At 38.5% G+C, this 144179-nt stretch overlaps 2 protein-coding genes across 2 annotated transcripts; both read left to right on the top strand.

Moving 5' to 3' along the window:
* Positions 1-43405: 43405 nt before the first annotated feature.
* ITGA1 (integrin subunit alpha 1) lies at positions 43406-135018 on the top strand. Its single transcript, XM_088152886.1, has 30 exons — positions 43406-43643; positions 68623-68743; positions 69094-69206; positions 69998-70086; positions 71652-71763; positions 74400-74527; positions 81737-81885; positions 85852-86002; positions 87084-87249; positions 92742-92815; positions 93516-93660; positions 95233-95375; positions 97869-98012; positions 98153-98410; positions 99338-99468; positions 101036-101193; positions 102438-102574; positions 104507-104617; positions 105314-105399; positions 107390-107525; positions 108779-108859; positions 114973-115049; positions 119149-119238; positions 120274-120376; positions 121725-121838; positions 123217-123321; positions 124757-124861; positions 127760-127852; positions 129333-129449; positions 131403-135018. Exons 1-30 carry the CDS (start codon positions 43574-43576, stop codon positions 131445-131447), a joined length of 3552 nt encoding a protein of 1183 aa, XP_088009012.1. The 5' UTR covers positions 43406-43573; the 3' UTR covers positions 131448-135018.
* PELO (pelota mRNA surveillance and ribosome rescue factor) lies at positions 55569-60801 on the top strand. The gene is made up of 2 exons (XM_007433573.3): positions 55569-56981; positions 60050-60801. The coding sequence occupies exons 1-2, from the start codon at positions 56256-56258 to the stop codon at positions 60479-60481; spliced, it is 1158 nt and encodes a 385-aa protein (XP_007433635.1). The 5' UTR covers positions 55569-56255; the 3' UTR covers positions 60482-60801.
* Positions 135019-144179: the final 9161 nt, after the last annotated feature.

The raw sequence follows: 144179 nt of genomic DNA, 5'->3' as shown, positions 1-144179 counted from the left end.
CAGAGGAGTGGAAATGACATCATGAGCATTGTTATGTCATCCCACGTAGGATGCCATTTTTTATAATAGGAGCAAGTTGTATCTTGTAGTTGATGGGAATTACATAATGCATGTCATTTGTGTAACGATGGCATGATGCATGTGACCTTGTGGCTTCTACTGGACACCTAAGTTTGTACTGTGGGCAGGTAGCACTGGCAGAATATTTGGCCCTGCCTGGCACACTCTAGCCATCTCTTTTGCTATCTGCCACCCTTACCTGTTGTGCTCTGCATGTTAGGGTTCCAATTTCTTTTATCATGAGAAAAACCCAATTGCTTGTAATGGAGCTGGACTGTGTATAGAGGGGCTTAATGTAGGTCTCAAACTGGCAGCTGTACATAAGCGGAAATGGCAGCCTTTCAGCCTCACTAGAGCAGTGGGAAGAATAGCTTTGATAGCTGCACATATGATGCCAATGAATCAGCTGCCAGCAGGGGAAACACAACAAATCAAGGTTCTTGGCAGTCTCCCCAGGCCTCCCCTTCAAAATATAAAAAGGTGCACAAAAATACAGATCTCAGCAGTACTCAATTATAGCAAAATTAACAACCTACAGCAAGGTACCTGAAATGTTCTATGAGATGAGCAACAGCAAATATGTATACATGTATGTGTATTGCAACTATATCTGACACCTCCTGACCCCTAGAAAAACCCATCAATTGGCATTATTTTACTTTCAGCAGCATGAGCTGATGAAAGCAGCTGCCTGCGCCAGATCAACCAGGTGACAATGTGGATGCTGCTCTCCCAAATGATCTTGGAGGTCATTTTCAAGATTATGCATCAGTTTTTGGCATGGTTTGGGCTTTTAGGAAAGTCACAACACTAAATATAGTGAACAAGAAAGATCATACGAGACACTAAAATCAGCAGAGGTTTTGCCACAAAACATATAATAGCAATGGAAAACTATTGCTTCTTTGGGAAGTTATATTAACCCCTGATGACAGTCTCGGGCAAGGAAAGAATCAGTCGATTTTAAGCAGGAAGAACAGGAGATCTTAGCACCAAAAAAGTGTTTGTGGGCAAAGTTATGTCCAGAAGAACCCCTTGGCAGTTGATAAATAACACTGATTGTGTTAGCACAAAACATTGAACTTGGTTACTGAATGAATCCATTTTCTGAATTGCACAATACAATACTACCTACAAGGGCCATGTATGCACAACACGTTAAATCACAAAAAAACCATCACCTGTATTTAAAAAATTAACCAGGTTTAATACATTGTGCAAAACAGCTGCTTGGTTTTCAACTGGCAGAATTAAAACTATGAATATATCCACAGTACAGTTTAGGACCATAGAAAAGAAAACATATAAAGTACATTAATAAATAAAGCAAGGTTGGGTAAGATGATTCCTCCATGGCTCAGAGAATGAGAGGGAGGGAGGGCACAAGCAGGATGGATGGATGGATGGATGGATGATTCCAAGAGCTGCAGACGGTGCAGCTGATAGGACATTGAACTAGTGCAGTGTTTCTCAGCCTTGGCCATTTTAAGCTGTGTGGACTTCAACTCCCAGAATTCCCCAGCCAGCATGCTGGCTGGGGAATTCTGGGAATTGAAGTCCACACAGCTTAAAATGGCCAAGGCTGAGAAACCCTAAATTAGTGGGATGCCCATTTTTTTCCAAACATTTCAGAAGGGGGAATTTAAGTTATTTTAATGCAAATAACTGAAGTCTTGATGAAGCTATGGGTCTGGGAAAGCATGAATTGGCCACCCTGGCAAAAAAAGAAAAAGGTTGGAAAAAAACTCCCAAATGAACTTTGCTAGATCCTTACCTGTTTACTTCCTCAGACAAAAAGGAACTTTTGGGGGGCAAAATGGGCATACAAAACGAAGCAGTCATAGGCATCAGTTCCTATCCACTATGATATAAAAATGATAAAATGTGCATGGTGACATCACAACACAACCCTTTCCTACTTGCATTGCAACCTTGCAGGTAAGTATGAGCCCTTTGCCCTTCTCCCAGGGACACCTAAGGAAGTCATGCTTTCCAGCAATTGGTGAAGATCAGGAAACAGAATATATCTATTTCCAGCTAGTATAGAAAGGGAAAATTCCTAGATATGCAAAGCAACAGTACCAGTCATAGTGCTTTTATAATGTTCAAGTTGTTTATTTTTCCCTGAGTGGATAACAGGCTTTACTGTTAAATGATTATGGCAGTTTTATCTTCATAGTCATTTTAGAGCAGAATTCGAAACAGCTGGAGGATTCCGGATTGCTTACTCTTAAATTAATATAGACTTTTAGAATGCATATTCTATACTCTATATTCCTTCAATATATGCCCAATTATCAGTGTTCAGACAGGCAGAGCTTTGATCACACCACCACTGCCACCATGTTGACTACTTGACCATGCCCTGCAGACATGCCTGAATGGTACAAAAGTGGTTTGCCACAGCCTTCTTCCAGAATGTTTTTTGACTTCTCAGTGTGGTGACAATGTGGATGCTGCTCTCCCAAATGATCTTGGAGGTCATTTTCAAGATTATGCATCGGGTTTTGGCATGGTTTGGGCTTTTAGGAAAGTTTAGCCAATAACCCTGCTATTCTCAGTTGGTCTTCCATTCAGGTGCTAACCAAACCCAATCCTGTTTGGTGTCCAAGTCCACAGAAGGTCAGCCAGCTGCTGGCTTCTAGTTTCCTTTAATTTTGTCCCTAACGAAAAAGCACAACAGACACTTAAAATCAAATATGCGACTGGTGTGCATGAGGATTTTTACAACCAAATATAACCAAATTTCTGAAATGTATGTATGTATGTATGTATGGGAAGCAAAAGTGGTGCACAATGTGAAAATAAGAGAAAAGGGAAAGTGAAACAAAGTTTAGGTAGTGGGTGAAGTATCTACGCTTTTTGGATTAACATTGTCCTTCATTAACAGGCATTCATCTTTGATTCTCTTTACAAGATGAACAACAGAATGGTTTCATTGGCACAGTTCTTTCACTCGCTTTATATTTTAGTGCCACCTAGTGGCTCTTATCTCATTTTTAACTTTCAGCACACATTTATTTATAGGTATTTAATTAAACCTTTATCCACATAAAAGCCTTGGGACCTCTGAATTCAAATGCACAGTTTGATTAAAGGCTTTCAGGAGAGCCAATTTTATTTTATTTGTTACATTTCTCATTTTCCTTGATCTCTAGCTGTGATAGCTGTGAAAGACTGATTAATTAGATACTCCCCAACCCCATTCTTTCTCTTTATATGCCACTTTAAATGGCATGATCATTCATGTGACCATACTATCTCTGTTAATTTTTGTTATTGATGGTTGCACAGTCAGCCAGATGTTTAGACTGGATTTGACATTTTTATCTACCCATCAAGTCCTTCCCAAGGACCTGGGATAGGCAGATGTTGTTGGTGTTAAAGTATCAGTGCAGGATGTAAGCTGTTCCAAGTAAAGCTGCCTTTTGCAATTGACTGATGGTGATTTTGTCATTGCCGAGGGTCTTCAAGTGGTGCTCCAGATGTTTTGGGATTGCACCCAAGGTGCCTATAACTATTGGTACTATCTTTGCTTTTTTTTTTTTTTTTTGCCACAGTTGTTCTATTAGCAGGTCTTTATATTTTGTGATTTTCTCCAGTTCTTTCTCTTCTATTCTGCTGTCTCCAGGTATTACAAAGTCCACTATCCAGACTTTTTTGTCTTTCTTATCAACAGTTGTTAAGTCTGGGGTGTTGTGTGGCAGGTGCTTGTCTGTCTGAATTCTAAAGTCCCAGAGCGCTTTAGCTTCTTCATATTCTATTACTTACTCTGTTTTGTGGTCCCACCAGTTCTTGCTCGCAGGCAAACGGTATTTCTTGCAGATATTCCAATGCACCATTGTTGCTACTTTGTCATGCTATTATTTGTAGTCAGTCTGTGCGATCTTCTTGCAGCAGCTAACTAGGTGGTCCACTGTTTCTTCAGATTCTTTTCAGAGGCGGCATTTGCTGTCTATTGCGGTCTTCTCAATCCTGGCTTTATATGCATTTGTTCTTAAGGGTTGGTCTTGTACAGTCAGAATTATCCCCTCTGTCTCTTTCTTCAACTTTCCTGCTCTTAGCCATTGCCAGGTCTTGTTATCTGCTTTGCCTGCTAGTTTTTTATGTACTGGCCATATAATACTTTGCCTTGCCATGTCTTTTTTCTATTCTTCATGTGGTCTTTCTTATAAGCCAGTTTGGTTTTTTTAGCATTCAGTAAGCCTTCATAGTGTACTATTATTATCTATTATTATTATTATCATTATTAGGTTGTTTATTTGAAATAATGTTTTTTAAGAAATAAGAAACAAAATAAATGTGTTACATATCTAATAGGCTTAATCCACCTGTAATATAAATGATATGAATTTTTAAAAGATTTTCAAAAATTAAGCAGATAGCAAAAATTCCAGTTCTCTTGTTATGGAGACACCAATGATTTTTTTCCATCTCTTAAAATGAAAAATACCTCAGAATTAAAATGTTCGAAACCACGCCAATTAAATCTTCAAGATTTGTTCTGAACAGGCCTTCTGCTAAGCTTAATAGTTTACAGTAGTTGTATCTTTTCTCATTTGGTCTTTACCACTGTAACCCCTCATTGTACCAATTGTCCCCTAGAAATTCTGCTCAGGAAGGAACATACAGTATCTAATACATGTGGCACCCAGTGCAATACACTTGGTAGTCTCACACACATGTTGACTATCTGTCTAATGTTTGGTTGAAGTTTATTTAGCTGGACAGCTCTATTGCTTAAGGCAGTGTTGTTCAAACTTGGCCACTTTAGGATGTGTGGACTTCAACTCCCAGAATTCCCCAGCCAGCAAGGCTGGCTGGGGAATTCTGGGAGTTGAAGTCCACACATCTTAAAGTAGCCAAGTTTGAACAACGCTGGCTTAAGGTGTCAGGAGGGAGAGTCAATGGTCTCTATCTTCTTGTCCTACAGTGAAAGACACGTGGATGCTCAGTTCATATTTAACTTCACACTCTATCACCAGTATTGTGATATTTTGTCAGATAGGACTCCACTGTGCTCAATGTACACGTGGAGGAAGGGGGTGTGGCAGAGAGGAAGGCATCAAGATGGAAGTTGCAATGTGTGTGGGGATGGGATGGGGTGGGAAGCAGTGGAAGTGCTAAGAAGTCGTTCCCGTAGAACTGTAGCTTGATTCAGTGGGACCTTCTTTATTTTACCTTTACTTTACTTCATTTTACTTAGTATATTCAGAGGATTTCACAATGCGGTACAATCCATAAAATAATCAAATTGGGCTGTGGACACCAGGTGTCCACCAACATTTCACAGTTCAAGATACAGATTGCACCCTTGAACACCTTAATACCTACACAAATGCCCAAGGACTTTCCTTACTGTAGTTTCACTTGGAGTAAGGCTGCACATCTGACTGGCAACAGCTTAACCACATGTTGTGTGTGCTGCTGAATGGTTTCCAGGTGCATTTAAGAGCAGGGACACTAGAGAAATGCTGCTCCCACAAATAATTCATAGACAATGAAAAATTCCAGCAAGTCATGCTGTTAATAAGACACTACTTTAACACAAAATTATATGTAAAATACAAGCAATCATTTGTCAGATCCTGGAAGACAGAAAGAGGAACATGGCTTGTAAACAGAGAATTGAGGCAAGGGAGATCATAGCAACATCTAGCGTAAAATCAGTTCTTCCTAAAAGATCAGAGAGACTGGGGCAGCTATGCATAGCTGGGGGAATTCTGGGAGTTCAAGTCCACACATCTTCAAGTTGCCAAGGTTGAGACACACTGTGTTGGATAACAGTTCATCATCTCTTGTCATACTGGCTGAGGATGATAGGAGCTATAGGCTATCACACTTGGACGAGGCCAGGCTGATAGAGATAAGTGTAAAAGTTAACAGACTCACACGTCCACTTCAGAGTGCACGTTCAGTGGAGTTTTTAGCATCCGTGTCCCAAGAGATAGCTCTTCTTCTACTAGCAAAAAGAAGGCCAACTTGACTCATTTCAGTACCAGTTCAGTGAATTCACAGGAGTGTCTTGTATCTTCAGGAAACTGTCCAGGCTACCTGACCAGGTGTGCAACTATGTAATATAATGTTATTTCTTTTAACTGTTTAAAACCACCCAGAGTCACTGTGGAGTTGGGTGCCCTAGAAATAAATAAAATAGATTAGTAAATAATAACTGGGGAACATGTGCCATTTCCACCCCATATACCAGATTGTCCAACTGCAATAGCTACAGCTTGGTGCCTTATTAACTCAGAAGTTTGGATTTTGCTTCAATTGCTGAATTTTTCCTCCATTTCATAGACAGCAAACTCTGGGAAAAACAGAGTGATTTTTTTTTAAAGAATAACCACTGGTTTCCTACTTAAGGAACAAAACTATGTGTGTGTATATACACACACACACACACACACACACACACCAGCTCTTCAAAACAGTAGTGATATCCCGGAGAAGGAAGTGATAAATAATGGGGATTTTCCTGGTGTCATTTAAACAAGAGCTTCTCTGACTGTCCTCTTAATAAGTTTCAGGTGCAGTTGATCCTGGGCATCTGCCAGAGGAAGTAAAAGCTTTTAAGAAGCTTGACGATGAAACATGTCAGGGCAGGGAAGCAGATGTGTTCCTTTCTTGTGGCTGCACTAGAAGAGTCTATGCATATAAAGCACAAAGATGAAGCAACATTCACTGAATCAGAGGGACCTCCTAGAATCTTGCCCTTTCAAAAATTCTGCTGCCCCATTTGGAAATATGATGAAACCAGAAGTTGTGCTACTGAAAAAGTGTGCAGGCTTGATCTTCACCTCCACTGTTCTCCCAAGATATTCTTGGATTCCCAGGTTGGCTTTCCAGTGTCACAACCATATACAGAAAGGGAAGCGTGAGAATTGGGAAATATACACCAGCCCTGATGATGGAGAGTGCAGGAAAACCCCATATCAGCACTGCTTCTGCCAGTGTTGAAGAGCATCTGTTGTGCTGCAGGCATTCATTCGGTAGAACCCTGACGTTGCATCAATCACAGGAGCCATGTACCTCTGAACGCCAAGAGCTAAGAAAGACGGAAATCTCGCATTTGTTCAATTACCTCTGACCTTGCAAAAAATCAAGAGGAGTGTGGTAGCCCCTTTTCTAACACATTTTATTAAAAGATGTAAGCTCATGAAAGCAGAGGCCTTTTAATAAAACGTGTTAGTCAGAAAAGGGGCTACCAGACTCCTCTTGATTTTTTGCTACCCTAGACTAACATGACTTTCCTCCTACAATCTCTGAAATTGCAATACCTTCAACCATAAAATAAGAAAAAAAGTAACATTAGGTTAAACGAGGTCAAGAAAAACAAGAACCTGCTACTGTTCCAAAATAAGCTCTGCAGTTTCGTAAAAGATTTCCTCCCCTTTGAAAGAAACTTTTTTCCCCTGCCTTATTTGATGGGTCCTTGGGATTATTTTTCCCCCAGTTTCTCTTGGTGGCCCTTTGCAGCTTAGTTTCTTGTTGGAAATGGTAGACAATGCGACTGTTCTTGGTCAGACGTCTTTCCATTACTCTGTAGCCTTGATACTTCCAAGTCTGAAATATCGCCACAGGAGAAGCCTGGGATATTGTGGACTGCTGGAGAATTACTGTACAATGACAGACAGTGCATCCAGCTACATCCTTTGTTCCACCCTCCCAAATAACTAAAGAAATACATGAGTACCACATTCTATTCAAGAGAATCTCACCGACATTTTCTATCAACATATTGAATGAGTTTTGAAGTTTCAAAATACTGAATGATGGGAAAATAATGCAGGATAACTTTTTTCCTGCACAGCGCTTCAAGATATACAACTGTAATGGGCTGTAAGAATACCCAGAAGGAACAGAAGGAACAGCTGGAGCCAAGACAATGGTCAGATAAGAGAAATCTGAGTCCAAAGCAGGAATGTAATTTGAGAAAACATCTTAGACTTGACCCTCCCTAGGGGGGAAGCACATTCATCGTTGCAAGATTCTGTTGCTATAATAAAAGTAGTTTTAATACTTATAATAAAAGTAGTTTTAGTATTCATAACTTTTATGTCTGGTCTACAACAACATATATGGAAAGCATCTTGATCTGCCGTGATACCTTACTGTACCACACAGTACAAATCCTTGTAGATCCTTCTGGCATCAGCAAACGTTTTGGCACCAGATTCCATAATTACATTATGTGCTCCCTACATTTATTCACTGACAATAATTTAAATTGTGATGGTATATGGATGGATGGATGGATGGATGGATGGATGGATGGATGGATGGATGGATGGATGGATGATACTCCATGGTGCCTGCCAGCTCGCCGTTCATTTATTATTTGCAGACAAGACATTTTCTTTTCCAATTGTCAGTCAACATCCCATGGTGATCTGATATGACCCACCTCTATGGATTATTTGGGATGAGGACTTGATCCCTTAAATGTTTATTTTTATATATCTTCAGATCTGAGTCCGTCTATCCATCCATCCACACATTCTCTCTCACATACTGTAGGCATAAATGTACACACACCTACAAAACATGGGATTCATTCCAAACATTCTATCTACCTACCAAATTAATGCCCCATTTTGATTCCAGGCCTTCAGACCATATCAACTGAATTCACTATTACAAAGACTTACTTTACGGATTATGGCTGAGGCTGAAAGAAAGCATTAATTTATTTTATTTCTATCCTATCTCTATGCCCAGAAGTCCAATAGTAAAAGATGAAATATGACCAAATAAAATAGGATACAAATAGGTAAAATATTAGTTAATAGTTCAACTAACTGAAACTGTTGCAGAAAAACTGGTTAAAGAGAAAGGCCTTGACTCTTTTTCTATAATGAGAAAAATAGGAACTGAGTTTACCTGAAATTGCCTAATGGCTTCAATCATATAACATGCTAAACTCTAAATTCAGTTAATGCAACACAAATCCTGTGTTCACTGAGCATGCTATATCTTAATGTAATGGTCTAATTCACACAGCACCCTAACAGAAAGGTTGTGTTCCCACCCAACTCTAATGTAACCTTGCCTAGTTCATTGTGTGAATTCAGTCATTGAGATTGTACCTAGGCAACATTTTAAATGGGGCATCCTAACTCTTATGCAGTTCTTGATACTTTTAAGTCACTGTTTGTTCATGCTATTTTTAAGGAATAGTGGAATGCACAAGCCTTCACTACAGAGTGTTCCATAAGTTTACGTAAACAAGAAATGCTGATGTTCACAGATTTGCAAGGAGTCAAACACAAATGTAAATACAGTAAAGAAAAAATTATTTCAAGCAATTGGTCTGCATTTGCCAGTTCAAGATACAGCCACTAGATAGCAGAAGATCTTCAACTTCATCTACATCTGAAATAGGACGTTAAAAGTTTGAAAATAACTCAAAGCAAATGAAAACAAATTTCAGACATTCCTTTGTGACGCACATGCCAATGTTCATTTTGTGTTTGGAAATGAAATGGTGGGAAAGTTCTTGCTTTAATCTTGGAAACCCTTGAATTTTCTACTTAGTAATTTTAACACTAGAGTAATTTTTCTCTATAAGGTAACATTTATATACTATAGACTGAATTCTGTTCTCTTATAATGTAACTCAAAATTCAAGATCAGAATGGCCTATTAACAATTCTTGCACATTCCTCCCAAAATGAGCTTCTTTTTTAATGAAATATTAAAGCTATCTTCACACAACATGCTTAGCCGTATCAGGTAAAGACATAGTTTGCATTTGCCAACATGCTAAGCTTGGTTAGTATTACCTTGGCTGACTTTCCTATGGTTTCATATCTTGACAAACCCAGATCATTTGGGTAGCTGATGGATCCAAGTACTGTGCAATCCAAGAAAATGGGCTAATTCAATTAAATATGTGGTGTGAAGACAACCACACATAGTATGCCATACTATCATTGACATTCCCTTGATGTATAGCTATTGGTTTCTGGACATAAGAATATAGATATCGTCTCATTGCATCTTTCACATGTACAATATGTTCCTGTAAAAGTCCTCTCCTGTGGAGAGTTGGAGTAAGAACTGAGACTGAATCAATTATGTAATCATATGTTTGCTTGTATAAGTATCCAAGAAGCAAATTTATTTCAGCTTTCAAGGTGGCTTCTCCTACTCAGAAATGGTCACTCCATGAAGGATATAGCTCAGACAAGCTCAGGCAGGTGGGAAAAAAAAAAAAGGAAGGTTCATGAACCAAAATTTTACTTTTTGTAAATGTTTTAGAAATGAATGAATGAACAAGAAAACTGAAGAATGTTTTAATTTACCTTTATGTTATTTAGAATATTAGTAAAATGCCCACTTTCTTAGAGGCACTTAGACACATGAATTAACTTTTTGGAATATGCTCTTCCTCAATGATCGGTCCAACTGTTGTTTGATTGGAGTCCTGTACATGCCTATTTATGCAATATAATGATAAAGGGAAAGACACACAAATAAACCAGGATAGAAAGTAGGAAAATAAATTAAATCAAGAACATAGTAAATTATAGTGCAATTGTTGCTGCTCAATTTAAGAAGTGGGAGCAGACAATTACCTGAATAACTAAACTCCATTCCTTTGCCAAAATGAAAAAGGCATTCTGGATAAGATAAACATGCCCAAATCTTTCTCTTCAATCTGTGTGCACTAAAAATTTATGCACTGCCTATAACAGCTCATTATATCATAGGCCATATAGGAATGAAATTGGACAAGACTAGACATTACAGAAAGTTTGCCTCAGCAGCTTTAAGAAAGATACCTCCATCATCCTACAAAGATGATGAGTCCCCAGTCAACACAGATGGAGGGCACCAGGTCGTAGATGGGGCCACAGGCTAAAGATGCTGTATTGCCGTCCTTTGATTGCTGAATTTTTACAGATTTCACTGTTCCCATATCACTGATTTCCTGTATCTTCCATATATTTCTCCAATGTTTTATAAAACATGATTAAAAATACAATGCAGTCACCTAGTCACTTTGTCCTTTACGGACAAAAAGTCATGTTTTTAAAAAGCTTCCTTCTTGTAGTTTCGGCATATTCATCCTGACTGGGGAAATTAATGCATAATTTCTCTTTGCATAAGCTCTCTGTAAATTACACACATCATTTCTGTTCCTCGTTAATTACGGGGGTCTCTTCATCATTTCTTCTTTCATAATATTGAAATGCTACTGTTAAAGTTTTGGACTGTAATTTATAGCTATTGATCCTTTCACAGCCTCCAGAACTGGCAGCATGATTTCATGCCACTGAAGTGGGAAATGCACAAAAACTGAAGTCTAAACCTTAAAGCAGGCTTAATAAAGATCCCTCCAAACCCCAAGAAAATAAACAAGGATTACTGCTTGTGTGTGCAATAGAGTCCCACACCTCACCATCATAATCCTACCTAGACTGGTTCTTAAGTAAATTGTTTAATTTAATAACCTAATTAAATAAGGTTACATGTATTTTGTTTCTGTATACATTCCACTGTATTGTTGTTACTAAATATAAATTTTAAAAAGCCACAACCATCAAAAATTGATGATCCCTATCCATGCATTTTCATATTTAATTGGGTTCTGTTAAATATAAAATTGAATTCTGTTAAACTCATGGAGGGTTAATTTAAAGAAAACTATGCTTGAATTGCATTGTCAGTCAGGCTATTCAAGAAATAATATTCATAACTTCCCACCTTAATGGATACCCTTTGGGGGTCAAAACAGCAAGATGGTGGTCATAGCATTGCAAACAAAGCCCTTCCCCTGTACATGTGTCAGCCTTACCAGGTAGACCAGACAGGACACACAACCAGATAAGCTAATTCTACTTTATTATAAAGCTACAATAACAGAATCTTGCAAGCCTGAAAGTACAAATCTCCCTCCATCTCCTTTACAGCCCAAGAAACTAGGGAGGGTCTTGCCCCACCCACTATCCAGCTGCAGGCTACACCCTCTCTTATCTGACCACTCCCTAGGCAGCATCTCTTTGTCTAGGCAGTTTCTCAATGTCTTTCCCACATATCATTACAATATGAGTGCACCACACATACAAAAGGGGTACACTTTTGATTGCAATACTGCAGCCATGATCTTGATGTTTTGAGACCCCACCCCAGAAATCGCTGGCTGAATGCATCTTGGTTACCTGTGACTGTTGGAGAAGGATTTTGAACATGGAAAGAATACTTTACTAATATAAACTATTTAGATACACATGGAACTTCCATTTTAACTCCACTTCCCATGCCTCAGCAGCCTCTAATTTCACTGGCTGGCTGAATTTAAATACTCTTGTCCATAGGTTTAGCTTTACAAGCCAAGAACAAAGGGACTATTTATGGGGGGGGGGATTTTTTTTAAGGTAAGACTGAACTATTCAAGCTCAACAGTAGAATAATGTAAACTATAATTCAGGGATTTTAGCATCAGTTGCCAAGTATGACCCACAAACAGAGCAGAGTTTTTCCACTTTGGAAAATTCATAAATCAAACCAAACCTTTTTTTTTTTTTTCTTTTAAAGAGGTACCACTTAGATTAATGAAGAAAAATCCCAAGTCAGATCTGGTTAGTTCTAGATATCCATCATAACATTTTGTCATCATTGTTATAATGATTATGATGAATTTTATGAATATGAATACAGTGTTTTATTTTTATTGAGTCTATTTTATACTGCTTCCTTTGTCCGAGGCATATCAAAACTAATCTTCAAATATATAAATAATTACATTATAAATATTAAAAAGTTACAATAATTAAAAAAAACAAATTTTAAAATGGATAATAAAAAATAATGCAAAGTACAGGTAGTCCTCAACTTACAACTATTCATTTAACAACCGTTCAAAGTTATGACAGCACTGAAAAAAGTGACTTGTGACCAGTCCTTGCACTTATGACCATTGCAGTGTCTCCACGGTCATGTGATCAAAATTTGGGCGCTTGGTAACCGGCATGTATTTACAATGGTTGCAGCATTCCAGGGTCACAAGATCACCATTTGCAACCTTCCCAGCCAGCTTCTGACAAGCAAAGTCAATGCGGGAAGCTGACTGCAGTGATTTGCTTAATGACCATGGCAAAAAAGGTTGTAAAATCAGGAGTGACTCACTTAATGATCGCATCACTTAGTGACAGAAGTTCCACTCCCAATTGTGGTTGTAAGTCCAGGACTACCTGTAGTATCTTACTTTTAAATAAATATAATGTTTCTTCCAAAAGCCAGAAATTTTTCACTACAGCAGCAATGCCCATAGAACAAATCTGTTTTGTTTTGGTTTTTTAAGTGCACACTAAATAATCAGGAACATTTAAGGAATCCCTTGTTAAAAGTGAAAGAAGATAGTACAAAAGCTCAATATTAAAAGCATATTGTTACTCAATATTAAAAGAAAGCTCAATATTAAAAAAAAGAAGTTGCTCAATATTAAAAGAAAAATGAAACACACCTAAGATTATGTCAACATTATCCTCCTACACTCAAAAATTCACAGGGCTGGTGACTGTATCCATGAAATAAGGAGAAGCCTGCTATTGGTGATCTAGATGAAATATTAAATTACAGAGCCATCATATGGCATATACATTGTCAATCCCATGATTTTCCCAGTTGCAACCTTCAGCTATGAAACCTAAGCCATCAGAAAGGCTGAAGGAAGAAAAACAGATGCCTTTGTACTATGATGCTGGAGAAACTGTTGAGAATTCCTTGGATCACAAGAAGTACAAAGCATTCAATATTAGATACTCACTGGAAGCATTAATAATGAAACTAAAAATTATATATACTGGGCACATAATGCAAAGTCAAGAGTCACTGGAGAAGACCTGATGCTTGAAAAAATTGGAAGCAATCAAAAAAGAGTTTGACAAAAAACAAGTGGCTATATGTCATTATGACACAAGTATCAATTTATAAGAACAAGACCAATAAATTTATATTTTATTACATGTGGAACACTCTTCCTTCTTATTCATAAATGCAGTCTAATATGTGTCATTAGGATGTATAGACAGATATTATCTCACATTGGATACTCTGTATATTCCATTCAAATGCTCAAAGGAAATTGAGTCCAGGGAAATACTGAATACTGGTCCAGAAAAATAATATACAAAAGATTACCTTTAAAAAATTATCAGATGCTCCTGCAGAGAAGATGACACACAGACTCTGGTCTTCTCACATTTTGGAAGCCTTGATGAAGACTGAACCAAAGAGAAGTGGTGGTGAAGTTAGAAGCAAACACTTTAGAAGTGGCTTTTATGAAAATATCCTAGCATGCAGTCCTTCATTGATCTTTATCAACAAATGCCTACCAAAACTCAAGAAAAGAACTATTCTCTCTCCTTATCATTTCCTAGTATGTGTAACAATTTTGGGGGAAAAATGAGGAAGAAATAAAGAAAACAACTTCTCATGTGGAAAATGTTTATTAAGATGAAAGGTCAATGGCATGGGGACGCAAGTCAACTTTCATCCCCGTGCCATTGATGAAAAAGGTAAATGCAGACTACCTGGAAGAGACAAGTTCAGAAGGGAAACATATTACTCTATTAGGAAAACAGAAGAATTGTCTTCTAACACAAAAATTGTAGATTGATTTGGTTTTCTGATGAGACTGAATGACTGAGGCTTCCCACAATCAAGATTCCCTAGAGAGGGATATTGAAGTTTATGTAAAAGCTTACACCAAAGATCTCTAAATTTGTCTTTTCTCAGAAACAGACAGTTCATTCTCTTCTTGGATAATGTAGATAGGCTGAACAGTTCTATCTGGCAGATCTTTTACAATAATGGAATTAGTTGAAGCTTTCCAAATATTACTATAACTGCCCACCTTTATCTGCCCATTCAAATTCTGAAAGGGAACTTTCTTCAGTATTCTCCTAATTAAAAAATTAATTATGGTCTATTATGCTGCAGTCAAGACTATCATCGTTAACTCTATAGCATGGTGTTTTTTGTTTTGTTTTTTGTGGGTTTGTTTGTTTTTTTTTGGAAGAGTTGTCATTGAATGATCTTGTATCTGAATTTCCCGCCAAGAAAAGCAAGGAAAAGGAAGGTATAACTTTTATAATAACTTGAAAAAAATAAAATTGGTGTAATACATTTACTGGAACTTACTAAAAAGTCAAAGGACAATATCCAATAAAACTTTTCAGTTTTATTGTTCTGCAGAATAACTCTGGAGGCCATACATTAAAGAGAGAAATAGGAAAAGATGACAGACTTTAGTGTCAGCATAAAACAATTACCATCTATAGCTGGCCTATTGGTTCAGTAAATAATGCATTGCTGTTATATCTAAATTTTGCTTATTTCAGTTTATGAAACATAAAAAAGATTATCTTTTGCTTTCGTTCTATACTTTGCCAGTAAAATCAATAGTATAGCATATGTTTACCTTCCATTGTTAAGATATACAACCTTAATATATTGCTCTGTTAATTCTGAATTCAGTAGAGGTAGATTTTGAGAAGTGTATATACGTCTTTAGCACTTTTGTCCAAGATAAGAAAAAAATATGAACACAGAATTCATTGAGAAGAAAAGGAGAAGGAGAAGCCTCAAATGAGCATTCTGCCTCTGGATATCTCAACAGGCCCTCTCTCTGAAAAGACCATAGACTCCATTGTCATAGCCAGAGTTGCCAAAAAAGAAGGAACGTATTCCAAGGATTTTCAAAATGTGGTTCGGAATGATCTTGAAAATATTACCAAGTGCACCAAATTGTACGGAAATCAGTGGTTTTTGCTTCTAAGTAACACTTCAGTATGTATACTGGGCCTTCTGCATAGTATCCTTCAGGAATACTTGTGTGTTCAGTGCATGCAAGAGGTCAATGAAGGACTGACCCCCCAGGCCACTGTGAAGCCTACCTCTGCCTATCTTTTCTTATTATACATCGAAACTAGTATTTTCTGACTTGTGCTGTTTGGTTCATTGGTTGGGCTTCATTACATTGCATGCAGATGCCTCCACTCCAGTTGGTTCCTGTGCACTGTGTCAGAAATGCCCCTTCCTCTCCCCTCCAGTGTCTGGTCAGTGCCCTCCATAGTGAAAGGCTGTTTGTTTTTTTTCTGTCCACAAGTTCACTAATAAAACAGTGGCATAATTATGTGGGATATTTGTCTGTCTGTCTGTCTATATATCTAAAGCAGGGTTTCTCAACCTCATGCTGGCTGGAGCAATTCTGGGAGTTGAAGTCCACACATCTTAAAGTCAGTGAGGTTGAGGAACACTGTTCTAGAAAGAGGGAGGGAGAGACCCACCATAGACCAACATGGTTCTCCTCCACAACAGTCCTGCCATTTTCCCCTTCAAGTTGAAGTGGCAGAACTTTACAACTTTGGTGTAATTTTTTTTCCCACCAGTCCCCAAAAGACATGCTTAAGGAAAAGACAGTGATTAATGTTTGTTTCCATCCAATGGGAGGATAAAAAAGCAAAGGAATCCAACAATTCAGGACCTTCATGAACGTGAACTGAGCAGAACACTAGAGCATTGCCCTGACCAAAGTGAAGGAAGAAGCTGAAATCCAGAACAAGATCTTTTAAGCCAGCTTCATTTCCAGCTGGTTGATGCACAAAAGAGGAACATTTGAAGTCTACCATGTGGAAGAGCCCAGAGAGGGACAAGTGAGTTAACACAAATAATTCATCATGTGATTTGATGGGCAAACTTAACTTTCTCAGACAGACTCAATATACCAAGAAAAAGGAAGCAAAGGAAACTGATGAAATCAAATGCACAACAGCTTTGTTATCTCATTTAGAAACAGAACTGGCTCAGTTTCATGGGAAGGATCAAAATGATTCCATGTTTCCTGCTTCGCTGAACTCATTGACAACAGACAATGACTATCTATTCCCAAGAAGCAGGGGGTGGAGCCGAGAGCTGCGCACTCATTATCAAGCTGCAGAATAAACAGTAGAGAACTAGAGTTAGTAAATTCAGTGAATTCAACAGATTGTGCCAAATTCTAAAGGCAAGCAGCTGCTTTTCATTTAATGAATTTTTAATTGCAGATGGTTATTTGCCCCTTAGCAAGTGAGAAGTTAAAATACTGTCTGTGTTCGCATAACATGTTAAGCTACCTTAAAATAAATCTAGTGGATCATCTTGACCCAGACCATGGGCCAAACTACAATTAAAGCAGCATGACCATTGTTTTGCCCAATGTACTTACTCTAAACTGGACAAGTAACCTGTGTCATCTAGACCCAAAAGGAAGGGTTGACCTGAAGTTAATCCACACTATGGCCATCTAGCCAGGATGGCCACAAAAAAGAGCTGTTCTGGTTGCATTGTCTCTTTTATTAAATGTCAATGGAGGGGGGGGGGGAAGCATTGTGGAATCAGTGACTGGTCTTCTGCCAAGGACCAGTGAGAAGAAAACCATCAGGAAAAAAGTTATGGAAGAAACAGTACCATTGTGAGGGGGGGAAAGCATTTTCATGAACCTACAAAACTGAAAGCAAATTTGTTGTTTATACTGAAAAACAGCTTGAGATTTGCAGCTGAACAGCAATAACTTAAGTTTATTTACAACTAAATATATAACCTGCACTCAGCCTACAGTCTCTTTCTTACTAGAAACCTCATATCTCCTAACCTAACTTCTGTTCTTTCTGGGTTTTTCTTTCCCATTATAAGGAATTGGCTCTTCTCTTCTCTTTCCTATTCGCTAATTGGGATCCCATTGCACTACATCTTCCCCCTCCTTTGAATTATAAACCATGTATAAATCACAAATATAGAAATAGTAGCATTAAGGGTTTCACATTTCTAACTCTGAGGTGATGAGTAGAGCGTCGGTCACCTTGAATAGCATCTGGGGATTATTAGAGGTGACCGACATTAGCCCAATTTTTTTTTTAATCCATACAAACTAATTTCTATAACATAAAGGCTTTTAAAACACTGTGCCTGTAAAAGTCACAGATTACATCCCTGAAGATGAAGAAGATAAATCTGATAGTGGTGTCAACCTTTAGTAGTACTAACTTAGAGGTTTGGTTGCTTCGTAAGCTTATCTTGCCTGAAACAGTTGCTGAAAGTTCTCATGAATCTGAGGACCACTGTTGCTCTCTCTTTTATTCCTGTGTCAGTCCTGACAATTTATGGTAGTCCTTCGGGTTTGAAGAAGACACGCTGTTGTGCAGTTCATCTGTGGACATGGAGGTGGCTCTGCAGTCCCAGTCCAGAAGCACAGAGTCTAGCACAATGGGGGCACTGGAGGTCCATTATTGTAGTAACTGTGGATGTTATTCTGTGATGCCATTCACGGTTTTCTATCAGTTTTTGGTGGCACCTGTCTTCAAAGAGTTCTGTCAGCAGCTGCAGCTTCTAGTTCCCTTGGTTGGATGTCACAGTGGCACAGGGCTTCTTTCACAGCGTCTTTGTAGCACTTGTGTGGTCAACCTCAAGTTCTCTTCTCAGACTCCAGTACACTACAGAACAATTGGCGAGGCATACAATGGTCATGCACTCTGATGATGTGTCCTACCCACTGCATTTGATAATCAGGGACTCAATGCTGGTGGACTCCACACAATCCAGGACCTTCAGGTTGGAGACACGGTCTTGCCAACAATGCCAAGGATGGAGCAGAGAGCATGCATGTGCAATTTCTCTAGTTGTTTGATGTGCCTTCAGCACAGAGTCCAGGACTCACATGCATATAGGAAAGAAGAGATAAACACAGCTCTGTAGACTTTCAGCTTTGTGGATGTTGTGTTGATTGAGCACTCTAGTATCTAGCCTCCCCATTGCCGGCTGGCCTTGCTGATCCTGGAGTCAATTTCTTTGTCCAAAGACCCATACTTGAAGCTGTTTACATTTGTCAGCTGGGTATCATCAACAGTGATTTTTGGTTCTACAGAGTTTGTATCTGGCATGGGCTGGTAAAGTACTTCAGTTTTGTTCAGGCTGATAGGCCAAAGAGCATAGCAGCATCTGAGAATTTGTTCAGCATCAACTGTAGATCACTGTCTTTGTGTGTCAGGAGCGCAGAGTCATCAGCAAAGAGGGTATCTTGGATGACTGTACAGAGGTACTTCATCCGTGTGTTCAAGCGGTGAAGGTCAAAGAGAGAGTTGTCCAATTGGTACCTGATGTACACTCTCTCCTTCAGACCCTAGACAGCACATGACAACATGCAAGCAAAGAACAGATTGAACAGGATTGGGGCTAGCACACACCTCTGTTTTACCCCATTTGAAATGGCAAATGCAGATGATGTATCACTATTGTAAAGAACCTGTCCTGTCATTTCATTTCATTGTGGAGTTGCTGAATCAACTTCATGAATTTCCTCAGGCATCCACAATGTCTCACGATGATCCTCCCTGTTTACAGTGTCAAATATCTTTGTCAGGTCAATGAAGACAGGGTAAAGAGGCTTGTTCTGCTCTATGCACTTCTCCTGGACTTGCCTCACAGCAAATATCATCTCCGTTGTACTCTGTTTTAGCTGAAAGCCGCACTGCCCCTCTGGGAGCTTCCTTTCCAAGACAGTGACAAGTCTGTTCAGGAGAATGAGGGCAAAGATCTTGTCTACAATGGATGGCAATAAGATATCCCTGTAGTTTCCTCAATCTGATTCGCTTCCCTTATTTTTGTACAGAGCCACAGTGAGGGCATCATGGAAGTCGTCATACAGCTCCTCTGTGGACCAAATGTCTTCTAAGATGTCTTGGAACACCTGTAAGGCATCTGGGTCTAGTGCTTTGTAGATCTCAACAGGAATGCCATCCTGTCCTGTTGCTTTATTTAAGTTCATCTGTGAGATCATTTTCTTGATCTCATCAGTAGAGGGAGGCAGGTCTAGGGCATCCAAGACTGGCAGCTGAGGAATTTACTGTAAGACATGATCAGCTATGGATAGCCTATTGAATACGTTGGGAAAGTGTTCAGCCCAGTGGTTTTTCAGTCCTTCCTGATCTTTGATCAGGGTTTGACCCATCAGATGAAAGCTGGGGGGAGCATCCTGATTTAGAAGGACCATAAACTGACTTTATGGCACTAAAGAACTCTCTGGCGGCATACATGTCTGCATAGCATTCCACCTCTTCAGCCTTTCTCTGCCACCACTCATCCTGCATTTCTCACAGTTCTGTCTGTACTTTGGATTGCAGGTGCTTAAACTTGTCTTTCTTTGACACAGATGATGGATTGTTCTGCCAGTCTGCATAAGCCTTGTTTTTGACCTGGAGAGCTGCTGAAATGATCTCATGGTTTTCATCAAACCAGTCTTGATGCACCTGGGTTTTCAGTTTGAGTACAGTTATTGCAGTTTGCATGATGACATCTTTAAACTGTGTCCACTTTTCAGAAGAGGTTCCTACAAGCAGTAAATTGCTGGAGAATTTTTCATTAAGTACATCTTGGACTTAGCCTGGGTCTTGCAGTCTGCCAACATTGAATGACTTTCTGACAGTCTTTGGTTGCTTATGATGTAAAGGGGCTACGTGCAGTTTGAGGACCAACCGGACCAGCCTGTGATCTGTCCAGCACTCAGCACTTCACATGGCTCGGGTGACGGTGACATCTTTAAGGTCATGCTGACATACTATGATATAGTCAAGTAGGTGCCAGTGTTTGGACCTGGGATGCATCCAGGTAGTTTTCTATTTGTTTGCAAGTCTGAAGTGATGCTCTTGTTTGCAAGTATTAGTGATGCACAGGTTATGATTGGCACATTTGCTTAGAAGTAGCAAGCCACTGCTATTTAGTTTTCCCACCCCATTGTTCCCAAGGACTCTGTCCCAGTTGTTGCTGTCTGTCCCCACCCTAGCATTGAAGTCACCCAGAATGATGAGTTTGTCACTGGTGAGGGTTGTTCAAATAATCTGGTCCAGGTTCTCATAGAAAAATTCCTTGCCTTCGTCTGGACTCATGAGAGTTGGTGCATAGGTGCTGACAATGGTGATATACTGGGATTTGCTGAGAGGAAAGTGGAACTCATAATGCATTCATTTATTCCACTGGGTGGAGTAGAAACATAGGATCAATATAATATAATTTGGATAATATAATTTAATAATAATAAATATAAAAATAAAAATATAGAATCAAGAAGTATGTTACTGCTCCTGAACAAATGGCTATGACCATCCCTTCTGATAATCTAATTTAATGCTCACTTGGAATCCAGGTTATAATCCGTGGAAAGCATGCATTCCAGGAAAGATATTAAAGTGGAATTTTACTTGTCCATTTGAGGCACCAATGTCCTTGAAATCAAACTGGCTGTAAGTTTTTGCCAAGGTTAGAATTGTGATCTATTGCTGCCAACCTATGATTAGTTGTTCTAAGCTATACTTAGTGGAATGAATGAAAGGTGTTCTATAAGCTAAAGAAAGATAGAATTCAGTTGGTAAATTGAATCAGTTTCTTTGTTTTCTCATTGGCTTGTGGATAGTGGGGACTGGTTGTACTGTTGTATAAGTGAAGTGATAAGTCTCTGCAAACACTACAAATACTTTTCTTGTAACTGTAGTATAGTTATTTCTATGGTTCCTGAAGACATCACCTCGTCATTACATTGTTTAAGCAACTAATGGAAGTAACTCTTGTAAATACAGCCATGTATGCAATTTCTAGATATATGGAAAAATAATCTATAAGAATTAAGTACTTACATTCTTCAGATTCACAGATATAAGATTCACAGGGTTATTGGTGGTGTTGTTGTTGCAAAGATTTGTTTTTCTGACAAAAATCACAGCTTGCTATCAATGTTTTAAAACTCTGATTGAACCTTGACCACCAAGGAGACAATCTTGTTCATTTTCTTAAATAGCCCTTATGGAGCTCTTCCAGTTCTTCCTGTTGCATCTTAGTTGAAAAAAAAAATCATTCTGTCACCATATAATATTAGTCCCTATGATACTGTAAGTCTTCCTCTCCCTGCTAAGAGGCCACAAAGGTGAATGTTTCCTTTTTCATAATTCAATTTGACAGCAGTTCTAGAGTGAAAAAATAATTGCCTTGGCCCTCTAGAGGCTGCTAAAATCAAAAGCTTTTGATGGAAGGTTCTTTTTTTTTTTTTCCTATGCTGGATGTCAAAAATGTAGGATTTCAGAAATCAGTTGATCATCCCTCTTACATTTGGGAATTTCCAAGTTGCAAGGCAGTTCAGATGTCTGACATCATCTGTTGTCTTTATAACAGGCCTGAGATTTTCAGTGGACCAACAATAACTTATTTAGATCAATGGCTTAGAGCAATCAATTGCTTATGGCTTGATTTTCTAGTAGGACTTTCCCTGCCTGGTCAATTCCAGCTTCTATTCTTTCTGGGTTCTTCCTTGCCATGTAAAGAACGGGTTCCTATTCTCTTAGTCACTGATTAGGATTACATTTCCCTGGAAAGGGTGATAGAAAGAGGCTGGACTTAGAATTGGCGGGCAAGGAATAAATAACAAGCAATGTTATCTTAATGGCCCTAATGTGCGTAACAAATTGACTCAACAGAAATCTTGCTGCCCCTGAAGTGTGTTGCAGAGAAAATAAGTGCTGTTAACTTCACTTCCATATATGGAGAATACTAAGGGCAGAGCTGAGAACGACCAGTTCTCTGACTTTGACATGAAGAGCCGGTCAGTGAGTTCTGGTAACTTCATTAAATTATCTCAGATTCTTCTGGGACAGCAAGGGATAAAAGGCTACTGTTGCTTTAAGCTTCTTTCACTTTCTCAGCTCTCAACTTTTTTTTCAATATGGCAGGTTACAGTTCTTAGCTTCCTTCTCTTTCCTGCTACTGGAATGTGACATTTCTCTGCTGGTCCTGCTAATACAACTGGTAGCTTCACTGCTCAGCACTTGGAATGTGGGCTCAGGGCTGGCCACTCTGATACACAGTCTTGGGTGAAACCTTACTTTTAAATTTGACATGATTTAGGAAGATTTAAGATTTGACAAGAAATTGAGTACCAGGTTAACACCCAAATATTTACTGTTTTTTAGGATAGGGAGTAGCAAGCTATGCCTGCCCTTTCTGTGGCCTGCCTGTCTCTGTGAAGCTGTATCTCACCAAGCCAGCCAGCTTCTGCTGCCTGGGCTAACTAGACGCACCCAAGAAAAAGCCAAGTTTTGTTTTGCCTTGCCCAGCCTGGCACTCTACCAAAGCCAGTGATGAGGGAGTCCTTTCCAGGAGGGCCAAAAGTTTTGACTAGCCATAGCCAACCACTAATGCTGTAGAGTCGTAGACAAAGAGGTCAACCTTTGCCAATATGACCTGACCCGTCTGGCATCCCACCAAAATCAGGGCTAAGGGGTGGTCATTCCAGGAAAGCAAAGCTTGCCCTCCAGCTACGGCAACCCATCTCGCACACTAGAACACTCAGTAAACAGAGGTAGCAAGACTATACCACACCACAAAGCAAGTCAATGGCAGCCTTTGGTATCCTGTCAACCCCAGAAAAGCACATAAGACCCTAATTTAAAACTTTTTTTTAATTAAAAAAAAATATTTTTAAGGACAGTTCCTGCTTTGGTTCAGCACAGCATCTCTATAGGTACTTTCCCTGACAATTTGGAGGCTGTTGTGCTGCCCTTTCTTCATCCTCCTTATCTCTACCTTAAAAGGGATTTATTATTGCAATAAAAGCCTTTAAGCTACCTGGGTGCAACTTGGTACAGTCAATGTCCTCTAAAAAGCCTACCATCTCTGCTATTTTCATTCCATTATGCCAGTTGTTCTCATTCTTGTGGTCCAGAACAAGACCCAAACCATCCATTTTCAAGATGACTGAAAATACCTTAGCAGCCATTCCTTCATTGCTTTTTCCCTCACATCAGTCTAACAGCTGGAAGACAGGCCTTCAAGGAGAGAAAGGAGGGGGAAAGTTTCAGTCCCTATTGCCATCTCCTTGGATTCAGTTGAGGCTCTGCTGGGTGTATTGTTGCCATTCAAATATTGGCTTTTCTGCAGGGAAGGGCCAAGGAGGGATACCTAATAGGTCATATCTTTGGAGGAGCCACTTAGGGCACAGGCCAACACTCCTTTAATCTCTTTCACAGAAAAAATAAATAAATGTGAATTGTGTGGGTATCCCCAAGTGAGGGCTGATTTCCATGCTCTGGAATGCTCTTCTTCCCAAAATTTGGGAGCTGATTACTACATTATAGTTAAGATGCCTGTTGAGTATATACCTCCAGATATCCCTCATAGTTGGACTATCACAATGCACTTTCTATGGGGCTACTCTTGAAGACCATTCAGAAGCAACAGCTGGTCCAAATATAACATCATGGGCAGTGATGGGTATGCCTCATTCCTTAAGTCCTGGGAAACAAGATAGCATTTGGAAGAGACTCAGGAGGAATCCTCCCTGATTCAGTGAGATACACAGGTAGTCCTCAACTTGCAACCATTCGTTTAATGACCATTTGAAGTGACAATGGCACTGAAAAAAATGACTTATGGCTGGTCCTTGCACTTATGACCATTGCAGTGTCCTCACAGTCACATGATCAAAATTCAGGAGCTTCGCAACCAGCATGTATTTACATGACTTACAACTTCCTGTCGACTTCCCCATTGACTTTGCTTGTCAGAAACCAGCAGTGAAGGTCACAAATGGTGATCACATGACCGCAGGATGCCATGACTGTCATAAATGCATGCTGGTTGCCAAGTGCCCAAATCATAATCTTGTGACGGCAGGGATCCTGCAATGGCCGCAACTTTGAGGACCAGTTGTAAGTCTCCTTGTTCAGTGCCATCATAACTTCAAATGGTTGCTGAATGAGTGATCACTAAGCAAGGACTACTATTAGGACCAAGTCTTCACAGAGCTGATAGCACAACTCTGGAAAATACCAGAGTGATATAGCAGTCTTTCCCTGTGGCCATTTTCAGGATTTGTAAAAAAAAAATTGTTTTAATCTCAGAATATCCTTCATAATTGATTCTGTTCTTTTGACTGATTGTTTCTATTTTTATTCTGTCCTCAGTACTGCTGTATATTTCAGCACTGTCATTTTATCTCACCTTTATCATTTTTTTATAAGCTGTCCTGACAATCCATTGTTTAAAAAATGGGATATAAATTATCTAAATAAGTAAGTAAACAGTGGTATATCTCTTTGCTGAGTAAAAGAAAACTCTATGCTTCCATATTTTACCACCAAAAGCTGAAGTAGGTAACTTTAAGATATCATATACATGAAGCAAGTGGGCATCTATTCATTTGTTCTGCATGCTTCTGCTTCTTGTAGACCTGAGGATGTAGAACATGGCAATCCTAAACTTTACCACTGGCAGTCAGGTCTATATGCACTAGTGATAGGTGAATAATCATAGAATAGTGTTTTTCAACCTTGGCAACTTGAAAATATGTGGACTTCAACTCCCAGAATTCCCCAGCCATCTATCAGTTTGCAAAGAGTTTTGAAAGTATTTTGGAAATGACTGGTGAAATGTGTAAGTAGCATTGTGCCAAGGTAGCACAGGAAATGTCAGAAAAGGCTCAGAATGTGTTGTTTCCTGTACCATCAGCTCAGATACTGGAGTTGTGTATATGTTCCGGCCATATGTTGAATTTGGATCTGGGTTGGTTTTAGTATAGTTCATAAAATGAACAAGGAGACTTACAACTGGTCCTCAAAGTTGCGGCCATCGCAGCATCCCTGCCATCACAAGATTGTGATTTGGGCACTTGGCAACCAGCATAGAGCAACACTATCATAGAATAATAAAATGCAAAGATTGGAAGGGGTCCGTAAATCTCTGCCAGGTATAGGATACAATCCTGGGCTTCATTTTGTGGCTGTTTCTAACTGAACCACTGAATTTTGTTTTCCTGACATTTTTAGATAGAAAGCACAGAGAAATGAGCGTATGCGCAAACACCCATTAATACAGCTGTATAAAGAAAACCTTCCATGCCCTTCCATACTAAAAGAGGTATCCAGAACATTATCGTCCTGCGCATGCTCATGACATGGCCGAGCCTACTTTGTATCATCATCACCCTGCCTAATACATCCCCTCAAAAAATAAATCCAAATTAAGAATTGTTCCCAGCTGCCAAAAGACTTCCCACCCCTGTTCTATTTTGATTGGAATCAGCTCAGTACGCAATAACTTTCTCAGAAAATCCTTGGGAAAAGATTATCACTTTTCTAAGAATTCTTTCCCACTTCAAATGAATGTTCACAGTGCTTTAATGTGCTTAACAGTCTCTGGGTAATTTTATGAACTATACTAAAACCAATCCAGATCCAAATTCAACATATGGCCAGAACATATACACAACTCCAGTATCTGAGCTGATGGTACAACACATTCTGAGCCTTTTCTGACATTTCCTGTGCTACCTTGGCACAATGCTACTTACACATTTCACCAGTCATTTCCAAAATACTTTCAAAACTCTTTGCAAACTGATAGATTTTTTTTTTTTTAACAAAAAACGTATGCAGCTTTCCATAACTGTTTGTTAAGCATTACAAAAAACCTGTGGCGAGGGGGGGGGGGATGTCCCTGGAAAATGGTACATTTTCCTGTAGGACCATCTTGTACAGTCCATAATGTACAAATCTGGCTCAGTAATAACAAAATCAAAGAATTGAAATGGATCTTGAAGGTCATCAAGACTTATGCTATCTTTATCATAGCAGAAAGTAGTTATAGAGAATTTGATGACTGTCTGGCTTCCATCTGCTATAACAAGGTTCCTCAACCTTGGCAACTTTAAGATGGGTGGACTTCAACTCCCAGAATTCCCCAGCCAGCACGTTGAAGTCCATCCGTCTTAAAGTTGCCAAGGTTGAGGAACCCTATGCTATAATACAGGAGCTGGTCCTAAACAGGATGTTGATTCCCTCAGAGATTTCCCAGGCAAAATCTTTCAGCTCCTATAGAATTTATTCTCATGAAATCTGCCAAGCTTTTTACCAGCTGTGGTTGCTCTGAGGGATAGGCTCCCTCCCATCCGGGGCATCCAATAAGAAAAAAAAATATACCCCATCTCTAATTGTAGCTCTAATTTTTGCAGCTGTTACTTATTAGGAAACACATAAAGGATATGAACACTTAGCCACAGGTACAATAGGAACTGTCAACAACACTAGGGTATTGAATGGAGTACAATTTTAAAATCCAGTACTTACCACACAAATCACATGTCTTCCCTGCCTCCCCCCACCTCCCGCCTGCCGCCTGCCACTTTCACAACTGTGGTCACTGCATTTTATTCTGGCATACAGTCATGGGTAGTCTCTTTCTCCCCACTGCCATCTCTCTTTCCCCCATCTGAATCCACCCTACTTCTACTCCTCTTTCTCTCTCAAAACCACAGTTCACTTCCAGCTGCTCACTCTGGCCATCTCTCACAGGTGAAACTTCTAGCTGCTTCGTAAAGTGTCAATTCTTTGCACAAAACCTCACATCTCTCCTTTAGCTATTGCTCATGAGTAGTTTTTCTGCCAGCAAAAGGGGAAGGGGGACAATCTGCCCTACCTAGTTCCAAATGTTCTTCTTTCCCTTTTGCTATGTTGAAAAGCGGGGTCTTATATATATATATTTCTGAGCTAGCTCTCCACCCCTCCCCTAAACTTTCTTTCTTTCCATTCTAAAACTATGTCAACTTTCATTATTAGGATATTTATTTATTTGTTCAGTTTACATTGCTTCTAATCTTAACCTGATATCTATTTTCATCTATTTCTTATCCTATTTCTGTGCAATTTCTATCCTTTTCATTCTAGTCCTGCCCTCTCGGACAGTAGAGAACAATAGTCCATCTTCTGTGTATTGAAATCCCTAATGTTCTCAGCTTCAGGCTAATTGTTGGAAGAACTGGTATCCAGTTCTTCCAACAATTCTTCATTAGTCTTGGCCTTCAGCTCTTCACTTTCCTAAACTTCTCCTGGACACAACTCTGTTTCTCAATGCTGCATCCAGAGTCAAAGTCCTAAAATGCAAGAAACTTTGTAGATCTATAACTATGTATGAACCCATCCGCTTGACACACACAACCACACACACCAAAAGCCATCTTACAATCAGTTAACAGCCTGTCTCAGGAGGTGGTAGATTCTCTTTTACTGGAAGATTTTAAACATAGGCTAGATGGCCATGTAGCAGGGACGCTGTAGTAATAGATTCCTGCATTGGGCAGAGGGTTAAACCATATGATCCCCAAGATTCCTTCCAGCCTTTACATTCCGTGATTGTATGATAGTCATAGTAATTCTTACGTCCTCTGTGCTGACTTGGCACCAAGAAAGTAAAACCCAATAGCTTGTTATCACCTTATTCGATCCCCAGAAAAAAAGAGTCATCCATGAACATGTTGCTTCAGTATGGAAGTCATCTCTTCTGTTATTAAAAAAAAGTAATTGCTCTGTTTATATTGGCATTAAAATTATATCCACCTCCTGTTGCTTGTCACCAAGAATTAGTGTTCAGAAATAGAATGACTTGAGAATAGAGGTTTCATCTAACCTCTTATGGCCAAGAGCCAGCGAAAGGCCTTTCTTCCAAGATATATTGGTCATGGTTTCCTCAGCAAGTGACAAAGCTGATGAAAATCAAGATCAAGCCAACTATGAGTCAGGCATGTATGTTCTCTGCCATAAGCTAAATTTAATCCAGTCTAGATTACTGGCAAGACAATGTCAATGTTAATAACGTTTTAGGTATCAAAAGCCTATCCAAGCTCAGTTTAGACTAGGCTTTAGGAATATGCATATAATTGCCTGATTTGAGGGGATGCAACTGATGTTCTGGACTATTTCATGCAACTATTCTGCACTGAAGATGAGGTATTAACTCATTTTGACTTAAGATATACTAGAGCTACTTTTTTGGTGGGCTGCCATTAACAAGATGGAAATAAGACAGTTCATTTGCCCGTGCATCAGCCATAAATAATCACGTCTGGCACTCTGTTGGCTTTTTAAGATGATTTCTCCTAAATTGCTTAACAAAACCAACACTTTTGGAACTTGCAACTATAAATAACAACACTACTGTGCTCATATATCCTCTTCTTTCATTGTTATAGCCACCTTCCAAGTGATCTTCTTCATACTTGAATAACACAGAATTTATGCTTGAAGCAAAGATTTATTTATTTATTTTCCTTTCAAATGAATTTTATTTTTATTATTCTGCCTTTATTCTCCTCTTCCCATCAAGCTCTCCTTGAACTAAATCCTTGTTTTATTACCAAGAAGAAATGTGTTCTATGGTGGCCTATCTGTCTTAATATCAAAACGAATCTCTCATTTTCTTTCTTTGTTTTGAAAACCCATTCATCATAATGGAGCCTGAGTACCCATGTTCCTTAACTAATCCTTCATACACCTATGATTGCAGTCATTAAGCACACTCTACAAGCCTTAAAAGGCCAGTTTGAATGCACTTCGGTGCTTTGTTGTAATCATTTTATAGGGCTTGCAGTGGGTGTCAAAATAGCTATCATGGGAATGTCATCTGCTGATACACTGCTCCCATAAAACTGACATTTAGTTTCTATGAACTAAAAGCATTTGGGAAATTTGGGCAGCAGAAATGCTATACAACTAGGAGAAATATGTATTGTATTATTCAGCAGGAATCTAATGCTGTTTATTCCTTCACTTAAGTATATTGAGTGTAAAAATTCTCCTCAAAATGTTTTGCATGTGCTAAAAGCATCATTTAAAGGGAGACGAATTGGAGCATGTCAGAAGCCTATTATGTTCTGAGCTGAGGTCATATTTGGGGGTCTTTCAAAGAATGGGAAATCTGGGTTCCTCCATGTTTCTTTCCCAGGAGAAAGAATATTATGCAAACCCAGTTGAGAGATGGAAAGTATCATCTGGATCATGCATTGGAGGCTGCAGATTTGCTTCCTTTGCTGACACCTGGCCTCAACAGCTGACAAGTGCAAAATTGCCTTTACTGATTGGCATCTACCAGTTGCAAGATTGCAATGTTCCATTTTAATTTTCATAGATAAGATTGTGTTAAGGCAATGTTCCTGTTGCTTAAATTAGAAAACATACCTGACTTGAAGGCCACTTTAGGAAATAGGGTGAGTAGGCAATCTGCAGGCCACCTGCATGGCCCCTGAAGACTTGTTTTACAGCCCACCTCAGCTGTACCCAACCCAAACAAATCCCTTTCCTCCCCCTCCCCCTGCCTCGTTATCCTTACTCTACCGCAACCACTACTGCTAACAAAATACAGCTAATAGAGCTCCTCAGACCCTAAGGGTATTATCAGACATTGTCCCACTTGCTACAAAAAGAATCAAGGGCTAATCATAAAGCCTTCTCAACCTGAAGTTGATTAGAGAATTAAAAAAAAAAAACTTTTTGTAACTGTATTTGTCCAGCTCTCTATATAATTTACAATAGAAAAAATGGGGGGAAATAAAATGTATCATTATATTTGAGACATATATATCGAATAGAATACTGAGGAGATACAATGGCATCATACTCTTGGTACCAGAATCAGAATGGAGGTTTTTCAGGTAGATTCTTCATACATAGAAGACAAAACCTTGGTTAAGAGAAAAAGATAGAATATGCCCCAGATGGCATGTTGCAGGAAAAAAAGTACAAGAGAAAGTAATATGCCAAATGATAATAGTTTTATATGAAAATGCCCATTAGCTCATTCACATAAAAGCTTCTCAGATAACTCTAATGTTACAGAAAGTGATCATTTCTGCTTGGGAATCCCAAGGTGGAATTTCTACATCCTTAGCAATGGCAGAACAGTACATTTTTCCAAACAATTCAGATACAGTCAGGACAAGAAATATTGGAACAAGGATAACTGTTTTGACATTTGGCTTCTGTACACCACCACACTGAACTTCAATGTGGTGGTGTACAGAGGCCAAATGCCAAAATAGTTATCCTTGTTCCAATATTTCTGGTCCTGACTATATGTCCTATAGTAAAAAAGTACAGGACCAGCATGAAAATATGACAAAATCTCTGTGGAAAACCTTCAGAAGCATACTCATCCTACAATATTTGCTGTTTTGGGTATCATTTTTTTGCTTTTTAAGAATCACAATAAATATCAAAAGATCTGAGAATTTTCTTCAACTTTCTGGTAAAAAGTTTAATCTGCTGAATTGTAGATTATTCTTATTATTATCATTTGTTTGCCACATGTGTACATTGCCATAATCTGCAAATACTCTTGTATGATTATAACATCATCATAAAAAATGCCCAAGCTAAACAAAATACACATGGCAATAAATGAAATTGAATTAAAACAAAGCATCAGTGATCCAATCAATAAACATGGATAGCATCAGCCTATGCTCCAAATGCTTTCTAGATGAGCTCCATTTTACCAGTCCCCCCAGAAAGCTGTCAAAGAGAGGCTAATCTATCTTCTAGAAGGCTGTCCCATAGGACCGATGCCACTACTGGAAAAGAACATCTCCAGGCATCATCTCTCTCACAAAAGGTGGAACCATCTTTCCTGGTAAGAACAAATCAGATGGGTTGGTTCCTGTTGGAGAATGCAGTTTAGTGGCTACTACTGTCATTTAGTCATCACCATAATCTACATGGACTCCCAAAGGTTTACAATAAAACAACACTAAAAACACAAACATCAACACAGTTATTTTGCTGAGGATCTTTATTATTCCTCTTTCCCATTCTTCTGGCGAAGCTGGGTTGCAATCCTATCTTGTATGGGACATAGATAGGATACGAACTGCCCAATAGCTTTGTATTTTCAAAAGTTGACCAGCTGTGTTAGAATTTTGCTTTGCTGTTAAGATCTATTATATATTCAATGCCTTGGCTACATGTCTGTTTTGTATCTTTTTTTGGCAGAAGAAAACACAAAAATACAACACAAACTGGAGGAAACAGGAAAGGTCAGCTGAATTCGGGATATTTTCAAAGGTCAGAGTTATAAATTATAATTCTTATGTCTTTCAAGGCATGTGGAGGAATTTTTTAAAAGCTGGATTTTGCTTTGTGTTGTATTATGAACAGTTTATGAATAACTAAGAAAGTAGTATGATATGACCTTCATTTTATAGCAGATAACACTAAAGAATGAGAAGTTGTGAAAGATGTCAGCTAACATAGTTACCCAAAAATAGGGATGTCTTTGTCGTCTTATATATTTTCATTCCCACACCCCTAAACATTCCTGCCCATAAGATCCTGAATTTAAGAAAACATCCTCCCATAAAAAAAAATACAGATATCTCCCTTGCCATGTTTTCAGCAAATTTATTGGTAAATTACTTGGGGGAAAGTAATCCTTTCAGGTAAATATAATAATGTTGCCACCTCTAATGGATGCTGCTGAATCTCAGTAAAGAGTATGAGATATCAGGGGAAGGGGAGACAAACTAAATTCACCAGCCTATGAAGTTAAGAGAATTTAAGAAGTTTGGGATGATACAGGCAGCCCAAGCTAAGTCAGCCATGAAGCATAGTGCCCAGCAACTGGAGTAAAAGGGGACCACAGGACCTTGAAGTGGCCAGTGCGAGCTGGGCAGTTCTCAGCTGCTGATTGCATCATTTTTGAGGAAGCAGATGGCAAATACTGTATCAGGAAACACCCTGGATCAGGTAAATATGAATTTAAATTGCCTCTGTGTGGGCTGGGGATGAGAAAAAGGCATGAGAGATGAAGCTCATTTGGCTGTTGCTGACCCAAACAAACCTGTTTTTTGAAGCTGCATTGCAGTGGCTCATCTAAGTCAGCCTAAGCCAGCCTTCCCCCATCCTTCTCAAAGCCACAGCAGAGCAGTGCAACCAACCTGCACAATTACTCCCACCAAAGAGGCACAAGTAGCCCAGCCCTGCTGAGCCACACACTGGCAGCTGCTACCAGCCTAGGTAGTCCCACCCCAAACAGTCCCTCCACTTTTCAGCTGCCTGGCCAGCTCAACCATGGCCAGCTCAAACAAGCCCTCCCTGCTACAAAAAGCTGAGGCCACAACAGCCTAACTTGTTTGGCCTGACCAGCCTTTCCCCATCAGTCTCCAAAGCCACCATATTCTCCCCTTCCCTTTCAGCCCTCTGGTAAAGCCATACTGCAGCAACCTGACCAGACCAGACCAGACCAGACCAGACCCGTCTTACTTGGGTCCACACAAGTTGCTATCAATGGCTGTTTGGCCATGGGGGATGGAACTGTGTCCACAGCAGTCTGTTTGGACTCACCTCATCACACCAAAATTCTTAGGATAAAAGGAAAGACTAGCTGGGAGGAAAGGCATGGTTGAACAGGAGAAGGGAACAGAGACGAATTCAGTGATGACAAAGGAAGCAGAGGCAACATCAGAGCAACAGGAAGAGAAATCACTGCTATTACACCAAAGGGACAAGGCCTTTTTTAAAAAAATAATTTTTGATTAAAGATTTTTTTATAAGTGAAAAACAAATCTAATAAATAAAAAAGGAAGGAAGGAAGGAAGGAAGGAAGGAAGGAAGGAAGGAAGGAAGGAAGGAAGGAAGGAAGGAAGGAAGGAAGGAAGGAAGGAAGGAAAAAATAAAAACAAAAAATTAAGAGAAACAACTAAAGAAACTAGATTACTCCCGATCCATCAAGGTGGACTAGCTTCACTTTTGTTGGGAGGCAGAATGGTGTGCACTCCCAACTGGGCTACATAGGAATAAAATGGCCATTTCTGCCCTCTCCATTAAATGAGTTGAAGTGGCAGTAAAAATCAATCAATCAATCAATCTGAAGCTCAAGAAGTGGAGCATTTTCATAAAACTAATCCAGCATTTCCCTGCCACTGTAACACAGACACACCCAGGAAATAACAATTTCAAAGAAGATATAAAAAGAGCTTTTGACTCACTGCTAAATGGATGGTTCTACTGTCACAAAATACATGCAAGAATAACTTCATATGGTTGGAACTCTTTATGTTTTTAATTATTTCTTGATGGCCGCTCACCATCCAAAGCCTGAAGGAAAGGCGGGGCATAGAAATTCTAATCAATCAAACAACTTATTTTCTCCAGATGAACTAACCACTGTATTTGGTAGAGACAACTTAATAACAAATACTAATAACAAATTATTAGTAACTAAACGCAGGCTTTTATTCCTGAGACAAACCGCCTGAAACAGTCTTATTATTCTTAGTTTAGTATTATTCTGTTGTTTTTCTGGATTTTTTGCAAGCAATTACTTGCTTAGATTTGAATAATTTCAAGTAAGTCCTGAGTGATTTTGATAGTTGATAATCTGTTTCAGTGTTCTGAACTTGCTTGATTAAGCTGCCAAAGGAAGCTATATTGTAAGACTTAAGACAGGCTCAGAGTTCAAAAGTATTAGTCTCATAAACTCCCAAGCTTCTCTCCTTCCATTAACAGCGGTGATGGAAAAGACTAGAGAAAGGTGAAAGCCACTGATTATCTGCTACTGCTCTTAGTCCTCAGCCCCCAAATTTTCCTGGAATCCCTTGGGATATAGAATCAAAAAGGGCCATCCAGAAGCTAATATGGGCAGTGTCAAAGGAAAACATAACCGTTGTCACTTACTTGGAAAAAGAAAGCATTAGTAAAGTTCTTAGGAAAAAACACTCAAAAATATACAATCTCTCTCTTACCATGTGACGAATTATGAATAAATCTAAACAACCCTATTCAAAATGCAAGAAAATTACCACTGGAGATGCTAATGACTGACTTGTAGAAGAGAGTATGTAAATCTTGTTTAGTAGAGAACAGTCTGGATGGTAGTTATGTAATAAGTGACTAAGATATACTATGGTGAATTAAATGAATGTTTACTCCGAAAGACAGTTTTCTATTACTCTTTCAATTAAGATTTATAACAAAAAAGAAATGTAGGAGGAAAAAATCACCCTGAAATAAATATTTTCATACAGTTCAGGAATTCAAGACCTGCTTCTATAATACTTTCCCTGACTTCACAAAATTTTGCAGAGCATCAAAAACAATGCCCTTTTTCCTTGACAAAGCAAATAAATATGTTCTTTTCATCTTCCTTACCTCTCTTTCTTTTCATCTTTCTTCTATCACTTCTGCTGGCTAGTGGGATATCCATGTATCTTATTTTTAGGGATAGGTAAAAAAAAAAACCCATCCCCTTGCCATTTTTTTCCTATCCGTTTTATTAAAGAGAATTTGCTTTCATGGATGAAATGTGGTGTTCTCGCACTTATACAGTGGCCACGGGATGTTTATGAATACTCTGTTCTTTAGTGTATAATAATCTCTGCAGCACTTTGTAGATTTCTTGGGTTCCTACACAAGAGGAAAAAACATGAAAGAATTCTTCCTGTGGGCCTTTTTAGTATTGACAACAAGGAAGGTTCAGAATGATGGAAAAATATGTAGCAGAAAACACCAGCCATAGGCTACGTCGCCACTATGACTTATAGGGTTCTCTTATGTTATGAAAAGATAGAAAGCCTGTCCTCTCTATTATTATCTTAGCACAAGGATGGTTGGATGAGATTTCTCATTCCTGAGAAATGACAACAAATTGAAGGCCAGGTCAACCTGTAATAAGACTTCCCTCATCCATGATCTAATAACGGATGAAAGGACAGACCTGGGATGCATAACTGAGACTTGGGTGGGCATGGGTGCCCATCTGAGTTCCAAGTGAGGCAGCAAGGCAGGGTTGGGGCTGTGGCTATTGTCATCTGGGAGACCCTTCAGGGGTGCTGTAAGATAGATAACCAGAAACCCATATTTGTGAAACATCAGCGAGGATTGCTGCTACTGTACCAGGCTCCCTGGGCATAGTGGCTTCCTTATCAGACCAACTAAATTACATGGCCGGGTCGACAGTGGAACATTTATTTATTTATTTTATTTATTTATTTATTTATTTATTTATTTATTTATCAAATTTGTCACCGCCCATCTCTCTGAACGACTCTGGGTGGTGACAAAATGAACATCCTAGACTTATGGTACTTCAACTGCCTTCCCTGTGGGCAGAGTTGGAGTTGGGATCCACTGGATCTGGTGACTTATCATCTTTGCTTCTGAATGAGGTAGCACTCCCCCTGACAGAGCTGGTGTGAAATGTGTGGGTCTTCCTAGACTCTCAGCTCTGACTCAAAAAGCAGGTGGCAGCCACAGTTAGAAAGGCACAGATCCATTTTGTGTACCAACTGTGCCCATTCCTAGACCAGGAAATCCTAATCACTTTCGCTCATGCTTTCGTCACCTCCTGTCTGGATTACTACAATGCATTCAGTGTGGGGCTGCCCTTGAAGACCAGCTACAGATGGCCCAGAATACAGTGGTATGGGTAGTTATGGGCTTTCCATAGGCTAGTTTATTTGTGGGACTGCCAATCTCCAATATTTTTGCCTATCTCCATGATATCTGACAGGGTGGAATACTCTGCCTCCATTCTATCAAAAAAATGTCACCTAATAGGACCCAGGAAGCATGCCTACTCTGTCATGGTGCCTGGACTATTGAAGAACTTTCTCCTGGAATTTGGATGGCCCAATCCCACTGGCCTTTTGCAGGCCGTGAATACCTTGTTCTTACCCATGTCATGAGGTAAGCCCATCCTGGTGCCATGATTGTGAGTTTACCCCAAACACAAGGTGCTGTTTTTTAAAAAATATTTTTCCCATTTATGTTTATTTTTTAAAAATGGATTGTTAGCACCCAGAGCTGCATATCTAAATGAAAGTACTAAAGAAACAAACAACAATAAATTAAGTGTAAAACACTAGCAATAAAAAATTAAAAAAAAAAAAATCTCAGGCACTCTGAAAATAGAAAACAGGAAACGAAGCCCCTTTCACCTAAGAAGAACACTACTGATAAACTGCAAAACAGATTTTAACCAGTATTACCTATTTGAAAGTCAGTTTAGTCCAAGTCTGGTCTTGAGATAAAGAACCCTGTAGAGTTGTCCAGAATTGTTGGCACCCAAATAACTTCCGAAGCAGACACCTAATTCACATTATCACAATCCTCCCTGTTACGATGAAATACTTTGCTTTGCATTACAATTATATTAAAATCATTACACTCCATGCATCTGATGAAGTGAGTTGTAGCTCACAAAGCTTATGCTTTTTAATAAAGTATGTTTGTTTGTAAAAGCTCTATCATACTCCTCCTGATTTCTCGCTAAACATGTGTCAATAGATCTAATTTAGCATATAGACATTGTATACATAGAACATATTCAAAATGGCTGTTTCAAGAGGAATAGCTCTCTCCCTGGAAAATTAAAGATAGCTGTAATGATAGAACTTTACGAAAATCACTAAAACAAGCTGAAACCATCTACGTTGATTAAGCCTCATTACTGGCAACAGCAGCAATAAATGACTGTTATAGATAGATAGATAGATAGATAGATAGATAGATAGATAGATAGATAGATAGATAGATAGATAGATAGATAGATAGACAGACAGACAGACAGACAGACAGACAGACAATCATTAAGATAAAAATACATAGCTTTTAAACACTGCATTTCAAGCTTTGCCCACAACTCAGTTTCCTGTATTACCTATGTCAAAAAGGTTTTCTCTTAATACATTCTATAATTTTCTGTTCTATGTGGCTTTAATAAATAATGTAGCAGATCATAAAACTTCAGGTAAGCAATTCAGGATTTTACTAATGTTGAAAGGAGTATTTGAATACATACATACATACATACATACATACATACATACTTAAAATATGAACAGAAGTATGGTTCCGCAAAATGCATTAAAAAAAAAAACAATCCAGAAGAAAAAGAAATCTGATCCAGAAGAGAAAGCTTAGAGAATTAAATAAAACAGAAAAAACACAGTTTCTTTTGGTATCGGCAACCAGGAAATAAAATATCCCAATCCCACGCATTATTTACTGGTTTTATATGCCGCTCCCATCACTGATGATGAACTGAACTGTGAAAAGCTGGTTTAGGTCAGTCTGCTCTTCAGCTAAAAAGAATCTGAGAGTGGTTTACAAATCTCAATGCTAAAATAGTTTCAACTTTCAAACTTACACTTTAAAAGATGTGACATAACAAGGAAAAAGAAATGGAGAGGTAAACTGAGAGTTCAGGCATTGATTCTTAAATGTTTTTTGGCCCCCATCACAACCAGCTGGAATGGAAGTAATTCTGGTATATCATGATCTCTTCTTCCTGAGTTCCAAATGCAGAAAACAAGATGTGGCTGACAGAGATAGGGATTACGCACAACGATCTCCTATATTTTACAATCACCATATGCTGAACAGCATATACTCTGATGTGGGGAAAGGGCTGTAACAGAACTTACACTTACTTTGCTATCCCAATCCTGAACTAAAATTCAGCTTGGGAAAATAATCCTCATCTTCTTTTGTTGTCAAAAAAAAAGATATTTTTCCCCAACTCATCTACTCTTCTGAAAGCAAGGAAGGGGTTGGAAAGATCCAATAGACCACATGTAGTATCCAGAATGCTGGTTCTCCATCTCTGGCTTATAGGGCAATGTGGGAAAGGATTTTGCCCTTTGTTTCAAATGTATTATGTAGTTTCCACATTCAAACTTTCCAGGAAATCTTTTTCTAACTTGCTATTATTGAAAAAGAAACGTGGGGTAGATGATTGCCTGTTTCCCCAAAATAAAACTCAGAGACCATAATTAGCCTTCCTCATGCAAGCAGACTTCTGTATTTCCTTGGCTCCCAGATCCCAGTCTTACCACGTGTAAATTGCATTGCAACGACTGCCTGAAACGGTTGGTCAACTCTGTCCTACACATCTTGTTACCCCAAGATAACAAATGCATTCATGCAAACTTTAGATATCAAATACAATTTTATAGTAGTCCCGTCTGTTTTCTGTGCCCATTTCAATAAAAGAAGTGATTGCATCCTGCCTCTCAGGAAGAGGAAGTGACTGTCTTTCAAGTTTAAACTTGCACAAAGTGCTGTTCACAAGCACATTTTGATTCAAAAGTAATACAGGAATGTTGTGACTTCCTTCACTAATCTTCTGGGTGAACAGTATCTGCTAGTTATGTTTCCTGCTGCCAAATACGTGGGCTTTCGTGAAGAGTGTCTCTAGCATGGGAATTGTCATCATAAGAATCATGTGATAAATCCAAAGCTAGAGGAAACTGGAATTTGAACTATTTGATAGTGGAACTAATTGCCCAGCAATGTGGTGGATTCTCTTTTGCCTTCTCTCATGTCCATCTGCCCATTCAATCAGATTGAATAGAATCACCTTCCTTCAGTTCTTGTCTTTATAGGACTGCTATCTGATGGGGCCTCAGAAACAGGCTTTTCTGATCGCCACCCTCACACTTTGGAATTCCCTCTCCATGGAGATTTGGTCAGCAATGTCCTCTTAGGGTTTAGGAAGGCAATCAAGACATGCCTGTTCCTTCTAGCGCTGAAGAAGGAGATGTTATGACTGAAGGTGGAGGTTGCACATGACTTCTGTATTGTACTGTTATTTTTATGTATATTGGGGGGTTATTTTTGCTTGCAGGTGTTACTTCATATTCAGTGATAGGATTGTCAGCTGCCCAGAGCCTTCAGAAATCAACTGCATACAAATAAACTAAAACAAACAGTGGATTCTTGTGCTGAGCAGAGAATTGGACTCAGTTATCTCAATGCCCCTTCCAACTCTATAATTCTGTATTTCTCTGAAAGAGAAGAATACTCCGAACACCAGTTTATGCTGAACAGAAGCATACTCTGTATTTCTTATTCATTACACAGAGATAAACTTTGTGGATATGAATAGTGAAATATACTGCCAATTTTAATTGCGGAAAAGAACGTCTCAGCTCTCAGCAAACAGGAAGACAATGGGTTATCATCCGTGATAACATGAAAATGATGCTACCCCACCCTGCCCAGCAATACCACTTTTGAACTTATTTATTTCTTCATTAAAAAAAAAAAGGCACAGCAGTCCTTTAACTGCTAGTTCCTGCCTGTTATTTATTTTTTCAGCCTTCCCCCTTGGAAGTTCTTTTGTGCTACCACAGCACAATCAAGATCAAATAATCATAGAGGCTGCTCAGAAAACGAATAGAGGAAATTTCTGCAGAAGTGATTATAACTCCTAAAAACTTTTTTTTTTTTAAAAAGGATGCTATTTAAAAAAAAAAAATCAAAATTAATGCTTGATACTGGATTTTAATTTGATTTTTAAATAGATTGTAAATAGATTAACCATGGGCATTTTTTCTTGTCTTGGACTGATCAGGAAATCATACATGAACACGTAGAAATATAGCATTTGCTCAGTTTTGAGAGTGTTGCTTTGTTCATAATATATTTTTCTTCCTTACTTCCCTTTTTCATGGGGGGGAGGGATAAATTTATAACTCTGCTATATATGTAATTTCTCTCTGTTAGCTTAATTAACTAAATAGATATATTTTAAAATAGATGTAGAGTATGAATTCTTGTATGCTGTTAGATACAGTGACTGTATTAAAACACAGACTGAGAAATATTATAATTTCCTGAAAATGGCCACTTCTGAAATATAGAAAAAGTAGCTCAAATGTTCCCATAAAATCCAAGACAGAAATAGTAACCACATTTAATTTGTGTTAGTGGCCCTTAGCAGACGCATTTTATTATCCTCAAAGGAACAAGAGGAAAATTCCATAAACTTCCAATTATTTGCCAAATTTCTAGCTCCAGAGCAGAAGGGTGTGGACAAACAAAGTCTACTCAAATACTTGAGATCAATCTGGTTTGCACTATATTCATATGTAGCAGTGCAGCAAGATGTCATCTTAGCTCCCACTGTTTCACAAACAATAACACGATAACATACTAGTAGGATCAAAGGCACAACTAAGATCTGAGCTTTGGAAAGAAAATGACTAGGAAAAAAATGGGAAAGAGAAAATTCATCAAGAGACAAAGGAAAATTGCAACCCGGGCACCTTACATGCCAAAGCAAGCATGTAAATCATTCAGAATGCAAAGGCCGCTAATGATTCTAATGCTTGTTTATTCCAAGATTTGTTTACTAATTGATCAGCATATTTTTCAGAAGGAGACAATTGCAAGCACACTAAAAACATATGTGAAATGTTGACTGGCATTCTGTCCATGATCTACAGCACTTCACTCTAACAGTAACTGGGGCATCATATAGGTAGTATAGAAGAAACTAGGTTTCAAACATTCTGCCTAATGTTTTTCCAAATAGATCTGGGACACATTTTGTCATACAGTTCTCTGTTCAGAGAAAAGGCCAACTCTTGTACATTTCTAAAATGTTCAGATTTTTAAAAGCTTCCTATTATTGCTCCATTTTGGCTCACACACAGAGAGCATCTCTTCAAGAAAATAATATTCCATCTTAAATTTCTTTCCCATAATCCATACTTTCCTCAAAGAAGAGAAGCCCAGAGTATATGTCTTAGTTCCTTTGCATGAGATAACATTGGAGATTTGTTGTATCATCTGTTTCCAAAGATTATGCATTGCTTGTAAATATTTGAACACGTACCAAGAGAGAAGCAAATTCCTACAACAGACTGAAGATTGGTAACAGGAGATAAAATCCCCAGATAACTTTAATATCAGGGAGTTCAGCTGAAGCTAATTTACAGCTATCTATCCTTTCTGCTTTCTCAGTATAAGCAGAGACTTCTCAAACATCAACAGATTGCTTTCCAAACTACACAGGGATTCCAAGCTGCCAAAAACATTAATTCTCTAGCTATCATCAAAAACAGTATAGGCAAACCTCTAATCATTCCATCATGACCAGCCAACTAATATCAGCATCTATTTGTGCAATGACAATAAATGTTTGTAGGCAGAGTAGATCCCTAGCAGTCCAGTACAGACTGTGACTTTCAGCATAATCAATCATTCCTTTGCTTCTCCAACATGTAAGGCCCACTCAGAACCCACCACACAAGCAGTGGTAAATGGTCCCTGCTTCTTGTAAGGTCTCACTAGGACTTCAGTCATCCACAAATATGCAACTGTCTGCATCTGGGAAGCCTTTGCGTGTATAGCTGTGTATGCAGAGGTGTTTAGCAAACCTGAACCCTAATCTATCAGGGTTTGAATTCAGAAGTGAAGCCTTCATGGGTAGAAGAATTTGACACACTGTAAAAATTCTCCACTGCAGATTGTTACATTGTACTTGTGAAAGAGCTGCTCACCACTCCTTGTGTGAGCATCCTACTCCTGAACATATCACCTAAATGGGACAACATGTTCATCAAAATATCCTTTTGATTTCACTACATTGATTTTCAGGCAAAGAGCTCTTTCAACCAGCATGTCCTTCTATCAATATTACTTGACTGATCTAACATTCAGATAATTGAGTGAACAATTGGAGAAAAGGAATCTTTTTAGACCCTCACAAAATTCCTGCTGTATAAGGCCAAAGTTTCTGGCCATTTCCCTTCCACCGTTCAGAATAGGAAAAAAGATGACTAACTAAGAATCTAGAGCAGTGTTGTCCAAACTTGGCCACTTTAAGATGAGTGGACTTCAACTCCTAGAATTCAACAGCCAGCCATGCTGGCTGGGGAATTCTAGGAGTTGAAGTCCACTCATCTTAGTGGCCAAGTTTGGACAACACTGATCTAGAGATATCATTATCGGTGTCTCAATTTATCTTGCCACAGTTTTTCCCAACTTTGGGCTGGTTCACTGAGAGTGAAAGATAGTGACTGACCATGGATTGAGGACTGGATGAGAGGAGAAAATAAAGCAATTATGTTAACCTGAAGATGAACTACGGTCTGTTCATCCTAAATACAAAACACATTAGAATTTGCACTTATCACCCCCGCCCCCAAAGCCTGAGTCCGGGAAAATGTTCACAAAGCAAACCCCTGCCCCCACCTCTTGCACAAAGACTTGTTTTAGGTCTATTTTACAATATAGAACAGACACATTTTTAAAGCATGATGTAAGTGGAATAAAATTAGACCAACCAAGGGCAGTCTCACAGTTTGGATGCATCTTGAAGTCAAGTTTTAACACTGTTTTCTCATATAGTACAGCTTTGATTTGTTTCTTGTGAAAAAGAGCATTTAGAAATGCATTAAAAAAAAAAAAGTCTAAAGCAAAAAAAAAAGGGGAGTCCCCAAACCTGTCTTTTTACTGTCAGGATTTGGCAGAAGTTGCCTAGTAGCTAAAGATGCTCATTAATTATAAGCAAGCAGATATCCCTTTAAGGTTTGCTTTGCTAGCCTGCAGACTTTAGCCTAAACACTGGCTGTTAAATATCTGACTTTATTTGTACATGTCTCCTGACTTTGAGATCTTGCCGCGTGGGGGTTTCAAAGGCTCAGAGCTTACTTGGGACAACAGAAGGAGGGTGGGCTTATAAGAGGAGGGAACAATTCATCTTCATGTGTTGGGGAGGGGGGGTGACTTGGACAACAAACAGGAAATGCCTGGTTCAATTGCAGCCGCTGCTGATACAGGAGGGGACTAGAAGCAGCAGCAGCGCCTTGTGAGCAACGGGACTTCCATTCCAGCTTGTGCATTTTCCCCACAAGGGTTCCTGTTACACTGCAGCCATGGGGTTTGGCTCCCTCACGTCCATCTCCAGCATCAGAAGTCTCTCCATCTCATGCATGGGAGTAACAGGTACGTCCACCTTTTTCTTATTTCTGAAGCTTTCACTGAAGCCAAATTGTGAACAAGACGCACTCTCTTGGGAACTCCCCAGAACTGCGCAATTCATGTTCTGGCTTCCATCTGTCTCCTCTGAAGCCAGTGCTCAAAGACTTAAGCTGCCTTTACAACCTACGTGCTTTTTAGTACCAACAGCTGGGATGTGATGCCAAAAAAGTAACGGGGGAAGAAAAAGTAGGGAGGGAAGGTTGCAAGTGGGAGTTCTGTAGACAGATGAGATTATGCATCAAGGTAAACTTGTTGATTTCAAATTTGAGTATATAACCCTAATTAAAGACAGAGATAAACTGTGCCTCATTAAATGCCCAGGAGTAAGATAGTACATTGCCACTGGGTAAATTGCTAAGAAAACATATATTTCCCTTTACTGATTTTATGTTCTTGAGGATTTCTTAAAGCAAGCAATGTGGTGAAATTCAAGGAAATACAAGTTATATCTGGAAGGGAGGGGGGAAATAATAGTGTTTCCAAAGACAGTAACCGGGGAAACTTGCAGATTTCTTCTAAAAGTGTAAAGGTTTTTTGGGGGGAGTTGTTTTGCTCATGCCCTTTGTGATTTTTGTTTCATAAACCTTCTAGATATTTTATTGATTTTAATGAGATTACTATAAGGTAGGCAGACTAAGGTTTCAATTGTGTTCACTTGTAGAAGGTCTTTTTTACAGTATTTCCAAATGAACATATTGCAGTAATGTTAATGCTTAATTACAGTAATTCAGCTTTCCCAAGTAATTATAATACTTTGCATGCATACATCGTACTATTCGAACTTTCAAAATTATATGGTGATGGTACACCCTCGTTGGTATGGTATTTGTGGTAAAGCTGGTTTTTATGTCATTATGGTTTTCCATTTCTGGACCCTTGGAAAATGTGATTTTATACCACCCACGCTTAGTTGAATAAATTACTGTTAAACTTTACTTTGAATTGAATCAATAAATACAAAAGCAGATGAATTGAAAGGACAAAAGGCTTGAATCTGCAAAAGAGTTCTTAATCAGTTCCATGCATTGTTGATTATTAGATAATCTCCAAGTTCCTGAAAGATAGCAATAAGCAAAGAGTGGAATATTCCACTTTTATTCTGGATGGCTGCAATCCTCTCCTGTGTAGCATTAATGTAACCTACTGCTATAAACATAGTAGAGAGTGGATAGAGCAGCATATCTCAACCTCTGCACCTTTAAGATGTGTGGACTTCAACTCCCAGAATACCCTAACCAGCATGCTAGTGGAGAAATTCTGGGAGTTGAAATCCATACATCTTAAAGGTGCTGAGGTTGAGAAACACTGGAATAGACTGTATTAACAAGCAAAAGATGCTGATTTTATTGATCTTCAGTTGATTAATCCATGCATTGCTGGGCAGCTGATTGGCTGAACCAGGTCTAGGCAGCAAAGTGATGATGGACCTCATCTTGACTCCCAGTGTGTTCACAGATGCTGTTTTGGATGCCTCATCATCTTATTTTTTTTATAATAATAACATGACATGCTACATCATTGTGTACCATCTTTATTTACAAGAATGTATCTGGACCACAAATAAACCTTGTACAGCTTATAAGAAAACTAGACATGATGGGCGGCAGCAACTGAGTGCTTTGCCTGGAAGGGTGCCCATCTGCCCAGGCAGAAGACAAAAGCAAGTTGGGGTGATTAGAAACATCATAAGGGACTTGAGGAGAGAGCAGGGAACAACCTCAATGTTTGTCTTCTCAAAATGTGTGCTTTGTCAGTGGCTATGAAATATGCCTACTGACCCCAAAGAGATTATGTAACCCTAATCCAAACTGACTTTTATCAAGAAGCTGCATTTAACATGAGATGACATAATACATACATTTTGGCTGGTATGTGATCTGGGACAACACATTCATTCCTGCAGCTCACTATTGGAGACTGCAAGCATCAATTATGAATAAAATCATGAATTATGAAGATTTGTTTTAATGTTTTATCTTTCATTTATTCAGCCACTGATTGGCCAGGGTTCTGTATGTGCCCTTGATATGTTCTGTTTGGAGCTGTTCTATTGTCTTTAATACAGTCTCTCTCATCTTACTCCTACTACAGTCTATGGGGCCATTGATTACCCCAATCTCTAGTAATCCCTTTTTTCAGGTATCCTACATGAACTATGAGTCTGTCAGTCAACTATGCACTCTAGGAACATTTTCCCACATTTAACTACTTTGTCAGTAGGTTACATTCTAGGGTCACCTCTTTGGGTTACCCACATTTACCAGTGACATCCATCAGTAGATTACACTGGGATTGGCCCTTTGGACTACCAACATTTAGCAGCTGGCCTTGTCAATCCTCAACTTCAGGAAAACTTCCTCCCAAGTATACTGCATTAATTTTGTTTTTATCTCTCTCAATCATCCATTTCACTTTCTCAGATGTGCCCTATGCTACAAACATGCAAAATACACTCCTTGTTCTTTTCATGCTCCTTTGAGTAAACTCTGAGTGTAAAGATTAAGAACCAGGCCAATTTAAGCTCTTTTTTAAAAAACTTGGTTAAATTAGATATTGCAATTAAGCACTTAAAGTTAACAAGCGATTAACATCCTAATATTTTCTTTTGAAAAGAGGGGAAAAGGAGAGGAAGAAGGGGAAGAAAAGAGAAACAGGGATAGGGAAATTTTTTCAGAGATCTTCCTGGGAAGCTTTAACTGGAGACTATTAAATGGCTCATCACCCATAATAAAAATTTTGACACTTATTTTTTATATATAATTTATTAAATATTGTATTTAAAAAGATAAAAACTAATACAAAGAAAAAGAAAAAAGTGCAGAAAATAAAAAATAGAAAGAAAATAGAAAAGAAAGAAAAAATAATATAGTAAGGAAAAAAATATATAAGGAAATGACTTCCCCCTTCATCACAAGTATAAACAATTTTAGTAACTTATCACCATCTCTTAAAATACAACAAATGATCTCTTCTTCCCATACCTCATCTCTTATCTATAAACAAATCCTTAAAATCTCATCGTTCAGTCCTAGTCAGCAAAAGTCCATTAAGGATTACCAGAGATAACATACCTATTTTAATCTTAATCAAATACACCAACTTTATATTCCTTCCTTTTAACAATATTGATCTTTAGCCCCTTCAAATAATGTCCTAGAACTTTATTACTTTTCATATTTTTCTTTATCCTTTCTCACAAAATTCTTCAAAACTTTACCAAGTCTCTTTTGTAAATCCAATATAGGAAAGTTACCCATTATTAAGATATCAGACAGTTTCATTTTTATATCCAGTGTTACATCTTTTTCCATATCATTCTTGTGGCCTGTCATTTTTAAATCCACTTTCAGATTAGTCTCAGGCTTATCTGGTAAAGCTTGTTCCTCTTCCATAACATTTTTAAAACACAGTCTGTCTGTAATGGCAGACACTCTTAAAATTAACTTCTGGGATCACTTATCACAAATATCCCCCACTATGTCCAATGTTAAAGTATTTTGCTCCATTCTGTATTAGTAAGTCAAATTTAAATGTTCTTGTCCTTTAATTGTGACCTTTAGTTCCTTCTGATTCCCTCTAGTGCCCAACCTTCAAAGTTCCACCCTAACATTTTTTTTTTTTAACAATCCAAAACAGCAGCATTTTCTCAGAGAAAGATTCTGATAATTAATTTCAAAATCTTATTTCAAATCCATCTGGACCCTTAGTCCATTTGTAACTTTCCAAAATCAACATTCTAATCACCCTTTTGTTGTTTATTCCAAAAAAAGGTTTTTTTTAAGTCCTTAAACTTGTGTTTAAAATTTCTTTCATGAAGGATTGAAGGAGACTCACTCTGCTGTAAAAAAACATGTCAATCCAAAGGTTCCTAATAGCTGAAAAGCAGTTAATAAGCAATTTCCAAAAGTGATTAGAAAAGTATGCGAACCCTGTGTCCATAAAGGCACCAACCGCAGTTTGGGCAAAGGTGGCATTCCTTCATCTCCCAAAGCTCTAAACCTGCTGGAGACTGCTGTCTTGCAGTCTCCTCATGAGCAGCAACTGTCTGGAGCACTTGTGGGTGATCCCAAGTCCTCTCCTTGTCCAGAGAGGAATCCCAAAGAGGCGGGCCACTCACCAGCTCTTCATTCCACTGTGGTCATAAGCTCCGCTCTTGGCGGAACCATTTTCAGTTTGCCATTTCTTCCCCAGAAGTCCAAAATCTTAACACTTTTGTGATCCCCTTAGAATACCCTTGTGAAGAAAGGGTGCTGGGTAGAATGGAAACCATTGGGGCTGATTCATCCCCCAGAGACCTGATGATTTCCTTTCCCTCTTCTTCCTTTTAACTCTCAAAATGTCTTACAGTACAACATCTGTGCTCAACACTTTCTCCCTCCCAGTTTCCTGTATTTCCTATATATGGCCAAGACCCTTTAACATTTTCTTTTTCTGACTTTCCACCTGTATGCGTCTGCGTCAGTATTCTTCTAGTTTCTTTCTTCTTGATTCTTTGTGGTCAAAGTTATGTAACCACAATGTCTATGTAAAGAAAAGGGACAGGGCTTTGTCTGCATAATCACAGCTGCCATCTTATCTTTCTTTGCCAATGCCCCTGCTCCCGTCTGCCTCTCAGTGACTTCCTGTAACTATAGGCACTTCATTTGATTTTTTTTTTTTTTTTGAGAGAGAGAGAATAGAAAAAGATGAAAGCTATCTCTGCAACACCTTTTATTCTAGCAGCTTTCTTGGGCCACCCTTAACAGTATAAATGTTTAAGTCTGCTCTGCTCTTAAATATGTCAAATGTCTAGGTCTGCTCTGCTGCTTGCTTTTCAAGCTACTCTTGTTCAAATAGATACTTTTTTTTTAAGTTGACAGTTCAAGACTATATATTGAGTTAACTTTATTAGATTTCCTGTTTTTGTGTGATCAGAAGCACTGCCAGGAGAGTTCCCCTGTACATTCAATTTGAAATAGGTTTGGTGTTTTTTTTAACTTAGGATGCTTAGAGAAGAACAATTTCTAGTTGTAAGAAGGCACTGGCTAAGAAGCCTGCTTTTGCTAAAAATGGCATGATTAAAAAGCATGAGAGCCATGCTAAAGCTTGTCCCTAGTTTTAATTTAGCTAGGTCAAGCTTTTCAGAAACTCAGATCCCACTTCTCTTGACCTGGATAGCTTCAACTCCCTCCCTCCTTTCCCTTCCATCCCTTATCAGATCTTGCAGGTAACTAAATGCAACTTAAACCCCAGACATTAGATGTTCTTAGCTAACCACGAGTAGTCAGCTGGAAAGAAATTTTTGACACCCACCTCAGGTGGGAAGGCAGGTGTGAGAACTAGAGTTGACAAGCTCAAAAGCACAGGGCCTAAGACTAGGCTGGTCCATTCCTGTAACAATGCATTGGGACCAACCACTTTCCCTACTGAGAAATAAGCAGTTCTCGCATTATAATGTAAGGCCAGGAGAAAGAGGCATACAGTTTGAAGCTGGGGACTGCTATACAGAGAGCTTGAATGCTAAAGTTTGCAGGAGCCGGTTTCCTTTACTATTAAAGGCTTTTTTTGTATCTCAAATAAAATAACTTATCAAAGCCATATGCTTGAATCCCTGGCTAGTCCCAGTATTGGTCTGGCAAAACATGATGATACAGCTGATTCTGCTGCGACTGGAGCACTGCAGATTCCCCTAGAAATTGTATGGGGCAGAATCTTCTCCTTACATACATGTATGCCTGCATACATGTATAAATCATCATATCGCTGAAATGCTTTCTATCTCCAGCGATCTGCCTCCATGAAAATGTCCATGTAAACAGTGGAACTCCTGAAAACTTGCAATTCTCCAAAGCGTGGTACATGTGTTTGATAATAATAAAATCAGTGTGTATAAAAAGAAAAGATTAAAATGATATCCAAGGGAAACTATTAACAGCAATGGTACCAATTAAAAAAAAAAACCACTAGAAAATTAAAAAGACTCATTTTTTTATAATATGGCTTCACATGTTTTCTAATACTAATCAGAGCTCCAAACTGTGCAGGTTCCCCTTTCTAGGAATGACTCAGAATATATTCTATCTTCAGAACCTAACAAACAGGTCTCTAAATGTGGTGGTACCCTCAAAAGGGCCCCTTTAGAGGACCTCACTAACTTAGAATAATATATATAGTACAAGCTAGTACCTTGAATACCCACAGCCTTAGAGCAGAGATGGCTCACCTTCAGCTTTGATTGATTGATTGATTGATTGATTGATTGATTGAATTTATATAGCAGCCCATCTCACACAAAATGACTCTGGGCAGCATACAGTGGCTCTTATGCTGAAATCAGCCTCTCAGAGCCCATTGTACAGCAAGAAATTGCCAAATTTCAGAGATCTGATTTTTGCAAAGTTTTAGAAAAAATAATATAATTTGGTTTATACCCCTTCCTACCTGGGACAAAAAGGGAATCCATCCCCTTCAACGATGTCACTTCATCACAGCTGTACCTCCTTCAAAGACTGATTAAAAAGAAGTGTGGTCCCAAACCCAAAAGCAGGTTGACCATCTCTTATTTAAAAGTTATCTGAAGGTTAGAATTAATACCTTTCATCAAACTTGGGAAAAGGTGCCAATCCATACAAACCTTTCAATACCAGAATAATATGACCACATATAAAACCCAGATTGGCAACAGGAGTTGACTCCCACATACTGCAGCAACTTAAATTTCTGGAAGATCTTCAACAGACTGACAAACAACACCTTACAATATTCTAAGTATGTTATAACCAAGCATAAACAACTGTTGTAAATCATCTGTTTCTCAAAAGTGTGCAGCTAGCACACCATGCGGGCTTCTGCAAATGCACCCCTTGCCATTCCTGTCTCCTGAAACCAAGGGAAGCACAGGGTCAAGCATATTTGTAGAAAGCTGAACAAACAAGTTTAATGATTGAGTATAGGCCTGAAATACTCCCTACATTCCAAACTCTCCTTCCTTTGTTGTAAGGTTAAACAATTGAATATAAGTGTCAAGGAATTCAGGATGAAATCTAATACTGTATCTTTTTCATTGCAACTTTTGAACTAACCTAAAGCAACACATAAGCATGAAGTGTTAAGATATTCAAATGTGATTAAGCACAAAAGGCAATATAGTTTATATTAAACCTATACATGTGACCAAATTCTGCTTCCAAGCATAATCCATTGTCATTTTTATCAGGTCAGCATGATAGTAAAGCAGCTACCTTGTGCTGGCATTCACAGCCATTCAAACTCTCTGATGTTTTCATTTTTACTCTAGACTCACCATCTCATATAATCAATATCTTTTTCAAAAGTTATTTGGTTTATTGAAGCAGCAGCCTGATGGTTAATGCTCTCTATTGAAATCATACATTTTAAAAAATATATTGCTATGGTTAATCTGTCTCACTCTGCATAATGGCTTTCCATCACTCTTCTAAAGATGCTACTTAGAACCCTGCTTTTTTTCCCCCCTATTAAACAATTTCTATTCCTATTTCTATTCCTATGCCAAAGTAAGTTATAGCTTCAGATTTTTTTAGTAATTTTTTCCAAAACGATCAGAACAAGAAATCTATCTAAATGTACACCCAGTCTCTCTAGCAGCAGGGAATATAATAGGATAAAGACTGTGCTCCAAATATGCCATCAAATTTGGTCTTTCTTTGGGTTCATAACAATAGTAGATTATATTTAGCTTGAGTATTTTTGACTGCTCTTGGAAACTTAGCTCATTCAGTATTTTCTTAATGAAAAACGTGCTCCCTTTTTTACTGTGTTAAAAATGAAAAATTATGGGTTTGTGTATGTCGAACAATCTTTCTGATGGATTGAAAAATATTAACCAAATAAATGTATTCATTTTGGTGCCTTCGAGTCAATCTTGATTCCTGGCAACTGCCTGGACAAGTCCCTGCAGTTTTCTTGGCAAGGTTTTTCAGAAGTGATTTGCCATTGCCTTCTTACCAGGGCTGAGAGAAAGTGACTGGCTCAAGGTCACCCAACTGGCTTTATGTCTAAGGCGGAACTAGAACTTATGGTCTCCCGGTTTCTAACCTGATGCCATAACCACTACACCAAACGGGCTCTCAAATTTACCATTAAATATACCAAATTTGCCAGAAATTTACTATGAAAAAACCCCTGTAGTATATGTTAAAACAGCAAAAAAAATCTTCACTTTTAAAATATTTTAGTACTGTACATCTTTCAAAGCCAATGGAACAATAACAAAAGTGTTACTATAGTTAAACATTCTCATAATTTAATTGGGAGTTGCAATATAACAATGATTTTAATGCATTTTGTAAATAATTCTTTGTAAGCCATTCTTTTTTACATCTTTTTGCATAGCTGGGGTGCCTGAGAAATACCCAGGTTGTATAAAATGATTTCCTAACTGTTTTCTGAATAGATTTCAACATACTTATTAAAAGAAAACAAATGTTGAATTATATAACTTAGATCACTGATATTTTATACTTAGAAAGAAGCCTGCTTTCTCTTTGCTTAAATAAATGGGAGGCTTACAAATTTAGACAAATAATACAGTGGTCTTTGCTAAATAAATGCTCATAGGACAACCAATTTGTACAAAGAAATGAATAATATTTTGCAGTAGAATTTTCCAAAATCTACCAAATACAGTTAATAGTAACCTAAAAATCTAAGAATGGGAAGATGTGATATAATGTGGCATATGCTGTTTAACAGGCCCATTTCCAGCTGTTAAACTCCAAAACCAAGTTTCCTATACCAAAGCACTTCTGCCACAGCCTGTAGAATAGTCCAAACCAAGGAGGAAGCAATTGGGAGGGATGGTGGGAACATCTGGAATTTTAAAAACTTGTCATGCTATGGCAGATGGAGTCAGTGATAAAACATTCATTGCACACAAAGCAATCTGTGAAGGTTGTTCCCACTACCCATCCCACCACCCAGTCTAGCCCCCAGAATGCCCTTCATTTTTCTGAGCTTGTATGTGATTTTTTTTTCTTATTCTTTTTGGGAAAAACAAATGTCTGTTCTTCCCAAAAATCACTGGGCTATGGCCATTCACTATTTCTATATTCTCAAAAGAGTGTATGTAGGGCCCAGAAACATTCTAGATAATATTGAAGGTTGATGCTTTGATTTGCAATATGCCAGTTTCCACACATTTAGGTTTATTTAAAAGAATTAAAAAATAGAATAGGCCGGAGACCATGGAGCTTGGCTATTGTGAAATGAGGTAGCATAGTTACCCTGGTGCCAACTGGCACAATATGCCTATTTTAGAGTCTAATTTATGATGACACACCACAGAGACATACATGCATGGTTAGTATTGAATGTATTAATATTAATGCTAAATGCTTCCTTGTAGCAAAATCCTCTGAAACCTCTGAAAATGCACAGTACATAAAAAGAGAACTACCAGATTTCAAGAATATTTATTAGCAGCTAATGCTCTTGAGATTTTCTGCAAAACGCATGATTTGGTGCCACACACAGCAATACTGATCTTACCTCTGCTTCCTCAAAGATTTGTACAGTAGAAGTTCTGGCTGCTTTCTCCCTTTTCCTCTTCCTACAAGGAGACTCAGAGCACACCTTTCCTCTGCATTCCTAACTTCCTGAACAATTAAATTACCCCACAGAAGAACAAAAAGGCCTGTAGCTTTCTAACAAAAAAACCTCCTGTGCTTTCTTCCTGTAATATGCAATCTGATTTTAGGAACTGATTGCCTGTTCTTGGTTCTTTTCAACTTCCTGCTTCTAGAGACTGGGTGGGAATTCAGATATAATTCTTGTTTCTGACTGTTCTGAAGCAAGCCAAGTTTATGGAACATGAAGTCAGAAAGTCTGTGCAACCAATGAAAAGTTTGAGTCCCCAATGATAGCAAAGATAAATCTAAACATTGCCTTCTTTATGTACCATCAGGAAAAGGCTTTCAGTAAATAAAGTCACAGAACTATTGCCAAGTACATTCCCTATAATATACAGAGTTTGGCTAAAGCTTTCAATAAACACTGGCACTCTAAATCATCTCTGGCATATTAGAAGTATGTAAGCAAGCAAGGTCAATGAGCTAGATCCATAACTCATAGAAATGCAGTCCAGCACATTCCCCTTGCTACACAGTGCCCGTGTAAGGCTTTCCAGAGTAAAGACTTGTGGAAAAAGGACTAAATGCATAGGTTGCAACTGGCCAAAGTAATATGAACAGCATCCGGTTGATTCCACATGCTGCACTGCCCTTGAATAAAACTGCTGATACGTCTCTTCCAAATGTGGGTAAATATTAAAAACTGTAACAATTGCATACTTCGAATAGCTCTGACCAGATGCTATTTGGAATAAGGCATGTATAATCATGAAACATCTTGAAAGTAGAGAATATAGATGCCAAAAGATTTTTCTGGCACCATGTTTGCATCATCCTATTGTACAAAGACCAGTGAAAACTGAACCCAAAATTTTGAACAGAACTGGCAACTAGACTGCTAAATTCATACAAAATCCAAAGGTTTTCAACTGATTCACTCATCTTAACAAACTAATATAATTATTTAAGGTGCGATCACTGTTTCTATACCCTTAACAAATATATTTCTTTTTCACGTTTTTATATTCAATTATTATGCTCCCATCATAGAGATTACCTCATTTTGTATTATTGGGGAAATACATACATTGCATTGGCATAGACACTATTAATTATAGTTTTTAATTTTGGATCTTGCTCTGTTGCATAATGGGGAAGGGCAATGAATCACCATTAATTTCTTCTGGAAGTCAGAAACCACAACCAACAGAACCACATAAAAGCAATTCATATATAACTAGAAATGTAATGCATTCCACTATTCTAGTGGCATAAAGGCTTTTTTTCCCCTTGAACTTGCTCAAATTAAAAAGATGTGGATCTGTTTCCTCACTTAATGACTTTTATTCCTGGACATACATAATGAATAATGTTGAATGTCAGTGAGCCATACATAGAAAATCCTCCTTTACTTTCAAAGATTAGTTTTCCAGTTTAAAACAACTAATGCATAAAATGTGTATCATACCACACTTTGTGCCTACTGCTGTTAGAACATGACTCTCAGTGGAGATGATGGTTATCCAATTACTTTGAAATCATTTTCCTAGGAATATGCTCCTTGGAATGACTATCTACCAACTTCCATATGGGCCTTAGGCAGTACTGTGCCCTCATCATTAAGGAAGTGTGCTTTATTATTAAACTATCCCAATTCCACAAGCAGGGCAAACGCTCATTTAACTCCACACCCATCCACCACTTCTCACTGAATCCTATACTTACGCATATTGCCCATCAAAGCACATAAGTCAATGGTCCAATTAATGAGAATGTGCGGGGGAAGGGGGAGGCTCAAAATACTGAAATAATTCTGTGTTAGATTTTAAAAGACTGCTTTTGTTGTACTGAGCCTCTCCCTGTCTGGGCCAACCACTCGTTTAAAAAGACCCTCTGCACCTCATATGGGAAACAAAAATGAACCTCAGCGCCTATCAGGAAATGAGAATATAAACTCCCTGAAAACTTGGGCCAAAATGGCTGTTTGCCCTGGCACCCAACCTACTTAACTACCCCTTAATGGAACCTGTTACTGTATTGCAGTGTTTCTCAACCTTGGCAGCTTTTAAGACGCGTGGACTTCAACTCCCAGAATTCCCCAGCCAGCAAGGGGTTGGCTGGGGAATTCTGGGAGTTGAAGTCCACGCGTCTTAAAAGCTGCCAAGGTTGAGAAACACTGCTGTATTGCAAAGAAGCGAGCACAGAAAAATGGGGCAGTTGAATAAACCAGTCTTAAGGTGACCCGAGTAACCGCGCTGTGCGATTAAAACCGATTCATTTGCTCGTCTTTACGCCCCCAAAGCCTCTCCCTGGTTTCAAACCAAACGCTGCAGAGACCAATGAAGCACAAGACGCAGGAAGTCCACCCTACGGCACCCGCTTCGGCGCCATCTGGCCGGGAGGCCACCAGTATCCACGCCTCCCACAGACACCCCACAGCCCCGGCCCCGCTCTCCCTAACGGAATCCGGCCTTAATCACGTCAGCGGAAGAAGGGGAGCCCTTCCCTGCCGCAGCTCTCGCGGGCGGAGCGCAGCAGCCGAGCGCGCCGGCAGCCAACCAGCCCGCGCCTTGTGTCCCGCCACTCCCCTCCAGGACTCTTGTCACGTGTACGCGCCGCCCGTCTGAGCTTGCCGGGGCTTGGCCTGCTCCTCCTCCTCCCCCCCCGCCCTGCGTGGCGCTTCCCTTCCCGGGTCATGGCTTCTCTCAACGCCGGCCGCTCAATGAGGGGCTGAGAGGAGCCGCGTCGGAGCGCGCAGAAGCTCTCCAAGCGCGCCCTTGAGCCGCGAGCCAAGCGCCCCCGTGGCTCGTCAACGCTCTGCCCACCGCCGCTTGCCCGCCCCGGGGCGGTCGTTGCTGAGTCCCGAGGCGGGCGCCGGCCGGCTAGTCGGTCGGCAGGGCCGGGCGCCGGCTCCCGAAGGCCGAGAGCAGAGGCGGAGGGGTCGGGGCGCGCCTCCGGCTGAGCCCGGGCCGGCGCGGCCGGAGCCACGATGAAGCTGGTGCGGAAGGACATCGAGAAGGATAATGCCGGGCAGGTGACGCTCATCCCCGAGGACCCCGAGGATATGTGGCACGCCTACAACCTGCTGCAGGTGGGCGACAGCCTGCGCGCCTCCACCATCCGAAAGGTGCAGACGGAGTCGTCCACGGGCAGCGTGGGCAGCAACCGCATCCGCACCACGCTCACCCTCTGCGTGGAGACCATCGACTTCGACTCGCAGGCCTGCCAGCTGCGCGTGAAAGGCACCAACATCCAGGAGAACGAGTACGTCAAGATGGGCGCTTATCACACCATCGAGCTGGAGCCCAACCGGCAGTTCACGCTGGCCAAGAAGCAGTGGGATAGCGTGGTGCTGGAGCGGATCGAGCAAGCCTGCGACCCGGCCTGGAGCGCCGACCTGGCCGCCGTGGTGATGCAGGAGGGGCTGGCCCACGTCTGCCTCGTCACCCCCAGCATGACGCTGACCCGGGCCAAGATCGAGGTGAACATCCCTCGAAAGCGCCGGGGGAACTGCTCGCAGCACGACCGGGCCCTGGAGAGGTTCTACGAGCAGGTGATGCAGGCCATCCAGCGCCACCTTAACTTTGAAGTTGTCAAGTGCGTCCTGGTGGCCAGCCCTGGGTTCGTGAGAGAGCAGTTCTGCGACTACATGTTCCAGCAAGCTGTCAAGACCGACAACAAGTTGCTGCTGGAGAATCGCTCCAAATTCTTACAGGTAATTATAATCGAAGGTGCTACATAAGTGTCCATGCACTGGAGTTGTATAGTATATAGAAATGGGGGGTGTAGAAATACCCAAAGGACAGGAAGGCCTGGTGCGATATGGTTAATGGGGTCACGAAGAGTTGGACACGACTTAACGACTGAACAACAACAACAGAAATACCCAATCGTGTAATTTAAACATTTATATAATTTCATATATAAGTAGCCACACATGAAATACTGAGACTTGGGTCATCTAAATCAGCCCATAATATGCCTATGAACTAAACAAAAAAAGTTGAGAAGGCTGAATGGCCCTATAAATATTGTTAGTGCAGTCAGGTTTATGAAATGCATCTGGCCATCTTTCCAGTTCCATGCAGAAGACTCTACTGTGATGAATAATTGTTGTTGTTGTTTAGTCGTTAAGTCGTGTCCGACTCTTTATGACCCCATGAACCATATTGCGCCAGGCCTTCCTGTCCTTCACTGCCTCCCTGAGTTTGCTCAGTTTCATACTCATTGCTTCAGTGATGCTATCTAACCATCTCATCCTCTGCCGTCCTCTTCTCGTTTTGCCTTCAATCTTTCCCAGCATCAGGGTCTTCTCCAAAGAGATCTCTCTTCGCATTAGGTGACCAAAATATCTGAGCTTGAGCTTCATTATCGATCCTTCCAATGAGCAATCAGGGTTGATTTCCTTTAAGATTGACTGGTTTGACCTCCTAGCAGTCCAGGGGACTCTCAAGAGTCTTCTCCAGCACCACAGTTCGAAGGCATCAAATCTTCGGCGCTCGGCCTTTTTTATGGTCCAGCTCTCACAGCCATACATTACTACTGGAAAAACCATAGCTTTGACTATGCGGATCTTTGTCGGCAAGGTGACATCTCTGCTTTTTAATATGCTATCTAGGTGTGCCATAGCTTTCCTCCCAAGGAGCAAGCGTCTTTTAATTTCATGGCTGCAGTCTCCATCTGCGGTGATCTTGGAGCCCAAATAAATGAAGTCTGTTACTGCTTCCATTTCTACCCCTTCTATTTGCCAGGAATTGATGGGTCCAGATGCCATGATCTTAGTTTTTTTAATGTTGAGTTTCAAGCCAGCTTTTGCACTCTCCTCTTTCACCCTCATCAAGAGGCTCTTTAGTTCTTCTTCACTTTCTGCCATTAGGGTGGTATCGTCCGCATATCTGAGGTTGTTGATGATTCTCCCTGCAATCTTAATTCCGGCTTGTGATTCTTCCAGCCTGGCATTTCTCATGATGTACTCTGCATATAGGTTAAATAAGCAGGGTGACAGTATACAGCCTTGTCGTACACCTTTCCCTATTTTGAACCAATCGGTTGTTCCATGACCGGTTCTGACTGTTGCTTCTTGGCCCGCATACAGATTTCTCAGGAGACAGGTAAGGTGGTCTGGTACTCCCATCTCTTTAAGAATTTGCCACAGTTTGTTGTGATCCACACAATCAAAGGCTTTTGCATAGTCAATGAAGCAGAAGTAGATATTTTTCTGGAACTCTCGTGCTTTCTCCATGATCCAGCGAATGTTGGCGATTTGATCTCTAGTTCCTCTGCCTCTTCGAAACCCAGCTTGTACATCCGGTAGTTCTCGGTTCATGTATTGCTGAAGCCTAGCTTGTAGGATTTTGAGCATAACCTTGCTAGCATGTGAAATGAGTGCAATTGTGCGATAGTTTGAGCATTCTTTGGCGTTGCCCTTCTTTGGAATTGGAACGTAAACTGACCTTTTCCAATCCCGTGGCCACTGTTGCGTTTTCCAAACTTGCTGGCATATTGAGTGCAGCACTTTAACACCATCATCTTTTAGTATTTTAAATAACTCAGCTGGAATATTGTCATCTCCACTAGCTTTGTTGTTAGCAATGCTTCCTAAGGCCCACTTGACTTCACTCTCTAGGATGTCTGGCTCAAGGTCAGTGATCACACCAGCGTGGACATCAGGGACATTAAGATCTTTCTTGTATAGTTCTTCTGTGTATTCTTGCCACCTCTTCTTAATCTCTTCTGCTTCTGTTAGGTCCCTGCCTTTTTTGTCCTTTATCATGCCCATCTTTGCACTAAACGTTCCTTTCATATCTCCAATTTTCTTGTAGAGATCTCTAGTCTTCCCCATTCTATTGTTTTCCTCAATTTCTTTGCATTGTTCATTTAAGAAGGCCTTCTTATAATAACCCTAACCTAAACAGAGCTTGAAAACAGGAATGAGTTGACTCATGGTTTCTATATGATCTTCAAGCAGTCCAAGCCAGTGTAGTCTGGTGAAAAATTCTGGTACTTATTGCTCAGCAACATTTGGGGAACACCTGTTGTTCACTCCTGATTGCTTGCAGGTCTTTAACTGAAATGGGGGTGGGGGATTGCTCTCACTCCTCTGTTGTTATCCCCAATCTTTAAACATAGATTTATGAAAAGAATGGCCTAATATTTAAGCTGAATAAAAATAAAAATTTTACAAAGAAGCACTAATATATATGCTTAGTTAAGTCTAATACATATGCTTTGTTAAACCTGTTTGCTCTGATTTAAGCTATACAATGAACGTACAATTTTAGCTCCTTTACAGATTCCCATTCCTATTTTTCTGCTTGAGACCTATTCTCAAGATAAGCTATTTAATGAGGGCATGACTCATTGTTCTACTAGTTGTATTGTAAAACAAATAAGAACTGGTTTGAGATGAATACAGTTTATGAAGTGATATAAAGTTTGATTCGTTACTTACCTAGGCAAAAGTACACCCATTAAGTTAAACTAGACATATTTCCCAGTAAATATACTTAATAAAATACTCCTAGCTGATAAAGGTAACCTCAGAGCAAAATTCAAATAGGGCATTGTATTCTTGTAGTTCTTCAGCAGTTGCATATGATGTCTTCTTGAATGATCTGTTTTTTCAGATTGATAAATTATTTCTTCCCAGATAAGAAAAATATATAAGAATGTTTTCCTTGCATTTTAAAATCCTTTACTTGCTCCTGGGAATTTGGTTTCCAAGGGAAACTAATCATTATCATAGTAGTTGCTACATGTTTTCTGCTATTTTTCATACTCTAGGTGCACTCGTCGTCTGGACATAAATACGCACTGAAAGAAGCTCTTTGTGACCCAACTGTGACTAGTCGACTTGCTGATACTAAAGCAGCTGGCGAAGTCAAAGCTTTAGATGATTTCTACAAAATGCTACAACATGAGCCTGATCGGGCCTTTTATGGTCTCAAACATGTGGAAAAGGCTAATGAAGCTATGGCTATTGATACCCTGTTGGTCAGCGATGAACTTTTTAGGCATCAAGATGTGGCTACTCGTAGTCGATATGTCCGACTCGTAGATAGCGTGCGTGAGAATATGGGCACGGTTCGCATCTTCTCTAGCCTTCATGTATCTGGGGAACAGCTTGGGCAACTGACAGGTGTAGCTGCTATTCTGCGTTTTCCTGTTGCAGAACTTTCTGACCAGGAAGATGAATCTAGTTCTGAAGATGATTGATGATGGAGAACTGTTTCACCCTTCTTATCTTATTGTATAATGAGACTGCTTCCTTCATAATATTTGTCCCCAATAGTAAATGCCTTACCAAACAAAACAAAACAGAAAAATAGTGAACACTATTTTTTAAAATGACTGGCCAAGTTGTCATTTTGTGTACTTGATATTTATGCATTTTTGTTGCTGTGGTGATAGTGATAGTAGTTCTCCCCTAGCAAAACTGGGGTGACCTAACTAACTGGCAGACAATACTGGTGCTTTGTGGAACGTGCAAAAAAAATAAATTGATCAGGAAAGAAGAATAACTTGCTTATTTGTGTATTTTAGAGGAAGACAATACTGCTGCCATCCTTTCCTTATCCTTTTGCCCTCATAAAGACTACATTGAAAAGAAATAATATTTAATCAGTAGGAATGGCTCAGAAAGCTGTTGCAAGTATAAATCTCATAATTTTCATTCTGAAAGTTACTGACTTACATACTTCTGGAAGGGGTCTGTTTTAGCAATTGACTATTCAAACATTTTCTTTTATTACAAATGAAATTTTAAATTCTTAGTTTGAAAGAAACTTTATTGACACAGCTAATGGCCAGAGAGATCACATAGGATCTAACAATGTATTATTAAATAACTGAGAGTAAGCTATTTTTAAAAGGGTTGAGGGGAGATTCAGTTGCAGTGGAAACAAAACATTTGTTAACTGGCTTGGCCAACCTAGCCAAGCAATTCAGTTCCAGTTAACATGATTAATGTAGATAATGTGCCTGATTATTTGTATTTATCCTTACACCATGAGTCTTGCAGCTACGAGGCATTATGTAGCTTTCATGAAATATATTCGAACCACAAAATTACTGTGGATTAGTTAAATTCCAGGAGATCGTATATTTTGTAGCTGATAGAATAAACTAGGGAAACAGAATTCTCAGTCTTAGGGAAACAGACGCCTCAAGAACCAGTCAGAAGTAGAACCTGTAATGCGCCTTTCTCCACCACACACCCCACGTGATCACCAGGGCAAACCCAGTCAAGCTTCCTTTGACTGCGTTTGAATAGCATGGTTTTCTTTTGAGGCAAAAACATATTAACTGTATTGTGTGCTTCCTTAAAACTTAGGAAAACAAAAATCCCAGTTCTACCTTTACTTCACTTTCAACTTTATTGATTAGTCTTACAACCATTACAACAAGGATAAGAAACATCAGCAAAGGTGAAACAACTAATACACAAAATCCATGATACAATAAAATATTATAATAATAGAATGGGATAGTACAAAGTATAATACTACTATAAAATAATAGTGTAATGCTAATATCATAATCCAGATTCATATAAGACCGTCACCCCTACATGATACTCCAATCTGTTCTATATATCGGGCTCTCAACTGAGCTGCCTTATCCACAAACTTGGCAGTCCTACTCACAATAAAGATATTTGTGCCCGAAAGAAAATAGGATAATCTGTTTGGAGTCCCAATGGACTGTTTTTTCCAACAGAGGGGACAAATAATTAAGCCTAAGTGAGTCATAAAGTTTACAGTCGAACAAAACATGGACAATATCTTCTGTGGCTGGGTCCCCACATACACATAGCCTCTCATTGTAAGGCACGTGATGGAAGCGACCATATTTGACCATGGAGTCCAGTAATTCAAACCTAGCTCTAGTGTAGGCCCTTCTTAGGTTTTGAGTTAGACTCATCGACACATATTTTTCAGAATTAAAGGTAATTTTATTCTTAGCTAACGATTTTAATCCCAGTTCTACCTATTTACATCAGTGGTTCATGGTTTCTCCCAAATGTTAAGTGCGTCCCTCAGCCATCAAAAGATAGCCCGCTTCTGTCCTAGCTTGAGGGCTTGTTCACACTTCCTAGGAGTTGAAATGGGAATTCAGCTTTCCCTGACTCTGTCCACAGTGGTTCAGGTTTTCCTGAAATTTCCTGTGAACAGAAGAGGGACCCTGACATTTGGTGAGAGGAATAAAAGCTGTTGGGAAAAAGCAAACGAGTGGAGGCAGGAATGGCTGCAGGGGTGACCGCTGAAAAGCATGGATGTCTGTGAAGATTTCCCTGTATCCTCTTGCTTGGTGGGGGCTGCCTGCCTGGTGAATTTAACCTTTTCTGTAAGGCCTAACAAGATCTCTCTCTCTCTCTGTTCTTTCCATCCCTGGCCACTTATCTCTTTCCATGGTCTCGTCACCATCCAGATTTGCCCTTCTCTTTCTCTTTCCATCCTTTCCCAATACAGCTACTCCTTTGCCTCACCCATCCCATTTCCTAATTATCTTTTTTCTTTCTTGCCATTTCTATGAGAAAGACAGTGAGGAAAGCGCAGTCCCTGATTTTGGAGGCAATTTTTTTTTTATTAAGTTACTAATTCAATTAATATGAATTTACTCTTGTCCTCATCCCACCTTTTTAAAGAACATACAGTTTCTTTAAGGTATATATACACGCATACATGTATAAATGTATAATGCACACATGTATTGCAGAGGGAGAGAAATATTCAGAACTGGCTTCAACTGGAGTTGGCAGCCTCAAGTTGAAAAGATGGAAACTGGGATTATACAGAAATTTTGTCATCTGCATATGTATCTATATGTACGTGTATACACACACACTCACACACTATTTCTTTTGGGGGGATGGTATTTTAAATTTAGAGTTGTCTACATTTTGGATAAATATAGTAAATAGGTGTTGGAACACCATTCCACATTCCACCCAAATTGTAAGGCAAATTCTCTTTCATCAAATAGAATGAGTACTGGCTAAAACACGTATAGAAACATGCATACAGATTTTTAAAAAGACATGTTGTGCCTCAGTTTGCTGTGTTGTCTGATCCAGACCAATCCCCAGTTAAAACAAGACATGGTGGGGTATGTCATAGCAACATGATCAAATTCTAGCCTACCATGTTACATTGCCTTGGGTTGTATAATCACACAAGTTTCATTTTTATGCAACAGAGCTTCCCCCAGATTCCTCAGTTTTATCCACTTGGAAGAACATACAGGCTCTGATTTGGCTTATTGTCCATTTAAATGCAGCCCTAATAAATTAATTTTACTGTGTGTGTTGCAGTGGAGACAGCTCTTGCTCGCTAGATTTTAAACAAAGTCCAGGGAAATATTAATTAAATCCAGGGAAATATTAATTACAAGATCTCAGCCATTATTTATTCATAAGTCCGCCACTTTTGCACTAATACTAAACTTGTGGTAAATAATATTTTTCCCTCCCTCTCTTTGAACCCAACAGTTATTTGAATACCAGCCACATTTTGCTGCCTTCCGGTAAAAAGTTAGACAGGAGAAAACCTTATCGTGGTCCACTTTACAATCCTCTTCTAACCAATGCCTCTAACTTTGCAAAATATTTAATTGTATTTTACTTGACTGGATGGTTGCCTGCTTTTCACAAAGAAAACTCTATTTTTAATGTATTTATTGTTCATGAGTAATAGTCGAAAATGTCAGTTTCTTCTTTGGCAAAGGTTAAAGATCTAGACAGAGAAACTAGAAGAAAAGTTAAACAAGAGTTCTTTTCTGGCTTATTGGAATAAATAGGCATGTTTGAATTCTTCACTGAAAAATGGAAAGCTTTGTGTAAGGTTTTATCAGAAATACTGGTTTTTAGCCAAGTGTGAAATTAATAGCAATATACATTTCTGATGTGGCCTTTAAATACTTCAGACCTAAAGATGGTTAATAGGGCGTGAGGAAAATTCCGTAATGAATGCCAGCAAGCATATTTTTCAGAGGGCAGACACACTCTAGCTTTATAATACTATAATAGCCTTAGCGGCAAAAATCGGGAAGTTAGAGGCATTGGTTAGAAGAGGATTGTATAGTGGACCACGATAAGGTTTTCTCCTGTCTAACTTTTTACCGGAAGGCAGCAAAATGTGGCTGGTATTCAAATAACTGTTGGGTTCAAAGAGAGGGAGGGAAAAATATTATTTACCACAAGTTTAGTATTAGTGCAAAAGTGGCGGACTTATGAATAAAATGTGCGCTGGGTACACAAGTATACAGCTGCTTTTCCTTCTATATTCATTGAATTGAACAATACATTTACAGTAATCTGACAAAAGCAAACAGTTCAGCTGCTCTCAGTCCCAGTCATCCTTACCATTAACTATTAAGCTCCTTGTTACTTACATAGTTCCTGCACTTGCTTGCCTTAGATCAGTGTTTTTCAAACTTGGCCACTTTACGATGTGTGGACTTCAGCTCCCAGAATTCTCCATGCTGGCTGGAGAATTCTGGGAGTTGAAGTCCACACATCTTAAAGTGGCCAAGTTTGAAAAACTCCCCCTTAGATGAAGAGCATGACACAAAGCTTGGATTCAATGGGACCTGCAACAAAATGTTGCAGCATGGAATGTTTATTTAGCCAGCCCACAATGCCCTCTTTCCCTGCTTCATTGTCTTGCTCCCCAGTTTTCCAATTTTTCCCCCTCTCAACATATAGTTAGCAGTTTCGGCCCATGAGCGTGGTCAGCTTTACTGCGTGGTGTTTCCTGTTTATTTAAAATAGGCCAACAATATCTAGCTGTAAAAATTCAGAAGAGAACTAGAAGGCATCAAAGATATTTGTTTCTGTCTCTTTTCTGCCCACTACCAGCCGTCTAGATGTTTGCAGCTCAGATACGGTAGGCGTATTTTGAAAGAGGGTTTTGAATTACTGCAAATCTTAGGGTATCCCCAAGTATCCTAAACCCTTCCCAGTCTGTGTAGATGGTACTGTTATGGATATATAAAGACCCCTGATGGTGTTGGTCAGAGGCAGATAAAATAGATGTCCATATACACATGAACACATGCATACACAGAGAGAAGAGAGATCTTCACATTAGTCTTCCATGAAATAGCAATTGTTCATGTATGCAAGTTTTGTATGATCTTTATTTATTTATTTATTAAATGTATATGCCACCCATCTCCCCCAGAGGGCAACTCTGAGAGGCTGACAATTACAATCCAACACATTAAAAAAAATACAAATATAAATATCCCTATTAAAGTTAACAATTCTATATAAAAAGACTATAGAAATTCAAGATGATAGGGGGGAGCAGTATCAATCATCCCACCAGCCAATTCAAACAGTGCGAGCCCCCATCAGGCCCCCAGGCCATCTGGCATAGCCCTGTTTTCACACTTTACCACTTTCAGTGGGCTTCTTCATAAAGCTGTTCTTTTAGAATAATACTTCTCTGCATTTTTAATCTTTGTCCGTACCAGCAAAGCCAAAAAGGTGCTTCCTTCTTTATCTTCCCTGATTATCAGTGGTTTTTAAAAAAAGACTATTTGGCCTCTGCAGTATTTGAGATTTTCTCATGAGTCCAAAGAACATGCATGGAGGCGGGCAGACTTTCCTTCCATTTTTTTTTTCAGCCTCTACTACTGTAAAAGGCCCTGAACGACTTGATGATGTACTCATAAAAGGCATGATGAATCCTAACATCAACAGCTTCTTACAATGTTTTATAACTGAGAACGTTATCCACAAGAAATGTCTTCACTGCAGAGTCCATTAATAGAAATTGAATGGACAAAGGATCACTGCATTCTCTTTCCATCTGACACAGGGCTAAACACTGACCCACACTCTCAAGTCCTCCCAGAGCACCTTCTCTCTTCCCTAAGTGCCTGTGATTCAAGATCCAGTGGGGAGGCCGGTTTGAGGGTGTCACATTTGCTATGGCTAACTATGTGGTGACCTGAAGAAGGGCATTCATAGTGCTAGAACCTGGCTTGCGGAATTCCTTCCTAGTTCATTTGCGGTTGGAGCTTTCAGCAGCAGCTTCAACAATATCTGCTCATGTAAACTTTTGGCTTAAATTTGGGGTGCTTTCCTTTCTGCTTCATTTTGCCATTAATGTTCTGCATCGTGGAATTTTATGCATTTAAACATTAGTTTGGTAGAGATTTTTTACGATGAAAGTATGGAAATGTACATATTTTTTTAAACTGTAAAACTATGTACAATAATTTTTGAAATGATTTGTAATCTTACTTTGAAACTGTTTCTAACACTGAAAACATCAGACAAAATATTACTTAAAACAGAGAGATATCAAAGAAAGATGGACGTGCAACCTTTTTCAAGTCAAGGGCCACACTTACTTTTGAGTGGCATGCCAGAGGTTGTCTTGTGTGAAGTGGGCAGCGCCATGGCAAAATAACTGCATTTAATTTAAGACAGTTTTCGTGATCTTTTTTTTCTGTTTTAATAGCTTTCCCCTGACATCACATTAAACATTACTGTACAACAGTGGAAGATATAGGAGGCACCCTGGGAGCCATACTCAAGGCTTCTGAGAGCCACAGTTTCATATTCTATCCAAAAAGTTTCTTGAATCTCAAAATATTCCAGGAATTACATTTGATGTACTGAGTGATATAGAAAGCATAATAGCGTAGCTGCTTCTAATACTGTACTGAAATCTATCTTCCAATTTCTTTTAAAAGTTTTCTTCTGCAAAAGGGGCTTCATTTTTAAGATGCTTTAACCTGTCTCTAGAACATCTTCTATTGCTGTCAGTTTTTTGCATCTTCTCTGATCACATTTTCCATTCTGTAATCTGTAAAGAGCCCAAGGAAGGATTGGCATCCTTCCCTGGAGAGATGCTTGTTTTATTCTTCATCATTCATGTGAGTGCAGGAATGCCCATTCCCCACCGTGAGAACTTCACCAAGTTTTCTTCTCTTTCCAACTGTTTTTTGACAGCCATTTCTTTTCCATCACGTTGACTGAATCTTGCTGGAGAAAATTACAGAAGATTCCTTTCATACAGCACCAGAACTCTCCTCATTGAAAACTAATGCTATCCTAGAAGGATGCCCACTTCAGGGATTTTGTTTATTTATATGATTGGTTGATCAATTGATTTGTTGCTTCCCACCTGGCAGCAGCACCTGGCTAACTGACCTTACCTGGGTTTGGAAGCTAAGCAGGGTTTGGCTTGGTTAATTCTTGGATGGGAGACACTCAGGGAATTCCAGGCCTGTAGGCTAAGATGGAAAGTAAAGCTAAAACCCTAAAAAACATCCTGGAAGAAAGCAAGGGCAATCCACTTCCAAGAAAATTGCCTAATATCCTTGGAGTTGCCAGGAGCCAAGTTCAGGTCAAGAGGGTCCTTAACTTCTTTTTTCCCACGTCGAAAGATGTTGCCCTGCTATTTCTTGATTTACACCAACTATAGAATAGGTTGCACACCTATGGGGCACGATGCTGTGAAATATTGATTTCTGGGCTTTGCAGTCATGCACTGAATGTGCAGTCACAGTTTGTAACCAGCCTTATTTTTCCTACATTGAAACAAAATGTTTTTGACAGTTTCAGTACCCAAAACTTTACTAAGTCCTCCAGGAGAAAGAAAAATAAGACTGTGGGTAGCCAACACAACTAAGTACGTGATGTTCAGATAACAACTTCTGGTGCCTTTGGTGAGAGGTTATGCTAAAGACAAAACAGTCTATCCTTTAGAAAACAATGCTTTGAATTCTTTCCTTCCTCATAGAATAGTATAAGGATATGATCTGTTCATGTTATTTCTGTCTTTCTGTTTGCTTTTCTTCAATCACAGCTGGTGACAATATGACAACATGACAAATTGTACTACAGATGAGAGACATGAATCTGATTTTAGTAATCATCAGAACATAAGTAGTGCCCTGCTGGATTGGATCCTTGGCCCATCTAGTCCAGCAGTCTGTTCTCGGAGTGGCCAACCAACTGTACAAGGAAGCCTACTAGTCTCCCAGCAGATGACTTTCAGACCAAAATTCCATCTTCCATCTTCTTCCATATCCCATCCCAATAAAAATCTCATACTTCATCCATTATACAAAACTGACCATAGGCTGTTGCAACAACAGAATATTTGATTCCAAAGAAGCTTTACTAACAGTGCACTTAAGTAGTAAATTTAGCACACAGCGGTCTAACAGGAAACCTTCTACGTACCTGTTGTCATATAGTGGCATGCATCTCCTAGGTCACTGTTGCTAAGAACATATTTCAATTTCAATTTTCTGATGGTCTTTAGGCAGCAAATAAAACACCGTCACTGAGAATGGCTCATTCTTCTCCATTCTTTCCTTTTTTAAAAAAACAGTTCTGCTGCATCTCTCTCTGTCATTCAACGTTGATGTGAAAGATACTATGACTTTTAGTGGCCCTGTTGAAGACATGTTTGGATATAGTGTTCAACAATTTGAAAATGAAGAGGGAAAATGGTGAGATTATTTATTTAATAATTATCTCCCCCTCCCACCCCTTCCTGTACCTCTATAACCTAATGATTCCTTAGTCATTTAGGATTTCACCACACCTTGTGGTGTTTCTAAAAAAAGGATAAGTGATCAGTGAAGGTGCTTTAACATGGTACTTCCATCTCCTATTATAAACATGTTTTTGTTCCACTAGCTTTTCTACATGTAACTTGTCTTAGATAGTAAGACAACCTAATTAAATGTAAGACAATTATTACATTTAATTTTTTAAAAATTTAAAAAGAAAAAACCCTACATCTACTGAAGCAAATATTATGTATTGCATTGACAATATGAATATTCTCCTTCTGCAGGGTCCTTATTGGTTCTCCCTTGGCTGGTCAGCCCCAAAAGAAAACAGGTGATGTCTATAAATGCCCTGTAGGACAGGGCAATGGTTTGCCATGTGTAAAATTAAACCTGCCAGGTAAGAAAGTAAATGGTTTAAAAGAAATTCCAAATTGACCTAGCATAACAAGATTGAGTCATAAGCCAAAAAATGATCAAACAAAGGACCAGAGATAACAAGCAACCATAATCAAAGGACGCTCACTATACAGGCTGGTGATAAAAGGAAATCCAAGTCCCCTCTCCAAAGCGAAGGGTGCTACAAGAGAGTTTTTGAGAACTGACCTGGTGTAAATTCCGATGTACTCTTTCCACTCACTTCCCATTTTTGTATGGGTGTGCAAGATCTTTTAGCTGTATTTGCCACTTCTCAGAATCTTTTACCAAAGGTCCAGACACTTCCTCCACTGTCAGATATATGGTTTTTACTAACAGAGGAACTAGTGTGAGTTCTATTACATCGCCGTTCCCATAACCTCTTTTCCCCACTGAAATATTATGTACACAGCTGATAATTTACCGATCCAACAGTAGAGCTATACAGAAGATGAAAAGTTTATTTGTTCCTAATTTTCAAGTTAAAATGGATGCCTATCTCCTCCTGTCATTCTGTTGCTATTTTGACATTCTCTTTGAGGTTCAGGAAAACTATGTGAAGCATTATCCCAGACAAAGATTCTGGGATGAGAGCCAGGCTTTTGACTTGCACTTCATAGTTTTAACTGAGAGGGAACAGGGAGGAGGAAGGAAGAGAAGCCAAAAAGATCCATGTTTTAAATAAAATTTTGCTGTTTTAAACAGGCCACTGTATGATTTAATATCTTCTTTGCATATATCCCATACTTAACTTTTTTTTTAATCTATCTGTAGCTGACACTTCCATTCCTCAAGTTACAGAAGTAAAGGAGAATATGACTCTTGGGTCAACCTTAGTGACGAATCCCAAAGGAGGGTTTTTGGTGAGCATATATGTCTTGGGAAAAAAATTTTTTAAAAAATGCATATTTACCATAGCATGGGTCCAATGAAAGCCTTCCACAAATGGAAGATATTTTTTTCCATTTATAGTAGGAGAACAGAACTTGCTCAGATATTATTGGACTGAAGTTCCCATCACTCTTGAATATTAAATATGACTTGGGTTGATGAGAGTTGAAGTCTAGCTACTTTTGAGAAACTATACACAATAAGGGAAAGCTACTTTCTGTCCATGTAAGACACTAGATCCATCAGTGATTCCACAGATGGAAATGAGGAGAGACACTTTTCATTAGTGTCACCTTCTTCTACTGTGCTGAGTAATGCTCTAACCCATGTAATGAAGCAAATGTTCAGGTAGTGCGGAATTGCAGTGGGAACCAAGATCTCAGAGATCCATGAACTGAATCCTGCTCCCTGAATTCTGGACTCAACATAGTATTACTAAAATATAGACAAATGCCTCTTTGGTGTATAAATAACTAGCACAGACTCTTGGAGCTACTAAGAGGTACTTTATATTCCATGCCTTTGGTTATGGTAACCACAAATCAGAGTCTGGTAGCACATTTTCAGACTAACAAATTAATTTATACGGCTTAAGCTTTCGTGAACTACAGCTTACTTTCTGAGATGTATGAACTGGCTAAACTGATATAAGATTTAAATTGGGATGAGCAAGGGGGAAAAGATAGGGAAAGATAGGGTGGTTATGAAGATGCTGATTGCACTGAGACAGATTACAAGTATTTTATCTACTAGCAGTTGTAATGTGTTAAAAACCCATTGTCTGTGCTGATATTTTCTGACATAGCCTGAAACCTTTTGATGTATGTGAATTCAGCAATCGTTCACTGAGTTCTGCTGGTAAAGTTACTTCCCCCCCCCCAAATGACTACTTTGAGATCTGTAATCGAGTTTCATGGGAGTTAAAATGCTCTGATATTACTTTGCCCTTGTTTTGAGTCTTGATGTCAAACATATCTCTATTGTTATTTTGCACAACATCTGGCCTGTGTGTTTATGTAAAATCCAGAGGGGCATTGCTGGCAAATGTTAGGCAAATGTGTCCCTAATTAAAGCAGAGTAATACTTGCCTCCATTGTGATATTGGAACAACCTAGGAGTGTGGGACACAATCTAGAGTTACATATAACTATTTATTTTATATGCACACATGTGTATATTTATCTGCAGATATATCCAGAGCAATAATTTTGTTACCGTGGTAGAGAATATATGCAGCTCAGGGCTGAACTGTTGGATTCTTGGTGTTCTCTGTACTTAGGTGTTAAACAAGCAAGTTCAAAGAACATCAAGAGCCTAAGAAAATAAGCTCATACTTCACAGACTTCCAAAACTGGATCAGGTCCCTTTGGTCAGTTCTGCTGTGACTGTGGCATCATATTGATGCTGCAGTGTTTTCTACTTTTCATTTTGGACTTCAGTGAGCATATTATCAACCACTGTGGCTATCAAAATAGGTGCTATAAAACACAGTCAATTCTTTAAACAGTAAACAGTAATATTTTTCTCTTTACCAAAGGCATGTGGACCTCTTTATGCTTATAAATGTGGACACTCCCATTACACAACAGGCATCTGTTCCAATGTTAGCTCCAATTTTGAGGTTGTGAATTCCATTGCTCCATTGCGAGGTATGTATGTATGTATTAAAATTACTCTTGTATCTGTTGAACTTAGGTAGAGCTTGGAAAGAGTCTAATATATACACAGAGTCATGTCAGAAGTATAAACTATTTTTCAAGGCAACTAGCATTACCAAGTTAAGTAAATGTTATCCTTGTTCGTATATTACCTAACTCCTTGCTGCCTCTGGAATTCATTTTTAGTATAAACAGATTCATGCTACTAGGTCACGTGAAAATCAGTCTAAAAATAATCTTCAAGCCATCACAAGAGCTAAATGTCTCTTTAATTCAAGAAGACAAAATACTTTAAATGTTCTAATAAAGCAACCTCATTGTTTTTCTGATTGGATCACTAGAGTCTAAGATGTATGTGTCCATCAAGGATGAGAAACTAGCAGCTCTAGAGTCACTCATAATTTCTGTTTTTCTTTTACAGCCTTCCCTCCCTCTACACATGCTGAGTTCTTTCCAATTGCTGTACCAACTTTTGGTGGCAAATCTCCCAAAAACTGGTAACATGGCTTCATGCCTCCTTAATTCTCACCCCTCAAAAGCACACAAATTAAACCATAAACCCCATAGTTAAAAATGCAATAATTATCCCAGTACTCCCCAAAATTCTAACTGGGGTACAGCCATGCAGACAATATAATCCATCTCCATCAGTTCTTCCCACACTGGCAGTTGTGATGTGTGACTGCAAACCCAGTCTTCTGAGTGCTAGGTCTGACTGAAATAAAGTTAGGCCAATCTGAGAATTGCAACTCTTATTTAGCAGGGCTGAAGTTTAGTCAAGAAGCAGCATATTCAATATATGGTCATTCTAGTAATAGTTTACAAGGTAGAAGTCCCATAGTAATATATGTAGCACAGGAATAATACAATAATGAGTGCCGCATTAGTTGTTTAAAACAACTAAATGCTGCAAATAAAGAATTAGCAGGGAGTAAAATTTCATCATCTTGAGCACCAAGAATGCTTCTATGGGAAGCATGTCCCAGAGGTGAAAATATATGACAACAGCTTGCGCTTATTATGTCACATTGTGGCTGAATTCTCATACTGTGCTAAACCATGGTTTGGTGAACAAGCTAAAAGGGCTAGGTTCAGTTATATATTCACATTAAAAAATCATGAAACCATTGTGACTGAGTTCACACAACATGCTAAGCCAAAACCAGCCAAACCATATTCTGCATGAGCCGAGCTTGTAAAAATCTTATTATATTCGCATGATGTCTCAGCTTCTCCTTTACTTTTCCAATATGTCTCCTGATTTTACTGCTAAGGAAGATATTACACACATCCCTTTTTGTGAGACCCAAGACTCCATTCTTTGTGTTGATTCCCAGAAGCAGAAATGAAACTATATTAAGCTATATTAAAAACATTGTCAAGATTATTTTTTGAAGCCCTTCTTGGAGAATATGGTTTCCCTTCCACCATCCTTCTCCTTCCTTTTTTTACCTTGCTTCTTGATTGAAGACAATTAGAATGAATGCCATTTCTCTTTAATTTTAAGTCTACTTTTTTATTCAGGGACACTTCAGATTTTCTCTCTTTTTCTTATACATGTAATACTGTACAATGACTCCTACACATGGTAGTATAACTCCAGAGCCAGCAAACTATTGATGTAATTACACTTAATGCATCCTGAATATTGGCGGCATCTTTGATTTCTCCCAGGCAGTCACCATGATATGTGATAACTTGGATGAAGAGTTTGTTTCTGTAATTATGCATTCTGAAATAGCTAAAATGGCTTGCAGCAATCACAGAACACACACAAAAGAAACATTTGAAGTAGATCTTAAGGAGAATGTTGGTATAGCAATCTTAAAAAACTATATATACTTTAAAATCACATAGTTGTGAATAATTGGAGAAAGAAAATTGAAAGCATTCTTTATTCTTGAGATATTTCTTGATCTCCATGTAGCTTGGCATAGGCCCAGTATACACGAAATACCCATTAACCAAACCATGCTCTTTCACGCACTTCCTGTCTGCAAAGCTACTGTATACCGTGATAGACCAAAACTGAAGAAAACCTAGAGTTGCTAGAAGCTTTTTAATCTGAAATCTTCCAGATTGGATCAATAGCTCCATCTTCTGCACTGATGAGCTAGCACCCTCCAGTTGCAACAAGCTCCAGAACATGGAATCAGTATGTCAGTGCAAGCAGTGAGTCCACCATTTGCTCTAGAGGCAGAAGAGGCTGAGTTCCAGACTGGGCAGAGAGAGAGAATGACCCAATGAATTCCATGTTCCCATAGAAGATGAACATCCATTTCCCTTGTCCAAGCAGAACATCACTATACACATTATATAGAGGCACTGATTCAAATCATAGCAACTTAACAACTTCATCCTTCAACTTCTGCTTGGAGCTGTTTCATTCTGAAGGGCTCTATTGTATAAACTATTCTGGAAAAAAGATAATAGTGCAATGGAATGGAGAAACTCAGAACACCTCAGGATGCATATAAATTGTATCTGAGATACATTGTATCTCTTATGGCTCTCCTAAAACAAATTTATTCTGAAATTAAAGGAGTAGCAGAGTGTCAGTTTAGTTTTAATAGAAAAACCAAATTGTGTGCTTTGAACATTTCCTTATCTCATGCTTCCTGTTGCAGAATGCAAGTCCCAGCTGGATATTGTCATTGTCCTTGATGGATCTAACAGTATTTACCAATGGACAGATGTCACAGAATTTTTGAATCGTCTACTGCAAAAAATGAGTATAGGCCCCCATGATACACAGGTACACTAAGGCAAATATTTTATATATATATATTTATTTTATTTGATCTATAGCATAGCTATAGAATCAAGGATAATTACGATTATATAAACTATTCTAAATCACCAATCCTAGACAGTGGTTCTGAAATAGATGAGAAATCTATTATAGTTTCTGACAAATGTCAGATGATGCATAGATATCAAAGGGTATCTTACCATCTGGAAAAAACTGTATTACAAACAATCGACTTGTCAGAGGGTGACTCATATGTTCATCTCAGCCATCAACAGAAGAAGGAGTAACTTTCCAATGCCGCTTCAGGCATTGTGCAAAGCTAAGAAACATTTATAGTTCCAAAAACAAGATGTGAACTCTATTTCAAACGGACAAAATTCCATTTGGATACTAAAGACATGTGCATATTTGCATAAAACACAGAAGTGGCAATAAAAGAACCATGAGTTGAATGCTAGGTCTATTGAGAAAATCCTATTGCTTCTTTATGAGTATGCAGAGAACTTTCTCCTTACACTTATTTCATTGCTTTTTTTATGGCCAGCCTAAAGCTATAAAATGTTAAATTCATATTTGGAGTAATGTATGCCATTAGCTTCTTCCATAAAGTTTTTTCCCTACTGCCCACTGTAGCTTACAGCCCTGCTGTTTCCTGTAGGTTTTCTTTCAATGTATGAACCAGAAGGAACTCTGCTAAGCACCCAAGACCAGACAAAATCTGCCAGATGCTGCCACTTGCTAAGGCACCTTCAGAGTTTCAAGAGACTTTTTAAATTCCCAGTCAGCAATCAGATAGGCTGAGAGGCAATTTTGCTGGGTGGATGCTCTTTGTATACTTTCTATTCTTCTATTGTACTGGCAGTTGATGGATGGAGACAATGGCTGGGCACGATGATGTGTTTCTGCCCACAGTTGCATGCAGTGGGAACTGGGCACTTAAGAAGTAGGTGTGGTAAAAGCAGAAGAGATAAGGTCAAGCAAGAGTGGGTGATCAATGAATGCTGACTACACTATATACAAAAGTGAGTGTCAAATAGACACAATAAGTCTGTTGAGGTAGTTGGGTCATGAAGACAGAATGAATGAGGGTCAAGACATAAAAGAAATGTATGAATTGAGAGTAAATGAGTTGAGAGGAAGGGGAAGACTGAGAAAGTTGTGGAAGCTTATGAGATCTTAGAAACAGGGAAGTGAGAAGTTCAAAGAACAAAAAGCAGTATATGAGTCAGCATGTGGGTGTAATAAAAGCAAGGATGGTTTGCAAGGATAGATAAATATAGTGAATTGGGGAGTTGTAAACTAGACGCAGCTGTATTTTCTTTCATTTTCTCCTATCTCATGCCTTTAGTTTCTTTTGCTTACTCCTTCTATTTTTGTGTTTTATATAATGTTGCTTGCCTTGAAAGAAATAGCATGATGGGAATATATATTATGTGTGTATGGAAGTTAGGACATGGACAAGGAAAATGTGGTCAAAGAACAATTGAAAGACTATACTGAAATCTCTTAAAATTAGGATTGATATAGAATGACAAAAACATCTGAGCTGTGTTTTAAGATGTGTGGCCATAGAAATCTTTTAAATAAATAAATAACATAACAAGAAATATTTTAAATAAGTAAATTTATATAGAGAGAACGCATTTAGGAATTGACTCCACTTAAAAGCAATAAACTATCTGTAGAAAAGCACCAGACAGAGATGAACTGACTGAACTGTTGAAAGCTTTCAGAAAAGAAGCAACTAAAGTCCAAACAGCTGTATGTCAACAAACATGGAAAACCACCATGTGGCATAGATTGAAAAATTGGTGTATATACACATACTGCCAAAATATTACACTAGCAAGCAAAGATTTCCTTAAGATCTTTCAAAGGTTTCCTTAAGATCTTACAAAGATGAATAAAGCCATATATGGGCAGGAAGGTTTCAGAAAAGGCAGAGGAATACATGACCAGATAACTAACATAAAATGGGTATTGGGAAGAGCATTTAAGGTTTTTGAGTGTGCAAACCATGCCAGAACATCTGATTATTATTTTGAAAATTTTTTACAATGAACAAAGTTACTGTAAGAACAGAGTTAGGAGAAACAGAATAGACAGGCAAGGACACATCTCCATATCTGTTTAGCTTCTACAGTGAATATACTCTAAGAATGGCATGTTCAAAATATATAACAACTGGAATCAAAACTGGAGGTCAAACCAAGAATAGTTTGAAATATGAAGACCACACCACTCTGTTAGATAAAGGTAAAAGCCTTAGAAAAACTATTTGGGAAAGTACAAGTGGAAATTTTTTTTAAAATCTTTATTAATATTAAATACTAAGAATAGAAAGATAAAATGAACCAGTATGCTTTGTGAATTCACAATTGAGTTGAAGAAGTATAGATGAAGGTTTGTTGTCTTAGGCTCAAGAATAGATAAAAGTGGACTGTGTGCTGGAGAAGTAAAAGAAGATTAATCCTATGGAGGACGGTAATTGCAAATTTAGATGACATGACACCATGAAGAATAAGGCTATTTCTATGGCAATAATGATCAGAATATTTAATGCAAACATTTTCCTTGTGATAATGTACGGCTATTAGAGTTGGATATTGAAAAAGAGAAAGAGGCAGGAGTGTCCAAAACAGTCTTCTCTGGCTTTAAAATGGTGGATACCACCAGTGATTGAAACCTCACCATTTTTTATATGCCTGCAAAGCATGTGAAACTTGCTTGATCACCTGGTCACACCCACCATTTTGAAGCCAATGAATGTTGCTTTGGACACTCCTGGAAATTAAATCTTCAAATTAAAGATTTCAAAATTAAATCAAATTAAATTACATCCTTGTAATTTAAACCTTCAAATTACAGATTTGGAGATGTTAAGAGTACCATGAATTGCAAGACCAGCCAATCAATCAATCCTGGACCAAATCAATTCCAACTCCTCACTTGAGGCAAATAATAAGGAAGCAGAAACTCATACATTTGAGGCTTGTTGTGCTTGAGAATTATGAACTAGAAAAAATGGCAATATTGAGGAAAGTAAAAGAAGGGGGACACAATGTAGATGGACATGATCATGGATATCATATACCGCATATCAGAGTCACATTGCTTGAATTGGATGCCCTTATAAGTGTATAAAGTGCATAAATAAATAAATAAATAAATAAATAAATAAATAAATAAATATCTATCTATCTATCTATCTATCTATCACTGGGTTATCCATGGAAGAACTATAGATTGTCATCAAGGATTGGATTGCCATTCCACCAATTTCTGCAGACATAGGATCAAAAATAAAGTCAGAATATTGTTTCAAGTTCCCATTGTTCCCTATGGCGGAACACTATGGAATTTTCAGGAAGTTGAAATGAGCTCCGTTCTGTGTGTTTGTGTGTGGGTGTGCATGCACTCACATCCATATCAACTGCTAAGAATAGAAACCATGCTTGGGGATGGTATTCCATAACATCTGTGCCAGCACTATAAGCATACTCCCATACAAGCACTATGACGCACAAGCATATCAAGGGAGACATTATACATTGCACAAGCATGAGACATGTAGACATCTACAGAGAAGTCTATCTTCTAAAGTAGAAGATCAATAGAATCAGATGTACCAAATGTATTTAATAAATTTAAAAACTGAAAACAGAATGTTGCTGATCCACCCCAATTTCCATAATGACCAGCAAGAACCAACTGTGGGAAATCCATAGACAAGAGAAAAGCAACCAAGTTTTTTGATTATTGTTCCCAGCAACTGGAATTCAGGTGAAAATATATCATCATAGCTTGAAGAATATTCTTACTTTGCTCATATTTGTCAAATTCAACTTCCTTATTTATTTTACTTATTTTACTCATTACTGAGACTTCTCTGCCACTTCATTCTAATGTTTCTAAGTGGCTTACAAAGTCTCAACAAAATGAACAACCAAAATATAGTAAAATTCACACCAAATTGGACTGATAGAATTTCACTAATATTCACATCCTATATTACACACAACAACTTCCTCTTTCAACTCAGGACAAATATTCTAATAGTTCACATACAAGCCTCTCAGTCCCCAAAAGGTTTGTGGAAAAGCCAGGTCTTAATCAGTTTCCTGACTCTTAATAAAGCTTACATTAATAAAGCTTACATTCCTCATTTTAATTGCATCAAAGAGAACCAGTAAACAAAGATGTTTGTACTAAAAGGGATGAGTTATAAAACAGATTGAGAAGCACATCTGTAAAACTGAAAGCTAAAATGTAAACTGGTACAGCTATAAAAGGATATGTCTAGATCAGTCATATTGATTTTCAGTCTTTTAATATTATGAGAGTTTTAATAATGGATGAGTAAGAGATAAATTTGCCAAATCAGAGTACATTAGCACCCAGTGGCTGGACTGAGCAGCATACTCAAAGTATCAAACCCAAGCATATATTTGAAATATGCTAATGGAACATTGCATAGCTCACATTTAGACCAGAACCTTTCATAAAATTAAGCAGATGAAAATGAAGAAAAGGGTACTTATTTGGAAAAGACATCATTATTTTGCTATATTTCACCTTTCTTTTACAAAGGAAATTGATCAGCAATTATGGGTACCCACCTGTTGGCAGTTGCCAAGAGAAGAAGTGACATTTATACATATGGAGTACACAAAACTCAAACTGACTATATTATTAGTACAAAGTGATGGAACAGCTCAATTATAACAGCAAAGATAGGGCCAGGACTTGCTGTGGAACAGATTGTGTGCAAGTTCCAAGTCAAGCTGAACTGAAGTAAGAAGTCAACCAGTTTCCACAATATGATTTTGCGTACATCTATATCATTTTCAAGGAGAACATCAGGGATCACTTGAAGTCCTGAACTCACTGACAGGGAATCAGAGGAACTGTAGAATAAAATCAAACAGATTGTTAAGGATGAGTGTGGAAAGAGTCTGCCAAAACTAAGAAATAGAAGAAAGTACTGTGGTCATTAATATGTCAGAAGGCTATAGGAATTGATGGACATTTACAGAGGAAGAATCAGTAAAAGTTCTAACCAAACTATGCAGCAAATCTAGAGAATGGCCAATAGATTGGAGGAGGTCAGTCTACATATTGATACCAAAGAAAGGAGACTTAACAGAGTGTGCAGACTATTGTACAATTTCACACATATACAAAATAATCATCCAAAGCAGATTAGAGCCCTATGTAGAAAGAGAGATGCCAGATGTTCAAACTGGTTTAGAAAAGGCTGAAGAACAAGAGATATTATTGCTAATGCACACTGGATAACTGAGAAATACCAAAAGAATACCAAAAAGAAGCCAGTGTGTGCTTCACTGATTCTAGAAAGGACATTCTAGCTGTGGAATGTCCTTTAAAAATGAGAACACCTTATTGTTCTCATAAGAAACTTATACAAAAATAGGGTGGAACATGGTGAAATAGACTGGCTCCAGGTCTGCAAAGGAGTGAGACAAGACTGTATGGTCTCTTCTTATTTATCATTCTTATGATGAATATATATTGAAGGGAAGCTGGATTGGAAAAAAATTAATGTGGTTAACAATTGAAAGAAGCATCAATAATGTGTTATAATGATGACACTACTCTGATAGTTGAAAATGCAAATCATTTGGATGCTCTAGTAATGAAAGTCAAGAAGCACACTGAAAAAAAAAATCCTAAAATTAAATATGAAGATCAAACTAATGATAACATTTCTAAGCCACCAGCCTTAGAACTGATAATGAAGATGTGGTGGTGATAGATAAATTCTGCCTTTTAGGATCACTTGTCAACAGTAAAGGAACAGTAGACAAGACATACACCATAGAGTAGCACTTAATAGGGGAGCATCAAAGACCTTGAAAAAGATATTCAGACACCTTATATGTGTCTACACCAACAAAGATCAGATTTGTATAGGCAATGATTTTTCCTGTGACACTGGGGAAGCAAAAGTAGGATAGAAAGAGTACTGGGCACTTTTGAATTTTGGTGTTGGAACAGACTCCTGGAAATACCATGGATAACTAAGAAAACAAATAAGTGAATCATAGAACAAATCAATCTGATGTTCTCACTTGAGGCACAAATGACTAGGCCCATATTCTGGACACCTCATGTGAAGACCTTAGCTCTCTGGAGAAGTCTATAATGCTGGGAAAGTGGGAGGAAACAGAAAAGGAGGATGGCCAGCAATATGGTGGAGGGACTCAATTACAGCAGCAATGGGCAGACCACTGGAAGACCTGAAGGGCCAGTTTGTGGACAGATCATCCTGGAGAAATTCTGTCTATGTGATCACTAAGAGTCAACATCAACATGATGGCATATAATCAGTCAATCAGTAAATTAGACACTCAAATAAGAAGACTGAATTCAAGAATTATTCATTAAAAGCAAAAACAAAACAGGAAATAAGTATTTGTATTGGACCAAAGAGAAAACTTGAATATATTAATCTCACAAACTACAAGATTCTTTTAGAATTCAATCTGGATTTGTTTTGCATGTGGATGACCATGTTACATAATTTTGAGCTTAATTATATATAGGTTTGTTGGGAGTTAGCATATTAATAATAATAATAATAATAATAAAAATGATTGCTAATCTTGTGGTGTATGATTACTTGATTGAAGCTTGGTTTCTCTTTTCACCAGGAATGGTTAAGACTCGGGCTAGTAACTTTTTCAGGCCTTGGATACAATACTAAAATGATGCAGTTACTAAAATTTTGCCATTTTTTTATTTTAAAAAATTCTGTTAATTACAATTTTGGGAATTGTGTTTTGTCAGAGGAGAGACTCATGAACCATGTTCCACAAAAACCAAGATGGATTTCCTTGAACAAGTTAGAATCGGTTGCCATGGCTTGTTGAAGAACAAATAAGCCAAAATTCTGAGTTTATACATTATATACAACCTATGTACAATTATTGGTCATTGCAGTCCTAATTTATTTAGTTGCTTCAGGTGGCAAGAACAGCCAAGTCTCTGTAATTGAACTCTGTCTAACAGCTTATTGCTTATTCTTAGTAAACCACATTTTAACAACTCTGGTTTACCATGTAAAACAAAAGAGATCTAACAGTATGGGTGGTCTGTTGTCTTCAACTGAAAGATATAATCTTCAGTTCCTGTCTTGTGACTGATGGCATTGTTGTGAAGATTTCCTAAGCAGAAGGTTATGTATTCCAGGTTGGGATTATTCAATATGGAGAAAATGTAACCAATGAATTTAATCTCAACACATATACAACCACAGAAGAAGTGCTTGTAGCAGCAAAGAACATTAAACAGAGGGAAGGACTCCAAACCATGACAGCACTTGGCATTGAAACTGCAAGGTAGGTGCCTGTGGCCTTATGAACGTGTACCAACCTATACAAGGTACCATGTTGATCTTCCACAAGCTTGCCCACGTACAACTTGATTTTAAGAATATAAGGGGAGCCCTGCAAATTCAGACCAAAGGCTTAATTCTTATTTGTTCTAAGAACAAATTCTTAGTTCTATTTTAAGTGATTAATGTTACAAGTATTGATCCATCTGATCATTCTGAATACAGAATATTTTTTCTGTGTTGACTTGGCCTATAAGATAAGCAGTTCCAGCTTCTTCCATGAGATGGCTAAGGTAAAACTGTCAAGGTTGTACTTCTGGTCAAAACTATCTGTCAGGCAATAAATCCAGAAGAGAAGCAAGTGACAAGGTCCAACCGACAGACAGACAGACAGACAGGAAAACAAATGGAGATTCAGTGGTGCTGTCATGGTCACCATCTTGACTTTTTTGACAATACCTTATGGATATCTCCTATAAATGGCTGGTAATTCTTGTGTGTTTGTTGGCTTTTATGCTGCTTGGCAAGAAACATTCTCAGGATAGTATAAACTCACTTGAAGCATTTTATATATAAAGTAAAACAATACAAAAACCAACACGGAGCAAAGTGAGCAGGAGTATATTCTGCATGTGGGTGGGATCAGGATTTTCCATCTTTTTCCCTCTGGTAGAACTGAAACAGTAAAAAAGAAAGAAAAAAAGAAATAACAGAAAAAACTAAAAGTACAATAAGAAGAGAAAATAGAAAAAATAGAACAAGATATAAAGAAAGATATAAAGGTTTAAAGAAATGGCTTCCAATATTCTTCACAGCAGTTATAAGTACAATTATATTTTAACCTCTTTCTAAAGCTACATCATGCCTCTCTTCTTTTTATAATCTATCCTGTCTAATCATCAAAACCACAAATCACAAGTTAATTTTTTTTTCATTTTTACACAAAAGGTCCATAAGGGGTTTCCTGTCACCAATAAATGTAGATATTGTCTTTTCTTTAATCAAAGAAGTCAGTTTATCCATCTCAGCAAGTTCTGTCAAATTCACCAACCATTCCTCCATGGCGGGTAGTACCAAATCTTCCCATCTTGGTGCATATAATAATCTTGCTACAGTAATCATATATTGAAATAATCTTCCATGACTCTTTTCTAACTCTGTATCCATCAGTCCTAAAAGGAAAAGTTCTGGCTTCAGAACTCATTGATACAGAGGATCTTTAAAATCCTTTGTATCAATGTACATATTTGAATCCCAAAATTTTTAGCTCTTTTACATGTCCAGCAAGCATGATAAAATGTCCCTTCATGTTGTTCACATTTCCAACATATATTTGAAATCCCTTTATACATTCTAGATAATTTCTCTGGCATCATATACCAACGATGCATCATTTTGTAAAAATTCTCTTTAAGATCATAACATAATGTAAATTTCAACCCTTTTAACCACACATTTTCCCATTGATCCATTTGTATATTATAACCAAAATTCTTAGCCCACTTTATCATACACCTCTTTAATCTGTTCTTCCTCTGTTTCAAATTTCAATAAAAGTTTATACATTTTAGCAATTACATATTCATCATCGGTGCACAATTGTTCTTCAAATCCTGTCTTACTTTGTTCCATACCATAAGTCTTTTTATCCATTTTGAACCTTTATGATAATTGTAAATGGGAATACATTGACAACAATATCCCTTTTTCCCTGTGGTAGAATTAAGGGGCTGTTGATTTTGCAGTTTTAATTGTGTCAGGCATATTAGAGGTTTAACAATGCATATTTTGTCTATTCTCACCTCAACATTTCAGGAAATCATTTTCAACAATTAAGCCACCATGGTTTCATTGGAATTCAGCATCCCCGTCCATCAACCTATTTCTTTAATGGTGCAGAATAGAGGAGGGATCACCTGGTGTCCTTCTTTCCATCTCTGTTTGGTTGCTGTGTACATAAAAGGGTTAAAGCTGCAATAACCAGAGGCCCTTCCTTTGGGACAGTCCATGCTGATTACCTCTGGAAAGTTCCATGCTATAGACACAAAGTTGATGATTGTTATTAAATCCTCTTCTCTTTTATCTCTTGCTGCTGTTTACGTTTCTCTCTTTCTCTGCTGTTGTTTGCCTATTGTCCCTTTTGCCAATTAAATCATTTTGATGTTTCCTGAAGTTCAACAAATTAACCCTGTCAGAAAACGACAGACACGGGTTCGGTTATCCAGTAGACAGAAGTTTTTATTGGGCACGTTTGCAAAGGTGGGTCCCTCCCGCAGCAATGGAGGAACCCCGAAGCAAGGTCTGACAGGTTTTTATACCCCCTATCTGTCCTCCCCCTCCTACGAGGGCTTGGCTCACAATCTCACCTTTTTTACCGCCCCGGAGCGCCGCTAATTAACCGCAAAACCGCAGACATTCCACTTTCCGAATCCAATCAGCGCAATACACATTCCAATCCCCACTTGACCCGACAGCCGCCCCCTGCCGTTTCTCTTCACTCTGGTGCGAACGTGCCTCTTGCCTGCAGTCTTTCCTCCCTCCTGCCGCCCCTCTCCACTCTGGTGCGAGTGTGCCTTCTGCCCATCCTCCCTCCTGCCGTCCCCCCAAGGCTGCCCCATGGTGCACAGCGCTCTCCCCTAGCAAACATGGTTCGTTTGAGGCCCTCACTTCTCCCTGCCTTCTCACAACCCCAAGCTATGTTTTTTGCTAGCTGTATCGAGTGGCGTGCATGCTTGCTCTGGTCTGGATATAGGGATTAATGGGAGGTGTGCTGGGGACAAATTAAACTGGAAATTACCCACAGTCATTTTCCAACAAATTTGGCAGCTTGATCAAAGGGAATTCAAGGAGCCAAAAAAAGGGGGTGGGGGCTGTCTGCAACTCTGGATCCATAATTTGTCCACTCTGAAACAGAACATTTGAATTCAGCTCTTCATAATATAAGTCAGGCCATGAAAGCATGACTGATTCTAGATCAGTTGTGTCATCTCAGAGGGCGGGCTTCTACCCTTGTTCCCCAGCTAGTTTTTATTTCTTTTTTGGCACACTTCCAACTAGATTCTGCACAAGTCTGAAAGCAGTCCCAGACCTCTTCATTCTCACATAGTCAGTGGTGCCTCAGAGCTAAGCTGATTTTTATTATTTTCTGTTGTTTATTTCCCCTTATTGGAGGGAACCTTTGCCTGACTTCTTCCCCCAGTTCTTGTGTTCAGGTCCTATAAGGGAAATGTTAGCTTGTCAGCTTTGCAGCTTCCCTTCAAAGTCCAAGGAAAAGAGTAAAAACAGGAATTTTGTCAGTTCCATATCATCTCCACTTTGCCATCAGAGAGCACCCCACCAGACTGAGCCCCCCCCCCAACCCTTTTATTTCTTTCCCTTTGGTGTGGGGTAGTGGTGAAAGGATTCTTGTAGTTATAGGATTGCAACAGCTCAGGGCGGAACAGTGATTTTTACTCACACCTTCAAACTGTTTTTCAAGGTTCGAGGTATGAAAAGTGTGACAGTGCAGAAGCCTCCTCAGTTCTTTAATTAAAACTGTTCCTCAAATTGCTTCAATTGTTTTCTCTCAATGAATCATTTCTTGGCCACCTAAACAATTCAGTGTAAATTCATCCAGTGTGGCTAATTTTTATTCCTTGCCCCATTTCTATCCTCTACCAAGTGATTTTCGTCTTTATGGCATAATGTCTCCCTTTCTTTTCTTCAGGTCCTTTGTCCAAACTCCAGACTCACCAACCCAACACACTATTATTCTAATATTTTCCTCTTGCAGTGACATTCTGTCTAAATAATTCCTCCCTACTTTGAATAAATTGTAGACTCTTTCAATAGTACCAAGAGTTCTGTTCCTCATACAGAGCATCAGCTTTAAGGAATCACCTACCATGCTATTTTTTTGTTTCTCCTACTGATTTTGGTATTTATCACTTGTCCTTGTCTGCAGATTTTCAGGGTCTCACTCTCTCTTTAGGAAAGAAGCTTTCACAGAAGCTCGTGGTGCCCGGCCAGGGGTACAAAAAGTCATGGTAGTTGTAACTGATGGAGAATCTCATGACAACTTCCGATTAAAAAAAGTGATTGAGGATTGTGAAGAAGATAATATAAAGAGATTTTCTATTGCTGTAAGTGTTATTTAGTAGAAAAACCTAGATTGTATATCTAGAAATGGTTCTTCTTCCCCTTTCCTCCAATTTGCCTTGACAAAAGAATCCTTTTTTGATGAATTAGTACTCTTCCAATATTAGGTATATGCTAATTTTATTCATTACACATTGGATCCATATTCATGTCTAAAGTGCATGTTGATTCTTCTTTTAATAACAATGATGTGTTCTTCCATTTCTCTTTGACTGCTGAGAAAAAGCAATGCTTTGGGGAAATTGTTGCTGGAAGATTACACAGGTCAGACCTAAGTGTTTTGCATAAGTATTTTTTTTTTATTAGATGTATATCTCACTTTTTGTACAGTAGGTCAAGATACATACATAGAGGACCCCCTCTATTTTCCTCCATAACAACAACTTTGTGAGGTAGGTTGGGCTAAGAGAAAGCACCTGGTCACCCATTGAGTTTCCATGGCTCAGGGTGGATTAGAATCTGGGTCTTCTCATTCCTAATCCAAAATCTTAATGCTTGCTTTAAAAAAACAATACTTTCAGGTTACTAGTTTATATAACTACATGTAATGGAATCAGTGAGTTTGGGGAACTGGTTTTTCAAATATGGTGATATTCTACCAGGCAATAATAATTCTGTGTTTAATCTATATAGAGTTGGTCAGGAAGATCTCTTCCGTAAGTAAAGTAAGAACCTATTTCAGAAAGTGATATGGTTAGCCCATGTAATTTTTTTCATAATGTGGATGTTATTCAACATGTATAGAGATTGTGGCTTCCAGAGTCCATAATACATATTGTTTGGGAATTCTGGGTCTTATCATCCTAACAAAATTGGAAGGCACCAGATTAGAGAAGGTCATCCTAGATTTTTCTTATGGTAGGAAGCTTCTCTTAGTCCAGATCTGAATGCTGTTAGTCTGGGCTAACTACTACCAATTTATTCTAGAGGCCAAAGTCCATGACAGCTTTGCAGACTGTGCCTTCTTATGTTTCTTACATGTTACCAATTGTGAGCTACTGGTAACATGTAGATCACTGCTTTTTAAAATTGTTTCTTGATTTTTTTTTTCCCCACGTGCCACAGATTCTTGGCCACTATAACAGAGGAAATCGAAGCACTGAGAAATTAGTAGAGGAAATCAAATCCATTGCGAGCTTGCCAACTGAAAAGCATTTCTTTAATGTCTCAAACGAATTAGCTCTGCTTACAATTGTTGAAGCTCTTGGAGAGAGAATATTTGCCTTGGAAGGTATGGGTTTTTTCCCCCTGCTTCTGGTGTTTTATTTATTTTATTAATATATTTTTGTTTGTTTGTAGAAAACAAATAATAATTGCTGTGTCAGGCCAGATACCTAATCCGTTTATAGAATAATCCTAACTCTAAATCCATTGGCTAGAGGAATTAATATTGGAGCAGACTGGAAGTTCTGGGAAGTGTGTGTTTGTGGTGGTAGCACCCACAAAATAAGTTTTCCTGGGAACATTTGGAAGCATGGACACCCACTGGGGGACAAGGGGGGCAAATGATAGCAATACAGCATGGCATCATGAGGCTTAAGAGGAGCAACTGGTCCAAAGTCATCCAGTGAGATTCCAGAGCTGAGGGTGAACTAGAACTGGAATCTCCCTGCTCCTAGTTCTTGAACACTAACCCACACTGGCTTATTAGACTTTTTTTCTGCCTTTTGGCATATATAAACAACAAAGCACACCTTTATTTTACAGTAGCCACGCACTGTGCAGAATTAGTGAGTCGGCGAAAGAAAAACGCTTCTCCCTCTCTCCCAAAATTGTGATATGAAGGTAGGGTTTGGGAATGAGCCAAGACTAGCCTCCTAGATCTCAAATGGATTCTTAACTGGGATGATCTGTGACAACAGAAATTGTGATGGGAATGTGCATGCAGGGTTTCCATTAATGAGGAGGATTGTTAAATCTGCTGTGTAGATTAATCTGTAGATTAATGTCTTGAGTTAGTTACTTGTTACTGTGCTTAAATCTTCTTCAGCTGTAAAACCATCCTTGTCCTCTCTATATAGTACACTTTATGGTGAATCACATGTATTAAATCCTCTAGGGTTCATGCTAATTTGGGAATTCTAGGAGTTGCAGTCCTAATCATCTGAAGGGTGTCATGTTGGGGAAGAATGAGGCCTTTATCTTAGGCCCTGTCCTCAAGTCTTCCCACTGAGAAGCTTCTGCCTTTATAACCTCTCAGATGGTGCCCTTCCATGCATTTGGTCCACTTTCCTCCCATGCTGCACTGTGTTACAATTAGGGCCTAATTGTATCATTTATGACTCAGATTCAGGTCAAAAAATGTGTAACATAAGCGCCCTGACACTTATCATAATACCAACTCATACATGAGAATTGATAGACTTCCTGCCTCCCTTCCTCTCTTTTTCTGGAATTATAATTTTTACAAAACCAAACTGATATCTTTTCATCTGAGGTTCTGAGTTTGCTGTCACTTAAACTGTGACATGTTCCATATTAGCCAGTTTCCTATATTCGGTTGTTCTTAATCCTTTACAATCCCTATCCATATCCTGTCCTTCATTTATAAACTATCTTGGCAGCAAGAAGATTGCTTCCGTCTTCTCTGTAGCACTTAATGCACTAGAGATGCTTTAAAACGTTAGGCAGCAATCCAAATAATGTGTAAGTGATTATATTCCCTAGCAAGGAAAACATCTGTGTATACTTCACATTTATACTTAAATGTGTCAGTCTTTTCTGAATAATCAAACTAAGCTTTATGGATAACACAACCATGAGTGCCAGGAAACGATAAATATAAAAATGTGCTCATTAAAATATATGAATTGCCATTTTATTGCTAATATTGGATTATCCACCTTATTCAAGTGGTAAGATTTTTATGAAAACCATGTTTGCACCCAATGGCTTCTCAGTATTGCAGTTTATCTCAATTAAGGGATATATATTGCCCCTGTTTTCTGAAAAATAATCATTGTCTTGTTTATAAACATGGGCTGCATTCCAAGGAAGTTATATATGCACAAAAGGGAAAGCAACACAAGTAGCCTCAGATTTCCACGCAATTTCCATATTGTGTGAAGAGAAAAATACATGTTTAACTAAACCATGGCCAGATTTTTTAGCAGCATGATGTAATGCCATGGGAATTTCTGACAAATCTCTGACTTAATATACAGGATTCTGTTTGTATATATTCAGGTGTACTGTAGCTTCTAGGTTAAATGTTGATGTATATGTTTATTCCTGCAATTTATAGAACAGTTCTAAAAAATTAAAAAAGAAGCTCTAAGCAGCTTACAATAACTCAAGAGTAAAATAAAGATAATTAAAAGAAAATAATCATCATCCCCCAAACTCAGAAGCAACAAGTGCCTACTTCAATTACCATCAATCTCCAAAGCTTTCTAGAACAGCCAACTTTTAAGAGTTTTGCTGAATGCCAACAGGTTTGGAGGTGATCTGACATCAGGTGGACCACTGTTCCAAGGGCAGCTATAGAAAAGGCATGCCCTTATTTTCCTTGTTGAAGTTCCTACTAGATCTTATTGGACAGGTAGAAACTGCTGGGAGAAGATGGTCCTGCACATAACTAGAACCTGAGCCATGTGGATCTTTAAAAGTGACAACCAGCACCTTGAATTGCACCTGGAAGCCAACTGGCAACCAATGCAGCTCTTGCAGTAGTGACTCAGGGGGTGCCCTTAACTACTGGAGGTGCTGCATTCTAGACCAACTGTAGCTTCTATGTGGTCTTCAAAGGCATCCCTGTGTACAGCAAGTTACAATAGTCTAATCAAGAGGTGATCAAGGTATGAGTGACTGTGACATGGCCTATAGAAACCTTCCTGAAATTGGAAATAAATTCCACTGAATGTAATTGGGCTTGTTCTTGAGTAGACATGGAAAAGGTCTGTGAAAATATTGAAAAGGTAAAACCATGTGACCCAATCCTTGATGAACTAGTGCAGTCACACTAGCCATTACTGTACTGATAGTAACTTCAAAGATGGATTTACTGCTAAAGGTACCAATTCAAAACAATTACTACTTCTGAAGTATCCTTCTCTGGAAATTAGAAGAAACTGACCTTTCTTGGCTGCCTACCTTTTGAAGGGATTGTTCATTTTTCCAGGATGACCCTAAGCCCCTTTTATGAGTAGAGAAATAAAAGGGAGCGTGGCCCTCAGCCAAAAAACCTTGCTCATGCCCAAAGGCTTCCTTTATTCATTGAATGTATGAATCATATTTATCTTGAATCAAGTGTGCCTAATGTTCTCAAATCAATACAAAAAATGTGTCTGACTAATTTCTACGTTTCATTTCTACATTATGGAAGGAAAAACTCAAAGCCATCAATGTGAGTTTTCTTTCTTCATGGTCTTGGGTCCCCTGGGACCTTTAGATCACAGAGAGATAACAGAGAAATGCTGAAGACAGAGGCTGTGGGTGTCAGTGAAAGAGAGTTGAGCTGAGTTGGAGAGCTGGAGTAGGTGAAACTGAGCCTAAACAGTTTGGTGGAATGAGCAATGAGGCTCTGAAGCTGACCCAGCAGGAGTGAGAAACAGCAGAGCCCAACAGCAATCCAAAGATGCGGACCAGCCACAGCCAGCCCCCAGTAATTGCTTTTTTCCCTCCTCCTATAAACTGATAAAGACTGAGAGACTGACACACAATTCAGTAAAAGGGAGCAATTACTGGACAACTCCAGCCTGCAGCAGTATGGGGGCTGGAGAATGGAGAAAAGTATAGGGCAGTGTTGTCCAAACTTGGCCACTTTAAGATGAGTGGACTTCAACTCCCAGAATTCCCCAGCCAGCCAGTCTTTGAAAGTTCTTTTGAAAGTGAATAGATCTGTTTTAGCCTTTTAAGAAAAGAAATTATAGCTTCGTTTCTTTCTTTTATTGATAATCCAGTTACTTTACCAGTTTATTGTGAGAAACCATCAGATTTTATATGATGCAAAATTACCTTGGGCTAAACAGGGACTTCAGGTAATTTATAGTGGAATAAAGCAGTAATGTGTTATAATTTGTTGTCATTTGGGAGTCAGGGAAATCGGATTTTGCAGTGATTCATCAAGCTTCAAAAACTGCAGAACTAGCAATTTGCTTGTCTGACAATGCACATACCTTAGTTTCCCCAACCAGTGTCTTCCAGATGGATTAAGACTTTCACTCCCAGCTAGTGTGGCCTGGCTGTGAATGCTGGGAATTGCAGTCTTAGTACATCTGTTAAGTTGGGGAAGAGTGGTTGTAGATATCTTTACTTCACAGTGAAGCATTATATTGATTTTAATAACTTCCTTCTAAACACATTACAGAATGTTCTCAGAAAAAAATAGAATGGGAGGGTAAATCACTTTCTCAGAATATATTTGATATGAACGCCAAACTGATACAGCAACTTCTATTCATTGAGGGTGAAAATCTTTTCTGTTTCTTAACCATTTCTTATGCAGCAGCCTGTTTTGTAGTTCTCCAGCCAGAATGTTTTCATCACCATTTGCCCACATAAAGCAGCGAACCCAGTCAAAGGAAGGATCTGGATTTGGCTTCCCCTCACCTTAATGTCCCTCAGGAAAGTTTGTCAGGAGTTTCACCTCAGATAGTACAGATGCAGGTTTAATATAGAGAGGTAACAGTAAGTGAGACAAAACAACTCCCAGCACACACCATTTTATTTTATGTATTATTAGATATATTCCCCACCATTATGCTTATGTAAATATTTGAGGCAGCTTATAACAAATATCAGTCACTAGTTGAGTCATGGCCACTTTAGTACAATATTCCAGTGAGGGGATGAAACCAGATTAGGGTCAAACTTTGGGCCTGCCAGAATGGAGTTTCAGGGGCTGCCCACATAGGATGCTAGGTGATCTATCTGATGGTTCTCCCTCAAGCCGTCTAGTTGGGTTCAAAGGGTTTTTCAAAATCTTTTGTAGGCAGAGAAATTGGCCAGGTGAGGTCCCCAATTTTTTTCTAGAAGAAGGAGAAATGATCTCAACAATTTCTCCATGGCAGGATTCACGTCCCTGATGACAGTAGCCCCTTTACTGGAAAAAACCCTATAGAAGTGGTTTCCTCCTGATGTTGTCTCTTGGGAAGGCAGGGAGGCTGCAGACAACTGGAGAGATAATTGTATGATATTCACACATATACAGCTTTTGCTCATACTCCAGTCATTAGAATTACACTGAAATTCTTTGAAAACAATGTTTAGTTTGAAGGAAGCCTGATAGAAAAAGATAGTTTACTGCCAATGTTAGCATGAACCTTGAGGGTCTTCATTTCCAAAAGAAGCCTGAGGCAGAACCAGCCTTAGGTTAAAACTATAATAAACATCATCTAAAACAAATATTTCAAAGTTAATTTAACATCCAGGGAATTTCAAGGATGGTAAGACTTACTGCATGCTGCAACAAGTGAAAACTTTGGTATAAATTTGTGCTTTTCTGATGAACTAAATGTTTCATCTAAGCAGTGTGCATGTGGAAAATTGTGGCCTCCAAGCTAGATGTGACCCTAGCCATATCTACAGTAGGTAATTATGGACTCAGAATACCACACTTACTTCTCCAGATATGTACTAATCATCCATCTAAATATTTCATTCATTGTTCAATCTGGACATTCCTAACTCTTAATCTAGTGTTTCTCCTTTTTCCAATTCTTATAGTCATAGTAGCATTTTCAACCATGTATGCTAGAACATAAAACATTTCCTGTTTTACAGCGACCAATGATCAACTGGCAGCCTCTTTTGAAATGGAAATGTCTCAAGTTGGTTTCAGTGCCCATTATTCTCAGGTAAAGTAACTAGATTGAACTGGAAAGAAAAGAAGCTGGGTATGTTATACTTCTTCCACAGAAAGAAATGTTACGATATGTTTTGCTAATCAATTAAAAAAAATTATGAACTGCAAGAACTTTTGACTTAATTATTGAAAGTACATTGTTCTTATGGAGTTCCACTGAATATCAGAGCAATCCAAAATATGCTAAAGGAATATGCTGATGTGACATTTCAATCAAACTTTGATTCAACATTTTAGGATTAATTTGAACAGAATGCATGGAACGGGATGATATCACCCATCAGATTAAACTAAAAAGGGAAAAGGAAAACTGCTGTTCAGAAATGTCTCATATTTACCAAAAAATGTTGAGGGATTTCCATCTAAAGATGCCGATTATGAACCTACTAAACATTTGGAACAAATATATGCTGGCATACCGAATTCTGAATTCATCTTTTATTTTTTCAGTTTTGTTATGCTTATGTATCAAATACTGATGCTTTATTAAATGTGAAGAGTGAGATATTTATTCAATAAGAAGAGATAAAGAATCTATAGGTTACTGAAGATCAAGATACATGACTGGGTTGTCCTACCTTAGTCTGCCCATGAGCTGGTTGCCCAGGATAGTCCCCTTTTTTGATTTGTGCCACAGATAAATCCATCCAAGTATATAGTAATACAGTGATTTCTCTGCTATGTTTGTAAAGGACTGGATCATGCTTGGAGCAGTTGGGGCATATGACTGGAATGGAACTGTTGTCATGTTAAAGGATAGCAATTTACTAATACCGACAAGTAATGCATTTGATAATAAATTTTCAGAAAGAAATGAAACTCTTGCAGCTTACTTAGGTGAGTAAAATTAGCTGCTGATTGTCCTAGTCTTACAATAATCTGTGCCAGTCCAAAGTGCTTTATTCAACGGTAGTTTTCCCAACCTGATGTAAATGGCCTTATTGTACACTGGATCCAGAGAATGGAAGACCTTCTATTAGAAGGCACTTCCTTCTAAGGACAAAATACTTCTTCTTTTTATTTTTATTTATTTCTCTAATTAAATTTAGGAAATTAAATGTAAAAATGCCAATGCGCTTAACTAATTCAAGACGCCTCCTAAAATTCTTGCCAATTTACTCCAACAGCCATATTGTAGTTTAGATCTGTTCTAGATAATCTATGCCAATCAATGGACTTCTTCTGACCAAAATAGTAATCTTCCAGATTAATCCTTTCTAAAACATGCCACCCCAATGTAGTCCTTTTGGAATATGGATATCTCAGACGGACAATGGCCAGAGGTGGATGACAAAGCTGTTAAAAAGAATTATTAAAATATGATAAATAGATTGCAGAGAAGCTGAATGAATACTTGTGGCTATATTCACTGTAGAAGAAGCTATGGATACCATGTCTAAGTAGATATTTGCAGGAAGCCCTTAAGGGTAAAACAGATCAGGAAACAAATGCCACAGGAAGACTACAATTATATGTATTGAGATAGGCTATAATAACAGAACTTTTCAGGCCTGATTATGCCTTGCCTTACCTCCCCTCCCTCTTATATCCCAGTGAATCAGGGAGAAGTCTGCTTGAGTCTTTTCCAAATACTATCATGTTTCCCAGGACTTAAGGAATGTGTCAGCCCTCTTTGCTTAAGTAACAGTTCTTGCCTATTTCTGTCAAGGTCAGCCCCCCAGATTCTCTACACCTAAATAAGATATTAAGTCTTAGATTTTCCCACAAATTGAAAGCGAACAATGAATCTACATGTTCTCCAGCTAGGAGTTCTTAAATAACTTAATGTAAAATTGCTGGTGTGTTACATTAATAGCCTTATGGAACACCAAAAGCATAGAGGACAATCTGATCCCAGGGGATACTATCTCAGAAAATACAGGCAGCCCAGGATCTCTTTAGCTGACATTCCATAAGGATAGGGAACCAAAGGGAGCCCTTAGATCTTAGTGGACAGACAGAGCCCATTGGGAGAAGGTAAATGTTCCTAAGATCAGCTTCTGAACCAGATAACTAAAATGTGGACAATACATCTTTCCCCAATCTGGATTTCAACTCTCAGAATCCCCCAGCCAGCTTAGAATTCTGGAAGCTGACAATCATACATCTGGAAGACACCTATTGGGAAGGGTGGTATAACAGGAATTCTTAAATAAGGATCCCTGGGAAATCCAGAAATATCTGTTCTGTGAAAATTGGTGGAAACTATTTCTACAGATAAGCACAAAGAACGGGAGAAATTTTGCTTAAGAAGAATCAATGTTCTTTCTGCCAAATCCCTTTCAGATTTTGTGGGGTGGATTGGGGTTCAAAAAAGCTTAGGAATATAGGCTTTAACATAAGTGTATGCATTTAAAGCAAAAGTAGCTATTATGTGCTATGATGAGTGTTATGTCTCTAATTCCTTAGGTTATACAGTCAATTCAGCCTCTGTACCTGGAGATCTGCTATACATTGCAGGACAACCTCGTTATAATCACACCGGTCAAGTTATCATATATAGGATGAGGGGCACTGAAATAGAAATACTTCAGAAATTAAGTGGTGAACAGGTAAGTGTGCATTATGACACTAATCTACTGCTGGAAAGTCCTCCATTGAGGGAAAAAAATCAATAAGCACATCCCCACCTACATCTCCATTTTTAATGTTAATTGATGACAAAAGTTCATAGCAATTATAATAATTAAATTATGTGCACCCCATGTTTACTCCTGAAAAGAATTGCAAGTAAAGATTTCATTCAGAGCTATTACAGCAACTGTCAATGATTGTATATCTTGTTTAATAATTACTAATACTTATGCTTTAAGTTCCTTTATAGGAATATTGGGAAATTTTAGTTTGTCTGCATTTTTAAGAAACTGAATATATTTGCCCTTTCCAACTACTGTTTTATGATGCAATTTCTCAGTTCAAAAATTCCATGTTAAAAATGTGTATGTTAAGGAAAGCTGCACGTAAAATGAGTGCATAACAAAACTTGCATGCAAAACTAAATGCAGCTACTCCAGCAAACTGCAGTGTGTTATATTTGAAGGAAGGCATTTTTGTTTGAGAGCACTGAAACAAGAACATGTATAGACTGAACTTTACCTCTGCACTTATTTGACTTGTGGATTATGCTTTTGTATCTCTTAATGTTCTGATTTTAGTAACAGGCAAAATCAGTTTAGATGCTAAAATAGGGGCCTGCTCTCAGCCTAGTTTCTTGGGGTTATGAAGCATGTGCCACGTGGGGCAGAATAACCCCATGTCTTTAATAATTCCTAGTGTTCTAACCTACATTCTTTAGTCTCTGACCAATGGCCTCCAGAATACTTTATCTATTCCCCCTGCCCCTCCCATACATCTATTTCCCAATATTAAAGGCGATACACAACCCATACAAAATTATGGATTATATTACTTAGCAAAGTGGGGGAAGGGGGGATTAAGTAATGCAGCATTTTCTTTCCTTGGTGGCCACCTGTTGATTTTTTTTTCCTAAACCAGAAATAAGTTTGCTCTCCCCCCCCCCCCCCCGCACACACACACACGCACAGGTACTCATTATCAAACCCAAAACTGTTCTAACTAGGCCAACCCAACCCAGGCTGCAAAAATCTAGATCATGGCCACTAGAAAGTAGCAAAGGTTACAATGTGCTGCCTTCTAGTGGTCAATCATAGTTTTGCAGCTCAGATCTGGTAGACCTAGTGCTAACTCACCAAGACTGGGGGGCACTCTGCCTACCACTCTACCTGCCAAGGAGTAGCCTGCCAGCCAGCATTTGCTATTGTCAGAGGATATCTTGGTTGGCTGCAAGTCTCAGGTACTGTTTTAGTGCCAATCTGTAGACCTTTTTCTCCTGGAGTTTCAAGAGAGGAGCTTGCCACAGGACAGTGACACTAGGAGCCAAGTCCCTAAAACTTCCTTCCTTTTTCATCATTCTTTTACTTTATGACTTTGGGAGAGAGGGGAAAGATTTCTGTTCTCCATAACATAAACCTCCAAAGAGATACATTTCATTATTAATTTGAAGTGAGCTCCACTGGAGCTTTGGAAAGGGCCATTGGTCGCAGGTTGGTGTATCTTTCTGAATGTATCTTTCAATGGTCCTACCTCCATTGCAGCTGTATTCATGACTTGCTGCTAGCTGTATAGAGACACAGATCACATCCCTGTGCCTTACAAATTGGCTTAGCTATGGAATAATACTATCAAGTTTCCTTAACAGAGTAACCTATTAAAGCACTATTTGGGAGTAATTATCCCAAGTCCAAAAGATCTCAGCTTCCTCTGGGCCTTTTTGAGTTGCTTCTACCCAAACAAGGGACCTGACAGGGCTCTGGCTGTGCCTGTTCAAGCCAAACGCTTGTACAGGTAAAACTGGGTCACTGAAAAAATTTGTCCCTAATCCAATTGGCCAAAGCAGGCAGTAAAATCAGTTGTGTAGTATGTATTGTCGAAGGCTTTCACGGCCGGCATACGATGGCTGGTGTGGGTCTTCCGGGCTGTGTGGCCGTGGTCTTGAAGTCTTGTTTCCTAACGTTTCGCCAGCACCTGTGACCGGCATCTTCAGAGTGCAGGAGCACAGACAGGAGCAGTTCTCTCTGTGCCCAGGGTGAAGTGACACCCATAGTTGTGTAGTATGTTTGCACTAAAGATCCAAAATCAAATGTGGAACAAGAATTGGGAGTGGCTCCCTCCCTCAAAAGTAAAACCAAGATTTCAGGAACTATGCAGAACTATGTAATCTCACCCTTGCCACTGAAAAAAGAGAGATGCTTTAAATTGGATTGTTTTATTTTCAATTAGAATGTTTTATAAACTTGCAAAGTTCTATACTTGTGATAGATAGATAGACAGACAGACTTAAAAGTGTTATATTCTTACCCAATCTTAATCCCAATGAAATCATTAGATTTATTCACTGGTGGGGGAATCACAAAAAATACTTTCAGGGTCATGGTACCATAATGTTTGAAGACCTGTGGCTTAGGTAATGCTAATGTTGTTATACATTAACATTTATCAGTGGGATGCTATTTTTTAAATTACAGATTGGATCATATTATGGAAGTGTTATCACAACAATTGATATTGACAAAGATACATATACAGATCTTCTTTTGGTGGGAGCACCTATGTACATGGGGACTGAGAAAGAAGAACAAGGCAAGGTGTACATTTATTCTTTGAACAAGGTAATGATTGGGGAAAAAATCATATAGATTGGGGATTCAGCTGAGAGCCTAAAAATCATCTGATTGCATGTCTAGGCTATCAAGAGAATCTGTAATACTAATTAAATGGACCTTGTTGATCATTATTTCTTCCTTAACAGAAAACCTTTGAATATCAGATGACACTTGAGCCTATAAAGCAGACTTGCTGTTTGCTACAGAAAGAGAAGGACTGCACAAATCACAACAAAAATGAACCTTGTGGAGCTCGTTTTGGGACATCAATTGCTCCAGTAAAGGATCTCAATCTTGATGGTTTTAATGATATAGTCATAGGTGCTCCTCTAGAAGATGATCATCGAGGGGCTGTGTATGTTTATCATGGAGATGGGAAGAGTATAAGGAAAGAATATGCCCAGGTATGGCTCAGGATCAATTGCCTAGTTCTAAAACCAAGAATAGTTTAATTATGAAAGTCTTCCATTTTGCAGAAAGGAAAAAAAAAGCATGAAATATAGTTTGCACAGATGCATATTTTTATATTAATGTATGGTTATTTATGACTAACCTCCTGGGATTTATTTTTTAAAATAATTTCATTGAAGTTTTTAGTAAACATAGTAAAAACTAATATAAACTAAACTAGAAAGAAAAAGAAAAGTAAAAGAAATGTTCAGAAAGTGCAGGGAAAATAAAAGAAAAAAAGTAAAAGAGAAAGAAAAACAAAGAAGAAGTAGCTTCCAACCTTCATCACACCAAGCATAAGCTAATATAGTCACTTTTCACCCTCTTTTAAAATTACAAATAAAAAAAACTCTTCTTCCAATAGCCTAACTTTTATCTATGCACAATCCACGAATCGTCATCTTTTCAGTCCTGGTTCAGCAAAAAGTCCATTAGGAGTTACCAGAAATATCAAACAAATAGTTTATCCCTGATCAACTAGTCCAACTTTATCATCCTTCTTTTTGCTCTTCACAAAAATCATTTAAAATTTAAATCATTGAAATCATTGCAATGGCATTGCAGGATTTAATCTTTCATCAATCTCTGGCATTCAAGAGGAGTCTTCAAAGCTTTCACCAGCCTACTTTGTAAATCCCATAAAGAGGCATCATCCAGGTATCTTACTGGGATTTATGTAGGGTATCATTCCTACATAAATCTCAATGTTTACTCAACATTACATATTTTCTGCAATGGCAGCAATATGGGGGAGCTATAAAATAACAAGGTCTGGAATCATAAACAATTACAGTACCAACAAATCTATTTTTAATATGCTTAAATATATTTTCTGGTTGGGTGTAATAAAACTTTGTTTGTTTGTTTGTTTGTTTGTTTAGCGTATTGCATCAGGTGGAGATGGGGATAAGATGAAATTTTTTGGACAGTCCATACATGGTGAAATGGACTTAAATGGAGATGGACTTACAGATGTCACTATTGGAGGCCTAGGAGGAGCAGCCCTCTTCTGGTAGGTATATTAAAATTTAAGTTTAAAATTCAGTCTTGTTATCAGTAATATATCAGTTCTATTCACTAACTCTGAATTCACTCTCAATGTGTGCATGTAACAGAAGGGATAACATTATTCATAAGGGAGGGTTGGAGAAACTGGCATGGTTGAAGAAATTGGCATGATTTTCAGAAGTATCTGAGAACCCAGATTGTGTTCATGGGCATGAAATGTTGAGTGATTGAATTGAGGAAGACCCTAGAAATCTGGGATGCAGAATCTAGGAAGAGGGCATGGCAGACTGGCCTCTTGAGCAAACATATATCACACTGTAGACACAGAAGTGAACTTTTTTTTTTTAGAAACATCGGAATATAATGTTAAGTAGAGAGAGGAAATCAGGTTCACAGTAACATTAGGACTGTCTAATATTACTTAAATGTTTCAGGCTTCACACAAGCATAGCACCTCTCTTCTATTCATGAAAGTGTTAGAAAATTATCGTGGGCAATTTCCAGTTTAGTTTACCCTCAGCACACTCCCAGTCAATCCTTATACCCAGATCAGAGTAAGCCACCTGCCACTAAGTTCATCTGGCAAAAATATAGCTTGATGTTTATTTACTAAACACCAGCAAAGATTTTAAAAAAAAAGTCCATTGGCAAAATGGGATAAAAAGAAGGCAAAAGCAAAGAGAAATATAAACAACAGGGAAGAATTTACACTATCCTTCTCTCTCTCGCTTTCTCTCAAAAGACACAGAATTTTCCAGAGCCACTGGAAACAGGGTTATTAGTATGGACAGTCCCTAAAGTGGCCTTTTGCCCTTTTATGTACATAATCGCAGTAAAATAGAGCTGGAAAGTAAGACACAAGGTGATCCATCCTCCATTGTGCACCATTAAGGAAACAATTGAGTAGATGGGGATGATGTATCCAACATAAAGTAGCCCGCTTTTTTCAGCCTTCCATCTAAAATCAAGATGATGATGCTTTAAGGAAACTACTTATTAAAGTTAATGCAACTCTTAAAAGTAGTAGCATCTTTTTTTCCGGGCTCATATAGAAGTTGTGGTACTTTAATGAATGACAGAGAGACACTGAACTGTCACCTTTTCAGAATTATTTTCAAAGTATGATATTCCCTAACATTGTATATATACTAGCCAAAATATATTTCACAGTACAATTTATTTATTAATTAAATTTATATGCCACCCACTTCCCCCAGAGGGTGACTCTGGCTGGCACTGTTGCTTGTTTATCCTATTATGGCTTCATCCCAGTTATGTGTACATAGAATTTACACGGTTGTGTATCCAAGAGTTTTTACATGCCCTTCAGAATGCCTTCTTTTTCTAGAACAGCAGATTTTCATGCCATACTGCAAATTGCTTTTAGCATACCCTTCTGTTTCAACATTTGCTATGTGGAATACATGGACTATTCCCTGAAAATATTCCGAGTCTAGCAGCTCAGTTAGGGGAACTAAGTATATACATTTTTCTTTTTTAATCAATCTACCATGTTACAAAATGCTAAACATTCTGTAATATTCCTTAATCTTTTTCATAAATGGTTTTAGGTCTCGAGATGTTGCCCAAGTAAATGCTTCCATGAAATTCATGCCCAACAAAATTGATATTCAGAAGCTAAGCAGTGACATGCAAAAGGTGTATATAAATTCCACAATTTGTTTTGAAGTCAGATTAAAATCAAAGGAGGTTACAGTTAATGAAACAGGTAAGTGGACATCCAGATTTCTGAACTCTGCATGTATGTTATCTGCCAGGGACTTCTGCTGGGGGGAGGGGGGTGTCAGAAAATCAAGATGGTGACCACAAAGTTCCATGCCTTTTCTTTTTATGTGTGACGTGCATATGTATGTCAAAAAGGGGACAGAGCTTCAATCATATAGCAGCTATCTTGTTTTTTTGACTCCTCTCCTGAAGATGCCCCTGTATTTATTGTTCAAACAACTCCAGCAATTAAACACTTAATTATGAACAGTTTCTTGGGAGTCTGCAGAAAGATTTAAACACTAGGCCATCATTTTGGGCATACCTTTGTTACATGAAAATAAAATAGAAGTGATGTTTTTAAATGGTTTGATAATACTGTATTTTATACTAGCCTGACACTGAAGCAGTGATTGAGAGATCACATTCCTTAGTACTTTAATAATGGTAAAAAATGAATAGATTACCAGTTCAAATGTCCTAAAGAAATAGAAGATTCATTAATGATTCAGCTTTCCTCTTTCCAACTCACTAGGCCTTAACTACTGCATTCAGGATCCACAGGATAATTGTAGCTATTCATTTAGACAATTATACAGTATGTAGAACTCTAGAAAGAACCCTAATGATGACCTCCATGGGGTTTCTTCTAGCACTGTGAGCGAAATAGAGGCTAGGCTCTATTTAAGGGACCATACATAATTGTTTCAGTGTATGTGAAAAACTCTCCTACTATTTCACAATTAGATGCACATTCTGTCTATGAATTGGAAGAATAAATATTTTTGTGCAAATGATAGGATAAGAAATACATATCCTTTGTTAAACTTTTGGCCCATTGTCTTTAGTGACTGAACTTGTCTGTCTCAGCAGGTAGCAGGCCTGACTGATCTGACCTGGGTTTGGAAGCTAAGCAGCATTAGCTCTGGTTAGGATTTAGATGGGGGACCTTCAGGAAATTAAACTGAAAGGATTTAAACATATCCTGGAGCAGGCAATGGGAAGCCACTTCCATGCAGTTACATGAGTAATTAATATAAAGGTCTGCAATCCCAAAGTCCAACTTACAGGATTCCAACAATACGACATGCCAGTTCTAAGCTACACATATTTGCTACCTTCACTTTGTATTAATACAGTCTTTAAAGTGATAAAACAAATGAAGGGAAATAGATGAACAGCCTTCATATAGGACTACTCTGGAAAAGCTTTACATATGCAATTAATTGCTCCTATTTTCTTTCCTAGATATACAGTACTGGCTTACGCTTGATTCACAAAGAAAGGTGTCTCGAAGCCTTTTTGCAGAAACAAATGAACGGAAGATACAAAAAAATATCACAGTTAGAGGTTCAGAATGTATTAAGCACAACTTCTACATGTTGGCAAGTAAATCATATAAAGTGGCTATCTCCCTTGTCCATTGCTATTACTAATTGCCCTTATCCCATTATTAAACAATTTTAAATAGCTAGTTTCTATTGTATTAGTTTGCTACAGAAAGTTAATGTTGATATCAGTGGGGACAATAACCTTCTAATTCACTGTGTTCTCCCTTTGTTACTATTAACTTCAAAATGGCACAGTAAACTGTTGTATGTGCACTTCTATTATCACAGACTGAATAGCCGCTGCTGTTCAGCATGATTAGCAGCATACCGATATTTGCATGGAGGAAATACCTTAAAAATACATAGTTTGAATATATATTACCTTGGATCACCTGACTCCCTTCCCCATCTGACTTTCTTTCTTTTTTTTTTTTTATTCTCCACATGCATTTATAGAAAATTAAACATGGTAGATGGCTAAAGCTCAGAACTTTGGAAATATGCCACATGTTGAGGAACAAAGATGGAGATGGGGTGGTTGACTGCAACTTGAGGGGCTGGGTTGTGGGGGACAACTTTCTGGCCATGTGACTGGCCATGCCCTCTATCCCAAACAGATTGTCTACTTCCAACGTGCTGACATACCTATAAAGGTAGCAGCATCTAGCTAATCTTGGTTGATCTTTTAAAAAATCAAGCAGCATCTCCCATCCAAGGGAGATCACCAGGAAATAGGTAGCATTTTCAACATCCCAGAAAAAAAAGATCATGAGCACTTCCATATTTTTGCCGAGAAAGCAACACAACTTATATATGTCATAAAGAGTTGAGTTGAGTTTGATTCAAGGGAATCTACCTTTGCCCCAATGCAGAGTCTTTTCAACCATGTCCTACTGCAAATAACTTTCTCATTGAAATTGATGCATTTAAAGAATAGAAGAGTAGCACTGTGTTAATTAAAGGCCATTGCCCACATAGAAAATTAACACATGTGACTTTGTGCATGCATTAATGTCTTTGGTTTCCAAGCTTACCAAATCTTTGTTTATGAGACCCCGCAATATCTTTTTAGTCCCAAATAAAAACTTGGCACAGAAGTATCTTTATTTTCATCAGGCACTAAGTTCCAGACAATTCTTCCTGCTGGCACTGTTGTTGTCATTGTCATCATCAACCTTTTTTAATGCTTGTTAGCTGATGATGAACTTGAATGATAAGGCCTAAAAGCTCAAATTTTTAGTGAACCTTGTAAACTGCAAGAAAAAAAGTAATCTTGTTTGGCTGTTAAGCTCTGAATAGGAAAAAAAATGACACTAGTTGGCTTATTTACTTCCATGCAAAAAGTAGGTCACATACCAGCCAGAGGGCCTTTCCATGATAGAACCCATTCTGTATCCAAATCAGCCTTAACCCATGCCAGGACCACTTTGCTTTTTATCTGGTTTGTTCTCACTGTCCCTGACTTCCCAGTGCTCCCAGCATCGTTGCACGATCTTTCCTTAATTGACCTTCACCCACCATGGATGATGGGGGAGCTCCTCAGATAAGGACCTTACCTTGCAGTAGTTGCCTTTTTTCCATTTGGAGGAGGTAGCAGCAGGCAAATATTCACCAAGGTGCTTTCTAATCATACCTGACTCAGGCCCAAATGGAAAACTTTGTTCTGCACCAATTTTCAGGAACTAGATCTTTAAAGCTTATTGTTGTGTATGCCAACCAAAACTGCATAGCAGCAGCATGCAACTGTCAGGGGCACATCCTTGTGCTCGATAGATAATTTTCTGTGTGTGATAGATTTAATTGTTGTAAAAATATCTTTCTTTTCCTTTCTTTTCTTTTTGTAGCTGTATATTTATACAATTTTAAATTATAGACCAGATGGAGTCCCCTTCCTTCACATGGCAATATGCATATATTTGACAAATAGTGTTCTTATTTGAAGAAAGAATAAATTGCAATGCCTCATTTGCTTTGCATTCTTTCCAGGGCAAGCCTGACTTTCGTGATCCTATAAAGGTTTCTCTGGAGTTTAATTTTTCTGATCCTGAGAGCGGACCGATCCTTGACAGTGAGCTGCCCAACTCAGTGGATGAATATGTAAGTCACTACAATGTGGAAAATGTTAACTTTTGTTTTATATTGTTACGTACTATGGATGAAATTTGATCCTCTGCACGTGAGTTCACTCAGTCCATCTACCCCCACTGAGTTCAGTCCTCTCTTCAAGCCAACTTGTTCTGAAGAAGAGAAGGGCCATAGCAGAAATGCATAGCAGAAAATGCATAGCAGAAATGCAACATTCAAAAATAAGGACAGTTGACTAGAGAGGTCACTTCTAAGTTTTCCCAAAATAAATGAATAAATGGAACTGTCAAGCTGGGTCCTGTCCTTGGTAAAATAAGACAGGCAGCTACTGTAGGCTTGGCTAAGCACGACCATGTGTCCATTCTTTAATTATACATTTTTATTCACTTTCTCCATTCTTTAACACTACCAATAACTTTCAGGGAAAGGAGATGATAAAGATACTGCAGCCACATTCTTCCTCAGCATGTTGTGGATGGGGTTATGGCTATGCATGCATGTGTACATAGCTTGGGATTGTTATCAGATACTTTATGGAAATGTTGGAGCCTACCTCTTCTATAGATCCATATTGGGAATATGATGACACCATTAAAAACTAGGCAACCGACAGGGCTTTCCACAACTCGGGACAAAGGTCAGGGGAAAAACAGAGATGAGGTTGGATGATGTGCAGTCATTCCGTTGGTGATCAAGAATGCCTTGCAGATCCATTTCACAAAAGATTGTGGAAACAAGAAGAAATGTATTACTGATCTACAGCTGACTGCCAATGCAACCATAGGAGGAAACAAGTAAGTCAAATGAAACACACATTATGTCTCTCTCTCTCTCTTTTCTAACCTAACGTTCTTTTTAAAAGATGACTTAATTAAATATAGCACAAAATAGAAATAAAAATAATGGTAGACCATTATCCTGATCAATGCACAAAGAATTTATTGAAACACTAAAAGTAGACTAAAGAAGTAGACTAAAATAGACATTACGGAAATTGCCTGATGGTTGCCAAAAATAGCAGCCCCGTATATCTGTCCCCTTTTTCCCTTATATCACTTAGGACTGGGTTGGTAACCCACAACGTGAACCACATGAGCCCTCTGAGCCTCCAAGAGGAAAAGAGAAAGAGAGAGAGTTGGGATGACACAGATCACGCAGGCTATGCACTCTTGCAACAGTTAGTCCCTTGGAACTCTGGTCTTCCCTACCATGCAGCTCCTGAACTTTCCTGAACACTGGGGGCGGGGGTACCATATTCCTATTCTAGAAGAGGAATGAACATTTTCCAAAGTCGGAAGGGTTGAAAGCTGAACATAAGCACAGCCATATCTAAAATCTCCATATGTTCATGAATATGCATGAAAAATTAAGAGTTCTCCATGGTACGGTTGAGAAAGATAGACCATCCTAGCAGGGACACCACTGTTTTTTGAAATATAAAATTGCTGTAGATAACAAGTATAATCTTACGGATCTGAACATGGGGTCACTGGTGGGGGCATTATTAAAGAATTCTTTCCAGTTATCTGTTATATTAGGGTCTCTGGGGGGAAGATAAAAATTATCTTCTCTCCATCAGTTTGATGAAAATAGTTCTTCTGTGGATGCAATTAACAACTTTGTTAGGGAGGTTATATTCCCTCCCAGTCATTCCATTCATGATTTTCATATTTGGGCTACTAATGGATTGCAGATGTGTGCTCAAATCTGCATCTCTCACAGTGTGGCAAAGCAACTAAAATAAATGCTTGAAAACGTGTATCAGAAATATGTACAAAATGCATTGCCCTATGTTAATATTACTTGCTATCAGCGTTCACATTATAAAAGTGCATAAGGAGAGTACAAGCCAATATTTGTGACAGCTTTTTCTGACAAATTTATTTGGTTTTATCTTGTTTTTATTTTAATTTATTTTAATGGTTGCTTTAATGATTTTCATATATTCTTAATTACTATTATGTATGCCGCCCAGAGTCACTATGTCAGATGAGCGGCTATACAAATGAGATTAAATAAATAAATAAACAAACAGAATTTGTGTTTGGGGGAAAAGTTGAATAGGACGGGAGTTTTTCATACTTAGGTGTTCACTAGTCAGCTGGGTTGTGACAAGGACAGGGCAGGTGTAGCCCTAAGAGCTGCGCAGTCACAGCAAATGTCTGACAGTCACATATGTGATCTGCAAGACGTGGGTTAACTACACATGATCTTGAGAGGTTACATGGGAATCAGCCATTGCACAACAAATATCCCTACTCCATTTATGGTTGAGTGTTTGCAGAAAAAGGGAGATTCATAGTGTGTGATGTCACATCAATTATTTTGCAAAATTAAGCATTACTTGGGAGGAAGTTCAGATATTAGGCTGTTGTTTTTAGCAACGGTCCAAATCTGTGTTAATACTGGATTTTTCTCTGATATTATAACAGCAGCAGTAATGTTGAGCTTGGCCCTTTTCTTTTTTTAACTCTAGAAGGATTAAGGATAAAATGTGTCCCATTTCTAACACTAAATAGGTTTTATATCAATCCATTTTTTTAAGGCTGCAGTTATACCAGACTCTACTTACACAGCTTGTATGACATTTTTCTACATCTTTCATTCATTTATCATTTTCTCTGCTATGATTCTGGCAACTGTCAAAAAATGTCCAGCTAATGTTCTGTTCTGTTTTTCACTTTCTTATGCACTGCTGACTTATATGGTTTAAGAGATAACAAGCCAAGGCTATTTTAAATTTGTTTATGATCTGTTATCTTTATCTTGTTTTGCATTTTTCAGTTTATCTCCATTCATCATCAAACTGAATAATTTGAAATTCTGGGTCCAAATGTTGGTCAAAAATAAAAAAGACAGTGCTTACAATGCAAGAGTCTATGTGCAACATTCCCCCAATATTATTTTTGCTGGAATTGAGGTAGATATTTTTAAATTATCATCTTGTTGGGAGGGGAGAAGAGTAAACTAATTTGCTTAGGATAGCTTTAGAAAAATCAGGATTAGTTCCTGGGTTGCCCAAAATTGATTTTCCTACATTCCAGGCTAATGCTGGCCTTTATTTATTATATATTTATACCACATATTTTCTCAGGAAGCCCAAGGAGGCATACGGGGGACATTCTCTTAATTTTATCCACAGAATAACCATCCTGTGAGAAATATTTATTGTAATACTGTATATACATAATATGACAATATATTGTTCCTTTGCAAACCATCCTGCAGATATCAAACCACCATCATGAGAGGAAAATGCTGATTAAAAAAATAATTGATTGAAGCCACAGTCCTATACTTTCTGACATGCCAGCAGGCCCTGTTCAGTTCAGTGACAACCTAGGTTTGAGTAGACATATGAAGCAGGCTTGTACAACCTGTAGTCACAAAGCCTTGGATTTGAACCCACAGTGCTTCTAAAAGGTTAATGTTACAGAAGGAGAGAATTATAGAATACACTACATAGGAAATTATCCTATTAGCTGTATTTAATACAATTTAGCTTTCTCTCCCACTTTCTCATCACATTCTGCCCACTTTTGGAAAACTAGATTGTGTCCCCCAGTGTATAAGACTGCACTGAATCTCATGGATGATTTTCGTTTCTTTAGTGTAAAATTGCATCAAATGCCTCATACTGATTAAAAGGCAGTCAAGACTTGAATGTTAAATATGTGAATGCACTGTATTTTTCATTTTTGTTTAAGAATAAGAAACACAGAGAATAAATCCATATCAGGGCCATGGCAGATGGGGAGAGAACATTAAACCTTTTCTGAACTCTTGAGTCCTAATTAAAATCATTCCCAGCTGTTACTCTTTCAATAGGGAAGCTCTCATTAGCACTGTTGAAAGTTTCCAGAATAAATAGCAATTTTAGAAATGGTGAGTTTTGGGAGGACTAAGAGCAAGGAGCTGTGGAGGAAGGTGGATTAACGGATGGGGTTTGACCTGGCCCTGCATGACAGGAATTTCAATTCCTGCTCAGGCATGAAACTGCATGGAGAGATCAAATATTCTTAGTCTGTTCTAGTTCACAAAGGGTTGTGAGTAAATGCTCCAGAAAGGATGGGATAAATGTGCAAATGTATTTTGGAGTATGTATTGCAGTATTGATTTTTTTTCTACTATTACTGTTTTTAAGTAGTTCATCTTCTATCATTTTATATACAGAAAATACCAAAAGATAGCTGTGACACTGGGCATAACATCACATGTAAAGTAGGCTACCCCTTCCTGTCTCCTCATGAGGAGGTAAGATGGTATGAGTAAATCTGTGGGGGTGACATGTATATAATGTATGTAAACATAAACAAATACTAATAATGTTTGGAAATGTCTGTCCTCCTACTCCCCCCACCTTTTTTTTTGAGATGCCTAGACCTTGAACCAAAAATAGTGTGTGTGAATTTGTTTGTGTATAGATGTATGCGTACATGTCTCTGTGTGTGAATTAAATGTGTATATTTCAACATTTCTCAAACTGGTATTCTCCAGCTATGTTGGACAGAGGTTACCTGTTGGTGGAATGTTAGTATATCTCATGTTTACAATTCAAGCCTGCAGCAAAAAAAAAAAAAAAAGTATTATAATTAAAGAGGAAATAAATATAGAAGCAGCCAATAGAATGCACATTTAGGGCCTTTGCCCTCCTCTTCCATGCAGTTTGACTAATTAGGAATATTCCTCACTTGAGAATCCAACCTTGTTGTGTACTTACTGTTCTCAGATGTGAAAGAAAAAATTGTTGTATTTTTATTTAATTTCTATAGATGGGATGGGAGGGATGGTGTTTATCCAGATGCTGTTAAGTTATTAGAAGACAAATTCTAGATAAATATCAAGAAAAGTAACAACAGGATAATGACAATTCAATCACAGAAAACCAATTCCTGAGGAAGATGGTGAGTCCCCCATCATTTGACATGTTCACGCACAGCTTAGACATCATCTGTTGGGGGTACTTTAGTTTAGATTTTGCAAAGAACAGAAGGTTGGCCTTGAAACATACTTAATCATGTCACAACATGCTAACCTTGGTTAGGTTTTCTTGTTGCTTAGAGAATATTGTGTGGACCTAGGGCCTAGGTTAATCGGCAACCAGCTAAAGGCGTTGATTCCACAAGAAATTCCATAAGAAATTCCAATTACTAATTTAATCATAAACCGAGGTAAAAGAGGGAAAGCTTTAAAAAAAGAATAACTGACTGAATATCAGAGCACTTAAAAGGATGAGAAGTTTGGGCATTCTCGATACTACTAAAGTACAGCTTCAAATCGCGACATTGGCTATGTTGTCTATGAAATTGCAACAATTTCTCATTCCTGGCTGGTTTAAGTACACTGAAGTTACCAGAAGTCCCTTTCCAACAACACTAAACAGGATTGCACAGAGTTTGTCTTGTGTGAATTCTGAAAATCATAGAAGCAGGCTAGAGCATATATGGGAACATAAACAATAGTTTCCTGAGAGGTCAAAGCACCCACAAGTTGCATTTTGTGGAGAGTATATATTTATATTTTGTTAATCCCCAGATGCAACATGGATCTGGTTGCAGAAGTCAGGGAAGCATGTCTTAATGGCTTTGTGGTCGTATCAGCAGCTGCTGCCTTGGAGCTTGTGACTGAAGAGACTTGTATCTTCAGTTAGACAAAGTTCAAGCAACCGGACTCTTGATTCAGACCTTCCTCTGGGAATTGAATTTTATGTGACAGGATATGTGGGAGGCATGGCCTCTGGCCTATGTGTGAGATCATGCAAACTTCCTATAAATATTCTATTTCCTTAAGGGGGAAAAAAAGAGAGTGGAATAGCCAAGTAGTGTGTAACAATACTTTGTACTAAAAAATAAAAAAATGCCAATGAATACTGAGTTTTTACAAAATTTCTTCATTATTTAGAAAATTAAAGCAATTTTGCTTTATTTTGCAAAATTTATCCTACACAGAATTCTTCTTCCAGCCTACTGAACAACATTTATTAGACATAACACATGTCCAACTTTCATTTCCATAGAATGCTCATTTCCATAGAATGCATATCTATGTTGCCATAAAAGCTGAAAGGGAACAACTATTACAGCTAAAATTATAATGATGTGGTGTTGGTGTTGACTCTTAGCAACCATATAGATAGATTTTCTTTAGGCTGATCTGTCCCCAACCTAGTTCTATGGTCTTCCAAAAGTGTACCCATTGGTGCTGTAATTGAATCCATCCACTTTGCTGCTAGTCATAATCTTTTTCTTTTTCCTTCCATTTTTCCCAGCATTATACAGTGGACTTATAAAGAGAGTTAGGTCTTCTCATGATGAGGCCAAAATATGATAATTTAGGCCTAGTCCTTTGTGCCTTGAGTGAGAACTTGATATGGATTTGTCGCATGATCCATTTCTAAATTTCTTAGTATCCGTGGCATTCTCAGGAATCTTATCTAGCACCAAAGTTCAAAAGTCTCAATACTCTTCCTCTCCTACTTCTTCAAAGTCCAACTTTCATTTCCATAGAATGTCACAGGCAAAACCATTCCCTGCATGATTCTGATACTTGTAGGCATAAATAAATCACAGCATCTTTTCCAAGGCCTTCACTGCTTCACTACCAAGTGCTAGTTTGTGGCATATTTCTTAACTGATGGTTCCTTTATTCTTGATAGTCAATTCTAATAGGTAGAAGCTATCCACCACTTCAGTATCTTCCTTGTCAGTTCTAAGGCTGGTTGATCTACTTGTCATTAGTTTGTTCTTCTGTATATTTAATCTTAATTTAGTCTTAATCTTCAGGCTCCTTGAGTTTCATTACTAGAGAATGAAACTCTAGCATTATTTGCATTTTCGGCTAATCCAAATGTCATCAGATAGCACAGATTATTGATGTTTCTTCTTCCAGTTTTAAAACTACCCTCATCTTTTGGTCCAGCTCTCCAAATCTTACAAAATCTTACTTTAATCATTTATTTCTCTACCATGCAACTTATTCAATGATTTGTGGCTCATCTGTACTCCCAAGTAACCCCAACACCAGTATGGGTCAACAAACTATTTTGAAGGACAAAAATGGACAACTGTATTCGTCACCTGGCCACTTTGAATGCCATCTCTGGATTTGTTTTCCTGTTCCACTTTCAAAGTAGTGCTTTCTGCTTCTTTTGGATCAAGCATTGGTGTCTGGTTGGTTTGCTACACTTTACTTTCTTTTAGGCCAACTCCTGCATTTGGTAGACTATTTTGCAGAAACAGAAGTGGCCCCTCACCATATTTTCCCTGCTTTTCCTTATTATCATCTAGTGTACCTTCTGTTGTAGTAGGTCTTCCTTAGTAGTATAATGGTGATAACACTTGCCATACATGTAAAATGATCCTGATTCAAAATCCAACAGAAATGTATGTTTGTGTGTTTATTACAATATACTTATTTTTCTGCTGGGACTCTTTGATTGTTTTTAATAAACCACTGCATTGTTTTATCATTTTTCCAATCTCTTGAGGGAATGGCAAAATGATGAAACAATGCACCCATTAGTATTGGGCAGAGACATTTTCCTGTGGGAGTTAAAAGCATTTAGGCTGCATTGACTACTTTTTCCTACTTAACTGTATTTGTGTGACTGGGTTTCCCCATTGCACTGTGCCATATTGTGGCTTGGTTTTGACTTAGCCTGTTGTAGGACTATAGCCAATGGTTTATTTATTAGTACAGGGTTGTGCAACATTTTGATAATAGGAGTCTCACTTCATATTGGAGAAGTGTGTCCAAAGGCTACAGAACATAGAACAATAGTGGAGCTTGACTGCGTACAAGGTTTCTCTCTTTGTGTTTATGTGTGTGTTGTTTTTCCAGGATGTGGTAGTTAGAATTCTCCCTCGCCCCTTTAAAAACTATTTTCTAGTCTAGTTTTTTTATAAAAACTAGAGTATTATGGCATCTTAAGGACAAATTTATTTTTATAGTTCATAGACTACTTCATTAGAGGCAGCCACAAAAGAAAAGGTCAGTTAAAGGATTAATCCTTAAAGTGCCACAAGTTTCTGCTGGTGTTTCTGCAAAAAACTAATATGGCAATCTGCATAGAAATACATAAATTTTTAATTTCCCATTTCAAAATGGTGAGAAACAATAGCAGAATTTTTTGGCCAGAGCTGATCCTAGGATATTTTAAAAAATGGGCCTGGTATCCACACAAACCCTCAGGCATCACTGTCCACCTTCTGGTTTAGCTTCTTGGGTGAACTCAGCTAATGTTAGTTTATTCAACAAATCATTGTTTAAAATATATGAACCATTATATTCTCTCTCACACACACACACAGAGAGAGAGAGAGAGAGAGAGACTTCAGCTGGAAATAAAGGGAAATAGTGAAACTTTCATTCTCCATCTCCTGCAATCCCAGTCCATCCCACTCTCCCCTGTTGCTGCTTGTTACAGTTTTAAAAAACTGCATATTAACTGTACTCATAAAATGATTATCATATTCAATGTGAGCTTCTATTCCATACTCTTTCCAGCAGAAGAAACCCCCCTGTACTTTATTTATATATACATAATGCGTATTTCCATTTTATACCACCTACTTCAAATACTCTAGAGATTCCCTGATGCCCTGGAACAGACATCCTTTTTGACTGTCTGCCACCAAATGAATGAGTCATAGTTCCCCAAGCTGTGCTTTAGGCAAAGAAAAGCCAAAAACAGCTGTAACCTTTTAGGATGGTGGGATGAAAGATGCATCATGTTAAAATATACTACTTACCTTCATTCACATTGACCAATGGAGGCAGAACAGCTGCTCTTGTAGCATCCAACCATTGTTATTAGTTTTTATATTAACCATAAAACAGTATGACTGAGACTTTATAAAAATAATATATGTGGAATTCTGGTTTTTTGTTTTTTACTAGATTGTCATATTCTGTCATCTGGCTCAGTTGTCTCAACAGGAACTTGGCTAAAAATAAACTTTCCCACAATATCTTCTCCAGTGTCTTATAAGCAAAGTGCATTACAACTTGCAGTCTTTTCCTGCATTGTTCTTGAAGTATATTTATACGAAGCAATCTTTCTGTTTAATCCAGATAATACTGTTTAGTGCAATATAGAACCCTCTAAGAAAACCAAAGACCTGCTAGTGCAAACTCAGTGGAGTAGACTGGAGAAACAATCGGCTTGCTTGGTGTTAAAGGGAATGGAGGGAAATTAACTCTGTATGTGGAGAGAGTAAGAGAGATTACCTTGACGGAAATATGCAAGAACTGTTATCTAGGCAAAAGGGGCTGAAACATTCTTTAAATCCAGAGCAACAAGATAACATTTGGAAGCGACTGAGGCAGATGCCACCCTGGTTCACTGGGGTATAAGAAGGGGGAGGGGGTACAGTATGATCAGACTTGCAGGATTGATGTCAGCCCCAATAGGTAGACCACACCAAGAAATCAACTCCACAGGAAGGCAAAAACAATTTTCATTGAGATTGGCTATAATAACAGAATCTTGCAAGCCTGACTGTGTTGTATCCTTTGCCTAGATAATGGTTCTTACGTATTTCTGTTAAGGTCATCTTCCTTACTCTTTAAAGTATGTTCTAGAGACCTCACATGTCTCCCTTCATGCTTCAGGGACCCCCATTTCCTTCCCTTGGTGCCGGGGCCTGCGTTATTTATAAAGAAAATGTGTCTCTCCACCATTTCAGGGGGATATTCAAAACAGAGATTAGTCTTAATAGCCCACCTTCAAAGTGATAAAACATGCGGCAACATAATTAATTCAAATCCTTTTATTCCCGTCAGCATTTTGTCAATTCATGATGGTACTATTGCATTACTCATGACCACTGGTTATATTATTTTAAGGTTATGAACTGAACATTTTAATATTGTAATTAATCTATTATTAATGTTGGAGGTACTTTGTGTGACAGACATTATAAAAAATATTTTAAGCAACAATTTTCAGACATTAATTCCATGTTCACACCTACATGTAATGTTTTTTAATTAAAACAGAAATTTCAAATGTATTATAGCACTAGGATTATTCTGTCATTCATAGTCTTTTTGTCTTTCTTTTTCATATGCACAGACATTGACACATAATAGTCACACTTGTAGAATCATTAGTCCCAGTGTGCAGGACAGCTTCATAACTTTTGTGTATGTGTGTGTGTGTGTGTACACTTGGGACCTCCTCCAGACTTTACACCCCCATCTTCATTTTATTGCTCAGTGTAGGCAAAAATAAAACATTTTGTTTACTAAGAGGATGTGTGATAATGAATTGCATTCAGTTTTTGCTGACATTATCTATAATTGCAGTTTTATTTGATTGTAAACATTGACATTTTTATGCACTTTAAAATTATTTTTTCATTTAGATTTTCTTCGAAATAGCTTTCCAGTTCAATGTGTCCCATCTTCTGGAAAATACTATAATTCACTTTTCTGTTACAAGGTTGGTTCCAATAATGTCTATACAACTTTTGAAAATCAGGATCCACTCTCTTCACTGTGGGTTCACCCAGTGAGTTTATGGAGGGTTTCCACTGAATTTAGGAAAATTAGGAAAAGGAAAAAAAATTAGGACAAAAGGAAAATTAGTCTATAATTTATTAGAATAAGAGGCTAATGGTGATATATAAAAAGAGTGAAATCAAATAAGCCATAAATTTCATTTAATGGTTAAAATGGATTAAAAGAATTAAAATATAATTTTATTAAAAACGTAATAAAATAATTCATGAAGCAATGGTAATGTAATTGATTAAAAGGATTAATAAAGGGTAAATATGAAACTAATCAAAGCTTAACCAATGGCAAATATTATATTAATTCAAATCAGAAAAAGTGAATTGAGTTCCAACCCTTGCAAGTCCCATTCATAAGCATAATTTAAGCATCCAAACTATTTAATCCTAAAACAGATTCATTATCTACCACTCTAGCAGAAGGTTCAATGTTCTTACGGGGTTTTCAGCTTTGGGTAGTGTTAAGAAAAATTAATAAAGGAAAGAAGCTATAAAGGGGAAAAAAAGGGTGTATCACCGAGACCTGGCTGGCACCAGAGGGGGGAGTAGCCCTCTCGGGATTGTGTCCAGCCGGGTTTAGGATGTGGCACCAGCCGAGACCCCAGGGCAGGGGAGGGGGAGTGGCAGTAGTCATCAGGGAATCCCTATTGGCCTTCAGGGGCCCTGCTCCACAAGTTGCTGGATGTGAGACCCTGTTCCTGAGGTTGGGATCAGTTGGGAGTGCTGCTAGTGTACCAGCCTCCCTGCTGCATAGCAGCCTCCCTGCCTGAACTGCTGGAGGCCATCTCGGGGTTGGCAGTGGAGTTCCCCAGACTTATGGTCTTGGGGGACTTTAATCTGCCATCTCTGGGGTTGGCCTCAGAGGCGGCTCGGGAGTTCATGGCTACCATGGCAGCCATGGGCCTATCCCAGGTCATCGATGGCCCGACTCGGGACAGTGGTCACACTCCAGACATGGTTTTCTTGTCGGAGCAGTGGCAGCGTGATCTGGTGGGGGATTTTACATTATCCCCCCTGTCATGGTCAGATCACTCCCTGGTGGCGGCAGGATTCTCCTATGCTGCCCCCCTCCACAGGGAGGCGGGACCTATTCAAACGGTCCGCCCCCGGCGACTGATGGACCCGGATGGGTTCCAAAGGGAGCTGGGGGTTGTTCCTGAGGCCTTGCTGCACGGCCCAGCGGAGGCTCTGGCCGCAGCCTGGAATAAGGAGGCGGCTGGGGCCTTGGACAGGATCGCGCCTGTGCGTCCTCTCTTGGCCCATCACTCCCGGCGCTCCCCGTGGTTCACGGAGGAGTTGAGGGAGCTGAAAAGGGCTAAGAGATGGCTAGAGCGCCGCTGGCAGAAAACCCGGGACGAATCAGACCGAACACAGGTTAGAGCGGCTATTAAGGCCTACCTAGTGGCGGTAAGGGCGGCGAAACGTCAATATTTCTTCGCTCTTATTGCATCCTCAGAGTGTCGCCCTGCAGCCCTGTTTAGGGTCACCCAGACCCTCCTGGGAAAAGGGGGGGCGGGGGACTACTTGCAGGGTCGTGCAGATGAATTTTCTGAACACCTGATGGATAAAATTGCTCAGATCCATTCTCATTTGGAAGCCAAGCGTGGAGTAGGTCCAGAAGAGTTGACCAGGGAGCGTTCTTGCCCAGTTATCTGGGAGCGGTTTGATCCTGTTGTCCCTGAGGAAGTGGACAGGGTCCTCGGGGCTGTCAGCGCGACCACCTGTGATTTAGATCCGTGTCCTTCCTGGTTGGTTAGATCCACCAAGGAGGTGACCCTAGGGTGGGTCCTGGCGGTGGTTAATTCATCCTTGCAGGAGGGGGTGTTCCCGAAGCCTTTCAAAGAGGCTTTGGTCTGCCCTCTCCTCAAGAAACTGTCGCTAGACCCCACCCTTCTGGACAATTTTCGTCCAGTCTCCCATCTCCCCTTTTTAGGGAAGGTGGTAGAAAAGGTGGTCGCGCGGCAGCTTCAGAGGATCCTGGAGGAAACGGATTATCTGGACCCCTATCAGTCAGGATTCAGGCCTGGTTATGGGACAGAAACAGCATCGGTCGCACTTTTAGATGATCTCTGGCGAGAGCGGGATGGGGGTAGTGCATCCATCCTTGCTCTTCTTGACCTCTCGGCGGCTTTCGATACCATCGACCATGGTATCCTTTTGGGTCGGCTGCAGGAGTTGGGGTTGGGTGGCACAATGCTGTGCTGGTTCACTCCTTTCTCCAAGGCCGAACCCAATCGGTGTTGATAGGGAGCGAGAAGTCCAGCCCCCGGCCCCTACTGTGTGGGATGCCACAGGGGTCAGTGCTTTCACCGCTCCTATTTAATATCTACATGAAGCCGCTGGGTGAGATCATCCAGTGCCATGGAGTGAGGTATCATCAGTATGCTGATGATACCCAACTATACATCTCCATCCCTGGTGCCTTAAGTGATGCTGTGACTACCCTTTCGCGGTGCCTGGAGGCTGTGGGGGCCTGGATGGGGGACAACAGGCTTCAGCTGAACCCTGGTAAGACGGAGTGGCTGTGGATACGGGGAGCCTCAAGATCTAGGACTTTGTCATCTTTGGTTCTTGACAGGGTTGCACTACCCCAGACAGACCTGGTGCGTAATTTGGGGGTTCTCCTGGACTCACGACTCCTGTTCGAAGAGCAGGTGGCAGTCGTGGCTAGGAAGGCCTTTGCACGACTTCGTGTCGTGCGGCAGTTGCGCCCCTTCCTGGATCAGGGGGACCTCCGCACGGTCACTCATGCCCTGGTCACCTCTGGGTTGGACTACTGTAATGCGCTTTACATGGGGCTACCCTTGAAGAGTATCCGGAAGCTACAGCTGGTGCAGAATGCGGTGGCGCGGACAGTTCTTAATGCCCCTAGGAGGGCACATATAACACCGCTGTTGCGCGAGCTGCATTGGTTACCAGTTTGTTTCCGGGTCCAATTCAAGGTGTTGGTTATCACCTTTAAAGCCCTTCATGGCACGGGACCAGGTTATCTGAGGAACCGCCTTGCCCTGGTCACTTCAGCCCATCCCACTCGGTCCAGCAGAAGGGGCAGGTTGCAGACCCCACCGGTCAGGGAATTTCGATTGGTGGGGTCTAGGCAGAGAGCCTTTTCTGCTGTAGCGCCCGCCCTATGGAACATCCTGTCTCCTGAGGTCCGGTGTGCCCCCTCCCTCATGGCCTTCAGGAAAGGTATTAAATCCTGGCTTTGCCAGAAGGCCTGGGGGCCAGAGGGGGGTTCGCACCTGTGGAGATGGCTGGTGGGATGATGGGTTGCCCCCCCCCCCAGCATCTTACAGATTTTTATAGGGCCAAAATTAGAGGAGGTTTTTTACGATATTTTAATATGTTTTTAAATTATTTATAGTTTTAGCCATCTTGGAGAGAATTGTATTTCTTCGTTTTTATTGTGAGCTGCCCAGAGTCACCCATGGGGGAGATGGGCAGCTAGCTAGCTAGCTAGCTAAATAAATAAATAAATAAATAAATAAATGTTACTATCAGCTAAAGAAATTCAAAGGGTAGAATAACCTGTCCCTCTATACTGAAGTTAAAGCTTAAAGGTCTTGAATTGGGGGTGGGGGACTGACAGCGTGTCCTCTAACATCAAAAAAAAAAATTCTTTGCTTCTTTATATGAGTTAACGTTTTCTTGATACCAGTATCTTGCAGTGACCTAAGATTTCATTGGCTGTTGACATTCTTCCCTTAGATTTCATTGGTCACTACTTGTCTGAATTTGCAATGGTTGCTGGCTACATCTTCAAATCACGAAAAACCAGCACAATATTGATTGTTGGACCAAAAACTGACTGTTTTGGATCCCATACTTAATTGACTGTTTTGAATCTCGACTTTCCTCTCAGCAATTAAGTTGATTCTAAATTACACATTTTTCTACTTCAAGTGTTCTCTTCTTTACAAATAAATGTGAAAATAATTTTTATGTACCAGTAAGGCAAAACATAAGACTGTTATTGATTAAAATAGACTGTGGCATAAAGCAACTTTTTAAAATGTTTCGTTTTAGTGATAGTGATGAACTTGATGAGACTCTTGGAGACAACAGAGGAAGCATTTCAATTCCAGTAAAATATGAAAGTGGATTAATATTTAAAAGGTATAACTACATTTTATCTATTTTTCTATACTGACTATCTAGTAGAAGCTTTTCCTCTCCTGTTGATAGAAAGTCCCCTTCTCCCAAAACCAAGAGAGTCACATGGTAGCATTGTTTTCCCTTGATCCTAACTTGCTCCTTAGTTCTCTTGACTCTGGATTAGTAGTGGCTCTTGATTCTGGCTGATGTTAATCACTGCCCATAGTACCATTCTGATAATGTACGTACTCTTTTATTCCCAATCCTGATTATATGGCGTCCTTTAATGTAAAACAGAGGGAGGAAGGGAGGGAGAAGATATTGTTTGTGATATTTCATGTCTAAAGCATCATGGTAAAGTTGGCTTTCGTTTTTATTCCTTGAGAGACCTTGAAATACAAGATGGATATTTTTCAGACTCTTTCACAGAAAGGTCTTATAGAGAGAGAGAAAAAAAAAGAGAGAAGAATACTGTAGTCAATGACCAGTCCATAAAACACCTTACATACATAAAACATATATTGACTAACCAATTAGGTAAATAGAATGATCAAACTGTACACATCTTACATATTACATGAGAAAAATTGGCTATATTTAAGGAAATGGAATCATTTGACTCTGAAAGTAAATTTTTAAGTAAACATACATATGTGCACTGAGACATATGCAGAACTTGCATACTCTACTGTACTATCTGGATTGTCCCATCACTCAGACAATATTCAATTATTTGATGTTTCATCAGTCATTGTTATTAATTTGGGGAGAAAAGTGTTATTTAAAGAGGGTGGAATTAGATCATTGTGTTTCACTAGTTGGTTTAAACTGGATTAACACTTTCATACTGTATAAATTGGATGAGAAAAATTATGTATTATTCAGAAACAAAATTAATCTCAGGTTTATTAAATGTACTCATATACACATTTTCTTGAATGACAATGAAACTACCATACTGTTGTGTTTCATTTCATTTTGTATGGATAACTGAAATGGGATATGTGACTACTTTGTAAGTCTAAATCATTTAACATTATTTTATTTCCTTTTCAGAGAACCTAGTTCATATCACATCATAATTGCTGCAAATGATACAATACCTGCAATAATTAATTCTACTGACAATATTGGAGAAGAAATTAATATAAACTATTTGGTAAGGGACAATGCAATTTTTTTCTGATTGTGGACTTTCAGACATAACATTTATGTGCCACTTTTTCATCTCTTGAATTTTTATTATGTCAGCTTGTAAGGTCTTCTTTGAACTAGATAGAGCTTTCTGCAAATGGAGCTTCTGCCCACCTCACAGATTTTTCCTGTCCTGTACTCTCCCTTCCACGTCTCCAAAAATCTGCTCCAAAGGATATCCAGACTTTCAGAATACATTTGGGGTGGGTGTGAATTGCTACAGAGGGTAGAAAGGAATCTAGACTGTTGGCAGAGGTTCACTGATAGTGGTTTGGTACAGCTAGAAGTCACCCCAGGATAGTGTGAGAGGAAAATTATTAGTACCCATTAATATGTTTTAATATTAATTTTGATTACATTTAATAAAAGCCAAGCTAGCTTTGATATGGCCTTTAGGACAATAACAGGAAATAAGTAAACTTGCAAGACTAAGCAAACTGCTGATGGGAAAGAACGTGACAAGGACAAATGAAACAGGGAAGTATGGTAAAGTAAGGTAAAGTATGGTAAAATTAGCACCAAGGAAGTTATGATTCAGTTGCAAATCCTGGGATGACTGTCTGTGGGATGTCTGTGGTTTGTGGTTTGTGGTTTTTGAGGATAAAAGGGATTGCAACTAAGGGGTCGGGACCACTTAGTCAAGCTATCTTGCCTGATAGCTTGCTCATGATGGTCCTCATTGCAATGTGAATCTAAGTGAGTACCGTGTATGCTATTGGTTGAATTTTATTCGTTTATTGAACTAACATTTAATAAAGCTTTTAGAACTTTGAAGTGATTTATGTCCTGGTATGTCTGTCTCCCGTGTCTAATGAGGTTTTTTCCCTGACAATAGTTTTTCAGATTTGGAAGCTTTCTAGTCAACTACAGGCATTTACCACTTATGGACAGTTTTCTAAAAAATAAATGCCACCTATTCTTCTTGCTTTATCTTTTCCCCTTGAACCCAAGAAAGCTTAGTAAGAAATTAGTAAGAAGCTTAAACATATTTACAACAAACCACAGACCAGAACAAATCATTATGGTGGTGCTGTATAACATGGCCACTGGAACTATGTCACAGATAGTTTATTTGCTTTACCTTAGAGATATGTTCCACTTTAAAATATAGACCTTTGATTTCTAAGATAATGTTTAGGTAATTCTTTTCCCACCAGTTGTGTCTTGCATGCAAATTTGGTGAAGTACAAATACACTGCTATGAAATAAAATTGTACACTGTGTTATTCATTTTAGTAGTGACTGAAGCAGCTGTTAATAAAGGGACAACAACATTCATTTTTCTTTAATTAGCCTTTCATTCATCTTTTTAGATTGAGAAAGGTGAACATTTCTTACAGCCGCAGCTTGCAATGCAAATCTCATTTCCAAAGAACATTTCAGATGAAAATCAAATCCTTTACCTCACCAGGATATCATATTCAGAGGTAAATCAGTGATATACAAATAACACTGTCCTGCAGTTCAGAATTAGTTTTTGATTTCCACACCATGGGTTTTTACGGTTTGAATGACTAAATGTTCCTTGTGTTTCTTTCCTTTGGTATTTCCAAGGAGGAAAATGGACAGCCAATAATAAATTTAAGAGACAGGAGAATCTGCTTGGCTATTATAATAAATCAGATAATCTATGAAATTCTCCCTGGGTTTATGACCTCCTGAAAAAAAAAATCTCTGATTTGCCTAATCTTCTAATTTAGGTAAATAATTTGTCTGACCTCTATGTAATCAAAATCCAAAGAGATACATTAACTATATCTATGAGATGTAACCATGGAAAACAGATTAGTGTGCCATCATACAAATCACTATTTTGAACGCCTTCAGTTTCAAACATGGCTTGCCATGAAAGAGACTTCTGCAACCTGACTCCATCCAGTTGTGTCAGACTACTACAACTATCATTGCAAGAAAGGAGATCTGCTGATTGGGAATTATGGGAGTCATGTTGTCTGGAATGATAGGAGATGTAATCCAATACATCTGGACAGTACCAAGTAAGGGCGTGTTGCTATAAAGATTGGCATTGGATTGTGCAAATATGAATACAAAAGCCACTTGGGCATTTGAGAAAGCCAGAGAGGTATAGTAACGAAGGTGCCAGTTTGAGACTTATGGAAGCCAGGTTCAAGCCCCATTTAACTGCTCACTAGATGACTGGTTCAGTCATTACCTTTCAGCCCAACCCACTGGACAGTGATAAAAATAAAGGATGTCCCTCATTGTGCACAGGGTCCAACTCCAAAAAGAGAGGTCCTATGAATATAACAATAATTACCAATGATGACAACAAAAACTTTTCTGTTTCTGATACATTTCAGTTTTGTCCAAGTGTTAAACTGTGGTTTAAAATAATACTGTGCTCAATGTATCTTTTCGGATACTTTATATAAAGTGTTCACATTAATTGCAAAATTATATATATAAGCACCAGAAATTGTAATGCTAAAATAAAACAATAATTGCTAAAGTAGCCCAAAGATGCTAGCAGAGGTTAAGTATTTGTCTACTCTGATCTGGAAGAATGGGGGTAGAGGGGACTATTGATTTGCTGTCCCCCACAGTTCCCATGCTTCTCAATCTTGTCCAGAGGGTTGAGTGGCCTTCTGGCACAATAGTGAAAGTGACTCTGAGAATGGAAGGAGGACAGTGACATTGGTGACAATCACCCATCCCTTTTCCAGCAGTTAAAGCATTCTGGGCAGAAAATATTCAGGTGATGTTACCTTTGGGAAAACACCTCAAGTCCTCTATTAAAATTATTGCAGAATACTTATAAAATTACAATTTTTCTTCTTGTGATAGAATGCAAAATGCCAGTCCAGCCACCCGAGTGATCTGTTAAAGATTGATATGGGCAATTCATTCAAAACATCAAGAATACAAAGACCTCTAAAGGATCCAAACATAGTATGTCTCTCTGAACTTATGTTTTCTTGGAATAGTTTATATTAAATTTTAGCATACAATATTAAGTTTGGGTGAAGTTGTCATCATAGGAATATAATCATACATATATTTTTCTTACCTTTTTGTTAAGAGCAATGATATGCAACTATAATAGTCTCTCTGCCAGAAATGATATCTTATTTACATGTAATTGGAAAAAAATGTTTCTAAATCTATGATGTGGACTTTTAAAATGTTTAGCTTTGAGGATTTGATTTCCACCATCTCTCCACACAAGGAGGTTAAAAGAAAAGGGAGGGAAAAAAACCCTTCCATCAGTGTCCATAAATACAATATAGGCAGTAAATTTCAGTCCCTCAATTAGAACAATTGCATGTCATGAAAATGTTGTCAGGTGCCTGTTCATAAGGCTGCTATGGCTATGCAAGAAAGTAAGTCTTTGTCAGCAGAAATAATTCACTCTAGGAATTAAGAGTGCCCCTTCCTGAACTGGGAGGCACTGCTCACAGTCACTCATGCCTTAGTCACCTCTCACAGGGATTACTGCAACGTGCCCTTGAAGCCTATCCAGAAGGTGCAGCTGGTCCAAAGTGTAGCAGTGCAGGCAGTGTTGATGAGTGAGGCTCTCGGTATGCCCATGTTACACCTCTGCTCTGTGAGCTGCACTGGTTCCCAGTATGCTTCTGGGTGCAATTCAAGGTGCTGGTGGTCACCTATAAAGCCCTTTATGGTATGGGACCATGTTATATGTGGGAGTGTGGTTGTTTCTACCCACCTCACTAGATCAGGTTGGCCCCAACGCTGCTGGCCTTTCATGAAGCATTGAAGACCTGGATGTACTCCAAGGCCTGGGCATTGGGAGATTAGATCAGTGTTTCTCAACCTCAACAACTTTAAGATGTGTGGACTTCAACTCCCAGAATTCCTCAGCCACCATGGGGAATCTCAAGCAACTTAAGGCTGTTAAGATTGAGAAACACTGGGTTAGATGGCCCATTTAGGGTTGTTTGTTAATTGTTTTGTTTGGCATTATCCTCAGTGATCATTGTGGTTTTTCTTCTTTGCTAATATTATTTTTTTATTGTTTTAACAAGTTGTAAGGCACCCAAAGACACATTTGCTAGACCGGCAGCCATATAAATTAATTAAACAAATAACATTAGTAGAATGATCATTATCTTACTAGGTTTTGAAACAGATTTTTATTTTATTTATTTTATTATAGCCTGCAGTGAGGGCCTTCCTGAATACAAAATGATGAGTGACCTGAACACTGAATGAACTTTACTGGTGCCACTATTGTTACTTTCAGGACATTTCATACTTATTTCAGCATGATAAGGAGAATGGTGTCACGTTATCTGAAATTATGTTATTTTGGGTAGTCATATTTTGCAAATATGCTAATGAGGTGTGTCCATGATCTTTTAAACAGAACTGTGATGCATATGAATGTGCATCCATTAACTGCACTATGGCTCCATCCAACATAACTCATGTGAATATTTCATTCAGACTCTGGAAACCTACTTTTATAAAGGTAAATGAGCTTTTATGTTCATTAGGAATTTAAAATGATATCTTGCCAAAGATCACATATGTATCCATCTTGGTTGGTACTGGCTAGGAGGGTTCTACTGAGGGAGATGTTATGCTGTGTCATTAATACCTAACTTGTTCAGGGGGCAATGCCACTAACCTTAAAGATGGTCATTCACTCTGTTGAAAAAATAAATTTCTTGATCCCTTCAACCAGTCTCTGTCATTCTTCACAAGGGTGGTTGAGCATGTGGTAAACATGCAACTCCAGGTGATCCAGGATGGTACTGTTCATCTAGACCTTTTTTTAAATCTGGCTTCAGACCAAGCCATGGCATGGCAATGACTTTAGACATCCTAATGCATGATTTACTAAGGGAGTATGACAGGGGAAGTGTGACTTGCTTGTGCTCTTAGACCTATTGTATTGTGAACTAGGAATTTCACTTGTCAACCAAGGATCTTTTGAGGGTGCTGGCAAGAATGGAGACTTCACTGGCATTAACCAGGGCCACCTTCTGAGTAGTGACCCCAATGATGAATTCATTCCCTCCCATTGATATACTCTCTTTAATTTATTTTAAATGTAACCTGATAACCTAATTTTACAAGCTGGCATTCTCTTCCTGAAACTCATGTTTGTACTGATGTTTGTTTTTTATTGTGATGCAATTGTTTTTACAGTTATTTCTTGATATATATTCAATTTAATGTAATTTTATTGCTGTTGTATGCTGCCACAGGCTAGGTTTAATAGCATATGGGTACAAATTTTGAGGAATTGATGGAGTTACTGATTTTCATTCACACCAGAATTCCCTGCTGTTAGTCATACTGGGAATTTGGGAATTCTAGCTCAATAGCCCTTGATGGTAACAGATAGGAGAAGGGTAAACTATACTGAGTTTCATAATTAGAGAAATTATTATGACAAGAATGTGTCAAATTCTCCTCTTATTTCCTTGTTTGCTTCCCTTCAAACTAAAGCAATGAGCAACATAAACTCTCTGTCAACCATCTACATATGTTTGAAGCCAATCAAAAATTAAACATACCTACAGGGACTGTAATATTGTAAAACAATAACCTTCAGATTTTTCTCTCTGTTGCATGCCAAGTAATAATTAATTTCCTTTCACTAAGATAGGGAATTACCTTCTTTCACTAAAAAAAATATTGACAGCACCTACAACTCTCATGGATGTTGGTGGAACCTTGGTTTTGAAACCAGAGCAAAACTGTATTTACAAAGTGATGGCTAGCTAGATACTGTTAACTATTTTTTCAGTAAAGGATATAATTATTAACATTCATTTTAAATGTTACTGAAACTCACGGACAACAGTTCTATTATAAAGGAAGCAGAGATGTGCAGGACTCACATAAATCAGAAATGTAGCAATCTTTTTCCACATACCTCAGATTCCCCATTTTACCATAAGGCAAGGAACCTCTTCCACCATGGCAAAGAGCAGTTATAAGACACATCAAGATTACTGATTCATCAGGGAAATTTTCCAGGTAACTGAAGTTAAAAAGAGAATACACCATTGAACAGAGGGAATGTTGTCTAAGTATCCAGGCATGTGATAGTACTAAAAGTCAAAGAGCACAGTGAAATAATGGGACTAAAATTAAATATAAAAAAGATCAAACTTTGACAACAGGTAGAACAACCAGCCTTAGAATCGACAATGAAGATATTGAAGTGATGGATAGCTTCTGCCTTTTAGGATCACCCATCAATAGTAAAGGAACAAGCAGTCAAGACTAGCACTTGGTAGAGCAGTCGTGAAGGCCTTGGAAAAGATATTCAAATGTTGTGATGTGTCTATACCTACAAAGATCAGAATCATGCTAGCCATGGTATTCCTTATGATGCTCTATGGAAGCGAAAGTTGAATTTTAAATAAGCAGGATAGGAAGAGTATTGATGCTTCTCAACTTTGGTGTTGAAGAAGACTCCTGAGGATATTGTGGACAGCCAAGAAAATAAACCAATAGATCATTGAACAAATCAACCCAGAGTTCTCACTCAGGGCACAAATGACCAGGCTCAAATTATCCTACTTCGGACACATTATGCGAAGACCCAGCTGTCTGGAAAAGGCTCTAATATTGAGAAAGGTAGAAGGAAAGAGAAGAGGACGACCAGCAGCAAGTTGGATGGACTCAATTACAGAGGCAAGGAGTGCACTGTTGGGAGACATAAAAGAATTATCTATCTATGTGGTCGCTACGAGTCAAAAATGACTTGATGGCACATAATCAATCAGTAGTCTTTATATGTAGCTCTGCATACCACATGTTTCTGGTTTCTTCTAAGCATTTTTGCAACAAGAAGATTGCCTTAGAAGCAGTGTTAAGAAGAGGAAACCTCTCCATGTTCTAGCATTGGCTTCAAATTGCAAGCATTTTTTGTTCTTTGGCCCAAGTAATGATCTCATGAGATTGTAGACTTGAGGAGAAACTGAAAGCATTGGACAATAAGCAAGTCCAGACAGTAGGCAATATTGGGCAGAGGGGATGGGGGAATTGAGTCCATATCTCCTTCCTGACTTGGACATGTCTTGAGGAATATGGTGGGGTTTGAGATGTACTGAGGTTGCAGGGTCCACTAAGGGATACAGAGGTTTTGATGCCATTAGTTTTTTCCTGGGTCAACCTCTAGAAGTAAAGACTTTTGTTAAATAAGCCAAAATGCTGCTTACTTTCCCTATGAAGGTCATTAAAGGAGTGTAGTAGTAAATTACTCTTTCATCACAGCAAATTCTTTTATATGCACTTCCACTAACATTTCCTCTTATAAGCAATAAGCATAATTTTCCTCTCTGAGTTGTCTTTTGAGTTTAGAACTATTGAACTAAGGATAAACATTATCACCTCCATTTTATTCTAGGCAAAAATTCACAGTATAGAGCTCATTGTGAAAGCAAGTCTAAGGAGTGAAAACTCATTAATGATCTTGAAGAAAGAAAATGAAAAAATAGAGGTGAGTTCCAGCAGATTAGTATACATGCCAGAAACTCATTCTGCAAGCCACTTAAGGGAGAAAAATTATCTAAGGCTACTATTCTACGTGTGTTAATTAGGTGTTAATTTGTTATCCTAACAAATATAGAAGAGAAAATATAGAAAATGGTTACTTATAAGTAACCATTCAGACGATTAGCTATATATTTGCTTGCAACCCAGTTACTATATTTATAGGGACCTAAATACAGCAGTTGGCATTATACAGATTAATAAACAAATAAGGTGTTTGTAAGTGTGCTTATTGAAATAATAAATACTTAAATATATATAACTGGTATAATGTGCAAGATGTACAGTGTGTAAGATGTTAGACCATATCTTACAGATGTCAATTTAATGGCTTTTTAGATTATGCATTTTAAAAAAAATTAATGAAAAATGTCTAACAATCATGCATTATATTGTTTTCAGTGAATATTTACAATTTGATAGTTATTCAGATTCTCAATGAAAAATATAGAAAAAAATTAAAATATAAGTTATATTCATTTTCATTTGATATGCATATAAAATTAAATTACTTCTTGCCTAATGTATTTTTCACTGCCGTTTCATTGACATTAGAAAGTTTCATTAAATTCAGGAGCATCAGTAGGAGAGGTCAACAGAATCAAAATGACAGGCACAACTGGGGCAATTGAAGCTCTTTCTTTTTCATGTATGTGATGCATCATATTAAAAAAGAGCAGGGATTTGATTGCCTGGTAACTCCGTTTTGACACTGAAGAATCCTCCTCCAAACACCCTGATTAAGTTAATACATAATGAACATGTTTAAGATTGACATTTATTTTTTAGTGACAAGTTTGCAGCCCAATAAAACCTATTTTTATTTGGAAGGCATTCTGCTAAATCCTCTGGTATTAACTTGCAAGTCAGCAGGTATAGAACCTTAATGTGGGTTTAGAACTGTAGCTTTAATGTGCTTGAAATGATGTACAGTTGATATGTGCTACTTATCACATTATGCTTCCCAAGGCATGACTAGTTTATCTACTGAATAGAACCCAAACTGCAGAAGAAGCAAAGTTTTTGCAGTTGTAGGACTATCCCACAAGTGGGAGAGAATCACAGTTCATATATTCCTGACACTCGCATTTGCACACTTACATTCATACCTTTTAACTTTTCCCTAAATAGGTTTATTCACTAAAAAGCTAGTTTGGAGTCAGAGTCAAAGTAGATTCAGTTCTATACTTCCAGTAGCCGTGTCCCATCCAACTTCTGCAACAGATTTTGAAGATGAGTGGAAGGTGGTTGGGAGAAAAAAAGGTAATCCCATCTCACTAATGGGAACCCACCTTTGAACGCGTCCTGAGTTGTACTTGGTACCAAAAGGACTTGAGTTTCTAATGAATAAAGGTAGCTTCTATTTGACTTGATGCCTCAATTTATATTTTAGAGAAATCACGAATGCTTGTTTTAACATCTTTCAGACAATAATTCAAATCTCAAAGGAACTTCTTCCTGGCCGCGTACCACTATGGGTTATTCTACTGAGTGTGTTTGCCGGACTTCTGATTCTTACCTTGCTTATATTTGCATTATGGAAGGTACGATGTGTTTTTCAACAATTTCCTTTTGTGAAACCTTGGTGAGTTGGCAAAGGCAAAAAGGAGAAGATCTCTTTGAGTATCTGCTTAAGCAATGCCGTTTCCATGATTAGCCATACATGGCTAAAGGAGAAATCAATGCGTTCTATCTTGCAGTGTTACAAATAAATAAACTGGTTCATAAGACAGTTCTTGTGTGCCATGATTTTGACAGTTGGAGTATCTATTGTTATTTGTAATATTTATACAAGCAGATTCTGAATGCTATTAAAATAAACATACAAAAGATCTGGTGGTAGATTAGTGGCTGTTCATGTTGGTGTTGTTATCTTAGAATTATCCTTTTGGGTGGAAAAAATCCAAATGAGTAAAACAATGTTTTGAATTAGGTAGCATAATATATAAGGCTAAACTTTAAATCTAAGCTTGCACTTCTTTATAAGCCTGGCTTTTCCTAAATATTATTTCTCACATGCGTGTCTTTTTTTTCATATACTTATATTTAGTTTTCAGATTTCAATTTACAGTATAGGGATATATATTAATAAATGTGTTCTACTGGGAATTGTTTTTATTACTTCTCAGTGTTCCATATAAAAATACTTTATTGTTCTCATATTAACAACTTCATCTCATCGGTTTTGAAATATAGTGTGTACAGTAATATAGTCTATCCAAGTGTTATTAGTAATCTGACCACAAGTGGGCAGACTTGTCAAAGCTAAGAAAATAAGGTCTTTACAACTTGAATCATGTGCTAGTATCATAGGAGATACCTAGTAGTTTCATTAATTGTTTCTATTCTTATTAATGTGACCACAAAATGACCCAATTATCATAATTTATAATAATAAAACAGAGATTCAAAAGCCAATGGATTGCAATAGCAGTGTTTTCCCTTTTCTTTCTTCAGTTCTCCCCAGTTTTCACTTAGTATTTGAACTAAGAATAAAGAATATGTACATCCACGATAAACAGTTTTAATTTTCATTGCTGCTTTGATATTGTCAGTGTGTCACATTTAAAGAGGAGACATACATGATAAAGGCAATGCTATAAGCATGCACAGTTTTTACAGTAACAACATTGTCTTAGCCTCCTCCAAAGAATTCCTAGAAATTGTAGTTTGCTGATAGTGATTTCTATTATTGAACCGTTTCTCCATCCCTGGCAGATGATGTGGCTGTTAAAATTGTTGTCCTTTCTGTTACAAAAGCATATGAAATTAACCCACATGCTTGTCCTAGAAACTAATAGTAATGTTCTGAATGTGGGGCTTTCCTTAGTCCAGACAAAATCGCATATGCACAATGAGCAAAGAGGAGGGGTTTGTATGATCAGACATTGGGAAACCTCGTGGTTTGCATCAGTACAACAAAAGGGAGGGAGAGAAAAAATGAAGATAGGGCCTTAGTAACAGTCCAGTGGAGGATATGGAATATTGAATGATGTTAGAAGTAGGAGATAGAGGATAGCAGAAATCCCAAGATGCAAAAATAAATGGCACTAATACAATTGTGAAAAATGTTGCTTTTAATTCCAAGTGGTATACATGTCTCTCTATATGTCTCCATCAGAGGAAATGTTGAATACCAAATTAATTGATGATTTTTTCACAATTTATCTATACTTGTCCTAATATGCTTTTTATGTGACTTTAGTTCCTCTCTGTTTTCCATCTGAAGAAGCTAATTTTCTTTTTGCATGCGGGGGAGGGGGGGGGGAGGGAGGCAACACCAGAAGGACTGAAATTCAAGGAAGGGCAGCACCTGGAATCTGTCATTGGCTGGCTGGGGAATTCTGGGAGTTGAAGTCCACTCAAAGTGGCCAAGTTTGGACAACACTGGTCTAAACTTAAGCACTTCGCACTATAAGATTTTGCAGCTATCCCCTTTGTGTCTAATGCAATAATTTGTAATCTGAGTTATGGCTTTTTCTTTATCTTCCTCGCAGGCTGGGTTTTTCAACAGGCCCTTAAGAAAGAAAATGGAGAAATGAGAAGAAACTTCAGAAAAAGAAAAACTGCAACAGTTCTGCAATGATCTGTCCTCAGGCGGCCTTCTGAGATAGGACTATAAAACAAATCCTTGGTTTAACGTAGGAGAGGTCACAAAGTTTTATGTCAATCAACACTGTATGCTGAGCATTAAAGGAAACAAAAAGAAAAAGAAAACCAACAAATCAAAGATAGAAAAGATAAGCCTGGAAGGAATTTTTTTTTCTTGTTTATAGGTGAGCAGGACTGAAAAATCTGTACAATCATTCTGTATTTGGAACTTTTCAAATAACTTTTTCCGCATGGATGTGCAAACTTTGATACCAAGGAGTATTAAAAGCTAGGCAGAGAGCAGAGAGACAATTTACTCCTCATATCCTACCCAATATTTTTTAATATTGTCACTTATTTTTAGAGCACAACCCACAGATTTGTATCTCAAGCATATGCACATGGAGGTATATCCTACTGAACTGAATTTGAGGATTTCAGACAGTGTCTGACATGCATAAGAGACTTCTGCAAATTTGATTTATCATCATTCCTAAATGGGGAGAAGCCTGTATTCCAAGATGGGCATGCTACTGTTTTGGGAAACATATATCCAGGAGGAAAAACAGCCCCTCAGAAATTATCAGATGCACTTTGAAATTTCACAGAAGTATTATCTACCAAGCATCGAATGGAATTCCCTGCCTTGTCTGTAACTATGGAAAAAATTTTACTCAGTGGCTTAAGTCATGATTTGTATGCAGAATAACCCAAGTTCATTCCTTGGTATCTCCAATTTGAGAGAGGAAAATATGCATCCAGAAAGCTGAAAACCTGAACATAATTCTGAACTAGTCAATACTATGATCTGATTTAATATCAGAAAGCTTATATTCCTCATAAATTAAAAGTGTATAGATAAAAGTCTGCACAGGGTCCTCTCTTTAGCTTACATCTAGAAAAAGAAACTTTTAACCATTTTATGCATGTAAAAAAGGAATGAAGAAGGAATGATTCTGAACCATCTTTCATTCCTCCACAATGTATATCCTGAGTAATGTTTTCAGTTACTGTATATTGACCACCAGGAGACAGTGAACAACTAGTTTTCTAATAAAAATGAAACCGATCACATCCTGCCTCCTGGCGTTCAACGTAACAGGAGATGACTAACTACCTGCACAAATAATTACTATGTTCTCATTATTAATAACGAATCCTTGAAAATATATTTGTTTCATATTTAGTGGAAAATATGGAAAATGAAGATTTTCTGAAGGAGTAAACGCATAGTTCTTTAATTTATTTGCAGACAGAACATGGGTCTCTGTGCAAGTCATTTACCACAGAGTAATGCTAAGTTTGCCTCAAGATTTGTTAGCAGAAAACTCTTTTTCTTTCTTTCTTTTTCTTTTTTCTTTTCTTTCTCTCTCTCTTTTTCCTTCCTTCCTTCCTTCCTTCCTTCCTTCCTTCCTTCCTTCCTTCCTTCCTTCCTTCCTTCCTCCTTCTTTCTTTCTTTCTTTCTTTCTTTCTTTCTTTCTTTCTTTCTTTCTTTCTTTCTTTCTTTCTCTCTCTCTTTTTTTGCCTTCAAGTCAGGGACTACATGGACAAGTCCATGCAGTTTTCTAGGCAGTGGTTCCCTGGCCTTCTTCCCAGGGCTGAGAGGGAGTAACTAGCCCAGCTGGTTTCTGTGTCCAAGGCAGGACCAGAACTCAAGGCTTCCCTGTTCCATCTTCTTAACCACCAGACCACTGTAATATGACTCAGTGTAATAAGGCAGTGTAACAAATATGTCAAAAATCCAACACTGCCTGACCACCACAGATGTTAGGTGTGCATTCATGGTGTTCCCTTATTTTCCTCAGATACTTGTTGATGTTGTTTTATTTACATGGTGTTTGCACAAAGTGTTTTTTCCCCACTGAAAAGATGATCAGTTTTGTATTCCCCTTTTCAAACATTACAGGGAAGTTGGAACTATATACTGGTGCTCTTAAATTCTGTGGTTCTGTTATGCAATCTTCCCATATCAATCAGCCAGTAAATGTAATTTAAATATTTGTTCAAATAGCTTTTTAAAATAGCTCCAGTTATTCATGTTAAATATTAACATTTCATTAATCCACTGAAATGTTGGAAATTTTGTGCTGAACAATTCTTGTACATTAAAAGACCATTATGATTTAAAAAAAAAATCCAAATCCAAAATATATCTGAAGACCTATTGCTGGAGGATTACACAGCAATGGCTATAAAAAAATGGCCCATACTGGAAATGATGCAAATCATGAAATTGATAGAACAAGATTTCTTCACAAGTACACAGTTTCGTTTGGGTACATATATATTGCCCATTGGAGCTCCTGCAGTTTTCATTTCAGGTATTTCAAATTCTATTTTTACATGTTTCCCAAGCATGAATAAAAGTGTCTGAATATGTATAAAAAAACAGTAATGAGGTTTGGGATCATGCATGCCACAAAATCGCAATTATAAATGCATAACATGCAACAAGAAGCAGATCAGGATTGCAATAAAACAAGGTATCCTTTAGAACAGACAGAATCTATAAACTATGAAATGGACTTTAATTTGCTACTTACGAATTGAGGAATTACTTAAGTGGCTACATTTAATGTCTCAAATACTAATATGTACTGTACTCAGTACAGTATATAGATAAAATACCCTGAAATTGATAAAATATTTCAGGGAGTTTAGAACACTAATAGCCACTACTGAATGCTGTGGTCCAAATCTACATAAATTTAACCATGGGTGACAAAGTCCAACTGAAAGCACTAGCAAATATTGGCACAGCTAATTTGTAGATACAACTGACTTGCAAAGGGTAGCCACTGCACCTACTTTATGGAATTTAGTTTCAAATATTCATAGGAACGTGGCCTAGGAGCCATTACATTGAGTGATTTCGCTACTTCAGAAATATACTAGTTAAAGATATGTCCTAGAGCAGTGTTGTCCAAACTTGGCCACTTTAAGATGAGTGGACTTCAACTCCCAGAATTCCCTAGCCAGCCATGCATGGCTGGCTGGGGAATTCTGGGAGTTGAAGTCCACTCATCTTAAAGTGGCCAAGTTTGGACAACACTGTCCTAGAGGAAGTAGGTCATAGACTGCAGTACAGCACTATCTAATGTGAAAAATACCTTCTCCCCCACACGTGTCACTTTTTATGTACTATAAAACTGTCATTTCAAGAATAGCATGTTGATAAATGCATGTTTTTAAAATACAAGTTTGGTATTCATTTCACTATTTAAACTTATTTTCTTTTTTCATGCTGAATGTTTCACCCATGCCTCTATAGTTATTCTCCCCGCACACACCAAAGATCTCTACCCGTATTTAGTTTTGGACTGGGGTTCTACATTTTCTTCTGATGTGTATTAAGGACTAACTGGCAAATGAGGGGAATCAATTTTGCCCCATAACTGGTAGTCAAACGGAAACACTGATTTGCATTGGCCACAGTGGTATCCACAAGCCATGGTTTAAAAAAAGTCAAGATGGTGGACACAACTATACAATCTAAGCTCCACCTTTTTTTTTTTTTTTTGGCACATAAAGAGATGGAATTTTGTTGCAGCTACCAATTTAACTTTTATTTTTTTAACGTACCCTGCGGACACCCCTGATTTGCTTTGATCCCATAATTGAACATTTGGGTTCAAAATACAATTTTCAATGCATGATTCGGAAGGACAAACTGTTCTTTCACTATAATGGTAGGCTATGGATTCCCCCCACAAGGGGAAGTAAAATTAAAATGAAGTGTACAAACAGACAGAAAATCAGACCAGGAATCTACAAACCCAAGGTTTGTTTTCAATTTACTATTAAAACCAATCCAATATATTGGAGTAGAATACTGTGTTATTGTCTTGAGATCTGCCCTGTGGTACCCCCATGAAGTCCCATGGGAAAGGAAATTTCACATTTGGATTTCTCTTGATAGTATATTTAGTCATTATTTGTGGAAATGGCAGGGGGTACAACTGCTTCTGTGATCCATCACATTGATGCCTCGCTGGCTGAAAAGACTAATGGGAGAGTTCTCTCATGATATCTTCCTTGGGATTTAACAAAAGTAGGAAAAGCCAGGGAGGTTGCAGAGATAATATAAAGAAAGAACATTCATCCAAGATTTTGGGTCACCTTGAAACTCCATATGTGCCTGAATATGTTATGCCATGCAAGAAAAGGTCACCAAGCATTTTGTCTTTATCTTGTCCTTGTGTATTAAAAAAAAGGAGTCATCAAATTATTTGGTAAAAAATCTGTAAGATGCCATTTTATACAGAGCTATAAAAAATATTTATTTCTGTCCATTCTATCATGCTGAGGTAAAGCGCTGACTCATGCCTTGCAGCATCAATGGCCATGTATTCATTTCCATTTTTTTTTTTTGTAAATATTATTTGTGTGTGGGAGAATATGTGGATGTATATGTGTGTTACTAATCTAATTACACAATCTTGTCTGAAATTGTGAATGCAGCTCTTTGCTTAGTCATTATAATTTAGCAGAAACTACATGAAGATTTACAACTTGAGACCTATAAATGGTTATGACTGTAGGTGACAAACACTTGAAAATGTCCCTCAGGACCAGCTGATACAGAACGTACTCCTTTCTGTTGATTCTGTCCATACATGGGTAGGATCACAAAGAAGCCTTATTCTCCTTCCTTTACAGTTTGAAATCTTATAATCTGGAGGAGATGGGCAGCATACAAGTTTCATACATACATACATACATACATACATACATACATACATAAATGTAAATATAATATAATATAATATAATATAATATAATATAATATAATATAATATAATATAATATAATATAATATAATATAATAGATCCAGATTCATATATTTATGAATGTGATTCAAATAAAACAATGGAACAAGTTAATTGTGATTTAACATTACTGTGCTTCCAATCCATCAGCATGGCTCTCATGAAATGCTAAGCTACAATGTGGTTTATTTTTGGCTGGTGAACCCACTAACTGACATCACCCTAAGCCATGGTATCTTAGTTTGCTAAAAGAGACTGTAACAAGCCAGACTTAGTTTTGCAGAAAAAGTAATAATAGTTTGTTGCCTAATTCTTGGCATGCTTGCTTTCCCTCCTTTGTTAACTGCTCCTGCCTTGCATCTCTGTAAATTGGATAGAGGCTTAAATGGGACAGAAAAAAAATTGGGGAACTAGAAATTAATCATGTGTTTCCCTTTACACACCAGGCTGAGCCACAGTTACAACGAATACACCAACAAACCACATTATGACTTAGTGCAGTGTGTGAACTAAATCTTATGACAATATTCTATCTAACAAAAGAAGATAGATCAGTAATAACCCCCATGTTGCAAATGGATATTGGAAGCACAGGGGCTGTCATGACTGCATTAAACGGCCTTAGACAAGCTAGAGGTAAGATTTGCATCAGAGGCTTTTTAACTGAGGCATTAGTATGGCGTAATGGTTATAAAGTTGATTGGAATTCTATGTTCATAACCCCACTTAATTATGAAACTCACTGGATGATTTGGGTCCACTTCCTTTTTCAGCCCAGCTTAGAGGGTTGTTATTTGAAAGGATAAAATGAGAGGTGAACACCATGTAAACGATCTTGAACTCCTGAGAAGAAAGAATATATTTTCAATCAATCAATCAATCCTCTTAAATCAGTTTTTAGCTGCTAATATAGCTCTGCAGATACATATAAAAATTATAGCAAGACTTTGCTTGGTCTTTTTGTTACCTTTGGACAGCTACATAGACCTATATAACTACAGCTACTAGACATGATAAGGTATGGGATACAAGGCAGATTTGTTTCCATTTTCTACTTAAACTACATGTCAGGATATAGTGAGAAGTTCTTTTAGTTATTACTGCACATTGAAAGGCACATAAAACTATGATGGCATACTTTTACCAATATACTATTCCATTGAATATTGGCCTCCCAACATGACTAAGCTGGTGACTTGGATGTGAGAAACTGAAGTACATAATTAGTTTCCAAAGGTTTCAAGATAATATTTATTTATTTATTTATTTATTTATTTATTAAATTTCTCCCCCGCCCATCTCCCCCCAATGGGGGAACTTTGGGTGACTCACACAGAACCTTAAAACCATAAATATATATAAATACATAAACATCAATTTAAAAACATTTCTAAAAAAGGGAAAAGAGAGTCCAAGATGATGAAAAATCTTGGGCTGAAGACAGCAGGCCTCTATGGGGCTAGCCATCCCCATGCTTGAGATATTCCCACCCCGCCCCAGGCCAAGTGGCAGAACCAGGTCTTCAAAGCCCTATGGAAGGCCAGGAGTGAGGGGGCCAATCACACCTCCAGGGACAGAATGTTCCAAAGAGTGGGGGCTACCACAGAGGAGGCCTGCCCTCTGGACCCCGCTAACCGGAGTTCTTTTACTGAGGGGGTCCGAAGCATGCCCTCTCTGTGTGATCTGGTGGGATGGGTTGAAGTCATAGGGGAGAGGCGGTCCCTTAGGTAACCTGGTCCCATGCCATGTAGGGCTTTAAAGGTGATAACCAACACCTTGAATTGGACCCAGAAGCAAACTGGTACCCAATGCAGCTCGCAGAGCAGTGACGATACATGGGCCCTCCTTGGGGCTCCAAAAATAGCCCACGCAGCTGCATTCTGAACCAGCTGTAGCTTCCGGATACTCTTCAAGGGTAGCCCTATGTAAAGTGCATTGCAGTAGTCTACTACTGATACTCACCTTTTAGCACAGATTTGTGGAAGTCTTTATTTCCCAACCTGATTCACTTAGAGGAGGGGCACACAAATGGAGCACATAAACCCGAGAGATTTGTAGAGACCATTCTATCATATTATGCATGTGTGGTATCTTCAGCTGACAGACATCCAAATACACAGTTATATATCTTTAAAGAAATCGAAAACAATTACTTGGCTGATGAAGGGAAATTTGTGTCACCAAGATGTATGACATAGTCTGTATGTGCTTCAAATTCCTTGGTTGTTTTTCTGCAGGACTAAAATGGCTAATACTTAGGAAATGTTTAATCTAAATATTTGTAGTACTTTAGTAAAAGGATGGTATGGCGCCATCATTCCCTCAGACAATTGCTGGGACATTCTCAGCTGGGCAAAAAAGAATGACCATAGATATATAGAGAAAATTCATTTTAAAATGGCCAGAATCTCAGATCCCCAAACCTTTTAGGTTTGGGGGCATTTAAACCAAAAATCTTCCAATATTTCAGCTGAGACTGATAATATCTTGTGAGATTTGGCAATCCCATTGCCATTTTCTTGGCAACATTTTCAGAAGTGGTTTGCCCTTGTCTTCTTCCTAGAGCTGAGAGAGGGTGACTGGCCCAAAGTTACCCAACTGGCTTCATGCCTAAGGCAGGACAAGACCTCAACAGTCTCCTGTTTCAAGTCTGGTGCCTTGAGCCACTACACCAAAGTGGCTCTCGTGTGCATGTTAGGGCTATACAGATCTTCAAGGGGGCACTTGGTTTTGACAGATACAAACAAAATGCCATGTCCACCATCTTGTCTACTTTGACACTGCCTTCCTCCCCCTGCCTCTCCTGGACCCTGAAGCCCTCAAGTTAAAGAGCTTCCATGTTCCGTATAGGACAATTCAGCTGCCTGCTGTTTCCTGGCCACACAGAAGTCTTCCCCTCTGTTTTACTTGGAGCAGCCAAGTCAGAGAGGGAGAATTCTGCTTCACTCCTGCCAAGAAACACGGCTCACACAGACACGCAAGGGGAAAAGAATCCACACTAGCTTTACTGGAAGTAAAGCAAATGTTTTGTCATATCCATGATTAGGACATACAGTACAAAGTGCAAGCTAGAGAACTGTTATGCACTACGTCTAAAAACAAAGAGAAATAAATACTAAAGTTCAGCATTGGTACTCATATAACATGTGTCTTTTTTAAAAAATAGAGAATAGTAAGGAAAAGGGCATATTTCTGTATACATATCTATGTATTATTTGGTTTGATCTGCCCTTACGCTGTTCTTGGCATTTCACTATCAAATACACTCGATATGTATATCTTTTTAAGAAGTTTGTAGCAGGTTTCACACATTGTGGTAAGACATGGGGTTTTTAAATTATGGCTTGTTGAAAAAGCCACAGAGATCTACTTCACACACAACACTAATCTGTAAGCCACAATTTTGCCTACACAATGGCTGGGTTTACATTGCACTAAGCTAAAATCAGACAAATGATATGATGCCTTAGCATAATGTTAAACCTAGCTATGGTTTACCTACATGATGTTTTTTCCCCCCCATCTGTTTGGAAGAGCAGAAAAAACTGCTCCTGAAAGAGGAAATCTTCCAACAATAAATACATTGTTAAAATGTCACAACCTCTCTGGTGGATCCTAAGAACTGCAGAATAATTTGGCTCATTTAATTCTAATTTCCACGCCTCCAACTTCTCCCTACCCTGTAGCTCTTCTAGATGACTCAGAGGTTTCTCCCACGCTGTTAACAACTATTCTGAGGAATACAGGAAATATAGTACCTTGTGTAAATGCGGTACAGTGCGCAAATAGCTTAGCTATCTGACATACAAATAGGGGTTGGCTTTATCAGATGAGAAATTATGACAGACACATCCTGTTCCTTGAGGACACACAATTCTCTAATCAGTTAATTAGTAGGCAGGAGCATTCTTCAAAGTTTATATAAACTATTGAGTTTCATAATAACAAGTACAAGGACTCCAAGTTATTTGGAAACCTCATATCAATGGGAAAATACATTTATGCCAACGTACCCATAAAAAGTATGAGACTAGTTATTCCAATGTGATAACATGAAAATTGTAGATGAGAATGGCCGTATAAAGAAATGTACTTTCATTGTATTTGCAGGCTTCCTTTCCACCCAGCACCCCGCCCCCACAGCTCATGATTAGGTGGTGTGAAATACTCTCAGTCAACATATGAACAAGCACTTTCAATGTTTATTTAAGGAAGAGTCACACATTACTTTAACCCGGCATGCCAAGTTTTTTTGTAGTCTACAAATTAGACTAAATTTAATACAGTTTAATGTTAGGAAGGCTCAGGGGTAGCATCTAGCCAATCTTGGCTGATCTTGAAAAATTAACCAGTCTTAATCCTGCTTAAGATCAACCATGATTGGCCAGGTGCCAATTAGTTTAATTTTGTCCTGGGTCCCACTGAGTTCTTGGTCCTGACTCTGCTTACTTTTCAGAATGCCACCCCTGGTATATTATTAAAAAGTCATCTCTGGTTCTCAGCCTTGAAAATTTGCACAGCTCTAGTATAACTAGTAAGCCTCTAGGCATGCCTGGAGTTTTGTATACATGTTATGCCTAAAGAACGGAGAGCTGACCACAGTGTAGTAAAATGTAGTAAAAATTACACATGATACGGAGGTGAATTTGGAAATATGAGGGGAATTATAAATCTTGACTGCAGCAAACATTTTACGAAGACAAAAATAACATTTCAAACAATGTCAATAGAAATAAGTAGAAATGAGCCAAAAACCTCAATAGAAATGAGTCAAAAACACCAGAAAGAAATTTAATAGAGACCCAAGGAGCTGTGAAGATGACCTTGGAGAAGCTATTCAGAAATGTTACAAAACCAAAATGTATAAAAGCATGCATTAAGCTCAAGGAGGTGGGGAAATGTTAGAAAGAGACTCAGACTAGTTCCTCCTTGACTTCCTGGGGTATAAGAGGGAGGGGAGGGGAAACACAATGAGACGGGCAATATTCTGTTACTACAGCCTATCTCAGTAGAGATGTAGCTTTCTTGGGGGGTCTGTTCCCTGAGCTGGACAACCACTAGTATATCCACTAGTTGCTTTAGCATAGGTTTAGTCTGGCGAGATTCTGTCTATAAGGAGCAAGCTAATAAAGGAACTATATTGGACCGGACTGTCTCGTCGTTCTTGGGCTGGGCCTGACAGATTCAGAGAGGCTATGACAGCCCCCCAAGCACTTGGAAGTGGAGTGGCTGTATCTAGGATGCAGAATGCCATCTAGAATGTCACTAGAAGGCAGCAAAGACACTTTTTACAGTTTTGTAGTCCAGATAAAATAGTTCTACTGCAGCGAGGTGGCACAGAAGAAGGTCAACACCTGTTCTCTGGTGTTTCAAAATGAAGGGCCCAGAATAAGAATTCAGGTATAAGAAGGTAAGCCCCTAATGGCAAGAGCTGTCCTAAGGGGGAACCACTTACCTACCTGGAGCTCACTTTCTCTCTAAGTAATGGGTTTCACTTCAAACAGCTTATTATTAAGAATGTCTCGAAGCAAAGGTTGAACGGCCATCTGCCATCTTTGGCCGTTCATTGACCAAAATTGTTCCAGTTCTATGATTGTATGCATGCTTTGTACACATAACTGATGTGAGGAGGATGATACCATTAGTTCTAGGAAAGGAGGAAGCAGTGATGCAACACTCACATTTTTATTTTTTGCAGTTGGGAGTCATTGTTTTGTTTTTTTCTAGCTCTAGATATGATGTAATCAAGTGTAATGTGAAGCCTACATGTGAGTTCTTTCTCTAGTTCTCATATCTTAGAGATTTTAAAATTCAAAGGAAGGAGGCACTTCCTATTTATTTCTTCATTTATTTCCTGCCTTGCTCTGAGAGCAAAAAGACACAGGCCATTCTTCCTTCTAACTTTGTCTTCTCAATAACTGTGTGGCTAAGGCCACCCAGGTATAATCACAGGAAAATTGTGTATATCAGCATAGATATAAAGAAAGAGCAAGTTAATGACTTACCTCTTGGGAGTACTTGAGTAAAGCTAGACATTTTGTTCCTGGCTGGCTGCAGGAAACAGAACACAAATATGTGTCATGGCATCCAAATCAATGAGTTATGAAAAGGCAAGTCTCTACTTATCATTTATGACGCTTAACAATTTTTCCATATACCTCATGTTAAGGGAGAAGGTGGGGAAAAAAAGTCCTCTTTCTATTACTGGAAAATCAACCTTCTTGTGTCTCTAACAATCAATAAATAAGGTGTGGAATTGCTTTGGAGTCTGCCGTAGTCAAGAATATTTGGATAAGCTTCCTTCAGGATTTAAAGAAAGAACTGAACCAGACCATCAACCTGAAAACTGGAGAGGCAAAGAGGAAGATTTGGATGCTGTAAAATGAGTCCCAGAAAACAACCAGATCTTGCTCTTTTTCATAGCCATAATGTTAACCCTCTTTGCTACTCATGCCTTTTAATTAAAATTTTAATGAAATTTGCTAGTGGGAAAAGGTGACATAGGAAAATACTCTTGAGTTCCAAATAAGAACAGTGCACTACAAATTGTGCTGAAGTATAAGACTTCAATTCCCCCCCCCCCCCGCCACCGCCCAACTTCTCAGTCTAGGCTACAGCCCTGGGAGTTTTCTGGTGACCTCCCATCCGAATACTAAAAAATAATCTAACCCTGCTTAGCTTTTTGACTCAGATAAGATCAGCTAGGTTCTGTCACCAGCTGTGAATCTATAACCATTTGTTATATAGTAGATGCCAAACATCCAGAAACTTTGGGGTGGGGGAGGGGAGGGCAAATGGGAATTGACATTTGGAAAAAATGACTCCCATTTCTTCTTGTACATTTTACCAATAATTTTATTAGTCAATTTATTACTTTAGGAACAGAAGATGGATTATGTCTAATTTGACTTTCTCATAAAATCATACCTAATACCTATAATCTGAAAGTGGGATTTGGGAAGGTATTTTTCCCACCAACTATTAATAAAAATTCAATTATAATTTATATAGGTTATATACAGTGCATTCAGAAAGTATTCAGACCCCCCTCACTTTTTTCAGTTTTGTTATGTTGCAGCCTGATACTACAATCATTCAAATTCATTTTTTTTCTCATTAATCTACACTCAGTACCCCATAATGACAAAGTGAAAACAGAATTTTAGAAATGTCTGTAAATTTATTAAAAAGAAAAAACTGAAATATCACATGTACTTAAGTATTCAGACCCTTTACTCAGTACTTTCCTGAAGCACCTTTGGCAGCAATTACAGCCTCGAGTCTTTTTCGGTATGATGCGACAAGCTTTGCACACCTGGATTGGGGGATTTTCTGCCATTCTTCTTTACAAATCCTCTCAAGCTCAATCAAGTTGGATGGGGACCATCGACAGACAGCCATTTCCATGTCTTTCCAAAGATATTCAATAGGGTTCACATCAGGGCTCTGGCTGGGCCACTCTAGGACATTCACAGAGTTGTCCCTAAACCATTCCTGTGTTGTCTTGGCTGTCTGCCTAGGATTGTTGTCATATTGTAAGGTGAACCTTCACCCCAGTCTGAAGTCCTGAGAGCTGTGGAACAGGTTCTCATTGAGGATATCTCTGTCCTTTGCTCCATTCAGCTTTCCCTCAACCCTGACCAGTCTCCCAGTCCCTGCTGCTGAAAAAAAACCCCACAACATGATGCTGTCACCACCCTGCTTCACTGTTGGGATGGTGTTGGGCAGGTGATGAGCAGTGCCTGGTTTCCTTCAGATATAACATTTAGAATTGAGGCCAAACAGTTCAATCTTGGTTTCATCAGACCAGAGAATCTTGTTCCTCACAGTCTGAGAGTCCTTCAGGTGCTTTTTTGCAAACTCCAAGCGGGCTTTCATGTGTTTTGCACTGAGGAGAGGCTTCCGTCTAACCA

Source organism: Python bivittatus, unplaced genomic scaffold, assembly GCF_059951505.1.
Source record: "Python bivittatus isolate LINGU-HERP-01145 unplaced genomic scaffold, Pbiv_v1 ctg000570_np1212, whole genome shotgun sequence".
Taxonomy (NCBI): Eukaryota; Metazoa; Chordata; class Lepidosauria; order Squamata; family Pythonidae; genus Python; species Python bivittatus.
This window is presented reverse-complemented; position numbering and strand designations above follow the sequence as displayed.

What these genes read in the sequence shown, in the direction of transcription:
- PELO (XM_007433573.3), top strand. Translation starts at nt 56,256, where the DNA reads ATGAAGCTGGTGCGGAAGGACATCGAGAAGGATAATGCCGGGCAGGTG. An exon ending in ATCGCTCCAAATTCTTACAG is followed by an intron (nt 56,982 to 60,049) that starts GTAATTATAATC and finishes TTCATACTCTAG; the next exon opens with GTGCACTCGTCGTCTGGACA.
- ITGA1 (XM_088152886.1), top strand. Translation starts at nt 43,574, where the DNA reads ATGGGGTTTGGCTCCCTCACGTCCATCTCCAGCATCAGAAGTCTCTCC. An exon ending in TTCCATTGCTCCATTGCGAG is followed by an intron (nt 71,764 to 74,399) that starts GTATGTATGTAT and finishes TTCCTGTTGCAG; the next exon opens with AATGCAAGTCCCAGCTGGAT. An exon ending in TCCTGTCTCCTCATGAGGAG is followed by an intron (nt 108,860 to 114,972) that starts GTAAGATGGTAT and finishes TTTTTCATTTAG; the next exon opens with ATTTTCTTCGAAATAGCTTT.